At 42.3% G+C, this 121,170-nt stretch overlaps 4 protein-coding genes and 5 long non-coding RNA genes across 12 annotated transcripts; 3 read left to right on the top strand and 6 right to left on the bottom strand.

The window, feature by feature from the left end:
- Window positions 1-10,868: 10,868 nt before the first annotated feature.
- LOC145425997 (uncharacterized) lies at window positions 10,869-43,986 on the bottom strand. The gene is made up of 9 exons (XM_080299554.1): window positions 43,262-43,986; window positions 43,073-43,177; window positions 42,757-42,876; window positions 40,627-40,773; window positions 27,923-28,096; window positions 27,597-27,770; window positions 15,599-15,772; window positions 11,900-11,946; window positions 10,869-11,750 (listed from the first exon to the last, which is right to left on the bottom strand). Exons 1-9 carry the CDS (start codon window positions 43,348-43,350, stop codon window positions 11,215-11,217), a joined length of 1,566 nt encoding a protein of 521 aa, XP_080155680.1. The 5' UTR covers window positions 43,351-43,986; the 3' UTR covers window positions 10,869-11,214.
- On the top strand, window positions 16,293-37,718 carry LOC145425998 (uncharacterized). 4 transcript variants are annotated; one of them, XM_080299555.1, is made up of 9 exons: window positions 16,293-16,371; window positions 34,743-34,793; window positions 35,053-35,171; window positions 35,267-35,659; window positions 35,739-35,958; window positions 36,082-36,293; window positions 36,406-36,553; window positions 36,632-36,741; window positions 37,072-37,718. In XM_080299555.1, exons 2-9 carry the CDS (start codon window positions 34,754-34,756, stop codon window positions 37,381-37,383), a joined length of 1,554 nt encoding a protein of 517 aa, XP_080155681.1. In that variant the 5' UTR covers window positions 16,293-16,371; window positions 34,743-34,753; the 3' UTR covers window positions 37,384-37,718. The 4 variants fall into 4 exon arrangements, with proteins under 4 accessions (XP_080155681.1, XP_080155684.1, XP_080155682.1 ...); XM_080299558.1 differs by lacking the exon at window positions 16,293-16,371 and adding an exon at window positions 23,401-23,466; XM_080299556.1 differs by lacking the exon at window positions 16,293-16,371 and adding an exon at window positions 23,551-23,625 and having other exon boundaries at window positions 34,744-34,793.
- On the bottom strand, window positions 28,866-32,128 carry LOC113036984 (uncharacterized). Its single transcript, XR_013906799.1, has 2 exons — window positions 31,650-32,128; window positions 28,866-31,029 (listed from the first exon to the last, which is right to left on the bottom strand). It is a non-coding gene; the product is annotated as an uncharacterized LOC113036984 (long non-coding RNA).
- Window positions 43,987-50,068: 6,082 nt separating the features above from the next.
- Window positions 50,069-51,890, bottom strand: LOC145426031 (uncharacterized). The gene is made up of 3 exons (XR_013906800.1): window positions 51,558-51,890; window positions 50,652-50,735; window positions 50,069-50,528 (listed from the first exon to the last, which is right to left on the bottom strand). It is a non-coding gene; the product is annotated as an uncharacterized LOC145426031 (long non-coding RNA).
- Window positions 51,891-53,404: 1,514 nt separating this feature from the next.
- Window positions 53,405-55,016, top strand: LOC145426033 (uncharacterized). Its single transcript, XR_013906802.1, has 2 exons — window positions 53,405-54,251; window positions 54,331-55,016. It is a non-coding gene; the product is annotated as an uncharacterized LOC145426033 (long non-coding RNA).
- Window positions 55,017-57,919: 2,903 nt separating this feature from the next.
- Window positions 57,920-60,391, top strand: LOC145425996 (uncharacterized). The gene has a single exon (XM_080299553.1). The coding sequence runs from the start codon at window positions 58,064-58,066 to the stop codon at window positions 59,678-59,680; it is 1,617 nt and encodes a 538-aa protein (XP_080155679.1). The 5' UTR covers window positions 57,920-58,063; the 3' UTR covers window positions 59,681-60,391.
- Window positions 60,392-71,413: 11,022 nt separating this feature from the next.
- On the bottom strand, window positions 71,414-76,518 carry LOC113018316 (uncharacterized). Its single transcript, XM_080299604.1, has 5 exons — window positions 76,209-76,518; window positions 76,043-76,099; window positions 74,360-74,425; window positions 71,811-71,855; window positions 71,414-71,727 (listed from the first exon to the last, which is right to left on the bottom strand). The coding sequence occupies exons 1-5, from the start codon at window positions 76,333-76,335 to the stop codon at window positions 71,720-71,722; spliced, it is 303 nt and encodes a 100-aa protein (XP_080155730.1). The 5' UTR covers window positions 76,336-76,518; the 3' UTR covers window positions 71,414-71,719.
- Window positions 76,519-95,318: 18,800 nt separating this feature from the next.
- On the bottom strand, window positions 95,319-96,233 carry LOC113018311 (uncharacterized). Its single transcript, XR_013906777.1, has 3 exons — window positions 96,100-96,233; window positions 95,720-95,989; window positions 95,319-95,643 (listed from the first exon to the last, which is right to left on the bottom strand). It is a non-coding gene; the product is annotated as an uncharacterized LOC113018311 (long non-coding RNA).
- A 19,505-nt stretch (window positions 96,234-115,738) lies between these two features.
- Window positions 115,739-116,526, bottom strand: LOC145426039 (uncharacterized). Its single transcript, XR_013906809.1, has 2 exons — window positions 116,103-116,526; window positions 115,739-116,009 (listed from the first exon to the last, which is right to left on the bottom strand). It is a non-coding gene; the product is annotated as an uncharacterized LOC145426039 (long non-coding RNA).
- Between the last annotated feature and the right edge of the window lie 4,644 nt (window positions 116,527-121,170).

The following is a 121,170-nucleotide window of genomic DNA, read 5'->3' as shown; positions in this document are numbered from 1 at the left end:
GTGGTTTTATCTACAAACAGGGCTCTAGACTAACTTTTTGACATGGGCGCACTGGTACGCCTAACTTTAAAAATTTAGGCGCACTGGCAGAAAAGTTAGGCGCACTCAAATTTTTCAACCGCATCGCTTAACACCGCAGTTTTACATGTGCACTTTCTTTGGGGGAAAGTTGCAGTCCATACAGACAATATTCATTTCTAAATTATTAACTAACAAACTTGTGCTTAAAGTGCTTTGTCAATATTGTAGAAAATGTTTAACTGTTACAGGAAAAATGATTCTATGTTTCTTTACCTTCTTTTAAATGTACAAAGATGCCTTTTGTCTGCCCTTTGTCTATGGTTAGATTAGTTTAGAATTATCCTTTTAGACTTTCCTAGCGAAGACATATTGTTTTGGGACATATTGTTTTAGATTGTTTTATCTCTCCCAGCTCTCTGCTGACGAGGCTAGCACCACATATGGAGTTGTTTATTTTATCTGTTTATTATTTTCTTATCCTGTTCTCACTGTCTCTGTGCTCTGTGCCTATAAAAATACCAAGCCGCTGTCCATGGTTGTGAGTTGTTCTTAACAGCTTACCCGTGTACACGTTAAAGCATAAAAAGTAACTTTGTCTCATTGTGTCTTTATTTCTCCTGGGTCTTTTGCAGAGTTTTCCCCCAACATTTCTTGGTCCTTCGGAGCCGGAGCGCCTCCATCGTGTCCCATCTCCGTGACCAGTCCACGTTGCTCGCCTGTCGACAGCTCACACACCAGGTGTGTGATAAAAGACCAAGAGCGTTAAATTCGAGTCTTGGCCAACGTTCTTAGAAAGCGACCCACGGTGGTGGGGCCCGATCGAGGTGGACCAGACCCGGCGACACTGACCAGGTAGATACAGACACACTGACACAATCTTGCGTAAAAGCGCATTTTGAATTCAGGGAATTTAAAATAGCGGAAGTAGCTCGTCGACTGGTAGCTTTGGAAGCTCGTCGACTGGTAGCGTAGCTCGTCGACTGGTAGCTCTGGGAGCTCGTCGACTGGTAGCTTTGGAGCTCTGGGTAGCTCCCCCAGCTGGGTCTAGACTGGGTCTAGGGAGTAAGTAGCTCTGGGAGCTCCCCTTATCTTAAGGGTTCCGGTCGCGCGCGTCGAAGCTGTGAATGTGAATGTGTGTGTGTATTGTTTTAATTAACGGAGCAAGCTGAATTTTCACGGTCCAATAAGAGACTGAGCTGCTCCTGTGTTTTTCTTTTACTGCTATTCACTGACGTGCTGGTGAGTTGAGAGAACGGTCGAGTTCCGTCTCGTAAAGTTCACACCGCTTTCGGAACTAGTCCGAAAGTAGAAGGGCGTGTGAGCAACCACTCTCGTCTCTAATACCAGCGAAGGTGATAGCAGCTGTATCGTGTATATATTACTTAAACAAAAATAAGTAAATACATAAATAAGATGGGTAATCAAGCAAGTGAAATTAAAACTCACTCCTGCTGATGAGCAGTGGTGAGAAAAGAAAAGTCCAGACGCCGGACAAAAACAGTGTCTGTAAACTGAGAGATTTAAGAAAACAAAATATAAACAGTCAGAACAGAACTCAACTGCCAGTTTAGTAAAACCAGAAGACGAGACACTGTGCAGTTCCCACAATCCTTTTAGTAAACCATCACTCATTCCTGCAGCCGCATCTGCAGCAACACCCATATCAGGAAGAACTTAATAATCCCTTATTAAGTGAAAACTAGAGATCACAGTAGTTTTGTAGTAGTTTAAAGGGGTTGAAAACAGACCCCACTGAGTAGATATAAATATAAAAAGTACGAAATAAAGATGAACAAAGGGAAAGTTACAGTAGAAATTATCTTTAGAGTATTTGAAATTAATAATAGCAAGGATAACAACCTGTAAAGTGATATTAACAATGAAACACAGTTGGCATGATGACCATGCCCAGCATGTATAAAATGAATATAAAGCAAATAATTCACACGAAAATATTTTAATAACATAAATAAAGTATATTAAGACTGTGTCACTGTTCAGCCAAGGACAGTGTGTGAAAAGGTAACTGTCTCCACCCTGGGAAAAGGATGATTCTGCAGATCACCTGAAGCCCTTGATGGATACAAAATAAAATATAAATAATATATTATAATAGAACTGCCTGGTCCGCCATGCAACAGAGAGAACAAATGTGACCGCAGATTGGATGAATTCAAAATTATCTGTTTGCTGAATAAGATGATCCTAACTAACAAATTGGCTCAGTAGTAGCATAATGGTACACACTAATGGAATATTATAATATGCTATTGCTGTTATATAAGACAAAGAGGATAATATTAACAATGACATAATATTAATATGAAGAGGCACCTTAGTCGGTTATGATGTGAGGTGGATAATTGTTAAGCAGTAGTCTGCATCAAGCTTAAGGTTTGCTGAAACTCAGTGTAATGACATGTGAGATGAAGACAATACAGAGAATAACTAAACTAATGAAGTGCATAGAGGCACTTGACCAGCTTGAAACTTATCATCCTAGAATGACACATTGCTGAGATATAGAGCACACCTATAATAACAACCAATAAGCAAAACCCTGTAGACAACAGCTACAACTACAGGATTGAGAAGCTGAATTAAATATGTAGACACTGCTAAGCTGATGAGCATGTTACACATTTTCTTTTCTTTTTATTTATTTGTTTCTTTTAGAGCAGAAGCTGCTGTAACACACCCAAAGAAAGACTCTAGGTCTGACCAACCGTCTCAGTCATGGGCAAAAAGATGACAGTCAATAAAATTCTAAAAGATAATTTATTGACGAAAAATATATCAAGAGATAAAAGATAAAACAGTCCAGTGTCCCACTTATGAATTGTATAAAAACACACAGTCCCAAGGCCAGAGCCAGCTATGCCACACGGCCAAGTTGCACTCCACATGTTGCCTTTAACAGGGTTAGAAGTTGTCCTTGGAGACCCACCACCCTGCAAGCATATAGTCAGTGGTCACTCAAGCCTCTGCAACCCAGCTGCCTTTAGGCTGTGGCATATAATAGGCCCTGGACTGCACAGAGAGACAAAACGACACACTTAATATAAAATTCATAGCGCAAAACCCATCCATCCCAAACATATCTAATTTCATCACATTACATACCTGCACAGAGAGACAAAACGACACAGCAGTGTTTGTAGTGTGGGCTATAAGAAGACCAGTGTATCAGTGCAATCAAGTACACCTGCCTCTAATTAGTCCAACCCCATTCCAGCCATTGGCTCACCAAAAATGTGACACACACACAACACCACTCCCAACCCAGTGCAACTTCACACAATAATATGGAGCTGAATTAACACAGGCACATTAGTCTACCATGTTACAAGCTGCATGCTATTAAAAGCCAACATATGCAGACTTCTGCCTTGTTCGGGTGGCAGCATTTTTCTTTTGTGTCCTGACACGTTTATGTTTTTGTTTTTGTTTGATTATTTTGTTGGTTTTGGAAACGAATTTAAACGAACTTGTGACAATACTTGAGAGTCACAGTGACACATAGTGATTAGGCATATGATTGAAAAATGCCAAGGTTTAGAGCTGTGAGCTATGAGCTGTGAGCAATGCAAAGTTAAATATATATATATATATATATATATATATATATATATATATATATATATATATATATATATATACATATATATATATATATATATATATATATAAATGGGAAACAACCCTAACTTCAAAGTTTGAAATGTGTGAGATGCATGAATTGTTTGAAAAACTAGAAATTATCTAAAAATGCCTTAAGTGAAAATGTAGTGTTGCATCTATTCTCCCAAACCAAGAGAAAAAAGAAAAAAAAAAAAAAGGAGAAGAAGCATTCTGTAACTTAAAAATAAGGCTGACGTGTTGACAATAGACTAAGAGACTCATTTGCAGAACAGAGAGGCAAGCAACGTCACAGACACCAAGGCTGCAGACAGCCACGCAGAAACAGCAGATAAAATAGAGACAACGCCTGCTAGAACTGTGGAGAGGAAGGTCACTTCACACGAAGTTCCTGAAGGCTCTGGACGTTGTAGGGCTGTCCTGGTTGACACGCCTCTGCAATGTTGCGTGGAGATCAGGGGCAGTACCTGTGGACTGGCAGACCGGGGTGGTGGTCCCCATCTTTAAGAAGGGGGACCGGAGGGTGTGTTCCAACTACAGGGGGATCACACTCCTCAGCCTCCCTGGGAAAGTCTATGCCAGGGTGCTGGAAAGGAGAGTTCGTCCGCTAGTCGAACCTCGGATGCAGGAGGAACAATGCGGTTTTCGTCCTGGTCGCGGAACACTGGACCAGCTCTTTATCCTCTCGAGGATACTTGAGGGTGCATGGGAGTTTGCCCAACCAGTCTACATGTGTTTTGTGGACTTGGAGAAGGCATTCGACTGTGTCCCTCGGGGTGTCCTGTGGGAGGTGTTGCGGGAGTATGGGGTGTCTGGCCCATTGCTACGGGCCATTCGATCCCTATACAACCGTTGCAAGAGCTTGGTTCGCATTGCCGGCAATAAGTCGGACTCGTTCCTGGTGGGTGATGGGCTCCGCCAGGGCTGCCCTTTGTCTCCGGTTCTGTTCATAATTTTTATGGACAGAATTTCTAGGCGCAGCCAAGTGGCGGAGGGCTTTCACTTTGGTGGCCTCAGAATCTCATCTCTGATTTTTGCGGATGATGTGGTTCTGTTGGCTTCATCGGGTGAGGGCCTCCAGCTCGCACTGGAACGGTTCGCAGCCGAGTGTGAAGCAGCGGGAATGAGGATCAGCACCTCCAAATCTGAGGCCATGGTTCTCAGCCGGAAAAGGGTGGAGTGCCCACTCCGGGTCGGGGATGAGTTCCTGCCCCAAGTGGAGGAGTTCAAGTATCTCGGGGTCTTGTTCACGAGTGATGGGAGAAGGGAGCCGGAGATCGACAGACGGATTGGGGCTGCAGCTGCTGTAATGCGGACGCTGCACCGGTCCGTCGTGGTGAAGAGGGAGCTGAGTGTAAAAGCGAAGCTCTCAATTTACCGGTCGATCTACGTCCTGTGAGATTATAATATTATTTTATGCCATGTTAGACCCCTAATTAAAGATTGTGAATTATTATGTAGTCTTAGTTTGCATTATTCTCCTGGATTAGAAGAAGGTGATAACTATTGCATTTTTTAAACTGATTTGCATTACATTAGACTGTGATTTATTGTGAATGAATGATATTGTTTTATGATGCATTATACTGCTGAGTTATAAGAAATACTGTTCGCAGAAAGTCATCGCCTTATTTGTCTGATTAGAAGAGAACAGAACATACTGGAGTTTTCTGCCATCTCAGCAGGAGCAGATAAACAGGGAGCCAAGGTCGTAGCTTAGGCGCCGTGTGAGAGAAAGCATGTGAATGTTTAGGCTTTTATGATTAGGTGGGGGCCACTAGAGGCTATAAGAGTTTGATCAATGCTCCACCATTTTGAGATCTGATGCTGTCTGCGTACGGTGTCCATCTCCCACGCGTGTGATCATTAAAATCATCGTTTGACTCAGCCGGACCAGTGTTGTTCTTTTGGTTTTTCCTCTTGTATCCATTCCCAATATTTGAATCCGTAACACTATCTAATAGACAGTTTGTACATGTAAATGGAGAGTCCTCTTCACACACTGAGGTTAATCATGGTGTTCCACAGGGTTCAGTGCTAGGACCAATTCTGTTTACATTATACATGATTCCCTTAGGAAGCATCATTAGAAGACATAGCATACATTTTCACTGCTATGCAGATGACATGCAGCTCTATCTGTCCATGAAGCCAGATAATACACACCAATGAGTTAAACTGCAGGAATGTCTTAAAGCCATAAAGACCTGGATGGCCGCTAACTTTTTTTTTTTTTTTTTGCCTGTCCCGTTTGGTTCTTTTGCATCAGAATTGTTGTCTAAAGGCAAAGAAAGATGCCCAATGGATTTACTTTACCAAATTGACCATCCCAGCCTTGCCATAATGGTCCATTTGATTCACCTGTTATTGTTTATTTTATTTTCACTTACTGAATACGGGACAGACTTGAATGGAGGAAAGAAGGGGAGAAAGAAAGAGGGAAAGAGAAACAGCTGAGAAGAGGGACGGGGGAGAAGGGCAAAAAACAAAAACCAACAGAATGGACAGAAAAAAAAAAGAAAAGAAAAAGAAAATGCATCTATCGATCACCTGGATCACCTGTTGAGAAAGAAAAAAGAAAACAAGCAGAAGAGAACAAGAGTAATAGAATAAACAACATCACAATGATATATGGGAATATGACAGTAAATACTAAATATTAAACATTATTGTGCAGCACATAAGATCAACAGAACACAGTGTGCTTTGAGGTAGGAGCCAAAAAGGGTGTAGTTTGTGGGTGTGATCACCCGTGTGTACACCTGTGAGCATGGACGCGCTTGTTTTTAAAAGGTTCCTTCATGTAATGATCTGCTAGAGGGTGTGGGGGGGCCACAGCCCCATCCTCCAGGGCATGAAGCAGGTGTGGAGGAGATCAAAACTCCAGACATCCAGAGGCCCTCAGAACACAAGAGACCAAGGAAGACCCACAGAGGGGCAGCCGCGCCACTGTCCCAGAAAGAGCTGAGGAGAGTCCCAGATGAGGGTTCACTTAGCAGCCGCGGAGCAGAAGCCAGGGGGAGTTGCAGTGACGCGCCCGTGAGCTCTGCCGGCAGCCAGCTGTGCCAAAGTGACCGAGCCCCAGGCCGAGAGGCCGGGGACACCCCACCTCCGAAGTGGCCCGAGCGAGCCCCAGGCTCCAGGCCCCGATAAGCGGCCGCCAAGGAGTGAGCCGGTGTGTACCTGGATGCCCATCCCCAGACACAAAGAACCACCAACGCACCGATGTCTGAGGGAGTCCGCCCCTAGCAGGGGAAGTGGTGGTGGGGGGAGATAGGCCTCCAAACCTTGGAGGGCCTGAGGTGTCCCCAGAGAGGTGGCGTCTGATACCCAACCTGACATATAGACACAGACATACAGGCACACACACATACAAACATCCATTCCCACCCTCATGCTCTCATATGCACTTACTCCACACTCAACCAACGGCCGCTAACTTTCTGCTTCTTAATTCAGATCAAACTGAGGTTATTGTACTCGGCCCTGAAAATCTTAGAAATATGGTATCTAACCAGATTCTTACTCTGGATGGCATTACCTTGGCCTCCAGTAGCGCTGTGAGGAACCTTGGAGTCATTTTTTACCAGGACATGTCCTTCAACACACATATTAAACAAATATGTAAATATGTTCCATTTGCGCAACATCTCTAAAATTAGAAATATCCTGTCTCAGAGTGACGCTGAAAAACTAGTTCATGCATTTATTACTTCCAGGCTGGACGACTGTAATTCATTATTATCAGGGTGTCCTAAAAACTCCCTGAAAAGCCTTCAGCTGATCCAAAATGCTGCAGCAAGAGTCCTGACAGGGACTAGAAAGAGAGCAGATTTCTCCTGTTTTGGCTTCCTGTTAAATCCAGAATTGAATTCAAAATCCTGCTCCTCACATACAAGGTCTTAAATAATCAGGCCCCATCTTATCTTAATGACCTTGTAGTACCATATCACCCTATTAGAGCACTTGGCTCTCACTCTGCAGGCCTACTTGTTGTTCCTAGAGTATTTAAAAGTAGAATGGGAGGCAGAGCCTTCAGTTTTCAGGCCCCTCTTCTGTGGAACCAGCTTCCAGTTTGGATTCGGGAGACAGACACTATCTCTACTTTTAAGATTAGGCTTCAAACTTTCCTTTTTGCTAAAGCATATAGTTAGGGCTGGACCAGGTGACCCTGAATCCTCCCTTAGTTATGCTGCAATAGATGTAGGCTGCCGGGGGATTCCCATGATGCATTGAGTTTTTCCTTTCCAGTCACCTTTCTCACTCACTATGTGTTAACAGACCTCTCTGCATTGAATCATATCTGTTATTAACCTCTGTCTCTCTTCCACAGCATGTCTTTATCCTGTCTTCCTTCTCTCACCCCAACCAATCCCAGCAGATGGCGCCGCCCCTCCCTGAGCCTGGTTCTGTCGGAGGTTTCTTCCTGTTAAAAGGGAATTTTTCCTTCCCACTGTTGCCAAAGTGCTTGCTCATAGGGGGTCATATGATTGTTGGGGTTTTCTCTGTATCTATTATTGTGCTATCTACTGTACAATATAAAGCGCCTTGAGGCGACTTTTGTTGTAATTTGGCGCTATATAAATAAAATTGAATTGAATTGAATTGAATCTCAGTGTCAACTGAATGCAGTCAGACAGCAGTGTGAAGCAGAGGAAGCTGCCATTAGCTGCTCTACTATCAGTCCACTAGATGGAGCCATGAAGCACACACGATGCATTCACTGACACACACTGATTCACTGTGACAGGAAGCTTCAGTCAGTCCTAGCCTGTTTGGTGCCTTGGGCGAACACTCCCTCTGGACATCACGCTGTCTTTTCTCTGTAAATGCAGCTCCAGGTCCTTCCACGTGCTGCTCTGTATTTGTGCAGTTTGTAGTGTGTCCTGGGAAACGTAGCACACATGGTGTTCTTCTGCTGTTTCCTCCTTTCACTGAGTGTGAAACACTGACGCTGTGCTGTTGTTCACAGAGGGGAGCTGATTCTAGCTGCAGCTGGACTCTGTCATCTAACTGAATGTGTTGGTGCTGATCACGGGGCTCTGAGGGGGGAGCAGCAGGAGGACTCTGGATGCTGACGTCAGTGTATCTGTGGAAGCTCCCACAGCGTGTCTGTCATTCAATATTGTGCTGTATATTGTATCTATGCAAAGATGAACAGACTGTGTGTTCACTGGTCTCTGTGCTGCAGCTCTGATGTCATCATCACTCCCTCCTCCACCCTCAGCAGTCCCAGCATGCTGCTGTGGTGCACCCCACCCTCACTCTACACCTGAGCCACAGACCACACCCTCCACCTCAATATACACCACAGTTTTCTCTGCTGTGGAAATGAGATCAGGAGGAAATCATCATTATTATTATTTAATAAACGCTCACATTAATGTGGGCTTATTTGTTTCATATTAGAAACATTAGTTGAGTGTTTTTAGTATAAAATGGTCAAAGTCCCTCTTTTTGCTCCTCCCCTCACCTGTGGATGGACGGTGCTGTTACCGTGGTGACAGCTTGGATGTGTTTCAGTCCTGCCTGGTTATCACTGCAGGAATCTTTCACATTTATTACAGGTAATAACTCTGATTTTTCTGTGTATTATGAACTAAATGTATCCTGATACACACAGAGATGGATGAGCAGAGGTCACATGATGAAAGAACAAACATGGAGTCTTTGATTTATTTAGATATTTATTGATGAATGCAAACAAACCCTGACACTGAACCATCGTCGAGCTTTCACAGAACAAACCTGATCACATGACCTGCTGACCCAAACAGTGCAAAGCTCCATGGCAACAACAACAAACAGCCTCACATATGTTAACAGAGGCTGTTAGAAGCACAGAGTCTTTACAGTCTTTCTCCTGTTTGGACACAGATCTCTGCACATCTTCATCACAGTTACTCACAGACGTGCAGAGTGTGTGGATATCAAAGCTAAGTTTCCACCTTGGATCCCAACAAGAGCTCCAGTTGGATCCAGTTTGATCCAGTTTCTGCAGTAAATCTAATGACAGACCTCCAGGTGCACCTGCAGAGTCTTCTTGTTTTTTCAGCTCAACCATGAACTCTGTTAAATGCAGTAATCAAACCATCATAGATCATAGATCCTGTTTGACAGATGAAGCTGTCCCTCTAAGTGTAATCTAACACAGCTTATTAAGCTCACTGCAGTCTGTCTAACTGTGAGGAACTGAAGCTCTCAAAGGCTGAGGACAGACCCTGGATTAATCTGAGGACTTTGGTGGTCCTGCTGATGTGTTCAGTCTGTGATTGGACAGAGAGCAGGGGTCCAGGACCTGATGGGATTCAAACCATCAACTTTGTTTATGTCTGTCACCAGGGGAAGGGAGTGTTGTGAGTGCGTATCTGTATCAGTGTACGTGTGTGCGTGTGTGTGCGTGTCGGGGTGTGTGTCCCGAGTTCAGCCTGAGAAAGTGTCCTTTCACCTGTTAGGCAAAGATCAACAGTCCACAGCCTACGCAGGTGACCTTGAGGAATAGGGAAGAGAGTCAGTTCGTTCTCATTATCAAGTCTCCAGGAGGAATGTTGTTGTTCTCCTCGTTGTTCTCCAGATGTATCTCTCTTTTAAGAGCGTTGAGCTTCTCCAAGATCTTTCCCATATTTCATTCAGTAAGAACAGTCCACAGTTTCAATCATAGCGGCCAGCCTTGTGGGGTTTTGAACAGCAGTCACAGCTTTCTTCAATTTCTGATAAGACAGGGCCAAGCCAGCTCCAAACAACAAGAACCTTGTTACCATGGTTCTGAATAGGTAGATGTCTTCAATGTCTTCGATAGACAGTCCCGCCAGGCACAAGACACACCACTTCTGCCATCGTGTATCCAGCTTGAAACGTCCCTCCAGGACACTCAGGCTCTCCCGAACCCAGGCGTCTAGTTGAGAATAGACCAGTTGATCAAATCAATAGTTCTTTTGGAGAATAAGAGCGAGAATGTGAGGCTCTCTCAGGGATAGAGTCAGACAAGATAAGGGAGGGAGAGGGGGAAATATGCGTCCGCCTCGTCCAAGAGCCAGGGAAGAAGATGATGCCAATCTACAATCAGATTCTGCTTAGAACTGCATTCAAAACTATTGAGCCAATATTTTCAGCTGATATGGCTGAAACATTTTCACATGATGAGCTTCCAACAACGGTAAGAGCATGTGGAGACTTTGGAAACATCCCATTAAGAAAGAGAAATCAAGCATTTGGATTCATTTTAATGAGCTCAGACTTGTTAAAAATGCAGAGGAGCTTGTTGTGAACTGAACTTCAGAGAAACATAACATACTGAGATTCACTGTGAAGCTTTGAGTGGAAAAAGACAGAAAAACAACATGTGGATCCTGGAATAATGTGAGCTTCCATCTTTAAACGACTGAAGAGGAAGAAGTTTACAAGGAATCATTTAGAAGAGTTTCAAACATCAACTGATTGAATCCATGAATCTGAAAACGTGTTTGTGAGTGAAAGAGACAGACATGTACAGACTGAACTATCTGTTCAACAGTCAGACTGTTTCTCTAACAGGAGACACTCTTTACACTCCACTCAGCACAGGGACACTGAGGAACCAGTCCCTAACCAAAACCCAGGATAAAGAGTTTGAGTGAATGTGGTGTTGAAGGTGTGGAGGTGGATCAGAGTGTCAGAGGAGACTCTGTAGAAGGACAGAGTGCCAGCAGGACAGTCCACATACACTGCTGCTCTGTTAGAGACAGAGGAGGAGGAGGAGGAGGAGGAGGAGATGGATGTTGATCTGTTATTGTGACAGACAGAACGAGGACCATCACCAGCACAGTACAGCCTCCAGGAATGATCATTCCATCCAAACACACAGTCACTGCTTCCTTTCCTTCTGATTCTTCTGTAACTCACTGATATATAAACGTCTCCTCTGCACTCGACCTCCCAGTAACAGCGACCAGTCAGACCATTTCTACACAGCAGCTGAGGACAAACATCAAATCTGTCTGGATGATCAGGATATGACTGAACCTCCTCCACACGTGTCACCTTCCTGTTGTTGTCAGACAGTTGGAGGTTTGTGTTCACTGTGTTTGTGTCGATTGTGAGTTGACAGGAATCTGATGGAAAGAACAAACACAATCCAGCTGCAGTTATTGATCATTGATTGACACTTTGATGATGACTCCTGACATCAGAGATGTGAATGATGTAGATATTTGAATGTGTTCTGCTTTGTTTTCATGAATCCCATTAAAAACACACTTACACTTCCTCAGACCTGGTCTCAACCATCGGACACCAGCTGGCTCCACCCTGAAAGGAGGAGGGGGGTCAGAGCAGCACAGTCAGCATGCACACATGGACATTACATGGCTCTCATACACATGGACATTCACAGTGTTCATCAAAGTGAAAGCCCGGGGGAATGAATTGTCTGTGGTGTCGGTTTTTAAATATATACAAATAAGAGGAGCTGGTTGTGAACTGAGCTTCAGAGAAACACAACATACACACACTGCAAAAAATTGTTTGTGTCCACTATAAGACAGAGGAGAACAGCACAGGGATAAACCTGCAGGTCTGACAGCAGGAGGTGGAAAACACTTCAACGAGTGAGAGTCATGTGAATATTGTCATCTGATTGGCTTGAATCCTCTAGTTAGTCACAGAAAGAGGCCCCCCTTGTCCCAACACCCCTCGCTGCAAGCTAACAGCAGCCTAATATCACTAAGCTAATTGTATTGCTGTGGATGATTAGCAACAAAACATATTTTGTTCAACAACAATCACTCTCAGTGTAACTATAGGCTTTTTTTTTGAAGTGTTGTCAGGGATACAGTTACTGTGGAACAGCTCTTTTGGGCAGTTAGCAGTGTTAACTGCTCTTATTAGCGCAGTTCGAGGCTATTACTAACTTGATGTGAATTTGCATTATCTGCTAACGCTACCACTGTTTTTAACTATGTGAATAGCTAACGCTTATACGCTTTTGCCTTGAATTATAACTATGTGAGGACCCTATTTCTAATTAGGGGTGAATAATTATTAGCAGCTAATGCTAATACCGTTTTCCCTTTCCTTTTAACAATGTGAGCAGCTAGTGCTAAGTAGGCTGATGTTAGCAGCTAATGTTAATTTGATGTGAATTAGCTAAGTAGACTGACATTAGTGGCTAATGCCAATTTTAAGTGAATAAGAATTGGCAGCTAATGCTAATACCATATGTTCTTGCTTTATAACAATGTGAGCAGCTAATGCTAAGTAGGGTGCTGTTATTAGCTAATGATAATTTGAGGTGAATTACATTACCCTCTAATGCTAACAATGTTTTTTCCTACTTTTTAACAATATGAGAAGCTAATGCTAACACTATTTTTCATTCAATTTTAACTTTTTCCCTGCGATGTGAAGAGTTAATGCTAAGTAGGACGCCATTAGGGGCTAATTCTAATTTTAGGTGAATAAGCAGTAGCAGCTTATGCTCATACCGTTTTCCTTTCCTTTATAAGAATGACAGCAGCTAATGATAAGAAGTCTGCCGTTATTAACTTAGACTAATTTGATGTGAATTAGCATTATCCGATAATGCTAACTCTTTTCACCTGGATTATAAGGATGTGAGGAGTTAATGCTAAGTAGGCTGCCATTAGCGGCTAATTCTAATTAGGGGTGAATAATTATTAGCAGCTAATGCTAATACCGTTTTCCCTTTCCTTATAACAATGTGAGCAGCTAAAGCTAATTTGATGTGAATTAGCAGTATATTAGTGAGCAGCTAATGCTAAGTAGGCTGCGGTTATTAACTAATGCTAATTTGATGTGAATTAGCATACTTAGCTACTGCTAACACTGTTTTCCCTTACTTTTTAACAATGTGAGTAACTAATGCTAAAACAACACTATTTTCCCTTGCATTATAAAAATGTGAGTAGCTAATGCAAAGTAGGCTGCCGTTATTAACTAATGTTAATTTGACGTGAAATAGCATTATGCACTAATGCTAACACTGTTTTCCCTTACTTTTTAACAACGTGAGGCATATTCTAATTAGGGGTGAACAATTATTAGCAGCTAATGCTAATACCGTTTTCTCTTTCCTTATAACAATGTGAGCAGCTAAGTTCAAGTTCAAATTTTATTCACCACATGCAGTGGCAGGTTGCCCTGCAGTGGAATGAACCCGTCCCCCAACCTTACACACACAACAAAGACGTCACATGGGGATACAAGTCAGAGAACGGTTGCATTACAGAAAAAAACACTAAAATATACACTACAATGGGAAAGTACAAGAGGAAAAAAAGCCTGTTCATGTGTCTAATCGTTTTTCCCCACTCAGTGACACACCCGCCGGGGGTCAAACTCTGGTAATTGGTGATTCTTTTCTCAGACATGTGAAGCTGGCTGTGGTTAAACCTTTACTTAAAGAACCATCTCTAGACCCAGCTGTTTTAGCTAATTATAGGCCAATCTCCAACCTTCCTTTCATATCAAACATCCTTGAAAGAGTAGTTGTCAAACAGCTAACAGATCATCTGCAGAGGAATGGTTTATTTGAAGAGTTTCAGTCAGGTTTCAGAGCTCATCACAGCACAGAAACAGCTTTAGTGAAGGTTACAAATGATCTTCTTATGGCCTCTGACAGTGGACTCATCTCTGTGCTTGTCCTGCTAGACCTCAGTGCAGCGTTCGATACTGTTGACCATAATATCCTATTAGAGCGATTAGAGCATGCTGTAGGTATTACAGGTACTGTGCTGCCGTGGTTTGTATCATATCTATCTAATAGACTCCAATTTGTGCATGTAAATGGAGAGTCCTCTTCACCCACTAAGGTTAATTATGGAGTTCCACAGGGTTCAGTGCTAGGACCAATTCTGTTTACACTATACAAGCTTCACTTAGGCAGCATCATTAGAAGACATAGGATACATTTTCACTGCTATGCTGATGACACCCAGCTCTATCTGTCCATGAAGCCAGATAACACACACCAATGAGTTAAACTGCAGGAATGTCTTAAAGTCATAAAGACCTGGATGGCCGCTAACTTTCTGCTTCTTAATTCAGATCAAACTGAGGTTATTGTACTCGGCCCTGAAAATCTTAGAAATATGGTATCTAAGCAGATTCTTACTCTGGATGGCATTACCTTGGCCTCCGGTAGCGCTGTGAGGAACCATGGAGTCATTTTTGACCAGGACATGTCCTTCAATGCACATATTAAACAAATATGCAAGACTGCTTGCTCATAGGGGGTCATATGATTGTTGGGTTTTCTCTGTACCTATGAAGCGCCTTGAGGCGACTTTTGTTGAGATTTGGCGCTATATAAATAAAATTGAATTAAATTGAATTATTATTGTTCTCAAACAAAAGAATGAGAATGAAATACTGATTTTAACATGGCCCATTAGCAGCATTAGCTTATCAGAGTTTCCAGTATTTAAGCTTCCATTTCCAAATGTTAGCTGCTCCTGTCTGCCTCTTTGTCACACACACAGACTGAAATGATTCACAGCCTTGTTTCAAACTTCTGTCAGTGTCACTGACTATCACTGTGACTGTGGACATACAGCATGGGAAACATACACATCGCTGACACTTTATTAGGTACACAATGGCCACTATCTCAGGTACAGTACACCTTTGACCTGATAAAGTCTATTTAAAGTTACAAAATGTTGTCTGTCCAAATATTTATGGACCTAACTGTAGGTCTACTTTTAATGAAACTCTCAACATGATTTATCAGTTATCATTAATGTTCCTGCAAACAGGCTCCTTGGAGACCCCCTACACAAATATCCATGTACTATCCAGCTAGACTAGTGTGTCTGTCCCTGAAAATTTTCCTGTATGTGTGATTGTTCATGTCTCATCTGCAGGAAAGAAACAGGAAGTGAGTGAAAGACACAGGAAATGTTTCCAGCTCTTCCTCCTCTATCAGACATTCTCTCCATACCTGAGAGTGTCCAGTCTCCAGCCTGGATCCTTCAGTCCAGCCGACAGCAGCTTCATTCCTGAGTCACCTGGATGATTGTAGCTCAGGTCCAGCTCTCTCAGATGGGAGGGGTTGGAGCTCAGAGCTGAGGCCAGAGAAGTACAGCCGTCCTCTGTGATCAGACAGCCTGACAGACTGAAGACACACAAAACAACAATCCATCTGTTATCTTTGCTGCTTTAACAAAACCTCAAATCCCAGTCAGAGATGATGAGCATCATCACAGTGATGATCATTTCTCTGTAACCCAGGCTTCCTGCTTCAGGATCTGTGCATGCTCACAGAACAAGGAGACCTTTAAACATTATTTCACTAATGGATGGACGGACTGAGTGTAACAGTGTTTATGTGGTATTATTCCACTTGCCACAAATATCAGTGTAATGGGGAAACAGCGCCCCCCCTCTCGGTGTGGCTGGTTAGGTGAGGCTGGCTGCAGTAATCGCTGCCAGTCTGCCGTAGCCATACGAGAGGTGAGTTGTATTGTTCCGCACACGATATAGCTAAGTAGTACAGACACACAAAACATGTTTGATTAGCTGACGAGCACCGAGTGTAATAAGTGCTTAGCGGACACATGTCTAACATGAGTTTTATGTACTTTTCATTTGTTTATTATTGTGTAAAACTGTATGCTAAAGCGGAATGCTAATGAGATGTTCTGCTGTAGTGTGCTGTGCGGAGTGGTGTGTGGCGAGCCTGTGCACTGATAATACACCGTTGTTTCCATTCAGGTACATCATTTGTTGTTGCTGTTATTTTATTGTATATTAGAAATTGTAATATTGCTGCAGTAATCGCTGCCAGTCTGTCGTAGCCATATGAGAGTGTGCTGTGCGGAGTGGTGTGTGGCGAGCCTGTGCACTGATAATACACCGTTGTTTCCATTCAGGAAATAAAGTGGCAACGATCGATAAGAGACTCCTTGTCTTTTTAAAAACACAACACAACGCAGAGTCGAGGAGTCTGTTTGGGCCGAACTTTTGCAGCAGGATGAAGCAGAAACCGGTTACACTGGTGCCGTGACCCCAGCACCTGCAATCCTGCTACCGCAACGGGGGCCGTCTACTTCCTGGAAGGTGGAAAAGTCGCGGGAGACTGGCTTTTCTTAGTCCCGCCATTTTCTGCATTCTTTAGAGACATCGGGGCGGGGCTCTGTTTTTTTTTTTTGGAGAGTTAAACAAAAAAAAAAAAAGGGAGGGACACATTGCTGAGCCATGGCAGATTTTCCCAGTTTTGGCAGGGGAAGGGGGGCAGTTGGTTTTACCCCTCTGCATTCATTTGGCAGAGGCAGATCAAGGTTGCTGACAGCCCCAGTTTCCTCCACACCTAAGCCTGTCCTTGCTGAGTTAAATGAAAACCCTATTGATGGGAACTGTGATAATCTACAAAATGCTGGATCAGAAACCAGTCCCACAAAAGAGGACCTTTATGCAGAGATTGCAATGCAAATTGGGTTTTCTATTGGGGAAAGCATTGCCTCTTGTCTTGAATCTCGGTTGGGCTCTGGAGTGGGAAACAGTGTTGGTGGGTCTGCCAATAATGTGTTATCTGAACCCTCACTATTGAATGTGATTGTAAAGTCTGATGTTAAAGAACCTGTGTGTTTTAGAGGGGATGGCTGTGATTCATGCAGTGTTCAGGAATGGGAGGAAATGATGATGACTTTTTTTAAGAGAAGAGGGGTACCAGTTGCTGAACAAGCTGATGATGTGCTGAGTAAACTGCTGGGGAGGGCACGAGAAATAGTCAAGGTGGGCATACGTAGTAAGCCATCTGTGTGTCTTGAGAGGGGCCCAGAGCCCATTTTTGAGATCTTAAAGCAGCACTTCAGTGACACTGCCTGTTCAAGCATGCCTTTAGCTGATTTTTATGCAACACTACCCAACTTAGGTGAAACACCGTTTGATTACTGGCTCAGGTTGAACAGAGCCATGGAGGTGACTGAAGACTGTCTGAAGAGACAAAATAAGTCCTTTGCATATCTGACGAAAGAGCTGACTGCTATGTTTATCCGCTACTGCCCAGACTCAGAACTGTCTCTTATTTTCAAGTGCAAGCCCCTGCAGCAGTGGACGGTTGCTGATGTGCACGAGAAATTGCTGGAGCATGGCAAGGACCGGAAGTGCACCCCTCAGTTTAGTGCAGTCAGTGCCTTGAGTTTTCAGCAACAGGAGGTGAGTCCTAATGTGCAGCAGGCGACAGGCAACAGTAAGTGTATTACACCATCACCAACCTCTACCTCAGCATCACTTACCGGCCTTCAAGCAAAACCACCTACTGATCGTCTTGATCATGTGATAGCCCTGTTGGAGAAAGTCCTGGAGGGACAGCCTCGACAAGCAAAGCTGCCTGCTAAGGATGATGTAAGGGTCCCCCGGAACCAAACACACAAAATTGTGCCTTGCGTGATTTGTGGTGACACTGAACACTCTACGTATCACCACTGTAGAGCCCATCAGCTATGTTTCATCTGCCATGCTGGCGACCACACACGGGCTCAATGCCCCAGGGCAGTGTCTGTCAGAGTGAGGGGGCCTGACTCAGCCACCCAGCAGCTGGGAAACTAGATGGCCTACATGTGGAGGGGGCAAGTGTTAGGCCTGAAATCGCCCCCAAAGAGGATGATTTTGATGATTTAGAATCTGTATTACACACTGTTTGTGAGGAGCGCCAGCTTGGCCGGAGACCCGTTCTTCAGAACACACACAGACTAAAACAGCATGATGAGCTGTTCTATGAAAATGTGACCCTGGGTGGCAAAGTGTCTGTTAAAGCCATGCTTGACAGTGGCTCTATGGCCTGCACCCTCAGCACCAATATGATGCCCCAACTATTACATCATGCAGTGCTGCAGACCCCCACCTTGCAACCCACGGATGTCGTCCTGATTGGCTGTGGTGGTTCGAGGACTGTTCCATTAGGTGTGTGTGACATTACGGTGGAGATATGTGGCTGTAAAGTTGTTGTGCCAATGTTGGTGATTGCAGGGCAGAGTGAGGACCTCATTTTGGGCAGCAACCTAATGAGGTACCTGAGTAATCGCCTGAGGGAAGAGGGACATTTAGGAGAGGAATGCAGCAAGACCCTGAGTGCGGGAGAACAGCTTAATAAAAATCTGCTGAGTTCAATGTCAGGAGTGGTGGCCCCAGGGCATGTTGGTGATAAGATCGGAACTGTCAAGCTAAAGAGAGCTGTAACATTAGAGCCCTTGACAGAACACCTTGTTTGGGGCAGGCTGCAGCTAATGGATAACGGGGCAGTGGGCAGTGCTGTCGTTGTAGAGCCCACCGGGTCAAGGTCTGGACCGAGGTCAGTTATGGTTGGGAGAACTGTAGCGCATCTAAACAGTGATGGGTGGCTCCCTGTGAAAGTGCTGAACCCCTTTGACAAGCCGATAACACTGAAACGGAACATGAAGTTGGCTGACGTGTCCCCCTGTGCAGCAGTGGAGAACTTCAGCCCCACTGGCTCCTACTTGCAACAGAACATGCAACAGTCTACTGGCTCAGCTTGGTGCCATGATGAGCAGAGTCTAGTCACTGATGTTTCCACTCTGCCAGATGATTCACCCTCACAGGAGGTGACAAGTGGTTGTAGCCCCTTACATGCAGTGCTGCAAAATCTGGGGCTGTCTGATATCGACATTGATTCATGTGCAGTTTCGCCGGCTGGCAAAGAAAAACTGGTTGGCCTTATAGCCCAGTTTGAGTCTATCTTCTCAAGAGACAAGCTGGATTGTGGCAAGGCTAACGGCTGCCTACATCGAATTCGAGTTGTGGACGACAAGCCATTCCGGTTGCCATGCCGACGTGTGCCACCGACTCATTATGAAAAACTAAGACAGGCTCTGAATGACATGGAGGAACGGGAAATAATTCGGAAGTCTTGCAGTGAGTTTGCATCACCCCTGGTGTTAGTTTGGAAGAAGTCCGGTGAGTTGAGAATCTGTAACGACTTTCGCTGGCTTAATGCTAGAACTGTCAAAGATGCTCACCCACTCCCATATCCGGCTGACGCACTGGCTGCTTTGGGAGGAAACGGATTGTTCTCCACAATGGACTTGACTTCAGGTTATTATAATGTGGAGGTGCATGAGGAGGACCGTAAGTACACGGCATTTACGTCTCCATTTGGGTTGTACGAATATAATCATATGCCACAAGGACTGTGCAACAGTCCAGCCACCTTCATGAGGATGATGCTAGGCATTTTTGGGGATCAGAACTTCCTCAGTGTGCTGTGTTATCTTGACGATGTTCTGGTTTTTGCCCCGACAGAAGAATTGGCACTGGAGCGTTTGCATATGGTGTTCCAGAGACTCCAGGTTCACAACCTTAAGTTGGCTCCAAAGAAGTGCCATTTTCTGAGACAGTCTGTGAAATTCCTGGGGCACATTGTAAATGCTGATGGGATACAGTCAGACCCTGACAAAATAGCATCCATTACATCCCTTGCAGAGGCAGACCTTATGGAAGCGGGTTCGAGTGTCACATCCCAACAGAAGGTCCGCTCATTTTTGGGGATGGTAATGTTCTACCAACAATTTATTGAGAACTGCTCATCCATCGCAAAACCTCTGTTTCGGCTGACATCTGGGGATAAAGGCCCTCGTGGTTCACGGCGAAAGCACCGGCTGGTGCGTAAAAAGCTGTGTGAGGAGGACTGGACGGATGAATGCAGGGCAGCTTTCAATGAGCTGAAGCAGGCCTTGTTGGATCGAGTGCTCCTGGCCCATCCTAATTTTGAGGAGCCCTTTTTGCTCTCTGTTGATGCCTCCAGCAGTGGCCTTGGTGCCGTGTTGTCGCAAGTTCCTTCTGGAGCTTCTACATCAAGACCGATCGCCTTTGCCAGTAAGACACTCAATCATGCACAGTCCAAGTACCCAGCGCATAGGCTGGAGTTCTTTGCATTGAAGTGGGCGGTGTGCGACAACTTCCATCACTGGTTGAGGGGTCATCAGTTTACCGTATGGACGGATAATAACCCTCTCACCTACATACTTTCTAAGCCAAGACTGGATGCATGTGAGCAGAGGTGGATCGCAAAGCTAGCGCCTTTTCAGTTTGACATAAAGTACATTCCATCCATCCATCCATCTTCATCCGCTTTATCCGAGGCCGGGTTGCGGGGGCAGCAGCCTAGGCATAAAGTACATTCCTGGTCCTAAAAATGTGGTTGCTGACGCGCTGAGCGGGGAGCCCTTCGTGCACCCCAGGGCCTCCCACCGGTTGATAAGGGTTCCATATAATGAACTTCTGGCAGAGGCAGTCGCCACTGGTGGGGTTCAGGAGGCCTTCAGATGGACTGTTCACTCAGCTGATAAGGCCTCAAGCAATGACCAGCCTGTTGTTTCGCAGTGCACGGCTGTTGCACAGACAGGAATGCTGACATCTTCTGAGGTGGGAGCTGTCTTTCAGGCCCATAGTGAACATGAGTCCAGGGTGTGGCCACATGCTCTCCTTCTGCCCCAATGCTCTCAGACTGTGCTTACGCCAAACCAGTCTGACTCTGAACCCTTCTCGCATGATGACCTAGTGGGACACCAGCGGCGTGATGATGTGCTGTGCAGAGTGATCTCCTATGTGGAAAGGGGACGGAGACCCTCGAGGAGGGAGCGGGCAAGTGAACCGGTTGATACGAAGAGATTTCTAAGGGCTTGGGACAAGTTAACTGTGAGGGATGGTGTGCTGTATCGAGTCTCCAAGAATCCCGTCTCAAAGACAAAGACTTATCTGTATGTTGTTCCGCCAACCTTGCGGCTCGCTGTACTGAAAGGCGTCCATGATGAAGCCGGTCACCAGGGACAACAAAGAACACTTTATCTGGCCAGGCATAGATTCTACTGGCCTGGTATGGCCAAGCATGTGTCAGAGTATGTACGGTGCTGCAGAAGGTGTGTTGTTAGCAAGTCGCCTGAGCCAGAGGCGAGAGCACCTTTGGAGAATATCAGAACATCAGAGCCCCTTGAACTGGTCTGCATAGATTTTTGGTCTGCGGAGGATTCAGCGAACAAATCCGTGGATGTGCTTGTGGTCACAGACCACTTTACTAAGATGGCTCAGGCCCCTCTATGCCCCAATCAGTCTGCTAAGGCGGTGGCACACCAACTCTGGCATAACTACTTCTGCATCTACGGCTTTCCGAAACGCCTTCACTCGGATCAAGGAGCTAATTTTGAGAGTGTGCTCATTGCCGAGCTATTGAATGTGGCAGGTGTCCAGAAGTCTCACACGACCCCATACCATCCGATGGGAAACGGCTCCTGCGAGAGGATGAACCGTACCTTGGGCAACATGATTCGTGCATTACCCCCCAGAGCCAAGCAAAGGTGGCCTGAGGCACTGAAAGCTCTCACATTCGCCTATAACTGCACAGTCCATGAGACAACTGGCTATGCGCCATTTCTGCTGATGTTTGGCAGAGTGCCAAGACTGCCGATCGATGTGATCTTTGGCTCTGTTATTGAGCACCAAGACATCATGAACTATGATCGATATGTCCAGACATTGAGGAGGGACCTCAAAGAAGCCATGGATTTGGCGCAGGAGGTGGCACGCAAAAATTTGAAGCGTCACACGGACCTCTACAACCGGAAAGTGCGGGGAGCCCCAGCGGCTCGCTGATGACAGGGGTTACTCAACCAGAAGGCAGCATGGTGGATCAAGAGCTTGCCTGTACCAGTGTTCCCCCTGTTGACACTGAGGAGCAGGTGGATGCCACCTCTGGTGGTCAACATTCTGACCTGCTTATGTCTGTGGCCCCAGTTGCAGCCTCCTCTGTTTTGGAGTTGGCAGTCATTACTGACGGTGACCAGGACAATGAAGCTGCTACTGAGGGTCATGTCTCAACCACAGTTGTTCTGCCCAACGCAGACCCGATTGATGTTAGCAGGGTGGTCGGGACCCGTGCTAGATCGAGAGTGGGACGGTTACTTAAGCCTGTTTCCAGGTTGATTGAAATGATGCATCAGAGACCTGTTAAAGTTTAAATATTGTTGATAACTGTGAGTTGATTCTATTGTTGTTGAAGTGGGACTTTGATCTTTAGAATTGAAACTGATTATTTGTCGTTGATTTTTCTGTGTCAGAGTGGCGTACAGTTGTGATGTGATGAAATATGTAACTGGCATATTTTGGGGTTTTTTTTGGAAGGGGTCTGGCCAACTTCTTCTTCTACTTCCTTTGGGGATAGTCCTCTGACTGAATTTTCTTTGTGACTGTACGACCTGGTATTACTCAACAGATTTATCACATGTTGATAGCTATGGATTAGCTATTGGATTTTTTTCTTTTATCTTGTTCTCTTTTTTTGAGGATTATTGGGTTTTTGTCCTCTGTTTGTGTTATGGTGACTGTGGTGTACCTGAATTTTTTTTTTAGGGTGTTTGTTTATTTGAGTGTGCAAGTGGAATTCAGCAGGGGGGAATGTAACAGTGTTTATGTGGTATTATTCCACTTGCCACAAATATCAGTGTAATGGGGAAACAGCGCCCCCCCTCTCGGTGTGGCTGGTTAGGTGAGGCTGGCTGCAGTAATCGCTGCCAGTCTGCCGTAGCCATACGAGAGGTGAGTTGTATTGTTCCACACACGATATAGCTAAGTAGTACAGACACACAAAACATGTTTGATTAGCTGACGAGCACCGAGTGTAATAAGTGCTTAGCGGACACATGTCTAACATGAGTTTTATGTACTTTTCATTTGTTTATTATTGTGTAAAACTGTATGCTAAAGCGGAATGCTAATGAGATGTTCTGCCGTAGTGTGCTGTGCAGAGTGGTGTGTGGCGAGCCTGTGCACTGATAATACACCGTTGTTTCCATTCAGGTACATCATTTGTTGTTGCTGTTATTTTATTGTATATTAGAAATTCTAATATTGCTGCAGTAATCGCTGCCAGTCTGTCGTAGCCATACGAGAGTGTGCTGTGCGGAGTGGTGTGTGGCGAGCCTGTGCACTGATAATACACCGTTGTTTCCATTCAGGAAATAAAGTGGCAACGATCGATAAGAGACTCCTTGTCTTTTTAAAAACACAACACAACGCAGAGTCGAGGAGTCTGTTTGGGCCGAACTGTTGCAGCGGGATGAAGCAGAAACCGGTTACATGAGCACAGCCTACAGATGAACTGGTGCCAGAGATCATAAAGAACATCAAACAGTCAAATTCAACACTTTAGATGGAAATATAAGATTAATGCTGCAGACAATCATGAACATCAAGAATGCAGCTAGTGGTAAAATAAAGATTTGACCACAGTGTTACTGTCTATTCCTAACATATCCCTAACATGATAGCTGCACTTTAGAGCTCTAAAACTGGAACTGACACATATTTAAACTCTACATGTTACTCAGTACATTCATTTCTGACACTCGCCCACAGTCCAACAAAGGAAACATGGAGATCACATCAGTTTGTCACCAAAGTCTAATTATTAGGGCAACTTAACCTGTTATTATCTCATTAACTCATTAATTGATTAACCAGAACAATTATTTTATCGCACATTAACACAGTTTTTAAAATCGTGATTATTGTGAAAGTGCATGCCCACTGGCTCTGAATATAAAAATCCAAAAAGTAGGGCTGCCACGATTTGTCAACTATCAAAATCGTTGATGACTAATTTAATATTTGGCAAGCTGTTCGAAGCTTAGTAAGATCATGAAAGACGCAGGAATAAGTGGTACGTTTTAAGAGTGTAATAACGGACTGAAACAGAAGATGGCAGGACTGCCTGTACAAGGATGCCAGCTGCCGTTAAACCCTGAAGAAGAAGAAGAAGCTGTGTCTGTTATTGTAGCTATGTCCAAATTCATGGGCTACACGCTCCTGAGGCTGCATTTGTAGGCCGATTACGTCACAGTCATGCAACGAAGGCTGTCCCAATTTGAAGACTTCTCCAAATGCGGCCAACAAATGCGTCCTCCTTTCCCCCAGATTTGAAGGCTGGGTCGGGTGTATCCTTCGTGGCCCACCATATCATTCATAGCACGGCGAATTCCAGTTTCCAACAATGGCGGCAGCTACTTAGTTTTAATATTACTCTTTCTGGGTCACAAATGTATCCTCCGTGGCCAACAAACCACCAAACTGCTAAAACAAATTCCACAAAAAGATATAAACAAAGTGGGGATCCCCTGTTCTTATGTTTTTCAAATGTGAAGCGTAGTTTTCATCCTTTTTTTGTTGCTGGTTAAGTGAATTTTAGTCAGAGAGTGATGAAACCTACAGCTTTAAAATCTGAGATGTCTGCTTTCAGCACTCAATGACTGTACACATTGTTGGTGAGAATTGTTGTGTTGTGTGCTGTGGATTCACTTCCGTAAACTCATCCCTATTTTGGCATGTCTAGTCTGAGCCTTTCATCAGCAAACAATCATGGACACTGAGTAGATCTCTTTCTGGCCAATATATTTTTGCTCGGAGTTGATCCTGCCATAATCTGTTCCCCCTGTCCAAATCACAGACAAACAGTATCCCACAGTTGTTTATGTTTTTAAACCCATTTTGCACAGAGAGGCATTTTTTAGCAAATATATTTTTGCTGAGAGGTATGGTTTGGCCAGCTTGTCTGGTGCAATGAAATGATGTCTGCACAAATGATGTCCTCTCTAAGCTTTAATTTTATTTTATTTCAGTTAGCTGTTTCAGTTAACTTTTCATTCAGTTAACTTTTCATTGTGAATTTCCCAACTTTGGGACTACAAAAGTCTAATATCTTACCTGGTAAAAACGGACCATTTACATGTGTCAAAAGAAAATTGTGCATAGTGTGATCAGCTACATGAAATGTGCTCTTTTTATTGATCACTAAGCAATCCACATGTCTACGTGACTTTTCACCTAATAACTTTTGTGATGATAAACTTATTTACCAACTAACAGCTTCCTCTTTTTAAGAACATACAGACTTAGAAAAGGGGAACCTCAGCTCTGAGTTCTTAGAATAACTTTGTTTTCTTTGTACACACATGTAACAAGCTTGTATAAATAAAGAACGCAGGCAGTGGCAGAGCGCGAGTCCGTGAGTGCCTCTTGCAAGTGAGCACTCTGTGACCATCCTCGCGAGTAAAGACAACTGCAGTGTTTGTGTTTTCTAACTCAGGTGTCTCAGCTGAAGAACTGTGGGGCAATTCTTAGAAATCCCCTGTCAACATGCAATCTATAAATAAAACAAATGTGTAATCAATACTTTCCAGCAGTTTTTAAAGCTATATTAAGTAAATAATACTAGTAAATAATACTAGTAAATAATACTAGTAAATAATACTAGTAAATAATAATAAATTGTCCGTTCTGTCAAAATTTCAAATATAATTCTACTGGACTATAACATTTCTAGTTTGTTGACATTTTACGTCTAAATGTGGAGATGTACTATTATTAAATGAATCACTACTTTTATTAATGTACAATAGGCCCCTTAACATGTAATGTTGACTTCATAAATGTCAAGGGAAAATTGTATTTAGTAGTCAGTATAATCTTTTAGTGATATAAGTTTGCATATGGTAGAATACTGCATGTAGTTATTTGTATTAGGAAATATTCAACCATGTATACTTAGAGGCATATAATTAATTGTGTAGTGACAGGATGTGTGATTTTTAGCAGGCTTGGTTCACCCCCACATCCTGGGAGCATGGGAGAGTTCGTACCTTGTCTTATTGTTTTACGGTAGGATTAACGTAGCTATGTTTGTTTTAGTCTAAGTGCCTTTTGGTTTGATGAACTGCTGGACTTTGAGACCAGCAGGTTTAGGGAAGATTTTATGGGGCCACACTCTGACACCCCCCCCCCCCCCCCCCCCCCACACACACACACACACACCCAATGAAGTATAAAATAAAGACCGGGGCAGTTTCTCAGGTGCGAGTCTCAGAGACTGCCCTTGCTAGCAAGAAGTTCTGTGTGTTTCTCTTCTCTGAGTCTTTACTGAAGAAGTGTTTTAGAATATTTTCCCTAACAATAAACATGTAAAAAAAATCATTATGAAAAACCAATAATTAAAAGTCAAGTAATCCACCTAAAGGCAAATGAAAGGTCAGTTGGCAATTCTATAAAAGTTAGATCTTTATGCAATAACTAGTGGATAATAGGGACCATCTCCTTTTCAACTTAAGATGCAGACAAGACAAAGCAGAGTTGTTCCTAGGAGTACGGGGCTTGGATCCATGGTCAGGGGATACAGAGCAGAGTTAATTTTAGGGCGAGCACAAAATCAACTTCTAAGTGATAAGACAGGTCCATTTCACTATAGATACCCTCCAGAGCAAGATTATCCAGACTCTGCAGGAACTGAAAACTCTTCTACCCTCTCCTATCTTAGAAGAGGTTTACAAGGTTGTGGACAAGGCTCAGTGGGCCCAACACTCTGAAGGAAAAGAAAATTCCACACTTTGTTAACAAAAACCTTTACTTCCCAGTCTGAACCTACACAACTCAGAGAAGAACACACACCTGAGGACAGTCAGGAAAAATGGGTGAAGAACTTTTCAGACTGGAATCTCACTGAACCTGAAAACAAAGTATTAGCCAAAGGACACAGTTTTGCCATTTCTCCTCAACAGTTGCCCATAGTGGACCTCATCACAGCCACAGAAACTGCCATACGGATTAATAAATTATCACAGACAGAAGCAGAGCAAATCAGGATGAAAGTTTCAGCCACCCTCTCCAGTGGCAAAGTCCCTCCATCTAACCTCACAATACAAGAAAAGAAGGCCGTCGCTTCCCTGAGCAAAGACCACAACATCACCATTTGACCCTAGAACTGAAGAAGCTTCTCAGATGAGAGGTGAAACGTCTTCAAGTAACTTAAACAAGTTCAGACGCTTTTCTTTCCAAGCTCCTTAGACTACGATGACCTGGATGACTGAGAACCTTCACAGACATATTTCAACAATATAACGTTTTTAAATGATCATCAGCAGAAAGGTTTTAAATCTGACCTTAGAGTTTCCAGTATACAGTTGGGACTCTTTACTCCAACAGACAGAAGCTTCACTCCTGAGTCCTGCAGGTCACAGTTACTCAGGTCCAGCTGTCTCAGACTAGAGGACTGGGAGCTGAGAGCTGAGGACAGAGCTTCATAGCCTTTCTCTGAGAGCTTACAGTGACTCAGTCTTAAAAATAACAGATAAACAATAAAACAACACGTTTGTTTAAGTGTAATGAGGTGTTATTACAGTTAGTAATATTTAATCCTGTTTTTTTTCTTCATTCTGTCAGTTGGTATACATGCATACATACATATGTACATATAGCTTGATCTGACCTGAGAATATTCAGTTTACAGTGTGGACTCTTCAGTCCATCAGAAAGAAACTTTGTTCCTGAATCCTGCAGGTCAGAGTTACTCAGGTCCAGCTCTCTCAGACAGGAGGACTGGGAGCTGAGAGCTGAGGACAGAGCTTCATGGTGTCCCTCTGACAGGTTACAGAGATTCCGTCTGAAAAGTAACATTATAAAAAGTGTTAGTGGAGAATACAATTCATGGTTAACTAAAAGAAATAGATTTAAGTCTGGAGAAAAACCCACTTGTAATTGGCTTAGTAAAAACATAATTCTAGGAGTATAGCTTAATGGAAACCAATGAGGAGCTGGTAAATTGTCATTGTACTGAACTTTGGACCATAATATATACTTTTTAATATTCAATTGGAAATAGTGGTGGAGAAAAGGTTAAAAAAAATAAAGAAAAATAGATCAGGAGGAATGACCCCTGACCGAAACAAGCTTTAGCTTCTTCCCTTTAAGCCCACCCTCCCTAAACATCTTTTTTCCTTTGGCTAGTTTCAGGATGTATACTGAAGGGCAGCACTTAGTCTTTGTAGCTTCACATGTTGGTTTAGAATAGAGCAGGGCGATATGACAAAAAATATTTATCACTATATACATTTGAAAATTTGCGATAACGATATAACTGACGATATACACTGCAAATTCCTTGTAGCTTGACAAGATTTATTGTCTTAATTTTAGCCAGATTATCTTGTCCATCTTGTTTTGAACATTACAAGCTAGTTTCCAGTCTCATGTGTTAGATGATTAGACTTGTTTCAAGTATATATTACTTTTTTTCCTTATTTAGTCTGTATATCTAAAAATGAACCATTTTACATTTATTTCAAGCAAAAATAGCTTTTAGATAGAGTGTAAAACAAAAATTATCTCAAAATAAGAAACATTCACCTTTTTCCTTGAAATAAGAAAGTCACTCATTGGAAGGTATTTATTTCAGGTTTTTAAAGAAAGGACATCTTCAAGGTTATATTTTGTCATAACATAGACACTGTTTCTGAAATTGACTGGGTAATATGACGTAAAATCAAGTAGGTCTTCAACATCAGTCAGTTCAGTTGCTTGGGCAAGGTTGGGAATTGCAATTTCATAGGCAAGAAAGTCTTTGTTGAAACCCAAGGTTTCATACACCTGGTATTCAAAACAATAAAGTACACTATTAACAATAAAAATGTTTTTTACAAGTCCAAAGATAGGGTTTAAACCATTTGCTGAAATGAGTATAAGAGACCTGTCACAGATGTATTTGTTTCCATGTAAAATAAGCCACTTTACTCTAACGGCATGATGTATAGCATCTTCAATCCCCAAAAACTCTACAACCTTTGATTGCAAATGGTCCATATTAGCAACCTCTGATACAGGACCTAGTTCTTTCTCATTTACAAATATCGGATGCTCAGTTCCTGCTTCACTTTGGCAACACTCCAGCAGCTGATTGTGGTTTACAAGAGACTTGCACACATTCTTAAAGTTTAATTTGGATGACCATTGTTTAAAAAAACTGTGTTTAGACTCGAATCTCATGCACATATGACGTATTACAGGTCCCAGGGCAATAATTTGAGAGGGAAGATGCAGCATGTAATGTTGCTTTGGTATTACATTTTTTTCTGGGAATAGTTGCCTGAATTGTTTAAGATGATCTTCTATCATTTTTTTTAGTTTGGACACAGTTTGTAAAGACACAACTGGGGCAAAAAGTATTTTAACAATTTCAATTAAATCCAAAATAAACTGGATAAAGGGATTTTTCTCTACAACACTGTACAATAAGAATGGCACAATCTTGATCAATATAAGCATTTGTCCAGAGGATTGTTTGAGTCTGTTGTCACTTGAAGCTAAAGTAGCAATACTAATTGGTGAAGGCTTGTCACGTATGTCCACTGATGAAAAAGGAAAGTTCTGCATGGCAGAATTAAACAAGTCCAAATCCAAATTTCCAGATAAAACAAGGTATTTCAACACACACTTAATTTCCATTGGTGCCACTCCTTCAAGAATTACATGCATAATATCCTGTGGCATCTGCTCTATGAGATTAAAACCTGGGAAATCAACTAATTTGCTTTGTCTATTTATGCCAAAAGTCGTTTTGAGCGAGGATTTCAAAAATTCGGTAGTTGCCCTTTCTATTTCAATGCACTGCCTAATGTGTCCGTCCAATGTCCGTCTGGTGAAACTATGTTCATTGAAATTTTCTTGCATTTCATCAAAAGTACACTCACAATGACGACATTTGCTATACGCAAAACCAACTCCTTCCTTAAATCCTGCAAGCTCATGCTGGGCAAGAGTGTCTCCACACACAGCAACAACTGCTCCGTTTAAATAAAATTCCCCATTGACAGTGTTAATCATAACACCATCGTACAGTAACTTCAAGTCCTCATTGATTCTCCGCAGTATTATATCTACCCCACACTCATCTATGTCCCTAGACTTTGCGATTGCGAGAAGTCTGATGGAAGCCAACTTTGATCTAAACTTAGGGTCTATGTTGCCTAAGGTGTAATAAAACATTAGTAGTTTATTTACACTCGCACGTGACCCTAGGGGGTTACACATTTCTATCTCATCAGAATAGAGTATCAGTTGTAAAGCAGAGTTCTTCTTTGAAAACAGTGGGTGGGTTTTGAAAATAATTCCATCATTAATGTCATACAAAAAACTGGCGTTGGGGCAACTCTGAGGTCCAGCACTGAGCATGTCAAATAGTCTTGAATTGGATAAAAGCTGTTTCAAACTTTCAATCAAAGGAATGTAGTAGAAAGACTTGTTTTTGATTGCAAGAACTCTCGATTCTCCCTTTTTAACTCTACAGGCATAATTGGAAATGATGATCTCCTCAGGTGTGACAGGGTTGAAATGCATCTGTGTTACACGGTCCTGTAGGTTTGAAGCTGCACATATGGGAAAGGGATCCTGAAAGTTGTCCAGTGTTGAAAGAACTTCTTGTTGTAAAGGTCCATTGCTGTCAGGTTGCCTTTCAAGGATGGTCTTTATTTTTCCCCTCAAGGACGTCAGAAGAGCTGTTTGATACTGTTGGACACCAAGGACAATGTTGTTGACACTCCTCTGATGGGGGAAAAAAAAACACATCAGAGACATGAAAGCGTAAATAGAAAATATAACAGAAGCAAAATGCAACTCTATTTCTTTAGCTCAAATTAATGAGCCACTGAATGTTGTAATTTACCAGTGGAGCAGTAGAAGAAGAAATCAGCCAATAATTGGCATTGTTTTGCATGACATGCCACATGCATGACTCACGTGGCACAAACACATTGCACCGAGCAAGATGGAGGAGCATGAAAGGTTACAACAGAAAAAGTGAACAAATGATTGCCTCATTTATTTTTTTTATGTAATTCTACTTCATTTGTCTTTTATGCCTAAAAGTGAACACATTTTACACTGTTAAGCCTATTTTAAACTGTTGAGTGTGCCCAGAGTTACATACATTGCAGTGAACTGCACAACTCTTGTGCTTAACTTCTTCGTAATGTACATTTGTTCTTAATAACTTATATAGGTGAAAGTAATAGCTGAATAAAACCAGCGATGAAAAACAATCAATTAATTGCAAAGATAGTGGACAGATTATGAAAAAAAAATCATTAGTTGCAGCCTTACATTGAACCAGACTTATTAACAAGTTAACAATGACACCCCCATAATATCAGATGAAGCAGTACCTGTGATAGGTGGCATTGCTCCCGCACACCAATAGCAAATGCAGCTGCACATCTGGCAAGATCAACAGTTTCTCTTTTACCCTACAGGACAAAAAGAAAAACAATTGTGTAAGAAAAATGACTCACTCAGAATGTGTTTCAAATTCCACCAGATGCAAAACAAAACAAAGAAATATTCCAAACTGTTGTACATTTTTGCTATTAAAAGATTCATACTACAATGGATAGCTAATGAAGCTGCAAATGTTATGAACAATTTAAGAGTTATTTAATGAAACTTAACCAATCTTTATGGAATCTACTCTGAAGTTAACTGAAAGAAAAATTTGAAAGCTGCTTGGTTCATGGAGCATCTAACAACAACCAAGGCAGGTACACAACACTGGTAAATAAGTTTATTTATTATGTTTAAGTATGGTAACTAAGCCTACATTGTTGTGCAAGCCTGAATTTCAGCGGATTCATGCATTTGAAATTCAGCACTGGCCTTCATACCTATTAAAATATTCTAATCAAGTAGTTTATCTTAGAAAACACATAACTTTAAATTTAGCTATAATTTTCACTTGAACTGAGTACATTTTCTCTAGTTAGGCTTTACTACGGTTTTACTAAAGCTGAATTGGGGTAACTGTGCTTGGTTAAGGTTAAACAACACACATACAATTAAAAATTCGCGCGCGTACACACAGAAACACATAAAGTACATTACCTGATTCTGACGAGGTGTTTGAAGCTCAGCCGCGTCTTGCTCCATCACGTTCTGACTTTCCTGTCGCTCCTCCTCCAACACCTCCGATGTTACTGGGGGGTCTAGTGGTGGTGGCTCTACTTCAGTGCCATTGCCATTGCTAACAGTTTGTCTGGGTTCGGCAGTATAGTCGGCAAAAATGGCTGTACCAAAATTTTCGCCTCCTAATACATTTGCATCGGATGAAGCTGTCAGCCATCCTGTAGGCGGGTTCCCAGTGGAGATGTATTGTGGATGTGTGCGTCTGAGATGGTGGTAAAACGAGTTGAAAACACGGTAATCCTCGGCGCATCCATCGACTCCACAAATGACACGGAAATCTGGACTGCGACTGTGTGCAGTATTAATGTGACTTAAGAGAGACTTCAATGTTAACGCCACAAAGACGAAGCAAATCACACACCTCCAACAGGCCATTGTATTAGACTAAAGTCAAGCAAAAAATATGTTGCAGTGTGGAGCTGTTGCCGCGCTAGTTTGGGAAATACCAAGTTCATGGGGGGAGGGGGGTATTACAAACTGGAGCTGTAAAAACAAAAAATGGTCACAAATAAGGTAAAATGAAATAACACCTATAAGAGTTTATTTTAAATCAATGAAGAAGAAATTTACCTATCATACTGACTGTGTTTTATGAACGTACAAACCACTAAATTGTATATAGAAGCAAAAATTGAGATGTGCACCCCCCTTCGTGTTCCATGTTAGTTGTTACCCAACTCCGTTTGAATTTGGAGTCACAGGAATCTTCTGCACCTGAGCATTGAAAGAAAAACTGTGAGAGAAAGCTTCGTCAAGAAAGAGAGGTAAGCAATTTTAATTTTTCGAATGTAAGTAGTGTGTAGTCTAATCACTGTTTTAAAGTCAAGCGGACAGAATAATAAATTTAATTTGAGCGCGGGAAGGAGTAATGTAGCATGCTAACGGATGCTAGCGTTAGCTTAGCAGCCCTCGCATGTGGTTCAGAGAACATTATTTAGTGAAGTATCTACTGTAATGTTGTGAGAATTCCTAGCTATGCTATTTATAAGGGGCAGTATTAGCCGTTTGTATTAACTTAAGTTAATAGGCACACTGAGAATTTCTTTCAATTAGCAAGAGAGCTAATTAACCACATTCAGGGTTTTCCAATTGTCTTTGACTGATTTACTAGCTGCTTGTATTCCCTCACAAGGTGTGGGTTTAAATTAATATTTTGATATTAATTGGATTTATTAAAGTGGGCTCAAAACAGTGTTATTCAGGAATCAGGCTGGTTGGTAAAACAAGTAGCACTGTGTATCGATTCAAAATTGAAACAGAAGATGGCAGCACTGTATGTGCAAGGATGCCAGCTGCCGTTAAACCCCGAAGAAGAAGAAGAAGCTGTATCCCAGAATTCATAGCGCGGCCTAGCTCAGTTTCCAAAAATGGCGGCAGCTAGTTAGTTTTAAAATTTCTCTTATTACTCTTTCTAGGTCACAAAATAAACGTTTAACATATTTTCAGGCGAGAATGTAGCCGTGTAAACTTCAAATATCTGGACAGTTTATCAAGACACCACATATTTTCAAAAGCGCTCCGACGTTTTCGGAGACGTCTGTTACCCACTAGCTCGATAGCTAGCCGGGGTTTAACGCTCACTAGAGCCGTGAGAACACCGGACTCCGGGCGAACTATTTTCAAAACCACCGCCGTCTTTCACTACTCAGGTGAACATGATATATAAGTCACTTAAATAACTTAAAAATGTTATTGTTTGGCTTTTTTCAGTATTTTATTTGTTCCTGAGTAAATCGGTTTGGCTGAGATTAAAGTTATAGTTTTTACACAGCTGAATAAACGTCAAGCAGACAACTGATTATCAGAAGTGTGAGATGCTGGAGAATATACTCCGGTGTCCTTTTATATTTTAGATAGCAATGAGCAATCTGCAAATTTCTTTAAAATGTAATAAACTATCATCTTGCCTTTATTTTTAGTTAGCACATACCTTAAACACTTAAAGCTATAAGCTAATGATCGTTATGTAAGAGCAGATACTGCTGGTGCAATAAGCTGTACATTTTACGTCCAATGGATGCATGATCTGGCAGCCCTAGTCAGCATAATCTTATTGATGAAATTCAATGACACAAATCTGGGTGAGTAAAAGTTCACCGGGCAATATTGTATAACCCTTTCAGACCTCAGCCGGGCTGTCTGGACATTTCTTTTCTATAATAGCTTTAAAAAGGGTAAAAATGTTGAACAATCAAAACGATTCTTTGACGTGAATCAATTTGATTCTCATGGGACTCAATTAAGATTCAACTTTTCAAATGTTTTTAACATAACACTAATTGTAAACATTTGTCTTGCAGGTGACTGAGCAATGGAGAAGCTGGATGATGTAACAGTATCTGTCCTTAAAGGTTATATTTGATAATATATTTGTGTGTGTGTGTATGTGTGTGTATATATATATATATATATATATATATATATATATGTATGTGTGTATATATGTATGTGTGTATATATGTATGTGTGTATATATGTATGTGTGTATATATGTATGTGTGTATATATGTATGTGTGTATATATATATATATATATATATATTAAAAAAACAGTTATGTTTGTGCAGCTATGTGCTTGCACAGTTTAACTGGTGTTTGTCTTTTTGTTAGCTGCAAGCATTGACGAGCGCATGCTTTTAACATTGACCCGTGATGATCTGAGGGACCTTTTTTCTGGGCCTGAGCACTTTCTCAGAAGAAAACATGTGTGGTCAATAATTCATCCTGAGGTATTATGTAAAAAATATTTAGTTCAACTAATCTCCAGAAAGTATGCTTTTATTTTAGCAGTACTTGACATTTTTATTTTCTCACCCTAAACCAGGAAGACCATCCGCTACCACAGAAACCTGAAACAACTTCTTCACCCAGGGTAGTTGCAACAGGCCCTCCAACTGCTGATGCTAATGCAAGCCAGCTGAAAACCTTGCAGCTCCCCAGTCCTCCGGAATATGTTCTGTACACCGACAGTGAGTTGGAGCAATGCCGAAAGAGTTACCTGGAGTTGGCCTGCTCCGGCAGGGAACAGGCATGCGTCATGTCAAAAGAACTGAGATGCAGATTGGTGAGAAATACAATCACAAGTATGGTGTCCCTTTTGAGAGCAAGCCAAGGCCAAATGGAGCGATACCCCTCTAAGACCGAAATCACTGCAATGGCTAAAAAAGTTGTGGAATATTATCCTATGCTGCAGGATAATGATGCAAGCGTAAAACACGTAAGTTCTTGTATTTGTGTCTCATATATAAATCATTTTGTTTTGTTCAGGGGGCATGATATATATGTATTTTCACCAGGAGAGCATTAATGCCAAGTTACAAAAAAGGCTGCAAAATATGAAAACCCCAGTAAAAAGGCAAGGACCAACACCGGAGAGGGGACGGCCCAAGAGAAGGCTCACTGACCTCTACCCAAGGGATGAAGAAGCTGATGATGAAGATGCTGATCGCAGTTCTTCCAGTGGTGCATCTACTCTGTTATCACCTGTCAGAAATTCTGACAATGCCTCCACTTCATGTGAGTACTAGTAATTTTGTAAAATGGTTATCAACACACAGCCAGTAGTAGCTAATGTTTTGTGGAAGTCTACTTCAGTAACAATGAAAAACCAAAATGCTCTTGTACTTCTCTCTATCTTAGCTGACAAGGATAGTCGGCAAATACAAGCAAGACATTACAAAACATTACAAGAAATGTGTAAGAAGGCAAAACCAAACCAAGAAGATGTGTCCCAGCTATTAGACCTCGAGTTTGAAGCCAGAAGATCCTTCATTGACTCAGACACCATGAAAGAGGAGAACAGAGCTTGCCTCATCTTGGATGCATATCCATGCTTTAAAGAATTGCATCATGTAAGTTTTTGGAAGAGTTAATAAATAATCACTTTAATTTCAAATATATTTGGTGTGGTAGTAAAGTTATTTTGATTTTATTTGTCTACTTATTTTTTTAAACCTATTGTAGGCGTTGGGTGAGCTTCGCAGAATTTTGGATCCCCACAACAACAAGTTCATCAGTCAAGTAAAACTGAGATGGGAAGAATTCTGCTCCAGGGTAGAGTTCTACGGTGTGTCAAAGAAGGCAATGAATCCACCAATGACCATGGACAAAAGTAAGTTTTACCATTTGAATACAAAGTTCTCATCCTTTAAAATTTATGTTTATGAAGGTTTGTTTCTGCTTTGTCCAGCTGAAGCCCACCTTGCACTGATGAAGGCTCTTCCAACCCTCTTTCCCACACCTGCCCATCCACCAAAAAAGATGGGGAATGCTTCTGAAGCATTTCTACATGTCCTGAAGGTAAGTTTTATAAAATTTGCTTATAAAGATCTACAGAAAATTTGGCAAACAAAATATTTCGGTCAAACATGACTCAAAAATGCTTTTTCAGTTTCAGCCGAAAGACTTAAATCTATAATTTATTGTTTTCATTAATTTATAACGTATTTAATGTACACGAGTGTGGTCACATAAGGAGTCGCTTGATAAACCATAAGTCAAAACTACTATAAAATGTGTGTAACCAACAAAGAACAAGATAATGACATCTCCAACGTTATGACCAATTCCCAGCAAAAAAACATACAATTAACATAAGATGTTGACTGTCATGTCTTTTGTGTCTTGCAGCCTACAGAAGATCCAGATGCTGTCCTCCAGAAACGAAGCTTGTCATGTCCAGTAGTGATGTTCGATGGCTGCAAGTGTGTCATTGCTGTTGGTAATTTACCAGTTACAACATTTGACAAAGAAAAAATTGGTGAGGCTATGATATATGTGATGGCATACTTTTATGCACTCCATCTGACTTACCCCAAATGCGTGGCAACCCTGCTGTCTGTCATTCAGACAGAAGTTCTCCAGGATGCCATTCATGAGCATGACACTACATCATCTTACAGAAAAGCCCTGGCAGAATGGCATGCATTTATTGGAAAGTAGTGTGTAAATTTCAGATAAGATTAGGAGAGGGCACTTCTGTTTTGTTTTTGTTTGTTTTTTCAATGTGGGTCTTATTTCTAAAATGGAAAATGTTCATTTACTCACCCAGACAAGTTTTGTGGTATTTGGTGTCATTCGGAAGAAATTTGAATCTTTGTGGTCTTCCTATGTCACTCGTCAATTTTAATGGGGCAATGGCGAAACCTCTAAGGCTGTTGAAATGTTGAAACCACTTAAACAAACTCATAATGTTGGACCTGTACTGTTCAATTGTATCTTTATTATCTGCAGGTTATTGTTAAAGTGGACAAATAAAGATGGACACTTTTACTCTGTTTCAGTTTTGTTTTGTCCTTAATCAGCAATATAATCTTAAAGTAGTGTTTAGCTAAATTTAAAAAGAAGAAATTTCTTAAAAATGATTTAATGTACTAGTTTTTAGATTATTTGCCTTGATTTGTTTGTTAGAATAAGTGTTTTATGCCTATTTTCAGATTTAATTTCTTCAACATTTTACTTAGAACAAGTGGTTAAAGCTTATTTTAGGTTTCAAGCCATGATTGGTTGCCTGGAATAAGTGTAAAAGACTTATTTTTAGCTTTATTATCTTATTTGTGGCCTACAATCAGTGGTTAAAGCTTATTTTAAGTTTCAATTGTTCTAATTTGTTGCCTGTAATAAGTGTAAAAGACTTATTTTTAGCTTTATTATCTTATTTGTGGCCTACAATAAGTGGTTAAAGCTTATTTTAAGTTTCAATGTTCTGATTTGTTCCCTGGAATGAGTGTAAAATACTTATTTTTAGCTTTATTTAAATCTAGATATTGTTCTTATTTCAAGAAATCTTATTAAGAAAAAAACACTTACCCCATGGGCAGATAATTTCACTTGTTTTAAGCAAATCTTCACCAAAAATAAGTGTATTTTTCTAGTATTAAGGAGGTGGGTTTTTGCAGTGTAATTGACACTAGACAAAATACTTTACAACTCCACAACTTTATTAGTGCAAAAAAAAACCCATCAATGTATTTTACTTAAACAAGCAGCTGTTTTTTATGTGCATTAAAGTTATATAAAAAATTTTACAGTGCAAACGCAAATTCCTTGCTGACAGTTTAACTAAAAGGCATTTCCAGTGGAAATTGGCCAACATATCCTCAGCATAACCATGTAAAATATCCACAAAACTTAAAAAGAGGTTATACACACACAACACGGTAACATTATGTTGAAGCACAGTACGTATCACTCCGTGAGGCTCCTGCCTACGACAACCATAATGCTCCGACAATCCATCAAGCGGTGTGGCTTCGTAGCTTAGCAAAGTCGTACTAAATCATTTCACAGATTTTCGAGCGCCGGGTACCACATAAAATCGTTTTGAGGTCAGTAAACACAACCAGAATTCATACATAAGGCACACGGGATTATAAGGGGCACTGTCGATTTTCAGATAAATCAATGGATTGGTTTTAAGTGTGCCGTATGTTCCAAAAAACACGGTAATAACGACGGCCCGCTACCATGCTCTACCAAAAATAGTGCTTTGTTGTGTATCTGACGGATGAAAGCTAAACCAGTTCCACACCACTGAAGTTGCAGCATTTTTACAAACCAATTCTGGTTCATCTGTTTCATTCAACGATCCGCTTTCACCCTTCTCATTCTCCGTCACTGCCTTGCTTTTTCTGCCATGTGCATATGAAAACAAAGGCACTGCACATGCGCGTTTTACCCATATTCTATCGCGATATTTCATTTTCTTATCGTTGCCTAACATTATACCGGTATTACCGTGAACAGTATGATATGGCCCAGCCCTAGTTTAGAATTTGTTAAAACAAACTGTAGACCTACTAAAAACAGATTTTCTGGCTCATGATAAAGAAAGGAAAGATCTCAGATCCATTTGCAAATTTTAGAACCTGATTCTGAAATATGACAGTGGACATCTCAGTAACAAAGTCAGTCATTTCCTGCTTAGTCTGGGTCAGAACACTGCATTTATTCTTTCGAACACTGACCATATAAAACAGTGTTCTGCTTAAAAGTTGTACGCAAAGCAAATGAGCTAAAATCTCAACTTAAGTGGAAAGTTATTGTTCTAAAGAAACACCAAAAGTAAAGCAGAGACTAAAGTTTACATTACAAATTAGGAAAAACATCTCTGGACCAACCAGACTGTCAATGAGTGACCCAAAACTGGTAAGCCTAAAGAAAAAACATGATAGCCAAACCTCTCAGTAGACCACACTGAAGGCAAAATAAGGTAACCTTTATTAGTCCCACACGTGGGACATGAACCCTCAGAAAGCTGAAGAAAAAAGGTGCCTGAGGCAGAACCATCCATTGTCAACAATTAGGAGGCCCAGGACAGAGTACTGAAAATCAAGGTGGAGTTAACAAGCATACATTTTCACTGCTATGCAGATGACACCCAACTCTATCTGTCCATGAAGCCAGATAACACACACCAATTAGGTAAACTGCAGGAATGTCTTAAAGACAAAGGATATGTCTACACTAATCTGGATCATTTCCAAGCAGTTGTATGTCCACACTGAAACAACTGAAACGCTTATGTTCCGGGACTGCGCATGTTTGAAACATAATATGATTCGACCTGCCTCATTTCTGTTTGCCGTTTATTTACTTTCTGGCTCTTTGAAACGTCGCTGCAAAATGTTGAGGAAAAGCATCAAGTTTTTTAAATGGACTAACAATGAGGTGGAGTTGTTGCTGCGAGTAACACAAACTGACTGATATTCATCTTTAATAGGGCTGTCAAAATTGAGAGCAAACATTATGATTGCCCACTCTCCAGAGCTGAGTTGACAGCTTCTGTCTGATATCGGGCTGATATGAACATGTAATTTGTGGGGTTTTTTAGGGGTTAAAAAATTATGTTATGTTGATTTTAATAATAAATAATTTTGATGAATAAACATGTGCCATTGTGTGTTCTCCGTTTGGTTGTGACTTCTTGATGTTTTTTTTTTATATATATAAATAAAAACAAACTAAATATAACAATGTACAACACAATCATATAAGGAGTATGCTGTGAAGTCCCAGCCTCCACCTGATTATGTAATTAACCAGCGGACAGGTATGTTTATATATTATATATTATAACTTCTATAATTATGACTATATTTATAATGTATTTATGTACATTTTATACTTGGGAGCAGTTAACACTTAACACATGAATGTCACATTCACAACTTAGTTATAACTCACGTTTCTGTTGCAAAGGACGGTACAGAGTCCACGGACTGATCACTTCCCAGAGACTGAACACTTCCTATCGATCCATAGCCAGACTCTGTTTTAGAAAAGTCCTTCCTTCTAAGAGGAGAGGAAGACCACAAGGAACTCTCTCCAGATCTGACAGATAAAGAGAAAAATACATCTATTAGTCATTTTCCACTGAAGCTTTTCTCTACTCTCCTCCCTGATCCTGGCTCTGTTAGAACTATCCTCCTGTTAAAATGTAGCTTTTCCTTCCCATTGTCACCAGATGCTGCTCATAGTAGATCACCTAATTGTTGTTGTCTCTCTAATATTGTACATTTTTATCTTACAGTACAAAGTCAGTTGATTTTTGTTGTGAGTAGATTTTAATGTTTTGATTGGAATCTAAACTCAAACCTGTCATTAAAATGTTTTAAATGGACTGCAATAAATTTGGCTCATTATATTATTTATCTGTAATATTTATAATAAAACATAAATGATAAATATTTTTTTATCAGGGGTCTGTACATTACTAGTTTGGAAAGAGTGAGCTTATGTAAATAGTACTTGCTCCACTGTCTGTGTTACACCCTTTCTGTCTGTGTAACATAATAAAAGGATAATTTACAACCAGGGCAGGTTTTAAGATGAGGTGGTGTCATCACAAATGTAACCAGGATTTTGCCGCTCAGTGAGTCTTGTTTTGTTGTTTTTGATTTAAAACCTCTTAACATGTGTGTGCTGAACACAATTGGATGTAAAAGGTCATCATGTACATCATGTCATCATGGGGGCAATCGTGGCTCAAGAGTTGGTAGTTCGTCTTGTAATCGGAAGGTTGCCGGTTCGAGCCCCGGCTCCAACAGTCTCGGTCGTTCTGTCCTTGGGCAAGACACTTCACCCGTTGCCTACTGGTGGTGATCAGAGGGCCCGGTGGCGACAGTGTGCGGCAGCCTCGCCTCTGTCAGTGCACCTCAGGGCAGCTGTGGCTACAATGTAGCTGCCATCACCAGTGTGTGAATGGGTGGATGACTGAATGTGTAAAGCGCTTTGGGGTCCTTAGGGACTAGTAAAAGCGCTATATAAATACAGGCCATTTACCATCATGTAAGAGTCAGTTTTTTTGACTGACCATGTTGCACACATACAGTGGGGCAAAAAAGTATTTAGTCAGCCACCGATTGTGCAAGTTCCCCCACCTAAAATGATGACAGAGGTCAGTAATTTGCACCAGAGGTACACTTCAACTGTGAGAGACAGAATGTGAAAAAAAAATCCATGAATTCACATGGTAGGATTTGTAAAGAATTTATTCGTAAATCAGAAAGTTGGACCTGTGTCTTCAATTAAATCTTATACTGTATTATTTCAGGGCAAGCAAAGAATTGAAAAACAAATTATTGGGAACTGCTAATGAATTTCTGGTGCTGATAATTGGATTGATTCAAGCATCAAAGGTAACTAATCCTACTGAACAGTTCATTAAGTAGAACAGACATCCAACAGGCAGCATGAACGATTATTTCATTTTTATTTAGTAGGGTGGATTTTAAGGGTGGACAAATGGGGATGTTGGATTGTTGGGGATGGTTTCTCATCTTTGATCTTTAGACAAGATGTTCAGTTCTTATGACAAAGTTTGATTCCTTTGTGTTTAAAGACAAATCCCCTGATTGTGCATTATTGACTGTAGTGAACCGGTTTGATAAACAGCTGATATTTAATTTCTTTAGAAACTGTCTTGTGATTTTATTTTACTGGTAGAAAACTGTCTTCTTGGCATTAAAGACAGACAGCAGCTTACTGTTGTTTTCTATGAAAACTAGGGTTCAAACTGAATGTAATCTAAGAAGTAATTACTGATGGTTGAGTTTAAGTATAAGTGATTTCTATGCTTAACTGAGTTTAATGCTAACTTCCTCCAACATCCAGCACAGCATGACTGATGAAGAAAACATGAGCAAGAGCATCACTTCCTGTTTGCTGAAGTAGATTTTCAGTTGGTTAGAAACCAAAGGCTTGTTTTAAAGAGACAGTTTAAATGGGACTGAGGGAATGATGCGTTTGCACTGCAGTTTATATCAAACAACATCAAGCAGTTTAATCAAAGAGTTCATGTTACTAACAGCTCACCTCTCTGCAGCAGTGACTGTTCTTCTTATAAAGCTGTAATCAGTGCTACGATTGTAGGTCATGGGCATGACAGAAAAACACCTGCGTCCAGGTTCAGGTTCAGCAGGTCTCTTGTAGATCCTGTTAGGGAAGAAAAAAAAAAGTTTTTCATTTGCAGCCAGAAGCTGATGAAGACTCAGAATACCTTTGTCATTCCAAAAAAAGAAAATTGTTTGCAGGCTGAGCATGAGCAAAAGGAAACTCCAAACTAGTGTTGGCAGTGTAAGAACAGAGCGCCACCCAGAGGTAAACAGTTATTTACACTGTAACAGCTCACCTCTCTGCAGCAGGCTCCTGCTGGGATTTAAAATCAATGAAGAGGTGCTTTTTAGACCCATCACTCTGTAAGGACCCAGAGCTGGGTGGAGGTCCAGGTTGGTTCCTGTGAATAATGATGGAGCAGTGATGTGAGTGCTGAGCTGTGACATGGAGAAGAGTCATGGACAGTTAGAGATGGTCATCTCACCTCTGAGCTTTGGTCTGGCTCTCATGTTCCCCACACAGAGTGCTTTTAGAGGGAGGGGCTCCCTCCTCTCTGTCCTCACACTGATCCATGCTGCTCAATTCACATCAGCTCACACACACTTTCTACCTTCACCTGCAGAGGAAACACAAATCATTCATGTGCACATCAACAGAAATCCTCCTTTCCATCATGTGTGCTGTCCAAATATCAGCTGCTTCTTTCCTGCTTTATCTTCAGCAGCTCTCATTTCTAGAAATATGGACAAATTTATTAAACCCCCCAAAATATGACTATCCAGAGTTGGGACCAGGAAGCAGAGTGTCAGTCTTACACGCCTCTCTGCAGCTTCTCTCCTCCTGCTATCCCCCAAAACCCATCTCCATAGAGACTGTGTCAGCTTCCAAAAAGACAAAAAACAAACTAAAAACCAGCAACAAACAACTTAAACATAAACAATTACAAAGAAAGAACAATACAGTATCCACATCTGAACCAAAGAGTAAAACAGTGAAATGTGGATTATTAAATATTAGGTCTCTCTCCTCCAAGTCTCTGTTAGTACATGACTTAATAATTGATCAACAAATTGATTTACTCTGCCTTACAGAAACCTGGTTGCAGCAGGATGATTATGTTAGTTTAAATGAATCAACACCCCCGAGTCATTCTAACTACCAGAAATCTCGAAGCACAGGCCGAGGGGGCGGTGTGGCAGCAATTTTTCACACCAGCCTGTTAATCAACCAAAGACCCAGACAGACTTTTAATTCATTTGAAAGCCTGATGCTTAACATTGTCCACCCCAGCTGTGAAACTCAGAAACCAGTCTTACTTGTTATCATCTATCGTCCACCTGGGCCTTACACAGAGTTTCTGTCTGATTTCTCAGACTTTATATCTAATTTAGTTCTGAGCTCAGATAAAATAATTATTGTGGGTGATTTTAACATCCATGTAGATGCTAAAAATGACAGCCTCAACATGGCATTTAATCTGTTATTAGACTCAATTGGTTTCTCTCAAAATGTAAAAGAACCCACCCACCACTTTAATCACACTCTAGATCTTGTTTTAACATATGGCATAGAAACTGAACATTTAACAGTGTTTCCTGAAAACCCTCTCCTGTCTGATCATTTCCTGATAACATTTACATTTACAATAATTGATTACACAGCGGTAAAGAGTAGACTTTATCAAAGTAGATGTCTTTCTGAAAGTGCTGTAACTAAGTTTAAGAATATAATCCACCCACTGTTATCATCTCCAATGCCCTGTACCAACACAGAGCAGAGCAGCTATCTGAACGCTACCCCAACAGAGGTCGATTATCTTGTTAATAATTTCACCTCCTCACTACGTACGACTCTGGATACTGTAGCTCCTGTGAAAACTAAGGTCTCTAATCAGAAGTACCTGACTCCGTGGTATAATTCTCAAACACGTACCCTAAAGCAGATGACTCGTAAGCTGGAGAGGAAATGGCGTGTCACAAATTTAGAGCATCATCATTTAGCCTGGAGAAATAGTTTGCTGCTTTATAAGAAAGCCCTCCGCAAAGCCAGAACATCTTACTATTCATCACTGATTGAAGAAAATAAGAACAACCCTAGGTTTCTCTTCAGCACTGTAGCCAGGCTGACAAAAAGTCAGAGCTCTTTTGAGCCAACCATCCCTTTAACGTTAACTAGTAATGACTTCATGAACTTCTTCACAAATACAATTTTTATCATTAGAGAAAAAATTACCAATAATCATCCCACAGATGTAATATTATCTACAGCTACTCTTAGTACCATTGATGTTAAGTTAGACTCTTTTTCTCCAATTGATCTTTCTGAGTTAACTTCAATAATTACTTCCTCCAAACCATCAACGTGTCTTTTAGACCCCATTCCTATAAAACTGCTCAAAGAAGTCCTGCCATTAATTAATTCTTCGATCTTAAATATGATCAACCTATCTCTAATAATCAGCTATGTACCACAGGCCTTCAAGCTGGCTGTAGTTAAACCTTTACTCAAAAAGCCATCTCTAGACCCAGTAGTCTTAGCTAATTATAGGCCAATCTCCAACCTTCCTTTATATCAAAAATCCTTGAAAGAGTAGTTGTCAAACAGCTAACAGATCATCTGCAGAGGAATGGTTTATTTGAAGAGTTTCAGGCAGGTTTCAGAGCTCAGCACAGCACAGAAACAGCTTTAGTGAAGGTTACAAATGATCTTCTTATGGCCTCTGACAGTGGACTCATCTCTGTGCTTGTCCTGCTAGACCTTAGCGCAGCGTTCGATACTGTTGACCATAATATCCTATTAGAGCGATTAGAACATGCTGTAGGTATTACAGGTACTGTGCTGCAGTGGTTTGTATCATATCTATCTAATAGACTCCAGTTTGTGCATGTAAATGGAGAGTCCTCTTCACACACTGAGGTTAATTATGGAGTTCCACAGGGTTCAGTGCTAGGACCAATTCTGTTTACATTATACATGCTTCCCTTAGGCAGCATCATTAGAAGACATAGCATACATTTTCACTGCTATGCAGATGACATGCAGCTCTATCGATCCATGAAGCCAGATAACACACACCAATGAGTTAAACTGCAGGAATGTCTTAAAGACATAAAGACCTGGATGGCCGCTAACTTTCTGCTTCTTAATTCAGATCAAACTGAGGTTATTGTACTCGGCCCTGAAAATCTTAGAAATATGGTATCTAACCAGATTCTTACTCTGGATGGCATTACCTTGGCCTCCAGTAGCGCTGTGAGGAACCTTGGAGTCATTTTTGACCAGGACATGTCCTTCAACGCTCATATTAAACAAATATGTAAGACTGCTTTCTTCCATTTGTGCAACATCTCTAAAGTTAGAAATATCCTGTCTCAGAGTGATGCTGAAAATGTAGTTCATGCATTTATTACTTCCAGGCTGGACGACTGTAATTCATTATTATCAGGAAGTCCTAAAAACTCCCTGAAAAGCCTTCAGCTGATCCAAAATGCTGCAGCAAGAGTCCTGACAGGGACTAGAAAGAGAGAGCATATTTCTCCTGTTTTGGCTTCCCTTCATTGGCTTCCTGTTAAATCCAGAATTCAAAATCCTGCTCCTCACATACAAGGTCTTAAATAATCAGGCCCCATCTTATCTTAATGACCTTGTAGTACCATATCACCCTATTAGAGCACTTCGCTCTCGCTCTGCAGGCCTACTTGTTGTTCCTAGAGTATTTAAAAGTAGAATGGGAGGCAGAGCCTTCAGTTTTCAGGCCCCTCTTCTGTGGAACCAGCTTCCAGTTTGGATTCGGGAGGCAGACACTATCTCTACTTTTAAGATTAGGCTTAAAACTTTCCTTTTTGCTAAAGCATATAGTTAGGGCTGGACCAGGTGACCCTGAATCCTCCTTTAGTTATGCTGCAATAGACGTAGGCTGCCGGGGATTCCCATGATGCATTGAGTTTTTCCTTTCCAGTCACCTTTCTCACTCACTATGTGTTAACAGACCTCTCTGCATTGAATCATATCTGTTATTAACCTCTGTCTCTCTTCCACAGCATGTCTTTATGGCCCCGCCCCTCCCTGAGCCTGGTTCTGCCGGAGGTTTCTTCCTGTTAAAAGGGAGTTTTTCCTTCCCACTGTTGCCAAAGTGCTGCTCATAGGGGGTCATATGATTGTTGGGTTTTTCTCTGTATCTATTATTGTGCGATCTACTGTACAATACAAAGCGCCTTGAGGCGACTTTTGTTGTAATTTGGCGCTATATAAATAAAATTGAATTGAATTGAATCTCAGTGTCAACTGAATGCAGTTAAACAGCAGTGTGAGGCAGAGGAAGCTGCCACCATCTGTCCACCAGATGGAGCCATGAAGCACACACGATGCATTCACTGATACACACTGATTCAATGTGACAGGAAGCTTCAGTCAGTCCTAGCCTGTTTGGTGCCTTGGGCGAACACTCCCTCTGGACACCGCCCGTATCAAAAACCGCTACTGCATGTGTGAACAACATTTTAAGCCTTTCAGCTGATCCATGATTCAAAGAGGATCAGCAGAGTTAATGAGAAGTTTCTTCCATCCAGTAATTCATCATCCATCAACTCTGCTGCTGCTCTCAGTCCTGGATTCTGATCACAAACTACACTCAACAAAAATATAAACGCAACACCTTTGTTACTGCTCCCATTCCCCATGGGATGGACGTAGAGACCTAAAATTCATTCCAGATACACAATATAACCATCCCTCCCAAACAGTGGTCACAAATCAGTCCAAATGTGTGGTAGTGGGCACATCTGCCATATTGAGATAATCCATCCCACCTCACAGGTGTGCCACATCAGGATGCTGATCTGACATCATGAGTAGTGCACAGGTGTACCTCAGACTGCCCACAACAAAAGGCCACCCTGGAATGTGCAGTTTTTTGCGCTATTGGGGGTCTGGGGACCCAGAACCGGTCAGTATCTGGTGTGACCACCATTTGCCTCATGCAGTGCAACACATCGTCGCATGGAGTCTATCAGATTGTCAATTGTGGCCTGTGGAATGTTGGTCCACTCCACTTCAATGGCTGTGCGAGGTTGTTGGATATTCGTGGGAACTGGTACACGCTGTCGTATACGCCGGTCAAGCACATCCCGAACATGCTCAATGGGTGACATGTCCGGTGAGTATGCTGGCCATGCAAGAACTGGGACATTCTCAGCTGCCATCTGCCCTGAACAATGTGAACCATGATTCATCCGTGAAGCGCACACCTCTCCAACGTGCCAGACGCCATGCAGTTGAGCGTCCCTGAGACGGTTTCTGACAGTTTGTGCAGAAATTGTTTGGTTGTGCAAACCAATTGTTCCAGCAGCTGTCTGGGTGGCTGGTCTCAGACGATCTTGGAGGTGAACCTGCTGGATGTGGAGGTCCTGGGCTGGTGTGGTTACACGAGGTCTGCGGTTGTGAGGCCGGTTGGATGTGCTGCCATATTCTCTGAAACGCCTGTGGAGACGGCTTATGGTTGAGAAATGAACATTCAATGCACGGGCGACAGATCTGGTTGACATTCCTGCTGTCAGCATGCCAGTTGCACGCTCCCTCATTGCTTGTGGCATCTGTGGCATTTTGCTGTGAGACAAAACTGCACATTCCAGGGTGGCCTTTTGTTGTGGGCAGTCTGAGGTACACCTGTGCACTACTCATGATGTCAGATAAGCATCCTGATGTGGCACACCTGTGAGGTGGGATGGATTATCTCAATATGGCAGATGTGCCCACTACTACACATTTGGACTGATTTGTGACCACTGTTTGGGAGGGATGGTTATATTGTGTATCTGGAATGAATTTTAGGTCTCTACGTCCATCCCATGGGGAATGGGAGCAGTAACAAAAGTGTTGCGTTTATATTTTTGTTGAGTGTAAAAGCAGCTTTTTAACTCGTGTCTCTAAGAGCTCTTAGAGTTAGCTTAGCGTTATCATCCTTTGTGGCTAGCTTAGCGTCAGATCTCTGCAGGTGTCTCGTGTGTAAATATTAATGACAGTGAGAGTAAAGGATGTAAAGGTGAGAAAAACACTGCAGCTGAGCTTTGACGTCATCACGTACGCTACGTCCTCTGTGGCTCTGACTGAACTCACAAAGTACAAACTATGGTTGTGTCCGAATTCAGGGGAAGGATGCTCATAAGGACACTACCTACCTACGTCACAAGGTAGTGTCCTTAGACGGACGGGTAGTCAGGAAGTGAGCGGCTGTGGACAGCCCCTTTTTTTTCTCCATAGAAACTTTATTGAACAAACAATGAGTATCCAACGTAACAGATGGGCTGTGGACAGCCTCCTAGCCTTCAACTCCGCCCTTACTTGCGTTTTTTTCTGGTCGCTAGCGCCACAGCGCGAAAACTTTAAAATGGACCCAGAAATGTCGCTCTGTTGTGTGGACAATTTTATTTCTTGAGGACCCAGAAAAACCTTATCGTCGTCGCCCGCACGTCATCAGAGACAATCATATCCAGGTAAAATAATTTAGGAATTACTTAGCTAATTACACGTACAATTGAATTATTGCCAGCGTTTTGCCAAAAAAGTGTTCGCCTGCCAAAACTGATTTCCAAAGTTTCCGTGCGTAATATGTGTAATATCGGCACAACATCGGTCATTCTTACACATGTACTGTATCATATAAAATATATAAACTAAATATCTTTGAAACAAATAGAATCTAATCTTTTGTTTGTTTGTTTTTTTACATAGCACTTTATCAAACTGTTGTCTGCTACAGAGTTACAAGTATTATACTAATAATATAGCATCCACCATCTCCTGCTTGCATATTTCTGAAAACATCTTAGTGGTGTGGCAGCCACGAGTGAGCCAGCCCTGCAAACCCTGTGGATGGACGATGCAGTGGACAGTGGGAGGAAGCATCCTAAAGCTCTCTTTGCAGACCACCCTGTGTGATTCTCCACTCGCTGATCAGAAAAGACAAACCGCAGGTCTCAGTTGCAGCACCCCATTCACGTCTGATCTTGCTCGAGCAGATTCAGCAACACTGCCAGATACTTCCTGTAATCTATTACAGTTCTTCAAGAAACGGTCCAGGAAAAGGTCACTCAGGTTAATCCTGTGTGAACAACTGAAAATGTTGTTTTTCGATCTTTACATACTGTGTATTTGAAATATTCTTGTTTCATTGTTAGTGTTATTTACTTTCTTGCTATCAAATAAATATCCATGTAATATTGTTCAAAATTAGCGTTATGTTCATACATGTTAAAAATGCCTGTAAATCAAATGAGTTCAGTGACAATTACTGTTTGTTTGAATCAATTTATTAATAACATAAAACCTTTAAACTAATGCAACACATATAACAATGTAACAAATATATTCAAATAAATAAATTTCTTAATACATAACTCATTTTGGAACTAATCTTTCTAGAAGTGAAAACAGTCTGTCCATCCTCTCCCTGCTCTCCTCTCCTCAGCCTCTCTTTGCTAACTCATGTCCTCTCTGATGAGCTCTAGCAGCTCATCATCTCTTTTCCTCTTCCTCCCTGTCGTAGGTGGCTGAGCCACTTCATCATCGCTGTCGTTTTGGTCACACACTGCTGTGCTTGGCCCTGGAGTGTCCTCAGGGAGAGAGGACATTAGGACAGGAGGCTTAATGGAAGGCATCTGTCCTATCACCTCATTCACGAGGGCAAACCAGGGCCAAGTAGCAGCAGTGGGCTTCCCACTGACCCCCTCTCCTGAGCCTGGATACTTGCAATCCTAAAGGCAGAGGAAATTAAAAATGACAGCAGGCAAATAAAAACACCACAACAACTCTTAGTAATTGCACATTTATTAACTTGTGTTCTTAAGAATCATCTTCTTGATAAGACACATACGTACTTTGTATTCTTTAAAGTTATCTCATGTCTTCTGGCCTGCAAGGGGGTGACTTTCCCCTGCAGGCCCATCTTCTCCAGAATTGTCCTGATCACACACAACAAATAAGAGAAGAAAGAAACCAACTATGTTAATCCCTAAACCCAAAGGTTTTCACAACAGAACACCAGAGGAACGTCGTCTGGACATCACAGGTTCTGTACAGCAGCGGTCCGTGAGTCGTTTGGTACCATTTCCCTTGTTGTAGTTGTGTGTCTTATTTTGTAAGAAATATTTACATGTTACCACACGTTACCATAGCGACCATAGAGCATTAAGCGGCAGAGAGGAGGATGTTACTCTCAATGTTGGCGCATTTTCAGGAGGACGCTGCTAATTAAGTTACACAATTACACACTACATTCACGTTTATTATTATATTTACAAAATACCACAGTTTTTGACTTGGTCGGATCATTTTATGTGGTTGTATTCATCCGCGATACCTTAAAGGCCGCTCCGTGCCTGACATAAACCGATCTGTGGTGGAAAAAGGTTGGGACCGCTGCTGTACAGCATGAAGGTTAATAGGACCGCACTCATATGAATATGATGTGTACATTGATTTATTCTTGTACATCCACGCCGTAGCTGCCCAATTCTTCACCCCAGTGAAGAGGTGATCGTTTTCTCCTTGTTTTAATAAATTAAGCCGTTTGGTCTTTGTTCCCCACAACATATCACCAATTCGGAAAAATCTAAATTAGCTGTATGTAAGCGGCCATACATGAAAAACCGCGGGACCCGCGATACAAGCTGGTTTACGGTTATTTTAAATAAACGAAACATGTCTATGCAGATGCCCAAAGCTTAACAACACAACCGCTATAACAATTTAACTTTTGTACAACCAGATTTTCATATACTTACATTTGAAAGTGTTTTCCTCTCCCGCTTCAACCACCATGGTTATCAGAAACAAATCTCCTATATGGCCCGCAATGAATCCTGGGATATGGTAGGACACGAAGGATATATCGGACCATCCTTAAAATTCAGGGCAAAGTAGCACGCATTTGTCGCCACATTTTGAGCAATCTTTGAATTCGGCCAGCCTTCGTCGCGTCGCCGTGACGTCATTGCCTCCAAATATGGCATTGGCGCATCCTTCCCCTGAATTTGGACACAACTAACCCTCAAATTTGTGGAGAGGTAGGACGCATTTGTCGCTACATTTTGAGTGCTCTTTGAATTCGGACAGCCTTTGTCGCGTCGCTGTGACGTCATTGCATCCACATATGACATTTTAAGCATCCTTCCCCTGAATTCGGACACAGCTTATAAGTACACACACGAACGTAGCTCAGAGTGGCGGACACACTCGGCCTCGTTGGTCCAGCTGTGAGTCCGTTACCGTGAACTATGGAGCGGCAGATTTGTGCTAAGCTGCACACAGCTGATGTTAGCCAGGAAACATTACACACTGACTTTAATGGAGAGACCGGAAATACAAACACACACAGTTTGTTGTGTGAAGAAATCAAACATGAGCTGAACAAACAGTAAAGTTCCTAAAGACAAACTGTTAAAGGAGGAAACAAAGCAAACTCACAGTTTCTTCACAAAGAGACACCAACAACAAGCTCCACTCCACGAAGCTCAGGAAAGTGAAAGTAAACTTTGAGCCTAATGCGGCGTTTGAAGACACTCGGGAGCATCGAAACACTGTGTGCTGCGTTCAAATAAACCTTGGAAATTCCCGACTGGCAGGTTGTGATTTATTCCTGCTGGCTTTCCTATTTGAAGCACAAACATCCGTCATCACTTTGTTCTTCTTCTTCCTGCAGCGTTTTGAATATTTCAATAGTAAACTGATGTTTCTTCAAAGCTCATTTCAACCTGTTGAAATCATGAATGAAAGTGCAGACAGAGTGAGAGCCAAAGTGAATGTTTATGTTTTATTTGTTATGGTGGTGCAGGTGTTTAGATTTTCCTGCACCACAGGTGATTGCATGGGGGCGTGGTCACATGTTATTTACCCGATGCTGGCGTTCTCAACAGAGACGTTGAGTCAGTGGGGTTTTTACGGTGGCCCCTAGGGACAAAGCATGTACAAAATCCAAAACATTTACAAATTCCAAATAGCACGCACAAACTCCAAAACACATGCAAACTCCAAAACACTTACAAAATACAAAACACATGCAAACTCCAAAACACGTACAAAATCCAAAACACATGCAAACTCCAAAACACTTACAAAATACAAAACACATGCAAACTCCAAAACACTTACAAAATGCAAAACACATGCAAACTCCAAAACACTTACAAAATACAAAACACATGCAAACTCCAAAACACTTACAAAATACAAAACACATGCAAAATACAAAACACATGCAAACTCCAAAACACTTACAAAATACAAAACACATGCAAACTCCAAAACACTTACAAAATGCAAAACACATGCAAACTCCAAAACACTTACAAAATACAAAACACATGCAAACTCCAAAACACTTACAAAATACAAAACACATGCAAAATACAAAACACATGCAAACTCCAAAACACTTACAAAATACAAAACACATGCAAACTCCAAAACACTTACAAAATACAAAACACATGCAAACTCCAAAACACTTACAAAATCCAAAACACATGCAAACTCCAAAACACTTACAAAATACAAAACACATGCAAACTCCAAAACACGTACAAAATACAAAACACATGCAAACTCCAAATCACAATGGAAGTGCTCCAGGGCCCTGTTTCAGGAAGCCGGTTTAGTGGAAAAACTGAGTAAGTATACCCTGAGTTAACGAAAACTCTGGGTTTTCGGTTTCACAAAGCGAGTTCAGCTGCAGCCTGAGTGAGTCACTATGACGACACACGCCGTGAAGCTAACCTGCCCCCTAGCAGGTTTACTACAACTAACCCTGACTGTCTCCGCCCCTTTGTCGGAAACCTGACAGTAGGAAGTGTCGGACATGGCGTGCCACTTCCTTGAAGAGCCAGTAGATCGTGAAGCCCAAATTCTCCGCAGAGCTCTCCGCCGGGAGAGAGTGATTAGAGCGCGTTTGGACATTTTATCATTTCCTGATGATTTTCTGTGTGAACGTTACCGTTTCTCAGCACAATCTATAAGTTATTTGAATAACATCCTCAGGCCATGTATTACGCATGTGACACATCGCGGACATGCTCTCAGTTCTGTACATATTATTTGTATTGCACTTCGTTTTTTTGCAAACGGGAGCTTTCTGTATAATATTGGTGACACTGAGCACGTTTCCAAGGCTACCGTCTGTCGGGCAGTCAGGAATGTTACAGTTGCACTGAAACGTCTCCTGTACTCGTCTGTGGTGTTCCCCGGTCATAGACCCACAAGATTTATCAAAGAGGGATGCCACAAAATTGCAGGTATCAGGATGACCAAAACGTAATTTATGGTGTGGTGATACTTGGACTACTACTTAAATTTTACATTTATTTTCAGGGTTCCCAGGCGTGATTGGCTGTATAGATGGCACTCACATTCCAATCATTGCTCCTTCAGTAAATGAAGGAGACTATGTGAACAGGAAGTCTTTCCACAGCATTAATGTGCAGGTACATAGTTCCCTGTAGCATTTCAAACTAACAAATTATTTCATTATAGTAATGGATGCTAATTCTCTGCACTGTGAAGATCATATATGATGCTGCCAACATTATCACAAATGTGGAAGCCAAGTGGCCAGGCTCTGTCCATGACTCACAAATATTCCGTGAATGTACACTGAGCACAAAATTTGGACATGGTGAGTTGAGAATACTTTAAAATATATAAAGACCAATTGCTTCAGGGACATTTGAACTGAAGTGTATCCTTCTGTCTTAGGAGAGTTCACTGGCTACTTGCTTGGTGATAGGGGGTATCCATGTTTACCCTATTTGCTTACCCCTTACCCTGACCCTGAACCGGGCCCACAGCAGCGATATAATCTGGCTAATTGCAGGACAAGAGCCAGAATTGAAATGACTATCGGAATGCTTAAGGCCCGGTTCCAGTGCCTGCAAAGACTCAGGGTCACCCCAGAAAGGGCATGTGACATTATTGTGGCATGTGTGATTCTTCACAACATTGCCACAATTAGAGGAGAACACTGTCCTTCTGAACCAAACATCAGCAGTGATCCAAACCATGAACATCCTGACCCTCCCACGGACATACAAGATGGAAGAGCAGTCAGAGACACCATATGTCACAATCATTTCTTTTGACCCATCACCTCAACATGTTGAAAGAAGAATAAACAGATTTTTGTTCAACTGGCTTTATTGGTCGCCTGTATTTCCTGTACACAAAGTATTAAAAGATGTAAACCTCATAAAGTGTCTCTGTTGCTTCCTCCTCTGTAACAGCTGTCAATGTTTCTTCATTATTTTCCTGTAGTAAAGAAATAAACAACATTGCTGTTCTACTGTACACTCATATAATCTGTGGAGTATTACTCACAACTGCATGTTGGTCTGGCTCAACAGGAGGCTGCACCAGATGCAGTACACCACCACCATCAACTGATAGAATATGAGGTTTATACAGGTCACTTATAACTTACAAGGGACCAAATGGCAATTAACAAACATACCAATCACCTTACACTTCATTGTCATTATGCTCTCAAAGACAACCAAGGCTGAGGGAAGGCAAAATCAGTAGGAAAATAACTTCACTACAAAATAATCCATTATGGTAAAGAGTTTATCAAATGAATGAGTAGCACTGCAAAGGTGACTGTGAAGAAAGGATGTATGCACATCATGTATTATTTTGAATTTACCCCCTATGTAGGCACTTGTGTCTTGCGGGGTTATTGACTCAGAGGATGTCCCCGCAGAGATGCCTTCAGCCACAGGGCGCCCACTGTTTTGGCTGAGGGCCAACTGCTCAGCCTCTGTGAGTGGTGGTGGTGGAGGACCCCCACCTGTTTTTCGGGCCTCCGCTCTTTTTCTGTTGGCTATAACGGGCCACATTTGAGCATACAGAGTAAGCAAATATGTACTTGTAATGTGCTCAGATAATTTCAATAAGTGCTTACAGAAAGAAAATTAATGTAGCCTCTAACTGCAATTGATTTACATGGGACAAACAGACCAAGCACTATGGCTCATAATACAATTACACCTTACCTGTTTGGACTATATTTTTATATTTCATTTTTACTTGCTGCCAGGAACGTTTGGGGCCTGTTGGGTTGCACCTGCGCTCACATCACATCACAAAATAAAATGTATAAAATAACAAATAAAATAACATATGATAAAATAACGTGTTAAATGGGTGGAAATCCCTCGATCGATGTTTATATTAACACTCACGCATTGACTCTGTTGGCTATGTTTTGCCATGCATGCTCCCTGTCTTTCGCAGCTGTGGCTGTGTTACTTTTTTCCGCGGAATTTGCGTGTTATCGGCATATGCTGCCATCAGAATTTCGGCCTCAAGCGCTGTAAAATACATTGATCGCGCCTTCTTTCCCTCCGTCTCCATGGTGACTCGCTTAATCTGTGCTCCGCTTATCAGGGCTTTATGTATCCTCGTCCGCGCGCTTCACTTGGGGTTAAAGCAACTCCGCGTTGACTGAACTAATTGTTATCAGCCTTTCTGAAACCGAATATTCCGAGTTGGACAGTTCGGGATTACTCAACCCTGCGTATCGTTTTTCACTCTGAGTTTTCTAAACCGGCTTCCTGAAACAGGGCCCAGGATGCTAGGGGCAGTGTTGAGCTCGATTTGCAAAATAAACGGCAAGTTTGTTGCAAACAAATGGGCTGTATCCCAATCCAGGGTCTGCAGCCTTAAAGTACGCAGCCTCAACGATCCTCAAGGGCCACGTACTCAAAGACCACTAAGGCCGGAAGTGCGAGGCTTGTGAAATGGGATGGTCTAGCCTCTGTTATGACCCAGTGATGTGTTTGTTGGTGTTGTGCCTCCCACCGGAGGATGGTGGCGGTATTTTCCCTTTTTTCTCTCCTAGGAGGTGGACACCTGGGCGTGGCTGCTAGGTATCTGGGTGGAGTCTCTACACACCTTCCGACTGGATAATTGATGGACCACCTCCAGTACTTAACGTCCGGATGACAGTCACCTGGGAGTGCTGTTTGGAACCCCGTTGACTCGGTCACAGAGTTGTGTGTTGTGTCATTGTAGTGCAGGCTGGAGTATTCACGTGTACCTCTAGCCTTGCCATGTAAATAATTGTAAATAAGTTAACCAGTGGCGGTCACTTTTTTGTTCCTTTGCTGTATAACTTTCACTGTCGCAGCCTAGTAGGCGTGAGAAGCCGTTTTCTTTTGTTGAACAAGTTTTCTCCTGTTTTTCGTTAGATAGTTAGGTAAGTGACTTGTCTTTTGTTTTGGCTTCTTTTTATTTTGGTGTAGGGAAGACTAGGGATTGTTTTATAGGGAGTTTTGTTTATTGTTTTGGCATTGCTCACTGCTGATGAAAATAAATGGCTGCTTAAATACTTAAAAAAGGTGTCGTTGTTGGGGTTTGTGCGTGGGTGGGAAGTGAGTGGGGCAAACTATTTGTTACGTTTATTTACTTGCCGGGACCAGAACGTAACATATTGGGGGCTCGTCTCTTTTGTGTTCTTTTTGTGGCTTGTTTTCTTGGTTGGCGGTTTTTTCTTGTGTGGGGGGGTGTGTGTGTTAGGATGGAGTTTAAGTTGGAGGAATTCACTCTGAGCCCGTCTGCAGAGACGTTGGGTAGGTGTAAAAAGGCTGACCTCTTGCTTATTGCTGATTTCTTTGATGTGACTGTGCCGTTGACTGCAAAGAAGAAAGAGCTTAGGGAGCTCCTATGTGGCCAGTTGACGGACAAGGGGGTGTTTGGTGAGCCGGGTCCTGCGGGGGGGGTTGAGCTGGGGGACGTGGCTGGTGTGTCTGCCCCACTGAAAAATCTCCCTTCTCCACCTAGCCCACCTAGCCCTTCTGCAGAGGAGCTGCGGGTAACGCTGCGCATTAGGGAGGTGGAGCTAAAGAAACAGCAGTTGGAGGTGGAGGCTATGCACTTGAGGATCAGGGCTCTGGAGGTAGAGAGGGGAGCCTCTGTGTCTGCCAGTCCGCCTGTACCTCGGTCAGCCCCGCAGCCACCATCTCCGCAGGCACCCTCCCCGGAGTCATCATCCCCGCAGTCGCCATCTCCGCAGCCACCGGCCTTGATGCCAGGTGGTGGCTTTGATGCGAGTAAACACATCAAAATGGTGCCGGCATTTCGGGAAACTGAGGTGGATTCGTATTTCACAGTGTTTGAGCGTATCGCAGGTGCGCTGCACTGGCCAAAAGATGTGTGGTCTCTTCTACTCCAATGTAGATTGGTGGGGAAAGCTCAAGAGGTGTGCACCGCTCTTTCTCTGGAGGACAGTTTTGACTATGATATGGTGAAGGCTGCTGTCCTGCGTGCTTACGAGCTTGTGCCAGAGGCTTACAGGCAGAGATTTAGGAATGGGAAAAAATCCGCCAACCAGACCTATGTGGAGTTTGCCAGAGAAAAGAAAACTCTGTTTGATAAGTGGTGTCATGCTAGAGCAGTAAACACCTTGAATGACCTGCGTGAGTTGGTGACGTTGGAAGAGTTCAAAAACCAACTACCAGACACTGTGGTAACCTACTTAAACGAACAGAAGGTTACGACTCTCACCGCTGCTGCTATACGGGCTGATGAGTTTGTGTTGACACACAAAGTGGTGTTTTCGGTTCCTGCTCACAGTTTTCCGTCTTCCAGTAGCCCGCCCAGATGGTCTCCAAGGGGCACCCGCCGTGCCATCCCCTCATCCATTGAGAACCGCGTGTGTTTTTTTTGCCATGAGCAGGGACACCTTATTGCGGTTTGCCCTGCTCTGAAGAGAAAAGAAATGACCAGGGAGGGTACATCTCCTTCCCCAATAAACCTTCTACAGACAAACTCTCCTACTTGGGGGGAGGTGATGGCACCCGAAAATGATAAAGTAGATAAGGAGTTTAAGCCGTTTGTGTCAAACGGCTTTGTTTCCTTGATAGGAGAAGATCGGCGGACTCCTGTCAGTATTTTGCGAGACACTGGTGCGAAACAGTCGCTCATTCGTGAGGGGGTCTTACCGTTTTCAGCTCAATCCTGTTGTGGGGCGGATGTGTTAGCCTGGGGAGTTAGGATGTGTGTAATACGGGTTCCTTTACACTTGGTGCAGCTTTCGTCTCAGTTTTTGTCTGGTGAGGTTAAGCTTGGGGTGCGACCCCAGTTACCGGTTGCAGGTATTGACATCATCTTGGGAAACGATCTAGCTGGCGGCACAGTTTTTCCGTCGCCAGAAGTAGTCGATATACCACTTACAGATAACAGTGGTTTCGATCGTGCCACATCAAAGGCTGTTCAAACCGTCAGTGTAAAGACATTTAGGCAGAGGAGAGGTGCGAGTGGATCCCAGCAACAGCAGCAGCAGAATAGGAAGCAGCCCAAGGGGACGAGAAGAACAAATATTCAAACCACAAGGGTCGCTGAAGCCACCATGCAATCAGACCCAAGTAGATTCACTTTTCAGGACAGTCAGCAGCAAAATGCTGAAACCAGGCCACCTGCTAGAAAAAGACAAGGACCTCGACGGCATAGGGACCGCAGAAGAGGCCAGCTGATGGTGGCTAATACTCCATCTCCCACCCTTAAATTTGACACAGACTTTGATTTTGATTCCTCCAACGCGCAATTCATTAAGGAGGCGCTTGAGAAGAAGTTACAGGAGGGGCTGAATCTAAAAGATGGGAATTCTGAGGGAAGGGAAAAGGAGGGGTTGCAGCTGAGTTCAGGGGAGGATCATTTTGGTCCAAAGTGCTACTATGACAAAGCAAAGTTTTTCTTTGACAACATCTCATCTGATAATGGGCTCAGACTGACGTGGGCAGAGGAGCGAAAGCGCAATCTGGAGACTTTTGGTGTCCCTGGGCGGTTCCTGAGGGGCCAAGGATTCAGAGGTGGACGCCAGTGTTTTGGGGGCGGGTGCAGTGCTCGTGCAGGAGGATGAAAATGGCATTGACCACCCAGTCTGTTTCTTTTCTAGAACATTTCTAAAACAGCAACCAGCGCCTCATGCGTTGGTCCTTACTCCTACAGGATTTCAACATTGAGATCCGATATATAAGAGCTTAGAGAATGTTATGGCTGATGCCCTCTCTAGGTCGTAAATCAAACATCTTTGTGTGGGGTTGGATGTTTGATTTTTTTTGGGTGGGGGAAACTGTTATGACCCAGTGATGTGTTTGTTGGTGTTGTGCCTCCCACCGGAGGATGGTGGCGGTATTTTCCCTTTTTTCTCTCCTAGGAGGTGGACACCTGGGCGTGGCTGCTAGGTATCTGGGTGGAGTCTCTACACACCTTCCGACTGGATAATTGATGGACCACCTCCAGTACTTAACGTCCGGATGACAGTCACCTGGGAGTGCTGTTTGGAACCCCGTTGACTCGGTCACAGAGTTGTGTGTTGTGTCATTGTAGTGCAGGCTGGAGTATTCACGTGTACCTCTAGCCTTGCCATGTAAATAATTGTAAATAAGTTAACAAGTGGCGGTCACTTTTTTGTTCCTTTGCTGTATAACTTTCACTGTCGCAGCCTAGTAGGCGTGAGAAGCCGTTTTCTTTTGTTGAACAAGTTTTCTCCTGTTTTTCGTTAGATAGTTAGGTAAGTGACTTGTCTTTTGTTTTGGTTTCTTTTTATTTTGGTGTAGGGAAGACTAGGGATTGTTTTATAGGGAGTTTTGTTTATTGTTTTGGCATTGCTCACTGCTGATGAAAATAAATGGCTGCTTAAATACTTAAAAAAGGTGTTGTTGTTGGGGTTTGTGCGTGGGTGGGAAGTGAGTGGGGCAAACTATTTGTTACGTTTATTTACTTGCCGGGACCAGAACGTAACACCTCCGTTGCGCTGCCCAGGTTGCCTAGCAACCATGATACTAACAGCTGGAAACGTGTCATAGCTGTGTTTGACAGAAATGAAGGAGAAAATCTTTTGTTCATTTGTTTGTTTGTTTCTACATGAGCTTTGATAATTCTCTGTAAGATGAAGCTCAGCTATTGAACGGCGTATACTGTAAAGAAAAGGCTTTAAAACCAAGTTAGTACAAACGTCACTAACGTCACATGACTTTGCCGACATGTGGCCAACAGGAATGTTTTAATGGTCTTCGTTATTAAACATTTGCACATAAATAAGTGACATCATATTCAGTACTTACTTAAAGTTTACTCTTCGGCCGCCCCTCATCCGCCGTTTTTTTCGGCAAAATTATCCACACCCACCGCCGCGCTATGCATTCTGGGATATGTTGGGGCCACAAAGTCTACACCGTCACATCCTTAAAATTCAGGGAAATGAAGGATGCATTTCAGGGCCGCATTTCGAGCAGCCTTTGAATTGGGACAGCCTTCGTCGCGTCGCTGTGACGTAATCGGCCTTAAAATGCGGCCTTTAAGGCTGCAGACCCTGAATTGGGATACAGCCATGGTCTGTATGGGACGGTCTAGTCTCCGTCGCGCTTCCCAGGTTGCCTAGCAACCATGATACTAACCGCTGGAAATTTGTCATACAACTTTGTTTGACAGAAATGAAGGAGAACATATTCTGTTCATTTGTTTGTTTGTTTCTACATGAGCTTTGTGTGATTTGATAAGTATCTGAGGCTGAGACCACAGGACTGTAAAACATGATTGTTGGGCTTCATTTCTGTACTGAACAGTCATTTAAGATTAGTTAGTAAATAACAATTAGCTAATGTTGTTCATGAGACTAAAGTCATATCACTTTGGTAATGGAAATATAATATGGCCAATATTATAGTTATTATATTAATCATTATTAGCTATTACAGCAGTGAACATGAACTCTGTGTCAAATACTGAGCTTCAGTACAGATTCAAGTTGTAAGTATTTATATGTCTTATCACCTTAAATCTTCACTCAAAGACAAGTATATAGGAATGACTGCCAAATTTATTTGCCACTGAAGCAGAAGGATGGCATCTGAATAAAACCTCTCTTGACATGCCTAGACGACATTAAAGCTTGGTTGGCTTTTAAAACTTTTTAAATTTGAATGAAAAGAAAACAGATTTGTTGGTGTTTGGACCCAGTGGCCCCTGTGAGTCCTCTTCTTTTGATTTGGAACCCCTGGAAGTTTATTTTAAACCTGTTGTTACTGCCCTTGGTTTTAAGTTGGACCAGTCCAGTTTTTATCATTTAAGGCGACTGGCAAGAGTGAAATCTTTTCTTTCTAGGCAGCACTTTGAAACCGTGATCCATGCTTTTATTTCTTCCCCTGTGGACTACTGTAACGCACTTTATGTGGGGGTCAGTCAGTTGTTACTCTGACGTCTGCAGCTGGTTCAAAATGTATATTGACAGTGCATATATAGGTGTATCATATATGAGACAAATGTTGTTCCTTCAGTATGTTGGCATTACTAAATGTGGCTCAATGCTTACATATATGTGTAAAAGCAAATGTACGAGCTGTGATAACTGTGGCTGATAGAATGAAGAGTAGACTGATATAGTAAATATTCCTTTATTGGGTGAGAAAATCAGACCATGTCATAACTGCTGTAAGTCACACAGAATAGATATCAGAGCCTTAAACAGGCTGACTTCTGCTAAATGGGTCAAACTGGGCAGAAAGTCTACAAACACATAACATCCTTATAGAATATGATGTAACACTATAGATCAACTTAGCTCAGAATATATAAAGCATATAAACAATTACAGCAATATGATGCAACAAACACAGCAGCTACTGATCCAAAATACTCAAAGCTTCATAGAACTGAAACCAACATTTATTTTAGCTCCATTCTGCTGCTGATACAGACTTTAGGTTTCTGAACATTAAACTTGTTGCTGCCTTTCATAGTGTGTAACTTGAAGGCCCTGAGTACTCTGAGTACTTTCTCCCACACTGGAAACACTGGGATGATCACATTATTTGAACATTACCTAATAAGACTGATTCAGCACAGACAGTTATGTTAAACTTTCCTAGCAGTCCTTCACAAACAGGGAACAGTCTGTCTATTCTCTCCATCTGTCAGCTGCTGCTGGCTCTTCCTCCTCCTCTTCCTCACACACTGCTGAGTTTGTCCTGGTGGATCATCAGGGCTGCAAAGCCTCACAGATGATGTGCAGCAGTGGCTCCCTCAGTCTGTCCTCACTCTGGACACTTGCAGTCGTCACACATGGAAATCAAATGTGTGATAAGCTGCAGGATTCAAACACAAGTGTAACTTATAAACACATGTTCATACTTTTATTCCACGATCAGAGAGAAAGAAACAGAGAGAGAGTGCAGGACAGACAGACAGGTGACAGTCTCAGGTGTACACACTGCTACACAACAGCACCAGAGAAGCAGGATTTAGTGTTTGTGTTATTACGAAACAAGAAGAGTTCCAGATGGTGCAGTGGACACATGTGTGACTGCTGTGATTAAAGCATCTTTCTTTCAGCTTAACGAGTGAACCGTCAGCTCGTTCAAACACACGTTAAAGTGCGTTTGGCTCGACACCACCGAACAGAGGCAGCAATATAACACAGCTCACATTAACAGTGCAGTGAATCCTGCTTGTGCCGTGATGTTCAGGACTGCAAACTGAGCAGCATCACTGACTTTCAGCTTGTTGTGTTTGTGGATATATGACTGACTTTAATTATCCACAAAATCATCACATTCTCTGTAAGATTAAGGTCGACTATTGAACGGCGTATATTTTAAAGGCTTTAAAACCAAGATAGTACAAACATCGCTAATGTCACATAACTTTCCCGACATGTGGCCAACAGTAATGTTTTAATGTTCTTCATTATAAAAACATTTGCGCGTAAAAAAGTGACATAATATTCAGTACTTACTTCTGAAAGTTTACTCTTCATCCGCTCCGCTTCCACCTTTTTTTTTTCGGCAAAATAATCCATACCACCGCCGCGCTATGAAATCTGGGATATGTTGGGCCATGAAGGCCTACACCGACCCATCCTTAAAATTCAGGGAAATTAAGGACGCATTTGAGGGCCTTTGAATTGGGACAGCCTTCGTCGTGTTGCTGTGACGTAATCGGCCTTAAAATGTGGCCTTTAAGGCTGCAGACCCTAAATTGGTATACAGCCCAAATCCAGTCATTGGTACTTCCTGGCTTGTGTAGTTACTAGGTAACAAAAGCTCAACACTGCCCGTAGCGTCCTGGAGCACTTCCGTTGAGTTTTGGAATTTGCATGTGTTTTGGATTTTGTTTGTGTTTTGTCTCTAGGGGCCACCGTAGGTTTTTGCACGTCATTTGACGTCACCTTTCAGTGCCGTTCTCAAACGATACAAGTTCATAGATGCGCTATTTGGTTTGAAAGAAGCGAAAAGTTTGTTGTTTTTGTTTTGAAATAAATACACAAACACAATCAATCAATCAGTCTTTATTTATAAAGCACTTTTCATAAAAAAAGATGTAGCACAAAGTGCTTTACATGCTTAAAAGCAGCCCACCCCACCCTCCAATTCACTCCCCACACTCTCATTAACATAAATGATGTGAATACACACATATCCCCCCCCCACACACACACACACACACACACACACACACACATGCGCACACTTAAAGAGTAAAAATTGGGCTGGGTTCACATGAGCCAAGTGAGGAAACACTATAACAGGGAGCCGTCTGCACCGGGAGCCGGTTACAGACCGCAGCCTCCAGGCTGGGCACACAGCAGGAGGGAGGCAAAGGAGCCCCCCAGCCAGGCTGAGAGGACCCCCAGAGACCCAGCAGCCACGGTCAATCACAGCCCCGGTGCAGAGAGCGCCCTCCGAGGAAACACTGGAGATATGACACAATACGATATATACAGGGTAAAATGATAAAATAAATAACAGGATACAATATAAATATAAATATAAATATAAATAGAGTAAGAAGATTAAAAAATGAATAAGAATAAAATCAATAAATATCAGGTAAAGCCTAAATTAATAATAGAACAGGATAGAATAAATAAGCATAAAATAAATAAACGCTAAGTAAAAGCTAAATTAAAAAGGTGGGTCTTGAGCCTGTTCTTAAAAACATGTACGTTCTCTGCGGCCCTGAGCTCCTCCGGCAGGCTGTTCCACAGACGAGGACCATACCACTGAAAAGCTGCCTCTCCGTGAGTATGTGTCCTGACTTTAGGGACAATCAAAAGGCCAGTACCAGAGGACCTCAGGGTCCGCGAGGGTTCATATGGTAAAAGCAGATCTGAGAGATAAGAAGGCCCAAGACCATTAAGACATTTAAAAACCAATAAAAGAACTTTAAAATCGATCCTGAAACACACGGGGAGCCAGTTCAGCGATTCTAAAACCGGTGTACTGTGGGCCCGCCCTCTGGTCTTCGTCAGCACACGAGCTGCCGAGTTTTGCAAAAGTTGTAAAGTTGAAATATTCTTCTTAGGAAGACCAGAGAGCAGGGCAGTAATCAATGCGACTGGTAATAAAAGCATGCATCAGCATCTCCGTGTTGGCCCGAGAGAGAATAGGGTGACTCTGGCTATATTTTTTAGATGATAAAATCCAATTTTGGTTACATGTTTAACATGTGGGATAAAACCAAGCTCAGAGTCAAAAATAACACCCAGGTTTTTCACTTGTAGCGAAGGACATAGCGAAAATGCCTCTAATTTAGACAAGAGTTTCTCTCTCTGAGCCTCGGGACCAACGATTAAAACTTCAGTCTTGTCCTGGTTAAGCTGTAAAAAGTTTTCTGCCATCCAAGATCTTATATCTAGTGTTACGGATTCAAATATTGGGGATGGAGACAAGAGGAAAAACCACAATAACAACACTGGTCCGGCCGGGTTGAGTCAAACGATGATTTTAATGATCACACGCGTGGGAGATGGACACTGTACGCAGACAGCCTCAGATCTCACCTCAAAAACCACATTTCCATAGTTTTATGAAATCAGGGTATTAGAACGCCCCTTCATGCGTAAGACAGGTACAATACAATCAATGTTGACAGTTTATTTAGAACAGAAAAGAACATTCTCTCCTTCACGAGGACAGGCACTGACTCCCACCTGTCTCCTGGAGCCAACTGTCCCCTGCGGAGACACAACATTGCAGCTACAAGGATTTCCAGATTGATTAAGGTGATCAGTGTGTAATGCTCTGAATCAAGTATGTAATATTAAATGAATATTGTTTAATCAACTGCCACTACTTAAATCATAACAAAAGATATAACTGAATACAAGATCACAAAGAATAACATGATATCAGTGTTGTGTAAGCGCGTGCGGCCTTCTATGCTCGAAGCCTTTCCCCTCCATAGATCAGCCAGACATTCGCACTGACTGTAGCTTTTAACCCTTATTAACTTGAGCACAACTCTATGATGAGCAACAAACTGCAATATGTATGAGATGATCATGGTTACACCTGCAATGAAAGATCATATGATTATTCTGGTACCTGTAAATAGAAGATTAACCTGAGGTTATAACAATCACTGTAATACAAATGTTAATGTAAGGTCAAAAGCTTCAATAAATGTTTAATGCAAAGCTGATTATATGATTCTGATGAACTAATAATGCCGATACTAAAATAACAGAAAAACATCCCCTTTTTATCCCACACTAGAATACAGTTAAAAAGGGCATCCATTGGTCTGGTGTCATCAGGAGACACGGAGATGTACAGCTGAGTGTCATCAGCATAACTGTGGAAGTTCACTCCATGCCTCCTGATGACACTGCCGAGAGGGAGCATATACAAATTAAAAAGTACAGGGCCTAAAACCGACCCTTGGGGCACACCACATGTCATTCTATGGATCTTAGAGGAGCATGTATCCATACTCACCATAAAACATCTGTCTGAGAGACAGGAAGTGAACCAGTTGTGTACAGCACCAGAGAGGCCCACCATGTGTTTCAGTCTGTTTAAAAGAACAGCGTGGTCTACTGTATCAAAGGCTGCGCTTAGATCCAGCAGCAAGGCAAGGCAAGTTTATTTGTATAGCACAATTCAACAACAAGGTGATTCAAAGTGCTTTACAGAGACATTAGAAACAAAAACAAATAAAAGCATGATTTAAAATTGATTAAAACAAGCAAACAAACAAACAAACTAATTAACAAACAAACAAACAAAACAGGATATAAAATCAAAACAGATAAAATCAGAACAGTAGATAAAATCAGTAGTTAAAATGTAAGTTTTGAAATTTAAGCTTAAAAGTGTGGATTTGGTGCTTTATTCAAATGCAGCTGAGAACAGGTGAGTCTTCAACCTGGATTTAAATAAACTGAGTGTTTCAGCTGATCTGAGGCTTTCTGGGAGTTTGTTCCAGATATAAGGAGCATAAAAGCTGAATGCAGCTTCTGTTTTGACCAGGCCTCATGTCTCCTTCTGTCACCTAAAAGTACAGAGCACCAGGACTGAGAGCTTTTGGGCGTCCCAGTTACATCTAAGATCATTTAAAACCTTTAGGAGAGCAGTCTCTGTGCTGTGGTTCACCCTAAATCCAGACTGGAATATCTCCAGGATCTGTCTGTCATTCAGAAAATCAGTAATCTGAGTAAAAACAATTTTTTCTAAGATTTTACTTAAAAATGGTGAGTTGGATACAGGTCTGTAGTTATTAAAATCATTACAATCCAAATTGCTCTTCTTCAGAAGGGGCCTCACCACCGCCGTTTTAAAGGCAGCAGGGAAGACACCCAACTGAAGAGAGCAATTCATCATGTATAAAAGCTCAGCCTCAAAAAATCCATAAAGTGTTTTAAAGAGTGAAGAAGGAATTGGATCTAAAAGACATGTGGTGGGTCTCACTGTGGAGAAAACTTTCTGAAGGTTCTCAGCATTGACCAGGACAAAAAAAACTGCTGAGAGTCCCTTCTCTTCAACAGCATAAACTCAGACACCGCTCAGCTGAAAAAAGTCAAATAACAGTGAATTCTTTAATGTAATAGTGACACAAGTTTGAATTCAAAGCATCAGTATACACCACAAACAGCTCATTTTATAAGCTCAATAACTGGACCCTAATGCTTTCTGGGCAATTCTGGAGCACTAATGATGGTTTAAGGCCTCTAAGATTTGCACAAGCTTCTAAAGATGAAACTATAATCATCTCCTAATGGATGTAAATATTTTATTCTGTGTTCATATATTGTTGGTGCATTACAAATATTCTTGTTTTGTTGTTCTTGACATGTACTCCATTGTTATTGACTAAACATCCATTTCCAATCATCCAGAGTTAGCATTATGTTCATACATGTTAATAAAATGGATTCAGTGACAATTACTGTTTGTTTCAATCAATTTATTGAGAACATAAGACTTTTAACTGACAACACAAATATCACAATGTAACAAAAAGATTAGAAGGAAACACCTGCCATGTCGGAATGAAACGTTAAAGAATGGAAAACAGTCTGTCCATCCCGTCCCGTCCTGCGCCCTTCTTTCCTCTGCCTCCCTTTGATGAGGTCTTGCAGCTCATTGTCCAGATCCCTTATCCCCTTCCTCCCTGTTGTGGGTGGCCAATCCCGTTCCTTATCAGTGTTTGATTCTCTTTCGTTTTGGTCACCCACTGCTGCGCTTAGCCCTGGAATGTTAAGTTATCCCATTTCCAGTGTTGGGAATAACGCGTTATTAAGTACGCGTTATTCCAGGAACGCGTTAGTCGTTACTGGGATTTAGATAGGGTCGTTACTCGTTACTTCGTGTGGTGGCATCACGGAGCTTCCACAGATTCAGTAACATTTGCAAGTGGTGGAGGCCAGCAGGTGGATGAAGGAAAAGGGAGGCAAGAGGAGAGACCCGAAGCAGCCGCCGGTCCGAGTGTGAACTGAACTTCAGGTAAGAAGTTATGACCTGCAGTCTCTCTGGGTCAGATATGAACCAAGTTTAGGTGGAGTTTATTTTCGTTATTCTGACTTTTTCTGTACTGCGTGCTAGCTAGCATGACGGAGTTTCTATACAGCTGGGTGGGTGCTATGAAGTTAATGATGTTGAACTTTATTTTGTTCATAAGTTATTAGAGTTGCCAACCGTCCCATCTGGTATTCAGAGAAAATATTACGCGTTTCTTATTGAGGTGAAAAGGAACAGTTTGTCCCGTAATTCAGCTACAATGAAAAAGACACAAAGCTGGAGTTATTCTGTGTCTTTGCTGCACAGCTGCCTCTTCTCTCATTCTCCCCCTCCCTCTCCTGTTTCTACTTCAATCATGAAAACTGATCAGTGATCAGCTCATCGGCTCTCTTGTTTGTTTACTTTGCGCCGAAAGAGGAAACCAGCGGATGTCGCGCTAAACAACAGCAGCACGTTTAAGCTTGATCAGCTTTGTTAGAATTTATTTAATATTAATTTCTAGTATCAGCTGATGTTTGCTGGAGCCACAGCTGTAAAGCTGCTGGTCATGATGTCGGTTTGTATATGTGGTGAGAGGGAAACATGAAGATGAAACCAGGAGATGTCCTTACTGTTTCTGAGAGACAAATAACACCAGGATCCTTTTTTTATGTAGCTGACAGCTGGTAACTGTGCAGGGGCGGGTCTAGCAAAGTTTTGCCAGGGGGCCAGGTTGGGCATTAACAGGGAGAGGGGGGCACAAAGAAATACTTTTCTTTTTTATTCTCATTTAAAATGTCTAGCTTTTATTAAATAATTATCTGAATCTTACAACAAACGATTGATAGATTGATGCATATATACCATCAGAACAGTGAACATCACTGTCACAACAGTGTTTATTTTCATTCAAAGGCTTTATGATTTTTCCTATAATGGTGGGCCGGTCTCTAGTCAAAATGCCCGGGCCAATTTTCTGTCCCAGTCCAGCCCTGTATTGCAGCTCATCTGCAGTCTGGTGTTACCTACATCTTCCTATTCAGAAGGCAGAATTTCTGAGTTCTGAGTACAATCAAAGCACCACGACTGCACTTTTTGTGTTGGATGTAAAAGGCGCACATGACGCTGTGACGTAGGCTAGAATCATGGCAGCAGTCAATGACGGTCCAGGCGTGGGATTTCTCTCGTGGAAATATGCACATTATCTTTTCCTGTCTATTGGTAGGTGGCACAGTGCACTGTGGCAAGTAAGCAAGCTAGAAGACTGGCAAAGTTATGGAAGTAACACATTAACAAGAGAATTCTGAGTAAAACCAAAGTTACTTTCCCTAGTAACTAGTTACTTTGAAAGTAACGAGTAACTTGAAGTAACTGAGTTACTTTTGATAGAAGTAACTAGTAATGTAACTAAGTTACTATTTTAAAGTAACTTATCCAACACTGCCCATTTCTTTCTGGCCTGTGAGGGGGGACTTTCCCCTGTAGGCCCATCTTCTCTAGAATTGTCCTGATCGCACACAACAAATAAGAGAAGAGAGGAAACCATGGCAACTATGTAAATCCCTAAAACCAAAAGTTTTCCCAGCAGAACACCAGAGGAATAACGTCTGCACATCACAGGCTCTGTAGAGCATGAGGGTTAGTAAAACCATCCTCGTATGAATATGATGTGTAAATTGATTTATTCTTGTACCTCCACACCACAGTGGCCCAATTCTTCACCCCAGTGAGGAGGTGATGATTTTCTCCTCTCATTTTAATAAATTGAGCCATTTGCTCTTTGGTCCCTAAAACATATCACAAAAAGGTTCATTCAGAAAAAATCTAATTTGGCTGTATGTAAGGAGCAATACATGAGAAACTGCGGGACCCACCATACAAGCTAGGTTACCATTATTTTAATTTAAAAAAAAAAAAAAACATGTCTATGCAGCTGCCCAAAGCCTAGCAATACAATATAAATATTTACCTTTGTACTGTGAGTAAAAGAAAACATAATTAGAATATAATGTGCTTGACTTTGCTTAGATGAGGGGGTCCAGCTGTCGATTAGAGGAATAGGAAAGGATTTGTGAATGTCTGTGTGTTTTAGTTTGGTTTAGTTATAGACCTGAGAGTGTGTGTAATTGTGTAGAGGGATTTATGGACACTGGGGGTCAGCCTGTCATAAACGGAGACAGGAAGCTACAGTTGGGGGATGCTAGGACCGACGGAACAGATAGGAAAGAGAAGAATTTAGTGTAGCTTGGGTGAGGGGAGCTCATAATTGTCATTACTTAGAAGTAGGTTTGCAGGAGACTCTCTACATGTTTAGCTGTAAAAGTAAGACAACAAGAGGCCGATGGCCAAGGGCAACCTCTTCCAGAAGGTGCATGCTACTGGGTCCGGTATGGTCTCTGGAGACCTGAGGGGAAAAAGAACTGGGGTGTAACTGGTTTACGTAACAGTACCAAAAGATTTTCATATACTTACATTTGAAAGTGTTTTCCTCTCCTGCTTCGACTGCCATCATTGTCAGACAAACAACCTTCTGTATCGCCTGCAATGAATCCTGGGATATGGTAGGACACAAAGGTACGACCCATGTCCTTATTACCTGTGTGAGTATATATAGGCTGTGTCCAAATTCAGGGGTAGCAAAGGCCACATTTCTTTGCTCTTTTTCCCGGCTTTCTTATTTTGTTGCTATTGTTCAATAACAACATAGACAAAAAAGTATTTTATAGTTTATGTATTCTGACAAAGGAATAGATAACTACATGTTGTTGGTGCATTGCAATCTAAATTCTCTAAGCATGACTGTGAACAAGCACAGAAAACAGACAGGTATGCAGATGTCTTTACAAGGATTAGATTTACGTTACAGAGAGCAAGAAACGTGGAAGTGGAAAGTCTAAAACCTGCTCAACACATCAGTCTGAGTCTGAATTAGTTTGTTAATTGAGGTAGCAGCAGGTTGTCTGTTTGACGGCTATGACTAAGACAGCTGCATCAATTCCTCTTTGCAGACAGATGTATAAGAGCAGCTCACAGCCCTACAGTTAAACTGAGAGAAAACATTTTAACTACTGCTGCACACTATGCTGTGATGTTCTGCTTAGCGCTGACACTCAAGAAGAAGACACTCAAAATAAAAGATTCAGGTTGGAAAGACGTGAAGCTCCTCCAGCTGTCTATCTTCATTTTCCTGTGTGGGTGAAACACACTGGATCAGTTGTGTGTCTTTATACAAATACATTAACATATTTATATTTGGATCTGCTGAGGTACCTGCTCTCACTGATGAGTACACAACATCTGGATCAGCTGGGTACTCTGTAACACAACATAGAGTACAGATTCATTCACTTGACTTTTATTTATAGAGTCAATTCATAACAAGAGATTGGGAGTGGCCTTAGTGGGCTCTGACATCATGAAATCCACTTTTAAAGATTCTAAAAGTATTACTGCAGCAGATTAATTAATATTACAGTAAAATCATTTACTCGTGGGTAAAAGTACAGAGACTCTTTTGACTAGGTTATAATAAAGTCCATTAGTCCTTTGGAAACACTGACAGGAAACTGAGATAATTCAAAAAGGCAAATTTAGTCATCTAGCCGTTGTAGAAATGGTCCTTACTTATGTTCAAGCATCTAAAAATGTACATTAGACAAATGTGAAATCATTTTTTTCTTCAGTAATTAGCTAATAAGGTGTGTTGTAGTAGAGCTAACACAGTTACCTCCTGGACGGAGTCCTTACACTGCTCACTAGTTACCACCTCTAGTCGCAGATATACTGTTGCTCAGGATATAGAGAGGAATGTGGACTTATCAGGAAGTTGGTGGTACAATCACCAACTCCTGCCTCTAGATATTGAAATGCCCTTGGGCAAGGTATGAACCTCATATACCCCCTGAGGCATCCATCTTGGGCTATGCGTGAGAGTTATGTATAAAAACTCCTATTTAACAGGAAGAAACCTCCAACAGAACCCGGCTCAGGCGAGGTCGGCCATCTTTCACGACTGGTAGAGTAGTAGAACTCCACCTAAATAACAGATAAGTCCAAAAATATTTGGGGACAGAGACTGAAAAATAAGTGACAGAATAGAAATGCTGTACAGCATTTCTAGTAGTTGTGGTCTCTGTGGAACATAGACTGAACATGAACTGAAAACACCGGGTGAACCACCCAGGAACCCTGACAGTACCAATAGCAGTGAAGAATTCCAGGGTGAGGTAAGAGAGGAGTAATCATAAGGAGTAGGCAAGATTTGTAATTGTTTCAAAAAGAGAAAGCAAGCGAAGCCAATAAGTATAAAAGAGTGCTCTTAAGATGAGTCGAAGATCGTCCTGTACTTTCCTGGGCATGAGGACTGGAGAGCAACATCAGAAGATTTTAGTGAGATGTGACAAATCATTGTTCAACGACTGTGAACATAACAATTGGATCTATAAAAATAACTTTTGTTGAATTGTTGTCTCAAAAGACTTGGAGGGCTTTTTGCTTTCCCCATGGATATTATTGCGCACAGGATGGAAAGGAGTTTATCACCAGAATGTACGTCATCCCCTCCTCTCTCATTCATCTCAAGACCAATAAAAGAGATCAGCATCAGTATAGAGTTCATTTATGAGATTAGGATACAATTCTGGTGATTCAATTAAGTGATTCTTACTATGTGCTAAAGCATTTACATTGCCCATGCTAAATTGCTCTTGACCTGCAAGGTTACTCAGGCAGTCATTGAGAACCTTCACACTGAGAACCTTCACACTGAGAACCTTCACACTGAGAACCTTCACACTGAGAACCTTCACACTGAGAACCTTCACAGACATCAGGCAGTCATTGTCAGAGGGAACAGGCTCATAACTGGAGATGGGCAGTTAGAGCTAGGCGAGTCTCCTCACTGGTTCAGTCCAGTTCCTTCATTATCTGTTGGGGAACACTCCTTGGAATCAGAAACTTTGACCCTTTAAATGAATGGCCGGTCCAGGTTTCCTGTACTAACTGACTGATCCAGCAGTCTGTGGGTCACACAGAACTCTACAGGCTAGGCAACAGCAGCCTGACTGCTATTAGTTATTGAGTGAAAGAATGAAAGTTACTTGTTACTGGCCCCCAAGCTCAGTTGACTTAAAACCAAGGAGGTCCATGTCTATGATGCTGTCAGGCATGCATACAAGCACATGGGGGCCATACAAACTGCACATCACCAAGAATACTGTAGCTCCTCACAAAACAAAAGCCTCTATTCAGGAGTACTCGACTCCTGAACACAAAGCTTAACACAAACGTGCACCTTAAAGAAGATACCCTGCAACCTGGAAAGCAAAATGTGTCCCACTGATATCAGTAACAGGAAGTCCCAAATTGTTACTAATGTGGTGTTGTCGTGGAGTCCTCTCCTAAATTTCTCCCGAACAAATGCATGTGTAGTCAGGAAGCATTCAGCGTGTACCTAATGGTGGGCGTATGTGCCCTGGTCAACTGTCGGCAGACAGTGGAACTCTGGTGTTAATAAATTTTGTGAATGACTTCCTCCTCACTAAAGCAGCACCTCTGTAAAATAACCCTTTTATTACTCTCTCTTTTTGAAATGATCTTCTTGTTATCAATCTACAATCAAAGCCCATTTCTCTGAATATAATGCAAAACAAATGGTTTGTTGAGGCTGTAGTCGTCCATCATGGATCTTCTTTAACCATGTTTGCAATGAAACAATTTGCTCCTTTGTGGAAACCACTCCAAAAGCTGATTCAAAGGAGCCAGAATCACCAATGATTTCATCCTATGGTCTATGTATGAGTGGATGTTGCAGAGGTTACCAGTATTTCTGCCCGCAGGTCTCTGAGATGTGATTTGAACTTGGCCATAAGTGACCTCAGAAGGGCCTGTGAATGAGAGAGATGATGATGATTTACTGAACAGAGAAACAAGGTCACGCAGAAACACTGACACTCAGCTAAGGAAATGGACCTGTAAGAGTTAAAGTGAAAGTTTTGTTTATTTCTTGTGGTGGTGCAGGTGTTTTCCTGCACCTCAGCTGACTGCATGGGGGTGTGATCGCATGTTATTTACCTGACACGGGTGAACTCAAAGGGGAGTTTTTCACCTTTAAGTCCTTATTACAAACGATGTAAGTTAATACATCCATTATTTGTTTTGTATGAAAGGAAAGTTTATTGGTTTAGTTTTAAAATAAAATGCACACAGTATGGCTTGTTGGAGACGCATCACAGCCCATCAAAGCATGTTTTACTGCATACATCAGGACAATGAAGAGGATTTCTGGATGCAGCTTTTGGAGTGACGATGCTTTCACATGGTGGGACAAGAAGGAGATATAGGAAACGGCACCATCACAGTGGCACAGAGGAACGTAGCGCAATGCACACATCAGACGTGGCAGGACACGTGGATTCACTCTGTTTATTTTTGAATGCTTTGAACACAGTTTGGAAGCGTCACCCCTTGTCCATTGGGGACATTGGTTTGTGTTGTGTGTTGGCATATGCTTGGTTTAATGATTAATTAAAGCTGTTTTATATACACATTGCAATGTGCTCATAAACGACTTGGCACTCTGTGATAGGAATGATATTCTTTAGGCTTAATGGGGTCCAAACAGGAGGCCGAATGGAGACATCAGGATGGTTCTTCAAAGGCCTTCAAAATAAAGGTACACAGAGCCAGCTGCTCATACCGAAATCTGCAAAATTGGATATACAGCAAATTTAAATGCGAGCAGTCGAAGTTCTCTCAGTCAAATTGTTCGGAACAGTGTTTATGTAATATGAACTCCAAAAGCTCAAGAAACAGTCTTACTTGTAATAATCTGTCGTCCACCTGTCCTTAGGGAGTGTCTAAGTGCTGTAACTAAGTTTAAGAATATAATCCACCCACTGTTATCATCTCCAATGCCCTGTACCAACACAGAGCAGAGCAGCTATCTGAACGCTACCCCAACAGAGGTCGATTATCTTGTTAATAATTTCACCTCCTCACTACGTACGACTCTGGATACTGTAGCTCCTGTGAAAACTAAGGTCTCTAATCAGAAGTACCTGACTCCGTGGTATAATTCTCAAACACGTACCCTAAAGCAGATGACTCGTAATCTGGAGAGGAAATGGCGTGTCACAAATCTAGAGGATCATCATTTAGCCTGGAGAAATAGTTTGCTGCTTTATAAGAAAGCCCTCCGCAAAGCCAGAACATCTTACTATTCATCACTGATTGAAGAAAATAAGAACAACCCCAGGTTTCTCTTCAGCACTGTAGCCAGGCTGACAAAAAGTCAGAGCTCTTTTGAGCCAACCATCCCTTTAACATTAACTAGTAATGACTTCATGAACTTCTTCACAAATAAAATTTTTATCATTAGAGAAAAAATTACCAATAATCATCCCACAGATGTAAGCTTAATTAGTTTTACAGCTTTTTATCTAACCCCATAAACTGAACTAAATTTCAAATGTTTCATAATTTTGTGTATGTGCATTGTGTACCTGCAGTGTGTGTCCTCACAGCAGAGTAGACTGCATCTGGACCAAGAGAATGGTTTTCTGGAAGATAAACAGAGATCAAACACAAACATGTTTCCTGTGATAAACTGCACAGTAACTTCATTCTAACCTTCCCAAAATGGCAGCTGAGCGCCTACACTCAGCTTACCTCGCCTCTTCTTCTTCTGTCTGATGTTGATATCAGCATAGGTCACTTCTTCAGGAGCAGGTGAAGTCTTGGTGACTGAGAAGGACAGGAAAATCAGACTCAAAACACTTTGTATGTAATGGTGCATTACTGCGTAGTGCTGGATCAGATGAGAAAGCTGTGGTGGAATAGGTCAGGGAGTAGTTGTAGGTCGTACTGGTTGATATAGCAAGTTACTAGCGATGTGAATCGATAAGAATGTAGTGATTCATTATTGGTATCACATATCAATTTGATTCCCTTATTGATTCTCACTGGCTTTGCTCTGGGAGTCGGCATCATCATTAAAGCAAAAATACATACATTTGTGTTAATTAATTACATGCTTTGGGTCAAAGGTTTGTACAGGTAATTATTAGGTATATTTGTCAATCTAATTAATTCGAGTCTTGGTAATTAATTCATCTTGATTAACTGAATTTAATCACACAAGAAAATTTGCCCCAAAGTGCAAATCTTTTTTCTTTTTAATTTTAAAGGGTTTTACTGGATAACAAAATAAATAATAGACATGGACATGAATATTTTAAACTCAAGCTATGCTGGCATTAGGTATTTTCTGTTCTGCAGTTTGCCCCCTAGTGGTTGTTTTTGTGTATTTCTTACTGATCCAGCCAGAGGCAGTTCCTACTCTGTTAATCTGTTGCCATCGACGCCTTCACAAGGTGATAAACGGCATCATCTGTAAGTAATATTGTTTGTTATCACTGAGACGACTTGTGTGCATTATTATTTGTTGTGAAGAAGTGATATCGTTTGTTAGAATTTAATTTGAATGCATGTATAACCTAAGCTAGTGAGGTTAAGCTAGCTCATATGCCATGTGGTTTCTTTAACATTTTGATCATGAGCGGGATTTCCTTTGATGTTTTATTCGGGCACTCACTAAGCAGATAAATATTTTGCTCATATTTTTGAATATGTGACTTACTGGTGTGTTTGTTATATTTTATATTGATGCAACATTTTTATTAGTTTATTTCTGGTTTTGTCAACAGTTTCACACTTTTTCCTTATTACATCATCCAACTCAACACATCGGCCTGTTCCTTGGATTTTGATTTAGAGTGTTTAGCTGTCTGTATAGCTGCGTCTACGTCCACGCGGACAACACGTAGTGAGGACAGAACACAAGCTCTTTTAATTCATGGAGGAAAAGCATTTAAACTGCATTTCAATGCCTGAGACACACAGCACGGTCCGGAGACACTGACCCACCACCAGATGGCGTTTTTTGAGCATAAAAAGTAAAAACTTTTTTAATGGCTTAAAAATAAAAGAATGCTATTTGATGTATAAGAAACTTTCTAAATAACCAATTAGTTCTTTTTTAGGGGAAAAAAAAGCAATGAACTAGCATATTTTTTGATGAATATCATATTTTTATAACTTTATTACTTTATTACTTCCTAGGGCCACAAAACTTTATTGGGGCCACAAATCACTCTGTTTGACATAAGGGGTATAATATCACTCTCTAAGGTGACTGAAGAAGAAAACTAGTGATGCGCGGATGGATATTGAAATATGTGCCTACTGCAACATACTGAAGTTATCAGAATTGGAGAATGAATGAATGAGAGAATAACTCTTTTACTCAGTGTGATTGTTTTTAATGTCACTCTTAAGTTGATCTTCTTTTGTATATTTTTCATGTGTTTGTATGGGATATTGCACATACTTATGTGGTATGTGTATTTTGACTTTTGTTGCCACGATGGCAGGTCTCTCTTGGAAATTAGATTTTTTACCTGGATAATAATAATAACAATGGAGTGGATTGATATAGCGCTTTTCAAGGCACCCAAAGCACTTTACAATGCCACTATTCAGTCACTCTCACATTCACACACTGGTGGAGGCAGCTACGGTTGTAGCCACAGCTGCCCTGGGGCAGACTGACAGAAGCCAGGCTGCCATATCGCGCCGCGAACTAATAATAATAATTAAGGGAGGATTCAGGGTCACCTGGTCCAGCCCTAACTTTAGCAAAAAGGAAAGTTTGAAGCCTAATCTTAAAAGTAGAGATAGTGTCTGTCTCCTGAATCCAAACTGGAAGCTGGTTCCACAGAAGAGGGGCCTGAAAACTGAAGGGAAGCCAAAACAGGAGAAATCTGCTCTCTCTTTCTAGTCCCTGTCAGTACATTTTGGATTAATTGAAGGCTTTTCTGGGAGGTTTTAGGACGTCCTGATAACAATGAATTACAGTAGTCCAGCCTGAAAATAATAAATGCATGAACTCGTTTTTCTGTGTAATATGTGCATTGAGGGACATATCCTGGTCGAAAATGACTACAAGTCACTTATGGACTCCTTAGAGATTTTCTCCATCCCTTTGATCTTTTCTTGATGAACACAGAGATCATGTGTGCTTAGTATTGGAAAGATTATTGGAGAACAAGTTTGTTAAAGTAGAGAAATGTAATTTTCATTGTTTCCTATCTTTGTTACATAGTTGGAAAGGAGCAGCTCCCTTCCAACCAGACAAAGGTGCAAGCGGACAGAGATTGGCCAACTCCTGAGACCCGCAAGCCCTGGCACTGATTCTTTGGTTTTGATAACTTTTACTGCCATGTCACCAGAGACTTTAGAGACTTTTATTGTGGCCTTTCACTATCTCAACAAGTGTTTCTCATCAACTCCTGTTCTCTCTCAACCAGATCTCTCCAAACATTTCATTGTGGAAGTGGACCAATCAGACTCTGATATGGAGGCAGTTCTGTTCACCAGTGAAGAGACAATGAGAAAAAAAGCACATGGGTGCATTTGACCTTCAATCTGTTGTGAAAAATGCGGTATGGACCCTTTGCTCTTGCTTTAGTGTGGATGTGAGAGGAGGCCAGCGGTTCTAGTGCCTGGACTGAGTTGTGCCTGTGGGGCATAGAGAGCTTCTGACGAAACACCCAATCATCGTGTGGCACAACCACAAAAACCTTGCACACCTTCAAGCTGCAATGAGACTCAATGTCTGGCAAGCCAGATGGTCCCTGTTTTTTCTCATTTCAATTTCACCATCACTTACAGACCCGGTTCTCAGAATATCAAGCCAGACGCACTGAACCGCCAAAACTCCATCACTGAGCAACGTCCAAGACCACCATCCTGTCCCCTGTTCTTTGCTCTCCAACCTGGGAGATGTAGTCAGCCATCCATGAAGCTCTACAGGCTGAACCTGACCCAGGAACTGGAACCCCTGGCCTCCTCCCATGTTCAAACTAGAGAAAGAGCTAATTAAATCCACTGGGCCCAGACCCCAAAATTTACGTTATCCATGAGCCAATCACACAATCTCGTTTCTGTGATGGTGGTTTTGGTGGAAATCCCTGTCTGAGGATGTCTGTGAATATGTTTCTACCTGTTCAATCTGCACCCAGAACAAGTCCACTAACTTACACCGACAGGATTATTCAGAACAGGCCCATAACTTAATGATCTCATTTGTCACCCATCTCTCTCCTTTCGAGTTGACCCTGGGGAACCAACCACTTGTGTTCCCTGCAATTGAAGTTGATCAAATTATTGGTGGGGACAATTCAATAATCACTGGATATTGGTGGGGACATGTCCCTTCCGTCCACGCCAAATCTACGCCCTTGCCACACCTTGTACATTTATAATGGAAGGGAAATGGACTTGTCGTGCCTCCTGAAGTGTCATGGTCCTTGGTCATTTGACCCAGTGTTTTGCGTTCTTAGTGCAGGCTGAGAGAGGTGGACCAACTGATTGAGTTCAGTTGGTTAAGAAGTCTTTGATCCAGGAGTAGGTGGTGGGGGGTATGAAGGTGATGAGAATGTCTGGTACTATGGTGCTGAACACTGAGCTGTAGTAAAAAGAAAGAAAAGTGCATAGCTCACATAGCTCTTCCTGTATTCCAGATGGCTCGGCGTTCTGTGAAAAGTGAGAGTGATGGTGAACACCATGTCAGAACATAAGGGTGTCCATAAATGCACCTGTAATCGTATCATCAGATTTGTGGCTGTATGTTCGCGAATCTAGGGTGAAAGCAGGTGCTGGGCTGTCAACTGAGAGTCTGGGGATGATGGGCACAACTTGCCCATCAACAGGGTTAGGTCACTGAGCTGGTCAAAAAAGTCCTTGGTTGCAGGGTGGATGCAGTTTGCCCTGAGTTCATGAAGGCTTTTATGCTTCGGCTGCTGCCCCCGTGACCCAGCCCCATATGAGCAGGAGAAAATTAATGGATGGATTGAATTTTAATAAATATTTGATATGCCAAATAGTATGTGGAGGGCAGGATTTAGACCCAGATGCAGGACATGTAGAAAGTGAGGAAAACATAATGCTTAATAGGAAGATAAACTAAACACAGGACACAAAGAACCACAAAAAAACAAAAGAAAACAGGAGGAGAATAAGGAGATAAGAGAAAATTGACACAATTAAACTGGGGAGCAAGGAGAACAAAAGCAGGAACACAGAGGGGGACTGCTTACTGCATAATCAAGATACACAGAGACTCAACGGAAAAATAATCTAGGAAGTAGGAACTTCGAGGCAGAATACAAATAAAGACTGATGGAAGACAGACTAATATCATTTTTATACTTCTATTGACATCAAGAAAAACAGAAAGAATGTGACTGATAGAGTAAAACTCAAGTAATTTGTACAGAAATGGAGATTAAAAACCCACAAAGAAACTCAAAACCATGGGTTCAAGACATGTTTCAGTGCTTTTTAGGACTTTCTTTTTTCTCAAATACACTGTGTCATCCTTTGCCTGTATAAGCTAGTTCAGGTGGACCAAATCCTAATCCGGCCTGATCACTAAAATGGTAAGAGCAGCACTTCAGTTCACTGTTTGGAGTTTTGAAACTCTCAGCAAACAGACTTCACGCTGACCAACACTCAGTTCATCAGAGACCAATCATGATTGTTAGTTTGTGTCATTGTGAAGATTCATGACTTCTTCTAAAGTCTTAGAGTCAACTACAGCTGACTGTGAACTAGAGCTGGGCGATAGAACGATAACGATATGTATTGCGAAATAACTTTTTCTCAATAAAAAAATTAAACGATTGCGATAGACCTCATCTCTCTTGTCCTCTTAAAAAAAAAGAAGAACAGCCGATCCAAATTAGGTAACGCAGAGTCGAACCAATCACAGCCGCAGCGTCACGTCACATGACTTGTTACGTACAGCACAAGTGCCAAGCCGCACATGTGTATTTGTTTGGGAAGCAGCCAGCCGCCGTGCCGCCCGGGTAATAGAGAATAGAATAGAATAGAATAGAATTGAATAATCCTTTAATTGTCCCACAAGGGGAAATTTGGTTGTAACAGCAGCCAAAAAGACAAATATACAAACAAACAGTACACAGGACACAGAACAGAAACATACACAATTTTTCTTACATATTTTTTCTTAAGGACAATGGTTACTATATACAGAGTACTGTACAGTTATTAAATAAAATAAAATATAACAACAGATAAGAGACAAACCTTGGTTATAGTGTGAATCGGTTAATTAACTTATTGCAGTTACAGCGCAGATGTAAACATCTATGTTTGTTGGGAGCAGGTCTGATTGTACAGCCTGACAGCTGCAGGGAGGAAGGACCTGCAGAAACGCTCCTTCATGCATCGAGGATGCAGCAGTTTGTCACTGAAGCAGCTCTGGAGCAACATCTACATGCATGGGGGAGACTCTGTCCATCAGAGATGTTATTTTGACCAGAGTCCTTCTGTCTCCCACCACCTGCCCTGGGTCCAGGGTGCATCCCAGAGCAGAGCTGGCCTTCCTGATGAGTTTATCCAACCTCTTCCTCTCAAACTGCTGCTCCAACATACCACACTGTAAAAAATGACAGATGCCACCACAGAGTCATAGAAGGTCTTTAAAAGCGCTCCCTGTGCTCCAAATGACCTCAGCCGCCTCAGCAGGTAGAGTCTGCTCTGACCCTTCCTGTAAAGAGCATCAGTGTTGTGGCTCCAGTCCAGTTTATTATTCAGGTGAACACCCAGGTACCTATAAGAGTCCACTATCTCAATGTCCACCGGTGTCAGTGTGGTGGGTCTGCGGCTCCGGAAGTCCACCACCAACTCCTTGGTTTTCCCGGCGTTGATCAGCAGGTGGTTCTGCTGACAGGTGAGTCAGAGCTCGGTGCAGGAGGTAGATGATGACGTCCTCCACCCCGATGCCAGGCTGGTAAGCAAACTGCAGCGGATCCAATGAAGACCTCACCAGGGGGCGCAGATGGTTTAGAACCAACCTCTCGAGGGTCTTCATCAGGTGCGATGTCAGGGCTACCGGCCTGTAGCTAATGAGGTCCTTGGGATGGGAGGTCTTTGGTACCGGTACCACACAGGAGGTCTTCCACAGCTGTGGTACTTTCCCCAGTGACAGGCTCAGGTTGAACAGATAACCTAGGATGCCACACAGTTCATCTGCGCAGCATCTCAGGAGCCTGGAGCTGATGTCATCTGGACCTGCAGCCTTCTGCACCTTGATCTTGATCTTGCGAAGCTCGTTCCTCACTTGAAGTGCTGAAATAGAAAGAGTGGATTTTGGGGGAGGGGGGTGTATGTTGGAGTCCACAGAAGCCGGGGGTGGGTGTAATGACTGGGAGCTGGGAGGTGTGAAGTCCTGAGATGAAGGACAGGCAGTCCCTGAAGATGAAGGAGATTGGAGCAGGGGGGACGATGCTGTGGGAGGGGTGGGTGTTTGATCAAACCTATTAAAATATTTATTTAGGTCATTCACCCACCCCAAGTCTCCTGCAGCCTGGGGGGCTGGTTTTTGTCCTGGGATTGTCCTCAGGCTGTTCCAAACACCTCTGATGTTGTCCTGTTGCAGCTGCTCTTCCATCTTCCTCCTGTAGTTTTCCTTTCCTTGCCTTTCCCAAATCAAAAACCCTGGATTAACGGAGATGTTCGCGCGGCACTGGCGGCACGGAGCACCGCCTTTGCCTCCGCGAACACATCAGACTACAAACACGCACATTACCAACTCCGGAAGACGATCAAAGCAGCCAAACGTGAGTACAGGGACAGGGTGGAGCAACAGTTTGACAACCCTCGGAGTATGTGGCAGGGACTAAACACGATCACAGACTTTAGAGGGAAAACCAGCACACAGCAGACCACGGCCTCTCTGTGTGAGGATCTAAACGTATTCTACGCTAGATTCGACACAGCGAACACCATGAGACGGGACAGTGTGCGCACCGCGGATGACGTCAGTGCGCACACTGTGTCTGAGGAGGATGTGCGGAGGTGCTTCAGGAAGGTGAACGCACGCAAAGCTACTGGTCCGGACGGGATTCCCGGCCGCGTCCTCAAGTCATGCGCGGCTCAGCTGGCTGGAGTGTTCACGCACATCTTCAACCTTTCCCTCTCTCTGTCTGTAGTCCCAGCCTGCTTCAAAATGGCCACCATCGTCCCTGTACCCAAATCCTCCACCATCTCCTCATTGAACGACTGGCGACCTGTAGCCCTGACCCCCATCGTAAGCAAATGCTTCGAGAAGCTGGTCAGGGACTTCATCCGCTCTGCACTACCCGACTCACTGGACCCTCTACAGCTTGCATACCGCCACAACAGGTCCACTGATGATGCCATAGCCCTGACACTACACACTGCCCTGTCACACCTGGAGAAGAGAGACACGTATGTGAGGATGCTGTTTGTAGATTACAGCTCAGCATTCAATACCATCGTTCCCTCGAAGCTGGACAGGAAACTGCAGGATCTAGGACTGAGCAGCTCCCTCTGCAGCTGGATCCTTAGCTTCCTGTCTGACAGACGCCAGGTGGTCAGACTGGGCAGCATCACCTCATCCCCCATCACACTGAACACTGGTGCTCCACAGGGGTGTGTACTGAGCCCTCTCCTGTACTCACTCTACACCTACGACTGCACGGCCACTAACAACTCCAACATCATTGTGAAGTTTGCGGACGACACTACAGTGGTGGGTCTTATCACCAACGGTGATGAGACGGCTCACAGGGAGGAGGTCAGCGCCCTGACCCACTGGTGTCAAGACAACCATCTCACCCTCAACGTCGCAAAGACAAAGGAGTTGATAGTGGACTTCCGGAGGTGCAGAGAAGTACACACCCCCATCACCATCAACGGCGCTGCTGTGGAGAGAGTGAGCAGCTTCCGGTTCCTTGGAGTACATCTGGCTGAGGATCTTACGTGGTCAGTACACACAAACAAAACAGTGAAGAAGGCGCAGCAGCACCTCTTCTTTCTCAGGAGACTGAAAAGATTCGGCATGAGCCCCCGCATCCTCAGGACCTTCTATCACTGTGCCATTGAGAGCATCCTCACTGGATGCATCACCACCTGGTACGGCAACAGCACCGCCTACAACTGCAAAGCTCTCCAGCGAGTAGTGCGGTGCTCTGAACGGATAATTGGAGGTGAGCTTCCCTCCCTCCAAGACATCTACAGGAAGCGGTGCCTGAGGAAAGCGGGGAGGATCATCAAGGACTCCAGTCACCCCAGCCATAAACTGTTCAGACTGCTTCCATCAGGAAGGAGGTTCTGCAGCATCCGGTCCCGTACCAGCAGACTGAGAGACAGCTTCTTCCATCAGGCCATCAGACTGCTGAACAAGTCATAGACACCTCAGCTTCACTACTGGAACTTTAACATTATGCACTACACACTGTACAGTAATGCCACTGTTTTGCACATATTCAACTCTGTATATTTTATATATTTTATTATTATTATTATTATTATTTTTTTATTTTTATTTTTTTTTACTATTTAATTTGTAAAAATGTGCATACACACACACACACGCACACACACACACAGGAAAATATTTAGTATACACATCCAGAAATGCATACACTATTATATATTGTACATATATTTATTAGTTTCAGGTTGGCCATTCTTGTATTTTGCTCGTTTGTGTTGTTGTGTTTGCACATCTCTGTTGCTTGTGAAGCTCGCACACAAGAATTTCACTCGCATGTGCTGTGCCAGTGTGCCTGCACATGTGATGTGACAATAAAAGTGATTTGATTTGATTTGATTTGATTTGATTTGATTATCTTCCATTTCAGCTTCTTCTGAACACCTCTCAGCTCCTGTTTGTCTCCAGATCTAAAGACTCTTATTCTCCTTATTCTCCTTAATTTCAGAATTTATCCATGTCTTGTTGTTAGAAAAACACCATACTTTTATGATGGGTACGGTGTTGTCCACACAGAAGTTCATGTAATCCGTAATGCAGTCTGTGATGCTGTTGAGGTCATCCTCCAGGGGGCTGCAGTAGAACGGAAAAAGTCCCTCAGGGCCTCTTCAGTCTCTGCCGACCATTTCCTTACTGTGAGTTTCACAACTGGTTCTCTGTGTACCAGAGGTTTATACACAGGCTGGAGAAAAAAAACCTCTAGTATGGAGGAAGTGAGTGTGCCGACTAGAGAAAAATCAACCGAGCGTGACCGAAGAGAAAACAGATGATGGTTCCAATGCCGGAGAGATTGTCGAACAGAAGAGTCATAGAAGTTCTGTAGTGTGAAGGTATTTCGGCTATTTCAAGTCTGACAAAAAACAGAGCAGCTGCACTGTAAATGTGCCGAAAGCAAGTCTGGAAATACAATAAAGCGGTGCAGCTCAGTCTCTGACTGGAAGCGCTAATTCGTCATTCGGCTTTTGTCAGACTAAAGTAACTGTTAAAACTGTTTGAAAAGCTCAGCTATACAACAAGGAGAGATTGAGAATTTCCTTTTAGTTCTCAGTTTATTTGATATTGACAAAAGTTAGTCAGTTTTGTCTGTTCTTCTGTAAAACAAACTAAGATTTATTTTTAGAATTAATATTTTGTTTCTAAGTGGAATTGACAGTTTAGTCTGTTTCGTTTGTTCTATTTTGAAACTTAAACGCTTTAGCGCTTAAAGTCTCGTGTTCCTTAAGTACATCTACCCTGTTGAACTTATTATGGGAAATAAATATTTAAATCAAAACAAGCTGCTGATTATTTCACATTTTACTTGTGAGCAACGGCACATTTAAATCTTACAAATATAGTTATTTGGCTGATATCGTGATAGATATCGTTATCGCCTGAAATGAAAACAACATATCGTGATATGAAAAAATCTTATATCGCCCAGCTCTACTGTGAGTATTAAAACCATCCCCACTTCCACAATAAGAAAAGCTTGACATGTGACGGTAGAGCGGAGATAGGCTGGCAGCTCTGAGCATCATCTCACATAGAAAAGCGAGTAGATCATCAGATCCTCATGAGTAAAATCTGACTGTCACCCTCAGAGAGCTTCAGGTGAATAAGTTTACCTGGTTAGTTCAGGTGAGCCATACCTCTCAGTTTCTTCAACAGAACCACACCTCCAACCAGGACCAGAACCAGGACCAGGACTACAGGGAGCACCAGGAGATAAAGAGGAAGGGAGGAGGAAGAGTCTGGAGAGTGTCATGGTTCGAATTTGAGGAAGAGACAAACGACTGCATGGTCTCAGTAGATGTCAGAATAGTGATTTTATTATACATATGTACATATGGGGAAGATGAGCATCACAAGCCTTTTAGAGCCGATCTCCCCCGAGCAAGCATCTCACAAAGCTTTTATTACAATGATGACGTCAAGTCACATGATAAGTATCAGTCAGTTCTCAGAACTCAGGAAGTTCCCCTCACTCCACAAGTTCTCCTTATAAGGCCTCCAGATGTTTCCACTCAGCCCAGCACTCAGAGAAAACCAGTGTGTGTTGTGTGTATATCTATTCGTGTCTATTGTGAAAGTATATCTATCAGAAAACTGTCCTCAGACAACCCTCCTATTCTTACTAAGGGTGTGTGTACACATTCATGTGTTGTATAAGAGCGTGCATGTACTTTCAAGGCCTGTGTACGTGCAGAACTGAACATAGAACCAAGGCAGGGTCCAGCAGGCCCCACAGGCTTCTGAGTGATTACAGAACTGTGAAACAGCTTTAAGCAAATAACATGAATAGTACAGAACAACAATAGACTGATTAGAGTACTGATAATCTGTGTAGATTAATGTTAACCTAGATATGGTTCAAAGATTATTCTGTCAACTGGTTCAACAATGGTAAATGATTAATGATTGATACTTCTGATTATGACTGTGATCATAAGAATACAAAATGAAATATCTCCTGGTCACATTCCTCCTCTTTGGGCTGGCTTGCCAGCCCAACTCACACCCGGATTTATTTCCAAACCAAACAAACACGTTATGACACTTATCAATCCCAACGCCTCCGTTGTTTTCCAATTTTCCCACACCCCAGCTGTTCTTTTAGCTTCAGACTCGAGTTTCAGCCTGACACGCTTCAGGCCCCTTTACCACCTCCTCTTGGAGTGAAGAAACGCCCTCGGATTCTTCTTTCTTCGACTTCCGGGGTTAGACCACCCTTCAGTCGCTACACAGATCTGTGTGTTTGTTGTCCGTTGTCACCGCCGTGTCCCCCTTTTTGCCAAAAGCCTCTCGAACCACGTTGGTCTCTGGTGTTCCTAGTTTTAGCCAACCCCTTCCTGGTTATCGCTGTGGTTATGGGATCCATCTTATCAAGGAGCCCCAAGGCCATGACACTTGACCCCAGTTGCTGTGAAGGGTCCCCATATCTCCGTGTCCCCGTCTGGCGTCTGTTCCCTTCTCTGCAAGAGACAGAAAGCCAACACCTCTCCTGCGCTGGCTCTCCTAACCTAAGGTCGTTGACTTTGTTTATTCCAATCCTATGCCATGCTTATGTGTGTAAGCGTGCATGCATTTAACCCTCTGCACGTGAAGTCAATAGCACCAATATATCAATCCGATCCGTTGTCGGATGAAGCTTTTGACCTTCACAGACTAAGTGCCAGCTCCTTATAAGCACATTTGCAATGTGTGTATAAAAATGAACAACAGACCTCAAACAAATTGGGCATTCTTAATTCTAACTTGAGTGTAGTACTCCGTTTCTGATCATCTAATTATGCTTCTCACTCGTTCCCTAAATTGTCTAGAAACCTTTAATTTAGCCATACCTAAATTATTAAAACACAGACCAAATGATAGACCCCCTATATAGCTTTTACCTTTATGAGCACACTTCAATAATGAGCAACAACCTGCAATCTGTACCAAAAAATCTTCATGGTCCCACCTGCAATTAAAGATCAGATGCATTTTATACCTGTTTTAATTCCTCCTTATATAGAACCTCCTCAGTTTCAGGTTAGTAGCGATTAGTCTCAATCAATCGTTCTAGTTGTATTTTGCAATTCAGCTAAAAAGCAAACCTGTTAAAGTAAACAGCTTATTTACAACCACCTGCAAATCATAAGAGTAATAAACGGTTCAGCACAACAGACAAGTATCATGTTCAGGTTTCTCCAATCATTAAATCACTATCATTGCCACAATTTGCTTTATTCACCCTTTGGGCAATGTTATTCCAAGAGAGAGAGAGAGAGCCCCTAATGGCCAGTTAGCTCTAGGTCAAACTGTCCCCAAATTTGTTATTTGTTATTATTACTTGTTTTCATGTCACTTGTCTGTTTTCTACTGCACCCTTCTCACCAAAGCAAAGCAAACATCAGCAGCACATTGACCGTAGTCAGCCATCCTCATTCCATAGGTGCTATAAAAACATGTCCTGTAAAAGAATCACAGTTTTCAAGACAGGGTGTGTCTCCCCCAACACTCTCACCAGAATACAGTGTAATAGCATCACCAACTCCTAACCCATAAACACCGTTTCTTCACACATCCGCCCAGAAATCCTGTAATAGAAAAACATTAAAACTGTAACCCTGTAGGGAAGAAAATGTAAATGGTAACGCTGCGCAGTTACCTCTGTAAGCAACACAAGACACAAAAATGGCATTTACAGGTTCACTCATCCTCGAATATTTTGTCATCCTTCTACTCCTGTAAAAAGAAACACACATAAATTCATCCACCCTTTTATCCTATCTAGGTGGAGGTGGTTAACCTTGAGTCATGGTCAAGTCTTGTCATCTTTTACCAGTCAGTCCGTTTGTTTTTATTCCCAGTCTTTCATCCATTCATCCGTTCTTTGCTGATAGTGAAACCTGTCGTCGCATTTAGTTTCCACACTCAGCAAAATGACGTCATCTCAAAAAGAAACAAGAACTTGAGTTTGGATTACCTCGCTGAATCCTTTTTTAGACAGGGACTCTCGTTTCTAATTGTCCCCACAAGTGTTTCCTCCAGAACCCATTTCAATGCGGAGAAACTCACTTACAACAATTTTCTCGCCGACGTGTAATGCTTGTAATTTCCGATGTGCAGATCTGCTTAAAGAAAAGATTCACAAACAAAAATCAGTGCACTGTTCAAAATATAAAACAAAATAAAAGGAAAAATAACAAAAACAAAATGCAGACGCCCGGGTCTTAGGACTTGTCACTGAATATTCTTCCCATCAATAAAAATACCAACCTAAACCTACACAGAGTCAAATCAACACCACCTCAACCTTTTCATATTCATAAACCTATATGTTTTGCGTTCGTGAAACAAAATTGAACCATTAAGTAAGTTGAGCTCTTGAAATGTTTTAATTCTCTTAATTCTGCCAGTTTATTTCAACACTTATTCAATGACTTTTATTCAACTGCTACTTGGTCACTCGACTTTTACCTGTTCAAATTGCCTAGGGTTCAACAAAGTCTAGATCCCCGTTATCATGAAACTTGAACGGTGTACGATGATTTACTTACAGTAATTTAGAATCATCACTCAACCTAGCTCTACTACTGGCACTGCGTGACTTTTCTCACACTGGAAACCAGAATTTAGTACAGAACTTTAATGCCTCTGGCAATCGCGTTCAAGGGCTGCCCCCCCTTTCTCTTCTTCTTTGTCCGTGTGTTCCTCCTTTATTAAATCTCCATCACAATGACGTGGCGCTCTGAAATAAAACTCACACTGTTAATTCCTCGTTTTCACTCTGCACCACTGCTCAGAGTGTTTTCTTTTCTTTTTAGTGTAGAGTAAACAATTAAGTCGAGGCCTTAAGCCCCAGATATCTCGCACAGGCATCGTTTTCATAACCAAACCGCTCCGGACTCTGCTCCCCAGACCACACAAATGCCCTCTGGGCTTATTATTATAGCAAATTCTGTATTTGACGTTGTCGTGTGCAGCATTGAGCCTTTGTCAGTAAAGCATTCTTCATTGCAGCAGCTGGGGCATTGTGTGTCACTTCTTAGTAAATTAAATCAACATTTTGATTTTAGTGCATGGGTATGTATCAGTTTTTACTCCCTCAACAAGTGCATAAGTGTTCATGTGTGTGTTTCCCTTCATTCTAAGTAGGCGCATGCAGAAGTGTGTGTTCGCGTGTTGGTGTATGTTTGTGTTCATCACCTTCCTGTTCTGTAGTTTAGGTAAACCAGCGGCCTGACGCATGGCCTAGGGTCCTCCCCTCCTCTTTGGGTCTGTTTTCATCCGTTGTTGCAGCTGCCTGCATCTTCTCCTTGTACCTTGACCCTTTTGCTTCTGTATGGTCTTTCAGGGTTTACTCCTGCTGTTGGAGCTTTGCGTCAAGTCTGACGACCTCCTGCTCCAGCAAGCTTCCGCCTGATTACAAGTCCTGTACGTGAAGCTCCAAGTCTGACTGATGAGTTCCATTAGCAGCCAGCTCCTCCGGAGCCATGCTCAGTTTCTGTTCTGATGCCTTGAGCTCTTACTGAGGGCAAACACCTCAGAGTCTTTTCCTTCCACGTCAGATTGGAGTCTGTTTATGTTGTCCTTTCTTTACTCCACGGCGTTCTGCAGCTCTGCTGTTTGGCTCTTCTCAAAGGTCAGCCTTCTTTTGCTCACCCTCCCTTTTCCTCCGGGCTTAATGCGCGTCTCGTCACAGCTCTGTCAGCTGACGCAGCCTGGGAATTTCCCCCGTGTAGTGAAACGGGCTTTAGGTTTAGTGCTCTCCGTCTCTGCTGCATGAGATCACTCTTTTGCAGCACTGTTGACATCCTCAAGTTGTTGTTGTGAGTCCAGCTGCTGTGGCCTTCAGGGGTCAAAGGGTCAAAGATGGTCGCGGAGAGGGCAACGATGGTAGAGGGGAGGGTAGGAGTCCAGGTCAGCTTCGGCTCTCAGAAAAAACAAAAACAAAACAAAACAGGCGAACAGGAAAATGATGTTGTGTTGGCTGTGCTGTGTTGGCTGTGTTATCCCGAGAGGGGAGAAACAACGAGATCTCGTCTCCCCCCTTTTTTGTTTTTTCTCACCATATAATCGACTCATAACCCCTCAAGTTGACAGGACAACACAGGTACGTGTTAAAATTCTTAAGATCCTGCCTAGAAACCTAAAAAAGGAATTTCCTATCATTCAGTAGTCCTTTGTCTTAAACAATCAACAAAAACATGTCCCAAGTCGACCCTTTTAACCACTAAATTTGTCGTGTCCTCGCTTAATCATCAGACCAGTGTCTTTGTCTTTTGACGTTACGTTGTTGTCCTGCAACCCAAAGCGTTTATTTGTCAGTAATGTATAAACTATATCATTTAAAAACAGGTGTATGTTAAGTGTCGCTACTTTAACCTTGCATGTACGTGCACATGTATGTAAGCTGTTTCTTCATTGCATGTATGGGTGCGTCTGTATATGGGTTACTTTAACTTTTTCTCAAACGAGGCATTTCTCTAACACGCACATGTGTCTGTTCCTCACCCTTCTCATATCTTTCTCTGGTTGTGTGTGGTTTTATTTGTTTCAGTGATTTACCAGGAACATCTTTTCCTTTTCTCCATGTCTTCCGCCAGAGGTTAACACTGGTGAGATTCAGGGACACAGCACCCAGAGCAGTTCAGCGAGAAAAACCTGCCTCAAACTACATTCTCTCTTTTTTGTTTTACCGGGAGGGGTGAGGACAACTCTGGTGTCCAACCGTGAATTTTAGCCAAAGCTTGGCCTGTCTTCTGCTGCCGTACTCAGGTTTCCAGGTTAAGAAAAACACCTGTATGAAGACACTAAACATACATTTAGTATTTGTATAAACATAACTGCCTAAATCATTGAACTCTTGAGGAGGGTGTATTTCAGAATCAGAATCAAAATCAAAAACTTTATTGTCATTGTCATGAGACCGACGACATTAAGAATGGTCCCCGATCATTGCATCATCCCTAGTAATATCAAAATATAAACAAAACAATAAAATTCAATAAATAAAATAGATAGAATACTTAACATACTAAGTATTCCCACAGTCATGCTTCAGACCGTGCATAGAGTAACACAAGAGTGGCATGGTGGACATTTTTGTAGTATTCAGATGTGTTATTGCAGTTGGATAACAGCTGTGTTTGAGTCTATTAGTCCTTGCTCTGATTGCCCTGTACCGTCTGCCTTAGGGCAACAGTTCGAACAGGGAGTGGCCAGGATGTCTTTTATGATGTTTTGGGCCTTTTTAAAACAGTGGGCGTTGTTTGACTCTTTACTAACTTTAAACCCCACCATAACAATTTCTCACTGACAAACTTCTATGCATCCATTTAAACATGCGAAGCCAGCACAAAATCACACACATACCCCTACAGCAAAGCTTTAACATAACCACAATGCAACTCCTCCCTTAAACGGGAGAAATCACCCTGAATCAACCAACTCTATATAAAACGTCAAACAAAGATAAACCACAAACATTTCTACACTTCTGTGTCTTCCACGCAGCACAATAGGCAGAAAAACACCGATTACTCACAGTCTACAACAAAAGAAAAACCTGCTCTTTTCACAACTCTCACAGCTAAAGTCAAAACTCTTACCCAGTGCCTCTGAAATAATAAAAAAAATCACCAAATACTCGGTTACTCTTTTCACTCGCTCCCTCTCACTCCCTTCTTCCTCATACAGCATACACGCTCGCTCCCGCGGACCCGCTCGGCCCCGCGGGCTCACTCGGCCCCCACCTTTTTTCTCTCACAGAGACAGAGAGAGAGACCCTTTTCCTTTTTTTTATTTCTCCAGCACACATACACACACAGAATCTCAACTGAGAGAAAGAGGGAGAGAAGAGAAAAGAGTTGTAGAGAGGAAGTTTTTTAGCAGGAGTTTCAGATCTAACAGATTTATACAACTTATTTACACACACCGGTAATTTATAATCTATATACACACGGGCCCGCATAGACGTCATACCAGAAGAGGTTACACCTATCTTTTTTGACTAATTTAAAAGCACCTATAGCCCAGGCCTAGCCTTGCTGATCAATACACGCCTCGGGAACGCCCTCCCGATAGCGCTCGAATTCCTAAGAAAACACCATATGCCAGAACAACTTTATCTCACATCTCTATTTCTCTGCTGGTGTTGCTAAATTTTTGACTAATTTAAAAGCATCTTTCAGCCCAGAGCCCGGCTCTTGCTGATCAATTACCGTTTCAAGTACGCCGCCTTGAAAACGGCCTCATTACTAAGTTCTAGTACTTTAAAACTGCTTCCCCGCCCGACACCTGGAACTCCACCAGCTGCGTGAAAGGCAATGAAATCCTGGCTCACGCTTTTGGCTATACTTAAAGTTCACAAGCTCCTGACGTTTAAATAGGAGGCAGCCAGGTCTAACCTTCTTAATCAATCAATGCAGTAGAAGGCAATCACTCATAGATTACCTGGCCAATTAACCGGGAGTCCCAAGTCCCCAGCGGGAGGCCAAAACCGGGCTAGAACCTAACCACGCGTCCGGGGTCAGGGGTCAGCGCCACCTGCTGAACAAACTGCATTCTTAGAGAGCCTAGCTTCTCAGTCCTAAACGAATTTACTTGTTTAAAAGCCTCACGGTGAGCTCTGAGCCCCCCCGTTTAATTATCTGAAGCCCGAGACCGTCTCTGCTACCCTATTAAAACCAAATTAACCCTACACTACCGATTGACTGGCTGGCATCCCAGTCAACCCACAGATAAACCTCTTAAACCGTATTTATTTGTTTCCACACACCTTAAACCGTATTAACTCAAACACATAACTTCTTAACTCAAAATTCACCCCCAAAATAAACAGCAATAAATTTAGTCAGACTACTATGCCCTATTTTAAAACTAATTACTCAAGATCACCCCGGACAGAACAGAAGCCCCACTGAGTGAACCTTTAATTTAGCGCTCCATTTCCAATTCGGCACCTTTGGAGATCCGTCAACAGGCGGTGCTTACCTCTCATATTTCGGGGCCCATCACTCAGTGTAGCCCTGGCCGTCCGTCTGACACCACTAGACCGTCAGCCAGGCTCCTTAAAATATCCCTCCTCAAACCGGTGTTTCGGCACCAGATTGTCATGGTTCGAATTTGAGGAAGAGACAAACGACTGCATGGTCTCAGTAGATGTCAGAATAGTGATTTTATTATACATATGTACATATGGGGAAGATGAGCATCACAAGCCTTTTAGAGCCGATCTCCCCCGAGCAAGCATCTCACAAAGCTTTTATTACAATGATGACGTCAAGTCACATGATAAGTATCAGTCAGTTCTCAGAACTCAGGAAGTTCCCCTCACTCCACAAGTTCTCCTTATAAGGCCTCCAGATGTTTCCACTCAGCCCAGCACTCAGAGAAAACCAGTGTGTGTTGTGTGTATATCTATTCGTGTCTATTGTGAAAGTATATCTATCAGAAAACTGTCCTCAGACAACCCTCCTATTCTTACTAAGGGTGTGTGTACACATTCATGTGTTGTATAAGAGCGTGCATGTACTTTCAAGGCCTGTGTACGTGCAGAACTGAACATAGAACCAAGGCAGGGTCCAGCAGGCCCCACAGGCTTCTGAGTGATTACAGAACTGTGAAACAGCTTTAAGCAAATAACATGAATAGTACAGAACAACAATAGACTGATTAGAGTACTGATAATCTGTGTAGATTAATGTTAACCTAGATATGGTTCAAAGATTATTCTGTCAACTGGTTCAACAATGGTAAATGATTAATGATTGATACTTCTGATTATGACTGTGATCATAAGAATACAAAATGAAATATCTCCTGGTCACAAGAGGAAGAGGAGGGAGGGAAAGTGGTGAGAAGAAGAGGAGAGGTTGTGGTACGAGGAGGATCTGCAGGAGAGATGATGATGAGATGATGAGAGATGATGAAGATGATTCAGTCAGTTCATTATCAGGTCAGCAGGTTAGTTTGTCTTTAAACAGGAAATGATGTCAGTGCCCTGACCTCTGACCCTCAGTCTGCTCTGAGGAGAAGGTGGATGAATATCAGTATAACACCAGTAGAGACCTTCATCAGACCGCTGGACGTTAGAGAGAATCCACTTTCCTTCAGGTCCAGATCCAAGTGTAACATTATCTCTGACGAAGTGAGACTTTCGTCTTTCTCCCTCTTTGGGTGTACAGCACAAAGTGACATCACTTCCTGTCATGACAGGAAGTGCAGGAATCTCCAGGATCACATCTTTGCCTGTCCAGCAGAGACACAAACAGAGTGACACAGAGACAGACAGAAACAGAGACACAGCTGGAACATCTGTCTGTACCTGAGACACTGATGGAGACTTCATCACTCTGATGTCCAGATGAGCTTACACACAGGAAATTTCCACCAGTGGAGAGACTGAGATCGAGAGCACAGAAGGAACTGTTAATCCTACTAAACTCTGACCCAGCTGCTCCACAGTCCTCAGTGAGTCCTCCTCTGGTCCTCTTCACTGTCCATCCATCAGCTGTCTGTCCATCATCAACACAACTCAGATACACTGAAGATCCTCTGAAGACCTGCTGAAGGTTTGGACTGACAGACAGAGACACTGGAGGACACACACACACACACACACACACACACACACACACACACACACAGTAAGTGTATTTGTGTTCTTTTGGAGTCTCACTGATGGTTTTCACATCATCAACTCACCTGCAGAAACAGTCGGTGCAGACAGCAGCAGCACACACACACCTGCAACAGGAGGACAGAGGTCACTAAAGGTCAGAGGTCACAAGGTCAGTGGTCACTAAAGGTCAGAGGTCACTAAAGGTTAAAGGTCACTAAAAGTCAGAGGTCACTAAAGGTTAAAGGTCACTAAAAGTCAGAAACAGTTCCAAATGGAGGTTTGTTTATCTTGAGCCAAACACTCCATGTTGGGAAACGTCCCAGAACAGGTTGTGGACGACAGGAAGTCATCAAGAAAACTAACTTGCAAGTATCTGTTGAAAAGGTCTTTAAATAAACCACGCTCTGACAGCAACCCTGAAGCTGGGCACACATTTCCTCAGGAGACAATGTGAGTCTGCTGGGTCCATAATGAGGTCAAGTTCTGCCATGGTGGCTGTGTGGCTGGCAGAGGAAAGACCCAAATGTGAACTCAGAAACGGGAATGCTGAACTAATTATTGGCTTTAACAAACTAAAATAAGTGCAAAATAACAAAACTAGGAAGTCTGACCTTTGCATCAATGTCCCCGAGTCTCTCCGGCTGACTCACATTGGGCTGCAGAATTGTTTTTGTTTTCTCTCTCCCTCTCTCTTCTCCTCGCTGTCTCCTCCCTGCCTGGGCGGATGTCAATATTGGGCTCCCGCCTTTGATGCACCTGCTCTGACTAGTCCTGTCTCCTTGGCCAGTATTCAGGGTTTGTGGCTCAGAGTGTCTCATCGCTGGATCGTTGAACACCCTGAGTTCATGCAGCCTCGGCTAAACTTTGCTCGTTGTATATTTCTGGCTCATATTAACACTTGTCTTTGTATAAAGATTCCCGGACTTGTCTGAGAACCTCTCCCTGGACCCCTGAGTGTGGCAGTGTGAAGTGCAGTGAAAGCACGAGTGGCAGAAGAGGAGCATGTGTGAGCGGAGGAAGTGTGGATGTGCGATTTCAGGTGAGTTAAATAAATGTGTGGTTTTTTTTAACTCGGTGCTCGCTGGTGTTTCAGCAGCAGAGACGTGTTTGAGGAAGGTGGGCCAAAAATAGTTTTTTGTGCAGTTATAGAGTTTCCCCTCTACCAAGGGGAAACTCATTGTGTGTTCCCGCCACCAGCCAACACATCTGCAGTCAGTTAATCACCTGCTGCTCCTTGGTCTCTGGTGACTATTTCAGATGGCGGGTCGGCGTTTCTCATCCCTGGATTGTTGCGTGACTCTCTTCAGTGTTGCTCAGCTCTCTCATGGTAATTTCGTTCGCAGTATCTGTTCCTGGCTTGTGACTTTCCTCTCTTTTGTATAAAAATGTCCCTGGACCCATCCCTGCCTGGTTCCTCCAAAGTGCTGACATTAGTGACTGGAGAGGATTGTTGTTGCCCTTCCCCAACCTAGGAATCCCTGGACCCTTTGGCTGCTGTTTGATATCATGTTTGTGTTTGTGTATCACGAATATTGACATCAAACTGATCACTTGACCCATATTACGTTTCTTGCTCTTCGAGTGACTCAACAAATGGCGAAATGAAAATCCAAACAACAACAATGCTGTTTTTTAGAGAGTCTCAGCTACATGTGTGTTTATTTCATATTTTCAGTTGTTTCCCTTCATGGATAAACAAACTCTAAATCGGTTTCAGTTGTGTACTGATGAACACAACAATGGACATAAGGAGCTTCTTCCAAAGAATCAGAATCAGAATCAGAAAGGGTTTTATTGCCAAATGTTGAGCAGGTTTACAACATTAGGAAATTGCTGCGGTGCTTCAGTGCAAACATACTGTCATAAATAGCACTTAAATAGACATGAAAAAATAAAAGTAGGGATAAGAATTAAAAGTGCTACGTAGATAGATATATACATGAGTGCAGGTGGTGATCAGTGCCAAACATGGAATGATGCAGTGAACACAGCGTAGGGTCATGTGTTAAAAAAAACTCAGGTAGATGTTATTTTATATATTATGCTTTGGATGTTGTTCAGTATATTTCTATGCAAAACCAGAGGAACTTCAACACACAGCAGGATATTCACAGCTGAAACCAGATATTTACACTGGAGAAAACAAAAAAAACCAATTTTTACTGTTAAAAAGAGTAAACTTGTTTTGTTTTAGATAAATACATGTTGAAATATCTTTTGAATTAGTTAAATGTCAGAATAAAGAGACAGAGCTTCTATTTTTTTTATCACTTTCATCAAATGTAGGAGTACATGTACACTAAGTTTATTGTTAATTAAAAAGAAAACTCCAGACGATTCCATTCTGAGCTGAAGAAGCTTCTGATAGGTTAGTAGAGTCCATGTGAGTAAACTGGTGGCACAGCTGTGGATGCATATAAGGAAAAACACAGAGCCTGGCTGTCTCCCAATTCAGGGTCTGCAGCCTTAAGGCCGCATTTCAAGGCCGATTACGTCACAGCGGCGCGCCGAAGCCTGTCCCAATTCAAAGGCTGCTCGAAATGCAGCCCTGAAATGCGTCCTTCATTTCCCTGAATTTTAAGGATGTGGCGGTGTAGACTTCGTGGCCCAACATATCCCAGAATGCATAGCGCAGCAATGGGTGTGGATAAATTTGCAGAAAAAAATGGCGGCTGACGGCAGAAGCGGAGCGGCCGAAGAGTGCACTTTAAGTACTGAATATGATGTCACTTATTTATGTGCAAATGTTTAATAACGAAGAACATTAAACATTCCTGTTGGCCACATGTCGGCAAAGTCATGTGACGTTAGTGACGTTTGTACTAACTTGGTTTTAAAGCCTTTAAAATATACGCCGTTCAGTAGCTGAGCTTCATCTTACAGAGAATGATCAAAGCTCATGTAGAAACAAACAAATGAACTAAATATGTTCTCCTTCATTTCTGTCAAACAAAGCTATGACACGTTTCCAGCTGTTAGTATCATGGTTGCTAGGCAACCTGGGCAGCGCAACGAAGGCTTTTTTTTTTAAACTTTATTGACAAACAACAGTATCAGCACAACGGAGGCTAGACCGTCCCATTACACAAGCCTCGCACTTCCGGCCTTAGCGGTCTTTGAGTACGCGGCCCTTGAGGATCGTTAGGCTGCAGACCCTGGATTGGGATACAGCCCCTGTTTCTGTGACATGGGGAAATCAAGAGATATACCATAAGAACCATAAGTGTGGCTCAATTTGGTGCCATTTGTAATTAAGAAATACAGATAGTTTCTCTCTTTACTCTTAAAGTTAACAAATATGTTTTTATATTTATCAACCTAAAAAAATAAACATTTAGTCTGATTTGATGTTACAATTAAAAAAGTGTTTTTATCTGAAGAGTAAATATCTGGTTTCAACTGTTGTAACACTGTTGGTGTTTGGCTTGATTGTCAGCACAGAGGGAGAGAGAGAGATGAACAAGAGCAGATGAGACACATGTTAGTCACATGGTTGTTAAAACTCATCAGAACATGTATCTCGTACCTAGTGTTTCTTTTTAGATGCCATTTGTTACTTTTCAAACTCTACATTTATTAAGCTCTGCAGGCTTGTTTGCACAACAAGGCTGAATAATTATATAAACTCCTGAATCAAAATAATTCAATTCAATTCAATTCAATTTTATTTATATAGCGCCAAATCACAACAAAAGTCGCCTCAAGGCGCTTCATAGATACAGAGAAAAACCCAACAATCATATGACCCCCTATGAGCAAGCACTTTGGCGACAGTGGGAAGGAAAAACTCCCTTTTAACAGGAAGAAACCTCCGGCAGAACCAGGCTCAGGGAGGGGCGGCCATCTGCTGCGACCGGTTGGGGTGAGAGAAGGAAGACAGGATAAAGACATGCTGTGGAAGAGAGACAGAGGTTAATAACAGATATGATTCAATGCAGAGAGGTCTATTAATACATAGTGAGTGAGAAAGGTGACTGGAAAGGAAAAACTCAATGCATCATGGGAATCCCCCGGCAGCCTACATCTATTGCAGCATAACAAAGGGAGGATTCAGGGTCACCTGGTCCAGCCCTAACTATATGCTTTAGAAAAAAGGAAAGTTTTAAGCCTAATCTTAAAAGTAGAGATAGTGTCTGTCTCCCGAATCCAAACTGGAAGCTGGTTCCACAGAAGAGGGGCCTGAAAACTGAAGGCTCTGCCTCCCATTCTACTTTTAAATACTGGACTAATAGTGGACTTGAATTAAAAAACAAGTGTAGTGCAGGTCTATGATGATTTTTAGTGCTACTATCATCTAGTTCTGATTCTGGGTCTGTCTTGGTTAAGTCCTCAGTAGTCCTGATTTTGAACTGTTGTAGTCCTGTTTTAATTCTGGATCAGTTCTGGGTCTGGTTGAATTGGGGTTTAGTCCTCATGTCTTGATACAGGCCTGACCTTGTTCTGCCTCGCTGCTTAATTAAAAAACTAGTTTAAGGTGTCCTGCACATGTGATATATATTTTTCCTATATGAAGTCATTCTTTTTTGAACAAAACTCAAAACAGCCCAATAAATCTACCAGTCATTTCAAAAGCATCAGCTCTAACAGCCGTGCTTAGAGATTTCATTTCCTTTCACTGCTCAGCTCTCACACAGTGGCTCAGCTATGCTTCAGTCCCTCTATATTGTGGCCAATCACATGCGAGGATATAGAACAATATCATTATGTGAAAAACAGAGAGGGTGAGAGACGCGTCAGTCAAGTGGAGCGTGCGTCTGTCCTCTCAGTAAAGGAGTGAGACGGGGCGGTGAGGAGGGCTGCGCGGGTGCATCGCAAAAACACAAATATGCCTGACACCCGTGAACGAAGCAGCATCTGGCTGCACTCTAAAGACTTTTCTGTCTCGACTTGGTCTCGGTCTTGATTACAAGTCTAGTACAGATACCATTATCTAAATCTGAAGGAAGGGGAAACATTCGACAGGATTGTGTACTTGGTGTGGTGTTATGGAAACAGTTGAGCATGTATTTATTAACTGCAGGAGCAGGGCTCTAGACTAACTTTTTGCCATGGGCGTACCGGTACGCCTAACTTTTTAAAGTTAGGCGTACCGGCACAAATTTATAATAATTTATATAATATGTGTTTTTCTGGATACACTGTGCTTTTTCAGCATTCAAAGATTGATGACACCGTGTCAGAGCACTGGCTATGAATTTCAGAAGGATCAGGCCTTAACAGAAAAGTTAGCAATAGTTCTTTTCCTATTACAGCTACATCCACTTCTGTCGTGCCCAGGCTGCTCACTAGGGCTGGGTATCATCACTGATTTCTATAATCCATTTGATTCCGGTTTTCAAAGTCCCGATTCGATTCAACTTGGCCTCAGACAGTCAGAAATATTATAATTCTGATCATTTATCAGTACTGACTTCATCAGCATTGTGAACATCACAGCAGATGCCTTTGTGTGAAAGTAACTGAGAATAAAACAGAAAAACATGAAGGAGATTTTCCTGGTCTGGCTTTTTATAGCAGATAACCTTAAAAATATTCTACAATGTTCTGCATATAAAGTTTAAATTTCTTCAGTATTGAACAACAGAAAAAATAGGCTTTCTTGTCCGAGGTCATTTAAGTGAAGAAAAGAAAAAGACAGCAGCCACAGCGCTGTGAACAACGGTAGACTGGTGGGTAATAAGCGAATGAATAACACAGAAAACAGAGATTGGAGACGGAAACTGTTCTTGAAGTACAGAGAGAGAGAGAGAGAGCTAGCTGTGCATGAAGTGTGATTTTAATAGTCGTGGAAGCAAAACAGCAAAATTCAGCTCGGTGAATTTTGGTTGGAGAGACAAAACCTGCAGCTCAGAATCAGCACAAAAAGACGTAATCACAGCGCGGACCGGACGCATCAGGATCGCTGAGCTCCGACAGCGTGTCCGTCTGCGGGCCGTCGGGTGAGAAAGCCGAGAAAGACAAAGCTGATTCTGATGCGTCGGGTTTGTGTTTACGTCTTTGTGTGGAGTCCGTGTACCTGCTCTCATCTGCTGTTTGGTTGTTGTTGAAATGGTTTTGTGAGCTTTAATCTGAGAATCTGGCGTTTCTGGCAAAACACAGTTATATTTAAAAGTCAGGATTTAATGAATTGATATCGCTTTATTCAAGCGACTCACCTCCCACTTCCACCTGCACTTTCAACTGGACCACGGCCAATCAGAGAGGTCCCGCCCCTGACTATCTCTGATTGGTTTAGTCCACGATAGGGGCAAAATGTGTCTGTTGTTGACCACAGGGAAGGCTGCAGATTTTTTTTTTTTTTTTTTTTTTGCTACCCGAACAGTTGGTCGCACAGGTGCAACCAAATATTTTTTTTTAGTCGCACCACTGAAAAATTTGGTCGCATTTGCGACTAAATTGGTCGCACTCTAGAGCCCTGTGCAGGAGGCATGGTAACTACAGGAGAATGATGAGGGTAGAAATGGCAAACACTGGGGAATCCAGGTTTGAGAAGGTGGTTGAATGGATGGGAAAGGAGTGGTTCTTCGGTTTCTGAGCAATACAGGATTATTTAAGAGGATTTAGAGAGTTAGATGTGATGTTAGATAACTCCAGGGGGTGGCAGTAATGCAACTTCTGTGAATGCAAGCTGCTGTTAAAATGGAAGAGGAGGGAGAAGAGTCTTTGCCTCGTAACTCTTGCCAACCACTTCAAGGCTCCTACTCTGAACATCACCCAGTGCCTGGTTCCCCATTCCTCATCCTTGACAGCCCTAAGACTCCTTCATATAACGCCCCACTGCCCCTTTATGACTTTGAGCCCAAGCCCTAGCTCGTGTGGTGATTTTGCATTGTAGTGACTCATTGTAATGTGCATAGCATTTTCGTTAGTGCTGCTGATGGTAGCTCATAGTATTGTTCCACAGATCATAGTGATTTTCTCATAGTCTTGTTCGTAGCGTTTTCCTTCATGCTGCAGAGTAATTCACAGCTTTGTTTCATTGAGTGCAGGTAACGTCTAGTTATTTGTTTGCTTCATGCACGGTGATGTGCTACCTGCTAACTCGTCTCAGAGCCAGTTTTTGGGCTCTCGCCTTCAGTTCATGTTTTACTTGCCAAGAGTGTTTTTGTTTTCATTGCTTATGTCACTCTCGTCTTCCTACAATAAACTTCTCTTAATACTACACCCTCGTGTGTCCGGGTTTGTCTGCAGCTGAGTCTAGTCCTGTGCTTTGGGCAGTGCGACCATGACAAATGGACTCAAACCCAGGACCTTCTTACTGTGAGCCAAACCACATGAAATGAATGATAAAAAACCTTCTAGTGGAAGAAGATTAAATAAGGGGCATGCAAGAAATATCTGAAAAGGTCTTAGGACTTTTCTGAACTGTTTGCACTTGTTTGTTAAAAAATATTTATACAAACCTAAAATTGGTGAAAAATATCTTGAAATAAAACAACAAATGTCATGCGAATGATTAAGTTATTATGTGAAATTATGATGTCTTTGTAGTGTCACAGAAATGTAAGAGTTTACAAACTGAAGCAGAAGTCGTTGTAATGTAAACTTGACTTCCTTTAATGATGCAGTTTCATAAGGCAAAATTAATAAAAACTAATAAATGAATAAACTAATAAATTCTTGTAAAAGGTGGATGTAGCAACCCATTAAAAGTACAAAATCCTGTCAGACAGCTTGGACACAGTGTGCAGTCAGAGGGCGTTGGTAAGTCTCCAGAAATGTGTCCTCCTCTTTGTGTGTGTGTGTTGGAGTGAATGAATATTTGACTTACCGAGGAGTGGAGAGACAGATGGGGTCTTCATCTTGTCTGGACGTCGACTAAACGTCTGGACGACAGCCTGAGACCATCTCCTTCATCACTTCCTCTGTAGCACACTTAGTGATTCGCTGGCTGAAAAAGTCGCCATGCTACTGTGATGAATTCACGGTGAGGGCGGAGCACCTTTAATGGGCTGCAGCCTGCAGTTTCTGTGAACAAAGACAGAACATCATCCGCCCCCAACACCTGCTGCAGATGCTGCAACCATGTGCTCAGCTCAACATGTCGAGATTCCCAATTTCTGTACCTCTCAGGTGAATTTAAGAACCTTTCCACAGCTGCTGCTGTGTTATAGCATTAAATAAATAAAATGTAATTGAACTCAAGCTCACGTTAAAGATCAAATGAAACTTTATGTACCTGAAACATGAATCCTGCAGCAGTGAAAACTAGGGATGGGTATCGTTTAGGTTTTATCCGATACCGGTGCCAAACCGGTACTTTTGAAACGGTGCCGGTGCTTAAACGGTGCTCAAACCGGTGCTTAAAGAATGGAGAACACAAAATTGGTCCAAAAACCTCTCATGTTCAGCTGTTTTTTTTGTAAAAAGATAACAATGTTAGCCTTTTCTGCAGCTATAGGGCATATATGGTATCACTCTTGGCTGGAAGCAGTGCTTAAACAATGGAAAACACACAAACTTTGTCCAAAAACCTCTCATGTTTAACTGTTTTCCACTTTTTCTTTGGTCATTTTAGCCTTTTTGGCCAGGGTGAAGGGAGTATCTGCCATCAAACAAGAAGACAGCAGCATGTAGCTATGATGGTGTTTGCTAGTTCACCTTACATGCATTAATGTAATAACGTGGTTAGCCTACTCAACGTAAATTACACTCGAACAACATTAAGCTACTGACCGAGAGAAGAACGGCTGCTGCTGCATCATCATCCTCATCATTTCTGCTACACTGGCAGGGCTAGGGGCCAGGACTCTCCTCTTCGGGTTTTTGGGGGATGTTGCTAACTCCGGGTCGATAACAGGCACCACACCCGCAGTAGATGTGCTCGGTGTGAGGTCTCGCAGCAAGCTATCAAATACGGTGCATTTCTCGGCTTTAAAAAAAACAAAAAAAACAAACGCTATGCGTCGCCAGGTGTTTCATCGGATTTGAGGTGTTAGCTCCTTTGACAGTATCACAGTATCAGCTTAAAGCACTTGTTGCTGCTGAGTTTGCATCTCTTGCTGTGAAGTACAGCCAGACTTTGACCGCTTCGCCTTGGACATTTTTAATCTGTAGCTCTGCTCTAACAGAACGTACGTACCTGGCCCCGCCTACTATCCTCGGAAACGTAAAATGATTGGCTAGAAGTGTATCACAGCTCAGGAAAAATAAGCACCGAAATAAAGCACCGAAATGTGCGCTGCTTTTCGGTCTGGTTACTACCGTTTATGTCAGAACACACGGTACCCATCCCTAGTGAAAATTCAGAAGCTCTGCCTAATATATGATGATCAAACACAGACACATTGGGCAACAGATCATCAGGTTTGTCCCAGTACATATTTCTCTAGTTCTTAGTGATCCCTGTAAAAATTGGGATTTTTACAGTTTTTAATTAAATTCAGAAAGAAAGGAGCAGCTTTTGACTCATTTGATGACAAAACTTCAACACATCTGTGCTTGAAGCAACATGTAAGCAAACCATGTGTTTTGGACTGAACCTATTACTCATACAGAGGTCCGTTGGCTGAGTTGAGGAAAAAACTTTCAATAGGGTTTTTGACCTCAGCAAGGAAACCTGTCAGTTCATGGGCATCTATGATGCGGTGAAGCTGTCACAAATGCACCAGTGCAACTTGCCTCACTCTCCCTGTTGCCAAGTAATGTTGAACGAAGTCGGCTGACTTTCCTGATAAGCTGAGCGCACTGTGCACTGAGTTCGCGGCACTTTGGTGACTTTGAAGCACATAAAGTGAATTTCGAGCTGCTTCGCAACCCATTTACATGGAAACTGCACCTGTGCAGATTCAGATGCAGCTGCAGTGTAATGATGCACTCAGGGAAAGACACTGAATGGCCCGCGCAGTTTATTAGCTGCACTCCTGCAGCAGCGCCCAGCTCGTCTGCATGCGGCTCCAACCTTGTGTTTGCTTTCATTTATTTTTCTGGGTTTTGGCAGCATGTTCATATTTCTAACTTGTGTAATTTTGACAGGATATATTTTTATGAAGAGCAAAATATTTAAAGTTAAAGTTTATTTTTTAAGTTTATTTAATCTGGAATAATATTCCTGTCTGTTTTTATTCATATTTATGTTTGAAGAACATTGTTTTAGTGTGTTCAATAAATGTTTATCTTGTTTGGCTCGAGACCTAAAGCGGGCCTTGAGTTTTGGCCCCCTTTTGACACCCCTGATGTGCATGGTCCCCCATTTGTTCAGGAAGCCAGAGTATGCAAGCCATCAGCTGTGGCCAACTTTCCAAAAGAGGTGTACCTTCTTTTAGTAGTTCAGAGTTTTATATGTGAATGTGCATTTATCTAACCCGTTAAAAGTGGTGGAAAGAAGCAGCTTGTTTTGCAGGCACTGAGCTAAGATGTGGCCATGAGCAATTATCAGGCGTTAGCCATCGTGTCTACAGCTGCCCACATTATTAGTGTGTATAAAAGTCCTATGTTTTTATTTAAATTCATGACCTGATGGTATTGTTTTTGTAAACTGTTCTTAAACCATGGTAAACAGTAAGTAGATTGAACTCAATTTTTATCAGCTTGTTATTAGATCTCATGTTAGGTAAGTTACCAGTACTTTTTATTCAAAGAGCTGATCAACTCAGCAAGCTGGAAGTTTTGACTATATGGTTTGAAAATGCCTTCCTCCTCTTCTCACAGATCAGTCTGCGTGTTCATGTTCATTTTTTTCTGGAATATGTTGAGCAAACCTGGAGAAGCTTCAGCTCCAGAGATCATTGTTTGTGATTCCCTGACTCTCTTATTCAAACAGATTTTGTGCCTTCTTAGCACCAGGTTTATGAACTCTGCTAGCTAGCTAGTGTTAGACTGCCGTTGCTGCTGCCTCTGGGCTCATGTTACTTAAAAAGTAACCCACAGCTTTAATGTCAGGGTTCCCGGGTCGATGACCCTTTGTTTTCAGTTTTGGACTTTTGTCACTGTTTAGTTTTCATATTTCCTGATTTCCTGTGTCAATCCCCTGCCTATTTGCATTATGTTCTAGTCCCTGCGTATCATTAGTCAGATTTAGTTCAACTGTGTGACTCACCAGTCTCCTATCGTCTTTTTCCGTCAGTGCATTTAAGTCCTCAGTTTCCTCCAGTTCTTTGTCTTGTCATTGATGTAATGTTGTTACCGTGTTCTTAGTTCAGCCAGACTTCCCGTCAGTCAGTTATTCATCTCTCAATCTGTTCATTCTGTTCCCTCCAATAAACACTCCTGCACTGTGAGTCCTGCGTTTGGGTCCACTTTCTTCCTCACCTCCAACCTCTGACATTTAAAAACCTTATATAAAATCTCTCTGTGAAATTTTCTGTTGATTGTTTGAAATAGAAAAGTGAACCGCTACTAGATAACAACCGAGAGAAAACTTTTTCTGAAGGTGCAGCCATTGGGGGCGGGGCTTGTTTTCAGTCCACTTTTATAACAGATGAACTGTATATTCTTAACCTCTGTATCTATTTTAATTCTTTGTGGTTTCTTTTGAACATCTGTGGCATCTATTAATGTTAAATTTAATCTTTCTTTACCGACATAAGCAAGCTGTTTTTACATTTAATGAACATATCTGTTTTATAACAATAATAATGGATTGCATTCACTCTCACATTCACACACTGGTGGAGGCAGCTACAGTTGCAGCCACAGCTGCCCTGGGGCAGACTGACAGAAGCGAGGCTGCCATATCACGCCATCGGCCCCTCTGGCCAACACCAGTAGGCGGTAAGTGTCTTGCCCAAGGACACAACGACCGAGACAGACAGAGCAGGGGATCGAACCGGCGACCTGAAACACATATCTCTTTAAGCCTATACTGACAGTGCCTTTACCACACATTCAGACACAGTAATAGATGGTGTTTGTAGTACTATATGTGCTAGTCTAATTTGAGTGGATGAGGCCTACATTGACCTTCTGTGTTGTTATAATGGTTATAATGTTTACAAGGGTTATAATGGTTGAACAGCCATTAAGGATTAAATCAGCTTCCAAATAATTTTATGTTTTTTCTCCCTCTGTGTGGTTCTTACTGTCTTTGAGGCTCTGAATCAGCACTCCACACATCACATCAAACTCTTACAAGTCTAGAAGAGCAGCTGTTGGACAGAAAGACATCAGCTGAGTGGGAAGGATTTTGGTTAGTTTACTTCCCACAATATGTTAGTAGCTGTCACATTTATGTTAATCAGGCTGAACTTTAATCATACTTTACATCAAACTGCTTTACTTGCTGCTTCCTTTATGCTTTAGTTTCCTGTCTTCTATTATTAGACCTGAGACGTGACTGCTCTGTGCTGTTGCTGATGACTCCAGTTAATCCTACAAGACATGCTGTGTAAGTAAATACAACGACAGTTTGGTCTGCATTCATTCAAAGATCATATCCTAAAGACTTAGTTTAGAGGGTCCACACTGTCTGCACTGTATATAGTGAAGTCTGCAACTTTTTGAAGGGTGAAATTTGTTTTGTGCCCAAATTATTCTGCAGATCATCAGAATGAAAGTTATTGGCCATGTTTGCAGAGCCCTTTTTAAAAATATGCTTTCATGACATTATTGTGTAGCGGCTGGCTATCCAGACTGACAAGTGGGACAGTGAATGTCACCTCTCCAGTGGGGAGGGAGTCTGAGATTGATGAGTCCTCCATCACAGGTGGTTGGTCAGTGAAGATGGTCACCTGCAGGTTGAAGGTCATTGCATCTCCAACCCACATCCACTGCCACTGTACTGAAGGGAAGGTAAAGACTTTCTTCTGCACTTACATGTGGATCACCTGGATCCATGACAGTCATTCAGGCAGTGATGCCTGGACTGGAAACCAGCATCCTTAAATTATTACAGCATAACAGCTTCAGTGTATGAATGTAAAACAAATGTGTTGTTTGATGTAGAGACTGCACTTGTGACAGAACAGTAAATACATTTTATTTTGATTACATAAGTAATGTAAGTACAAAACAAACTTGTGGTAGGCCTAAACTTATTTTCAGAATAATTAAATCTGAGACTTAGTTTCATTGTAAGATTATAACAGTGACGGCAGTATAATCGTTTGTTGTTCAGCAGAACAGTGTCCAGGATGTTGGCTGTTATATTGTTTTACATTTCAAAATAAAAGTTGGGCTGATTTAAACACCATTACAAGAAGTGTTGTTAATTATTCTATTTGAATCATATTTGAATACAGTGTTATATTAATATAAGTTACTGCAGGTTGTTTTTTTTAATTTAGTAGAACTTGAAATGTTTGTCAGTGTGTAAACAATCAGTATTGCACAGTCAGAAAGTCATTCTTAGAACTGTATACTTGCAATGAGTAAGTTGCCCTAACTTACTCATCTTAATTAAGCTTTACTCAGTTTTTTGAGACAATGAGTTTGCATAGATTTTTTGAGTTCTGGGAACTAATTCGATTTTACAGTGTAAGTAAAAACTGTAGATTCTATTCATCCTGAATCATAATCTCACTCGACATGTTCTGCCAGTGTTCTTTGTTTTCAATTTTTAATTTGAATTTTAATTATGTTATTTAGAAAGAGGGACTATACATATTGATGAATATTTTAACAAATGTAAAGCCAAATGTAAATGCCAGATTATTTCCATCTGCAGACCCTCTGGCAGGTTGGTGCGCAAGTTAGTAAAAACACACAGAGACTCACATCATATCAGAACAAACAATGACAACAAGAGTGGACAACAGAGGACAATGTAAAACACAATCACATCACATCAGTTATATTGCACAAACCCCAATATTGCACATGCCCTGACTGTCCTGATATTGCACTGACCCATTACACTAATAATTGTTTCCCTTTTTGTAATGCACTCTGTGTCACGTCCAGCATATAATCATGACTACTTAAACATGATCACATGTTTGTGTGTCCCTCAGTCACCCTTTTAAGTGATTTCTAAAGATAGGAAAAATTGTGTTTTCCCTCACTGACAGTGGAAATCTATTCCACAAGGTCACTCGTTGATATGACAGAGCATTCTGTGAAAATGCTGTACGCCTAAATGCCAATTCCCCTCTTTCAGTGGCTCGAGTCAATCGAGATGCTAGTCTGCTAGACTTTTGTGTAATAAGATCACTCATTGGTAGAGGTGCCAGACCATGTATAACCTTGTTGATTAGACACAGATTTAAATAATTTTGAATTAGTAAAATTTAAAAACTTGTATTTATCTCTAATTTGACAGTGATAGTATGACATCGGTTTCCTGTCTAATATTTTCAATGCTAATTTGTAGCATAATTCGATTGGCCCAATAGCAGCTAGACATGTATAGGACCAATTTGTAATACGGTATCCAGTATGAGCCAGTATCATAGAGTGCAGAAATGTAATCGCTGATGTGTCTGTTAATGATATGCGGATGTCTAAAGTGCTGTATATTAACATGCTAGTGTGGACGTCGTCTAAAATGTTTGGTGACAGAACTAGCAACCCACTTTTGCACCATCTTTGAAAAGACAGTGAGTATGGTTTAAAGTGGGGCACATTAGTGTTAAGGAGCAGCGCTGTACTCGAGATGTGGAGCATTAGCAGTTAGCATCCGACCGTATTACCTGCCACGGGAGTTCTCGCAAGTCATCGTGACAACTGCCTACGATCCACCAGGGGCAGATGCGGCAGCAGCATGCGAGACAATTCACACAGTAGTGTCCAAGCTGCAGACATCACACCTCCAAGCCTTCCTTTTCATCTCTGGGGATTTTAATCATGCTTCCTTGTGCTCAACCCTCCCTACTGTCACTCAGTATGTGGAAAACAAAACACTGGACTTACACTAACTACCTGCATAAAAGACTATATCAACTTCTGTGTGGATAACACTGTACAGTCCAGAAGGAGCTTAGGGAGAGATAAGGAAGGGAAACGACAGGAGGAAACTGGAGGAGCAGCTCCAGCAGAGCAACACCAGAGGTGTGTGGAGAGGGCTGAAAACCATCACTGAATGAAGCACAGCGAGCAGAGGGGGTCCAGAGTCTGGAGAACAGGTTTGGGCTGATAGACTGAACCAGTTCTTTAACAGGTTTGACTCAGAAGCCCTTCCCTCCCCCAGTCACCAGAGCTCTTCACACCTCTCTGCTCGAAGGAGCGGGAGTGCACCATCAGTTATCTACATGGATTATCGACTACCTCACCAGGAGACCCCAGTATGTGAGGCTTCTTGACTGCGTTCTCTGTAGCACGGGGACCCCACAAGGAACAGTACTCGCTCCTTTCCTCTTTACCCTGTAGACTGCAGACTTCAGTTATAACATGGACACTCGCCAGCTCCAGAAGTTCTCAGACGACACCGCCATTGTGGGTCGAGTGTTGGAGGGAAACAAACTGGGATACATGGGGGTCATCAAAGACTTTGTAAGCTGGTGCGAAGCTTGCATCAATGCCAGCAAGACGAAGGAGCTGGTGATTAACTTCAAAAGGAAGCCACCCTCTATTACACCAGTGAACATCCAGGGTTTGGACACTGAAGCGGTGGAGGAGTACAAATACCTGGGTCTTCACCTCAATAACAAACTGGACTGGTCCACAAACACAAATGCACTCTACAAAAAGGGTCTAAGTCGTCTCCACCTGCTACGGCGGCTGAGATCCTTCAGGGTGAACAGGACGCTCCAGGACATATTACGACACTGTAGTGGCTTCTGTTATTTTCCATGCTGTGGTCTGCTGGAGTGGTGGAACGGCAGAGAGGGACCAGGGGAAACACAACAAACTGGTCAGGAGGGCCAGCTCGGTCCTGGACTGTCCGCTGAAGTCCATCGAGCAGGTTGGGGAGGAGAGGATGTTGTCTAAGCTAACATCCATCATGGACAACACCATTTTATACATAGTTCTGTACGTTTTATACATATACATGTTTCTGTACATTGTTACCTGTATATACCAACTTCAGTTGCTTATGTATGTAGGACCACTTTGTGTCTTCCTTTTCCACGTTTTTTTTTTTTTACCATTCTGTCCGGATTGTTAGAAAACACCAGGGCTGTTAGATTAAGATTAATTAAGCTTTTGCTTTACTCTACTTACAATGAAAATGTAAAAAGAAATCTTGTTCATGACCTGGGCTCTATGTAAACACTATTAGAAGTAAAAATAACTCCAATTTTGAAAACACACATGAAGCTCTAACATGTGTTGTGAACATGAGTTTGTGTGAAGCTCCTGCTGTGCACTGAGTGAGATTTTCTGACTGTGGCCTGGGAGAGAGTCCTGTAACTACTTGTCTGCAAAATACAGTGTATAATGACCGATGTTGGGCAAGTGACTTATGTTTTAATATTTAATTATAGTTACTAGTTACTTCTTCAACTCAAGTCAAGTCAGAAAATCCCAGGATCAAGTTGCAGAGGGAGTGTTCAGGCCAGCAGGTGCTGAGGAATGATTGTGTTGAACTGAAGTCAGACACAGACCTGGTCGTTGTGAGGGGGTGGACTTCCTCACCAGCACATCATTCTGAGCATCACAATATGCATAGAAGTGAGAGCTGAAATGTCTGATCAGGAGTGGGAATTGCAAACTAAGAGTGTGAACAGACTTATCCTATACAACCACTCTGTTGTGGCTATTGATTAACTCTGTTGCTGTCACAGATCGTGACAAAATCAAACTGTAAATACCATCCATCAAAGCACACATAAATAAAGATACCTCGCTCACAAAACCAAAAAATAATAAGACCATTTGCAAAATAAAAAGTGTTCAAAAGAAAAAATGTGCTATTGCATGCACGCTTTAGCAGACTCTTAACTTCTCCGCTTTGATTCTTGACAGAAACCAGAAGTAGAGCAGCTAAACATGACCCCCCCACCCCATAACTGCAAAAACAAATAACATTCATTAGAATAAGTCATCTAAAAGTGTATGTAAACAAAACAAAACCACATGAAATAATAATCATGACAGTTTAAATGTGTCTCAACAAACCCTAACCCTTTCTTCCTGGTTTCTTTTCTGAGTATGTTACTGTTACTTTGTGGTTTTATCTACAAACAGGGCTCTAGACTAACTTTTTGACATGGGCGCACCGGTACGCCTAACTTTAAAAATTTAGGCGCACTGGCACAAAAGTTAGGCGCACTCAAATTTTTCAACCGCATCGCTTAACACCGCAGTTTTACATGTGCACTTTTTTTGGGGGAAAGTTGCAGTCCATACAGACAATATTCATTTCTAAATTATTAACTAACAAACTTGTGCTTAAAGTGCTTTGTCAATATTGTAGAAAATGTTTAACTGTTACAGGAAAAATGATTCTATGTTTCTTTACCTTCTTTTAAATGTACAAAGATGCCTTTTGTCTGCCCTTTGTCTATGGTTAGATTAGTTTAGAATTATCCTTTTAGACTTTCCTAGCGAAGACATATTGTTTTGGGACATATTGTTTTAGATTGTTTTATCTCTCCCAGCTCTCTGCTGACGAGACTAGCACCACATATGGAGTTGTTTATTTTATCTGTTTATTATTTTCTTATCCTGTTCTCACTGTCTCTGTGATTTGTGCCTATAAAAATACCAAGCCGCTGTCCATGGTTGTGAGTTGTTCTTAACAGCTTACCCGTGTACACGTTAAAGCATAAAAAGTAACTTTGTCTCATTGTGTCTTTATTTCTCCTGGGTCTTTTGCAGAGTTTTCCCCCAACATTTCTTGGTCCTTCGGAGCCGGAGCGCCTCCATCGTGTCCCATCTCCGTGACCAGTCCACGTTGTTCGCCTGTCGACAGCTCACACACCAGGTGTGTGATAAAAGTCCAAGAGCGTTAAATTCGGGTCTTGGCCAACGTCTTAGAAAGCGACCCACGGTGGTGGGACCCGATCGAGGTGGACCAGACCCGGCGACACTGACCAGGTAGATACAGACACACTGACACAATCTTGCGTAAAAGCGCATTTTGAATTCAGGGAATTTAAAATAGCGGAAGTAGCTCGTCGACTGGTAGCTCTGGGAGCTCGTCGACTGGTAGCTTTGGAGCTCTGGGTAGCTCCCCCAGCTGGGTCTAGACTGGGTCTAGGGAGTAAGTAGCTCTGGGAGCTCCCCTTATCATAAGGGTTCCGGTCGCGCGCGTCGAAGCTGTGAATGTGAATGTGTGTGTGTATTGTTTTAATTAACGGAGCAAGCTGAATTTTCACGGTCCAATAAGAGACTGAGCTGCTCCTACTGTGTTTTTCTTTTACTGCTGTTCGCTGAAGTGCTGGTGAGTTGAGAGAACGGTCGAGTTCCGTCTCGTAAAGTTCACACCGCTTTCGGAACTAGTCCGAAAGTAGAAGGGCGTGTGAGCAACCACTCTCGTCTCTAATACCAGCGAAGGTGATAGCAGCTGTATCGTGTATATATTACTTAAACAAAAATAAGTAAATACATAAATAAGATGGGTAATCAAGCAAGTGAAATTAAAACTCACTCCTGCTGATGAGCAGTGGTGAGAAAAGAAAAGTCCAGACGCCGGACAAAAACAGTGTCTGTAAACTGAGAGATTTAAGAAAACAAAATATAAACAGTCAGAAGAACAGAATCCAACTGCCAGTTTAGTAAAACCAGAAGACGAGACACTGTGCAGTGCCCACAATCCTTTTAGTAAACCATCACTCACTCCTGCAGCCGCATCTGCAGCACCACCCATATCAGGAAGAACATAATAATCCCTTATTAAGTGAAAACTAGAGATCACAGTAGTTTGAAGTAGTTTAAAAGGGTTGAAAACAGACCCCACTGAGTAGATATAAATATAAAAGTACGAAATAAAGATAAAAAAAAGGGAAAATTACAGTAGAAATTATCTTTAGAGTATTTGAAATTAATAATAGCAAGGATAACAACCTGTAAAGTGATATTAACAATGAAACACAGTTGGCATGATGACCATGCCCAGCATGTATAAAATGAATATAAAGCAAATAATTCACACGAAAATATTTTAATAAAATAAATAAGGTATATTAAGACTGTGTCACTGTTCAGCCAAGGACAGTGTGTGAAAAGGTAACTGTCTCCACCTTGGGAAAAGGATGATTCTGCAGGTCATCTGAAGCCCTTGATGGATACAAAATAAAATATAAATAATACATTATAATAGAACTGCCTGGTCCGCCATGCAACAGAGAGAACAAATGTGACCGCAGATTGGATGAATTCTAAATTATCTGTTTGCTGAATAAGATGATCCTAACTAACAAATTGGCTCAGGAGTAGTATAGTGGTACACACTGATAAAATATTATAATATGCTATTGCTGTTATATAAGACAAAGAGGATAATATTAACAATGACATAATATTAATATGAAGAGGCACCTTAATCGGTTATGATGTGAGGTGGATAATTGTTAAGCAGTAGTCTGCATCAAGCTTAAGGTTTGCTAAAACTCAGTGTAATGACATGTGAGATGAAGACAATACGGAGAATAACTAAACTAATGAAGTGCATAGAGGCACTTGACCAGCTTGAAACTTATCATCCTAGAATGACACATTGCTGAGATAGAGCACACCTATAATAACAACCAATAAGCAAAACCCTGTAGACAACAGCTACAACTACAAGATTGAGAAGCTGAATTAAATATGTAGACACTGCTAAGCTGATGAACATGTTACACATTTTCTTTTCTTTTTATTTATTTGTTTCTTTTAGAGCAGAAGCTGCTGTAACACACCCAAAGAAAGACTCTAGGTCTGACCAACCGTCCCAGTCATGGGCAAAAAGATGACAGTCAATAAAATTCTAAAAGATAATTTATTGACGAAAAATATATCAAGAGATAAAAGATAAAACAGTCCAGTGTCCCACTTATGAATTGTATAAAAACACACAGTCCCAAGGCCAGAGCCAGCTATGCCACACAGCCAAGTTGCACTCCACATGTTGCCTTTAACAGGGTTAGAAGTTGTCCTTGGAGACCCACCACCCTGCAAGCATATAGCCAGTGGTCACTCAAGCCTCTGCAACCCTGCTGCCTTTAGGCTGTGGCATATAATAGGCCCTGGACTGCACAGAGAGACAAAACGACACACTTAATATAAAATTCATAGCGCAAAACCCATCCATCCCAAACATATCTAATTTCATCACATTACATACCTGCACAGAGAGACAAAACGACACAGCAGTGTTTGTAGTGTGGGCTATAAGTAGACCAGTGTATCAGTGCAATCAAGTACACCTGCCTCTAATTAGTCCAACCCCATTCCAGCCATTGGCTCACCAAAAATGTGACACACACACAACACCACTCCCAACCCAGTGCAACTTCACACAATAATATGGAGCTGAATTAACACAGGCACATTAGTCTACCATGTTACAAGCTGCATGCTATTAAAAGCCAACATATGCAGACTTCTGCCTTGTTCGGGTGGCAGCATTTTTCTTTTTTCTTTTGTGTCCTGACACGTTTATGTTTTTGTTTTTGTTTGATTATTTTGTTGGTTTTGGAAATGAATTTAAACGAACTTGTGACAATACTTGAGAGTCACAGTGACACATAGTGATTAGGCATATGATTGAAAAAAAAAAAAATATATATATATATATATATATATATATGTATAAATGGGAAACAACCCTAACTTCAAAGTTTGAAATGTGTGAGATGCATGAATTGTTTGAAAAACTAGAAATTATCTAAAAATGCCTTAAGTGAAAATGTAGTGTTGCATCTATTCTCCCAAACCAAGAGAAAAAAGAAAAAAAAAAAAAGGAGAAGAAGCATTCTGTAACTTAAAAATAAGGCTGACGTGTTGACAATAGACTAAGAGACTCATTTGCAGAACAGAGAGGCAAGCAACGTCACAGACACCAAGGCTGCAGACAGCCACGCAGAAACAGCAGATAAAATAGAGACAACGCCTGCTAGAACTGTGGAGAGGAAGGTCACTTCACACGAAGTTCCTGAAGGCTCTGGACGTTGTAGGGCTGTCCTGGTTGACACGCCTCTGCAATGTTGCGTGGAGATCAGGGGCAGTACCTGTGGACTGGCAGACCGGGGTGGTGGTCCCCATCTTTAAGAAGGGGGACCGGAGGGTGTGTTCCAACTACAGGGGGATCACACTCCTCAGCCTCCCTGGGAAAGTCTATGCCAGGGTGCTGGAAAGGAGAGTTTGTCCGCTAGTCGAACCTCGGATACAGGAGGAACAATGCGGTTTTCGTCCTGGTCGCGGAACACTGGACCAGCTCTTTATCCTCTCGAGGATACTTGAGGGTGCATGGGAGTTTGCCCAACCAGTCTACATGTGTTTTGTGGACTTGGAGAAGGCATTCGACCGTGTCCCTCGGGGTGTCCTGTGGGAGGTGTTGCGGGAGTATGGGGTGTATGGCCCATTGCTACGGGCCATTCGATCCCTATACAACCGTTGCAAGAGCTTGGTTCGCATTGCCGGCAATAAGTCGGACTCGTTCCTGGTGGGTGATGGGCTCCGCCAGGGCTGCCCTTTGTCTCCGGTTCTGTTCATAATTTTTATGGACAGAATTTCTAGGCGCAGCCAAGTGGCGGAGGGCTTTCGCTTTGGTGGCCTCAGAATCTCATCTCTGATTTTTGCGGATGATGTGGTTCTGTTGGCTTCATCGGGTGAAGGCCTCCAGCTCGCACTGGAACAGTTCGCAGCCGAGTGTGAAGCAGCGGGAATGAGGATCAGCACCTCCAAATCTGAGGCCGTGGTTCTCAGCCGGAAAAGGGTGGAGTGCCCACTCCGGGTCGGGGATGAGTTCCTGCCCCAAGTGGAGGAGTTCAAGTATCTCGGGGTCTTGTTCACGAGTGATGGGAGAAGGGAGCCGGAGATCGACAGACGGATTGGGGCTGCAGCTGCAGTAATGCGGACGCTGCACCGGTCCGTCGTGGTGAAGAGGGAGCTGAGTGTAAAAGCGAAGCTCTCAATTTACCGGTCGATCTACGTCCTGTGAGATTATAATATTATTTTATGCCATGTTAGACCCCTAATTAAAGATTGTGAATTATTATGTAGTCTTAGTTTGCATTATTCTCCTGGATTAGAAGAAGGTGATAACTATTGCATTTTTTAAACTGATTTGCATTACATTAGACTGCTGATTTATTGTGAATGAATGATATTGTTTTATGATGCATTATACTGCTGAGTTATAAGAAATACTGTTCGCAGAAAGTCATCGCCTTATTTGTCTGATTAGAAGAGAACAGAACATACTGGAGTTTTCTGCCATCTCAGCAGGAGCAGATAAACAGGGAGCCAAGGTCGTAGCTTAGGCGCCGTGTGAGAGAAAGCATGTGAATGTTTAGGCTTTTATGATTAGGTGGGGGCCACTAGAGGCTATAAGAGTTTGATCAATGCTCCACCATTTTGAGATCTGATGCTGTCTGCGTACGGTGTCCATCTCCCACGCGTGTGATCATTAAAATCATCGTTTGACTCAGCCGGACCAGTGTTGTTCTTTTGGTTTTTCCTCTTGTATCCATTCCCAATATTTGAATCCGTAACACTATCTAATAGACAGTTTGTACATGTAAATGGAGAGTCCTCTTCACACACTGAGGTTAATCATGGTGTTCCACAGGGTTCAGTGCTAGGACCAATTCTGTTTACATTATACATGATTCCCTTAGGAAGCATCATTAGAAGACATAGCATACATTTTCACTGCTATGCAGATGACACCCAGCTCTATCTGTCCATGAAGCCAGATAATACACACCAATGAGTTAAACTGCAGGAATGTCTTAAAGCCATAAAGACCTGGATGGCCGCTAACTTTTTTTTTTTTTTTTTGCCTGTCCCGTTTGGTTCTTTTGCATCAGAATTATTGTCTAAAGGCAAAGAAAGATGCCCAATGGATTTACTTTACCAAACTGACCATCCCAGCCTTGCCATAATGGTCCATTTGATTCACCTGGTATTGTTTATTTTATTTTCACTTACTGAATACGGGACAGACTTGAATGGAGGAAAGAAGGGGAGAAAGAAAGAGGGAAAGAGAAACAGCTGAGAAGAGGGACGGGGGAGAAGGGCAAAAGACAAAAACCAACAGAATGGACAGAAAAAAAAAGAAAAGAAAAAGAAAATGCATCTATCGATCACCTGGATCACCTGTTGAGAAAGAAAAAAGAAAACAAGCAGAAGAGAACAAGAGTAATAGAATAAACAACATCACAATGATATATGGGAATATGACAGTAAATACTAAATATTAAACATTATTGTGCAGCACATAAGATCAATAGAACACAGTGTGCTTTGAGGTAGGAGCCAAAAAGGGTGTAGTTTGTGGGTGTGATCACCCGTGTGTACACCTGTGAGCATGGACGCGCTTGTTTTTAAAAGGTTCCTTCATGTAATGATCTGCTAGAGGGTGTGGGGGGGCCACAGCCCCGTCCTCCAGGGCATGAAGCAGGTGTGGAGGAGATCAAAACTCCAGACATCCAGAGGCCCTCAGAACACAAGAGACCAAGGAAGACCCACAGAGGGGCAGCTGCGCCACTGTCCCAGAAAGAGCTGAGGAGAGTCCCAGATGAGGGTTCACTTAGCAGCCGCGGAGCAGAAGCCAGGGGGAGTTGCAGTGACGCGCCCGTGAGCTCTGCCGGCAGCCAGCTGTGCCAAAGTGACCGAGCCCCAGGCCGAGAGGCCGGGGACACCCCACCTCCGAAGTGGCCCGAGCGAGCCCCAGGCTCCAGGCCCCGATAAGCGGCCGCCAAGGAGTGAGCCGGTGTGTACCTGGATGCCCATCCCCAGACACAAAGAACCACCAACGCACCGATGTCTGAGGGAGTCCGCCCCTAGCAGGGGAAGTGGTGGTGGGGGGAGATAGGCCTCCAAACCTTGGAGGGCCTGAGGTGTCCCCAGAGAGGTGGCGTCTGATACCCAACCTGACATATAGACGCAGACATACAGGCACACACACATACAAACATCCATTCCCACCCTCATGCTCTCATATGCACTTACTCCACACTCAACCAACGGCCGCTAACTTTCTGCTTCTTAATTCAGATCAAACTGAGGTTATTGTACTGGGCCCTGAAAATCTTAGAAATATGGTATCTAACCAGATTCTTACTCTGGATGGCATTACCTTGGCCTCCAGTAGCGCTGTGAGGAACCTTGGAGTCATTTTTTACCAGGACATGTCCTTCAACACACATATTAAACAAATATGTAAATATGTTCCATTTGCGCAACATCTCTAAAATTAGAAATATCCTGTCTCTGGTGACGCTGAAAAACTAGTTCATGCATTTATTACTTCCAGGCTGGACGACTGTAATTCATTATTATCAGGGTGTCCAAAAAACTCACTGAAAAGCCTTCAGCTGATCCAAAATGCTGCAGCAAGAGTCCTGACAGGGACTAGAAAGAGAGAGCAGATTTCTCCTGTTTTGGCTTCCCTTCATTGGCTTCCTGTTAAATCCAGAATTGAATTCAAAATCCTGCTCCTCACATACAAGGTCTTAAATAATCAGGCCCCATCTTATCTTAATGACCTTGTAGTACCATATCACCCTATTAGAGCACTTGGCTCTCGCTCTGCAGGCCTACTTGTTGTTCCTAGAGTATTTAAAAGTAGAATGGGAGGCAGAGCCTTCAGTTTTCAGGCCCCTCTTCTGTGGAACCAGCTTCCAGTTTGGATTCGGGAGACAGACACTATCTCTACTTTTAAGATTAGGCTTCAAACTTTCCTTTTTGCTAAAGCATATAGTTAGGGCTGGACCAGGTGACCCTGAATCCTCCCTTAGTTATGCTGCAATAGATGTAGGCTGCCGGGGGATTCCCATGATGCATTGAGGTTTTCTTTTCCAGTCACCTTTCTCACTCACTATGTGTTAACAGACCTCTCTGCATTGAATCATATCTGTTATTAACCTCTGTCTCTCTTCCACAGCATGTCTTTATCCTGTCTTCCTTCTCTCACCCCAACCAATCCCAGCAGATGGCGCCGCCCCTCCCTGAGCCTGGTTCTGTCGGAGGTTTCTTCCTGTTAAAAGGGAATTTTTCCTTCCCACTGTTGCCAAAGTGCTTGCTCATAGGGGGTCATATGATTGTTGGGGTTTTCTCTGTATGTATTATTGTGCTATCTACTGTACAATATAAAGCGCCTTGAGGCGACTTTTGTTGTAATTTGGCGCTATATAAATAAAATTGAATTGAATTGAATCTCAGTGTCAACTGAATGCAGTCAGACA

The sequence above is a fragment of the Astatotilapia calliptera genome, chromosome 3 (genome assembly GCF_964374335.1).
Source record: "Astatotilapia calliptera chromosome 3, fAstCal68.1, whole genome shotgun sequence".
NCBI classification, from domain to species: domain Eukaryota; kingdom Metazoa; phylum Chordata; class Actinopteri; order Cichliformes; family Cichlidae; genus Astatotilapia; species Astatotilapia calliptera.
This window is presented reverse-complemented; position numbering and strand designations above follow the sequence as displayed.

Coding starts and splice junctions, on each gene's coding strand:
- LOC145425998 (XM_080299555.1), top strand. CDS start 34,754: ATGGAGAAGCTGGATGATGTAACAGTATCTGTCCTTAAAG. Junction 35,959..36,081: donor TGACAATGCCTCCACTTCAT/GTGAGTACTAGT, acceptor TCTCTATCTTAG/CTGACAAGGATAGTCGGCAA. Junction 36,742..37,071: donor CATTTCTACATGTCCTGAAG/GTAAGTTTTATA, acceptor TGTGTCTTGCAG/CCTACAGAAGATCCAGATGC.
- LOC145425997 (XM_080299554.1), bottom strand. CDS start 43,350: ATGGATCAGTGTGAGGACAGAGAGGAGGGAGCCCCTCCCTCTAAAAGC. Junction 15,773..27,596: donor TGTATACTGGAAACTCTAAG/GTCAGATTTAAA, acceptor GTGTGTCTTCAG/TCTGTCAGGCTGTCTGATCA. Junction 11,751..11,899: donor GAGACCAGGTCTGAGGAAGT/GTAAGTGTGTTT, acceptor TCTTTCCATCAG/ATTCCTGTCAACTCACAATC.
- LOC145425996 (XM_080299553.1), top strand. CDS start 58,064: ATGGTGAAGGCTGCTGTCCTGCGTGCTTACGAGCTTGTGCCAGAGGCT.
- LOC113018316 (XM_080299604.1), bottom strand. CDS start 76,335: ATGCACCATTACATACAAAGTGTTTTGAGTCTGATTTTCCTGTCCTTC. Junction 76,100..76,208: donor ACAGAAGAAGAAGAGGCGAG/GTAAGCTGAGTG, acceptor TTTATCTTCCAG/AAAACCATTCTCTTGGTCCA. Junction 74,426..76,042: donor TGTGAGGACACACACTGCAG/GTACACAATGCA, acceptor TCTCATTCACAG/GCCCTTCTGAGGTCACTTAT.